Here is a 138,988-nt window from a genome sequence, read left to right on the forward strand (position 1 = left end):
GGTTCATGCATAACGCTAAGTCACCAAAACTGGGCTCAGACATCACACCACACCAAAATCAAACCGACCAATTGTAAACAGTGCAAGGGGTGTATATAGCCAATCATTAGCATGTCTTTGAGGATCCATGGTTGGCTGGCTGGGGAATTCTGGGAACTGAAGTCCATACATCTTAAAGTTAGCATGTCTTAGAGGGTGTTTGTCTTCCAGGAAGGTGGAAGTGGCAACAGATATGCCCTAGTATTGCTCGTACCAACCAGGTTATTTCTGCATTATTACTTGCTCTCTTCCAGGGGGGTCTGCAAGGTAAGGTCCAAAAAGTCAAGATGGTTCCTGATAACAGGTAGTCCCCAGTTTAAGGACGAGTTCCATTCCCAAGGTCTGTCCTTAAGTTGAATTTGTATGTAAGCCGGAACTGTATTATTGTGTAATACTGTATAAGTAGTATTGGCTAATGAACTCGAACCATTGTGCATTTAACTCAAATGATTGTGTATTTAACTTGAATTTTGCTACCATAGGCTCCATTCTTAACTATGTCCATAAACTAGGTGTTCTTAACCCGGGGACTCCCTGTATTATATGCACAAAGATGGAAAAATACTGAAATACCCACAATGGAGGAACGGCTGGTGAAGATGACAGAATTTGCAGAAATGGCAAAATTGACTTGTTTGATTAGGGAGAAGACAAGAAGTACATTTGTTAGTGATTGGAAACCCTTTATGGACTTTTTGCTCAAAATGGGAAAAAATGAATTGATGACTTATGGATTTGAGGATTAGAAAGGGCAGAATATGGGGAGAACAGAATTAAGATAGAATCTTAGGATAGATGAGAGATTAATTTGTAACTGCTATAAAGATCAGAAGCTGCTTCTTTATATTTTCTTTTCTTTCTTTTTCTCTATTTACTTTTTTCCCACTTACTTGTGTTATCTCTCTCTTCATTCTTTTGTTCTTTACACTTATGCTGTATGATTGTCTTTTATTACTGTAAAAATTTTTAAATAAAAATTATAATTAAAAAAAAAGTCAAGATGATTTCCAGTCTTTCAAAAAAGTCTTTATCGTTTTTTTCTCTGACCAGATGGGTCAGCTTCGCCATTTCTGCAAGTTCAGTTAATTTTATCATTCAATCTTCTTTGGACTTTTTGTTGAAAGAAGAGAAAAAAAAATCAAATTGATGATTTTGCAATTTGGGGATTAAAAAGGGACAAAGAGGTTGGGGAAGAGATTAAGATGATAATTACTCAATAGAAAGAAGGGTGGAATGCATAACTATGTTCTCCCTTTTTCTCATTTCTTTCCTTTTTCGCTATTTCTTATTTTCTAACTTGGTTTTTGTTTGCTTGCCATGTTTTGTGGCTACCATTTTGACTTTTTTGACCACACCCTTAGACACCCCTGCTAGTCTCTTCCCTACCCCTGCCAATTTGTATGATTTTTTTTTTTTAATTTTAAGACAAGGAACTGTGAAGAAGCCAATTCTTGAAGCCACGTGAAATGAACACCCAACTCCTAAACCATATAACGGCAACTGACTTAAACCGTTTTGGATGCAATTACCCAAAGTTCAGATTTTGACCCTATCTACCCAAACGGCTTGCACAATCATATTTCTATTTCCCCATCTGCATCCCGTGTTTTGTGCACGCTGTTTCCACTAGTGGATCTTTTTAAGGGCAAAAAGCGACATCTAAGAATCAGCAAACATTGTTTGGCCCTGGAATCCCCGATTTTTAAAAAACTAGATGTATTTTATTAGATCCCTTCTTCTTAGCTACCTTATGGCTCAAATTACTTAAAAAAAACCCAAAAGAACCAAAAAACAAAGAGAGTAATAGCCCCGAAAATGGAGACATCCTTGTTGATTTGTCCTAGGAGAGGATCAGCCAGCAGAAGAGAATCTATGTAGCTCAGGGTTGAACTGTGGAGTTCTTGGGGTTCTCTGAGCTTGGTGGTTTTCTTGCAGATGTATCTAGGTAATGTGCTGAAGATGTTACCTAGACAGGTAACGAAACGTCTGCAAGAAAACAACCAAGCTCAGAGAACCCCAAGGACTCCACAGGATCAGCCAAATTTGGAGGGTCGCTTAGCTGGCATCACCCTTGAGCAAAAACAACCTGCTTTTTTCCTGAGATGGAAGGTGAGAAGAAGGCAGCTGAAGAAGTCAGTGGGCAGAGATGTAGCTTGTGGGTCTCCAAGCCAACCCAACCCCAAAATATAACAATATTACAATATTAAAAAAAAAAAAAGCAATAAATTAAAGGCGGTTAACAACCCGGCCACCATTTGCACGCATTCCAACAGAATAGCAAAGATAATAAATAAAGGAATGAATAAATAACAGAAGAAACATAGAACAATGCTGAGTTGACCAACAAAGTGAAGGATTGTTAGGTGTCCTGGAATGGCCCTCTAAGTGGAGCCCCGCTGCTGGGGCCCATAGACCTTGGTGGCCTGGCCATTGGGAGAAGGATGAAATGTGTAGATTTGTTCGGCCATCCTGCCTTGCAAGAAGAGGAGACAAATTGAATTGTTGCTTCTATTGATGCACGTTTTACAAAGCCCACGTCTTCTGTCTTTACTCCATAGGTGATGGCCACAGGCCCCAGAGTACAACGAAGCATGTCCCAAACCAGTGAAGCAATTTGCTTTCTAGCACATAGAAACCAACCTCCAAGATGGCAAATTCAACGAAAATGGGAAAAAGCCATCCTATTTTTAACTGCTGCTGTTTAAAGGGTCATGTGATTCTCTCTCCTTGTGAAAATGGACATTTGACTTGGTTCTGTATCTGGATGGCTTTGAGCTGTTCACCATGTTGGAAAAGTCTGGAAATCTGAACATTTGGGGCCTACATAAGAACACCCTTAAGCTTTCACACAAACATGCTGAGCTTGGTTCCGGTTAACCTTGAGTAGGTCTTTTCAAGTTTTTTGTCTTAAACAAAATGTTGAGTTCATTCCACCAGTTAGTTTAGGGTTCAATGCGTTGTGTGAACTCAGAAAACTGATGAATTCGGTAAGCTGGGAAGTGTGCTGTGCGAACAGCCTGGCTATAGGCACAAGAGAGTGAGTTTGTCACATCATTGTCACACAATGTGGTGCCATGTGTGTGAGGGTGTTGTGACGCATGTGATGTCACTTACCCCCCTTTGCCTCTTCTCCATGGGTACCAACCAAGTGTGTCTATTCAGCTTTCAGTGCACGTTGTGAGTCTGTTGGCAGAACCAGCTCAGAAGTGACGTAAATATTTTGTAATGGGCTCCCTGGTTATTTTAATTTCACCTGTATAGCCCCGTTAGGTGTTCCTTCCCTTCACATTTGCAAGGCAGGGTTAAGGAGGGGGACATTTAAATGGGAGACAAGATTTTGGATTTGTGTTGAAGCATGAAGGGCCCATCTCCACATGGGCCTAGCCTAGCAGGTTGTACACAGCCAGTCAATGAGAGGTAACCGGGAAGAGAATGGATTCCATATCCCATATGGCTCAGACAATTTGTGGCTTGCATAGAAGGATGTGCTTCCCAACATGAAGAGGGGTGTTGAGTTGTTTCAACCTTCTGTAGAAGAACAAGAGACTCACCTTCTTCGTGGTCTTCTCCAACAATACATTCCCGAGTTTGCACCCCAGGAATTGACCTTTGGTCTCGCTCGGCCCCCTTCGTTCAGTGACACCCTCCCCAAAGGGGTTCCGTGGGCACAAACAAGCCAAGCCACAAAGAAATAATAACACCGAACCAAGGGCAGCGTGTGGTGGGAATGCAACCAGAGTGAGGAGCAGAGTTTCTACAAGGGGGGGGGCAGGGAATGACATGGAAGGAGGGGTGGGGGCCTTCCTTTCAGAGCTTCCCCCTACCACAGGCCATGGTAGGCTACATTATTCCAAGGAGTGAGGGATGGAGGGCCCTCCCTAGAAGGCCGCCCCTTCGTGTGGGTTGGAGCGGAGGAAGGTGATGGAAATCCACTGTGACGGGCCAGCTAGGAATGCCGCAAACTGTCATGGCTGCCCGTTGAGGCGGAACTACGGCTGCTGCTTCGCGGACTGCTTCTTCCCCCGCTACTCCGGCTCCGGCTGCTCTGGGCGTTGCTGCTCCAACTTCTGCTGCAGCTGCTCCTATCGCTCGAGTAGCTGCGACTCCGGGCTGGAGAGTAACTGAGGCAGCTGTGCCCGGAGGAGTAAACGCTGGAGCTGCTGGGCGATGAGGAGGAAGGGCTCGGTCTGTAGTAAGGGATGGGGCGCTTTCGGGCGCTGTGGAGGGAAAACCGAGAGGAGTGGGAGCAGAGGCAGGAGGTGGTCCCCACCGTCCCCTTGAGAGGCTTTCTCTGCAAGTAGGACCCCCCTGCCCCCCACAAGAGGTGTTCCTGCCCCCTTGTTTTGGCTGAAACAAGAAAAAAGGGAACTTGGGGGGAATGGCTTTGATGGTGAAAAGGGGGAGGCTGTGGAAAGGAGGAAGTGACATTGCAGCCTTAGAGAAGGAGGGCAAAATATAAATGTAACTGTTGTGAAGAAGATCGGAAGCTGCTTGTTTATAACTTTCCTTCCCTTTCCCTTTCCCTTTCCCTTTCCCTTTCCCTTTCCCTTTCCCTTTCCCTTTCCCTTTCCCTCCCTCCTTCCTTCTTTCCTTCTCTCTCTTCCTTCTCTCTCTTTCATCTCTCTCTCTCTCTCCCTCTCCCTCCCTCCCTCCCTCCCTCCCCCCTTCCTTCCTTCCTTCCTTCCTTCCTTCCTTCCTTCCTTCCTTCCTTCCTTCCTTCCTTCCTTCCTTCCTTCCTTCCTTCTCAGAAGTCACCATGGGAGAATTTCCTTTCCTTTCCTTTCCTTTCCTTTCCTTTCCTTTCCTTTCCTTTCCTTTCCTTTCCTTTCCTTTCCTTTCCTTTCCTTTCCTTTCCTTTCCTTTCCTTTCCTTTCCTTTCCTTTCCTTTCCTTTCCTCCCTTCCCTTCCCTTCCCTTCCCTTCCCTTCCCTTCCCTTCCCTTCCCTTCCCTTCCCTTCCCTTCCCTTTTCTTTCCTCTTTCTCTTTCTCTTCCTTCCTGTTCTTCTCTCAGCTTGATTTCTTTCTCATCGTTGTTCTTTTGTCTTGTGCTGTTTTTGTGGTTTTGGTATTGTCCTTTGTTTTTAAACATTTTAGCAGTTGTAAACCGCCCAGAGTCGCTGGGAGTCAGGCAGGATATAAATTTAATATATGATGTTGATGATGAACTTTGTGGCTAACTGGGCTTCAGTGAGCTTTTAAGTGGAGCTATCTTTGAGGGCAGCCATGTGGTCAAAAAAGTCAAGGTGGTGGTCGCAACAATGCAGTCAAAGCTCCACCTGATTTTTATGTACATCAACACATGCTTTATTATTACTATTTTTTAGATTTAATGTAGCCAGCCACTCCAGTGGATTCTGGATGGCTTAGAAAATAAGTGCGACCTGCATTTGATGTGTGCAACTCACATAAAAAAAAGCGGAGCTTTGATTGCACTCTTGCAGTCATCTTGAGCCTGCCATCTTGAGACAATTTTGACCATTCCCTGTGGGTAATAATAATAATAATAATAATAATAATAATAATAATACTTCTGCAAACCTATTTTACTCCATCCTTCTTTGTGGCTATGTGAAAACAAGGACTCACCTCTCAAACATTGCTAACAGAGGGGATTAAAAAAGATTGTGATGTTCTTTACACTGGGTCTCTGGGAGTCGGGTGGCATCTACATTTATTAAATTATTATTATTATCATCATCATTATTATTACTTATCTGAAAGGGCAGTGCAAATGACTCATGAAGTGTAAAACAATTGATAAAACCCAAGCATGTGTCATCAGGATGAGCATAGTATAGACTGTTGTGGCGCGATTGGTTCTAACTCTGATTCCGTCTCTCTTTACACGCACGGGCACATGAATAAAATCCCATTTATGTCTCTTCCCATCAAAATAACCTGTTTTCTTGCCTCCATGAAGCTGCATAACAAACTTGCAAAGCTGGCGAGGAGGAGTTTAAGGTCACCATGTGACACCATGGGTCACTGTTCCTGCCCAAAAGAGGGGGACGTTTAAGGGGAGGAGCTGAAAGACCCCCTCACCTGGTTATACGCCGTGCTTCCAAGTGACTGGGAGAATCTCTCCGACGCTTCCTCATGGGGGAATAAGATTGTTTGCGCCGGCGGCGGTCCTGATGCCTGTGGGACTCCTTCCTGCTGGAGTCATAATTGTGATCTTGTTCCCGGCCCCTGAGAAAAGAAGTCCCCAGAGAGGTTGGAGGCAGCTCACTGTCTTGATGGTGGGGCTTGGAACCAAGACTGGTGAGCCCACAGTGTAGCCCACCAACCCTGAGAAGTTGGCTTGTATGGCTTGTTGGAGTCCACAACATTATTTCAGCGCATTGCTCATTGTGGTCAACATGTTGCACCTTCCAGCAGATGGAATGGACATATTCCGAGCTTCCCCCCTGCCCATCCTACGGCAAGAGAGAGAACCCATCCTCTGCCCCGCTCGTTTGTAATCAAGATGGGAAACAAAGGGAAGAAGGAAGAGGACATGGGAGGGGAAAGAGGAAAAGAGCCATGAGAACGGCCTTGGAAGAACTGAAGGGCCGGTGGGGAGCATCCTCTTGATGGGATTCCCCCGCAGACAAGAGTCCTGGGCTTACAACAGCCCAGGGTTGAAAGCAGCAAGATGGATCCCATGGCAGTGGGTGGGTTTGCAACAGGTGGTCAGTTGGGTGGGGGATATTTAGACCTACCTGCCAGCCCTATATTGAGAATAGCTAGGACTCCGTCGGGATCTTGAAATTCTGCTTCCAGTTGCTCTCTTGCAGGATTTGGGCGAGTAACTAGGGGAACGGGAAGAAAATCTGGAAACAGAAGAGAGGTTTAAGACACCATGGAGAAAGGCAGGGAGTGGGATCTGTTTCTGATCCAAACTGCCCTTCTTTCCTTCTTTCCTTCTTTCCTTCTTTCCTTCTTTCCTTCTTTCCTTCTTTCCTTCTTTCCTTCCTTCCCCCTCCTCTTTCTTTCCCTCTTTCTCCATCTCTTTCTCTTTTCTTTCCTCCCTCCCAGTATTTTAAATGCTTTTATCACTAATTATTGCTAATGAATTATTTATACACAAATAACACAATAGGAACACAAATAACACAATAGGAGCAGCAAGTGGTGGGGAAGACATTAGGTAATTAAAAATATGTTAATATCATACTGAACAGAAACTCTGAAAAATCTGGGCTTATCAGGACTGAGAAAATGTTATCCCAATCTCTTTCGCTTGGCTCCTCCTGCAATGTAACATGAGTAAGCAAACTGGGAACCTCTAAACTGATTTGTTGAGCATGATATCTTGAATACCTGGCTTATTCCTTTCCCAAAGAGTTAGGACTATAAGAAGAGAACAAACTGTGATTTAGGATCAAGAGGAGTTAGGAGAGGGAGAAGGCAGAGATCCCAAATCAGACATAATGCTGAACAATGAACAGGAAAAAAAATCCCCAAAACTGGCTTATTAGCCCCTTTCCCTGAGAAGAGGAACTAAGATGATCAGGCTGAAGCTAGGTTCACGTATTGCATTAAAAGATTGCATGGTTTGTTGACTTCTGGTTTAGAAGATGTGTAAATCCACCCATGATGGATTTACATTATATGCAAATCAGACTATTATTTCTTGTCACCAAACTGTGGCTTAAAGCATCCTCTTTTAGCATTATGTTTGCATAAGCATGCTTGTTTATTCCTGATCATTCAGAATTCTTGGCAGACCTGGTTTGCCGGGATGTGCACAGCTGGCTAGCTATTTGTCCTGTTTATGGCTAAGAAGATGAAACGCTTCTGATTTTGCAGTGACATCCCAGCCTGTAACAGCCATTATGTAGGACAGACAGGTAGAAGATTGGCAGGAGGCACCTAAGAACATCAACGGGCAGTCAGAAGGCCTGATGAAAATTCCTTAGTCTCTCAGCCCATAGACAATGTCAACCACAAGTTCTACTGGGACACTGTCAATACTTTAGATCAAGCCAAATCAAAAAAGGCTAGGGAATTCCAGGACGTTTGGCCTTCTGATACATCAGCCATCCACAGACTCATAGAGATAAGCCCCAACTAAATACCATTTAAAGGATATAACCAAAAGTCAAAGAAGGAACCCACAGCACATTGTCCTACCATAGCATACAATGTGGCAAAATTCTGGGTGGTAGCAGGTAAAATCAGGAAGATGCTGGTGTCTACCACAGGTTAGCAAAACAGTTTCTCTCTTAAGTTTCTGCTTCTTCATTTGCTTATGCGTTTGCTTCCTTCCACCTTTGGCAACTGCTTTTATACCTACTTGTTTTAGGTGTTTATATGTATATTTGCTTGTCTTACATACCACTTTTTATTTATTTATTTATCTATATGGGGTTTTTGTGAACATACAAACGTTAGCCATATTTTAATCTTATTCTCACTTAGGTCCAGATTCCCCATGAAAGTTCTTGTGAACCTATATCATCCCTTCCATTTCATATTATAGTTTTATATTTCTATACCCTTTTTATATTGCATTGTTGATGCTGGTTTTTGGCCAAAATAAAGTTTGCTTAGTTTACCCTGAAGTTTCTTTGGATAAACAACCAGGAAAGAAACAATACCCTATCAAGGAATTCTCAACCAATGTAATGACCGGTGGGAATGACCTTGGGAGACAGGAGGAAGAGCCACAGACTAGACATGCAAAAAGTATCTCAGTCCACAGAAGGAAAAGGGGCGTAGGAAGCATCTCAGAAGGGACCCTCCCTAGTTTTCTGGAGAATAAAAGGAGAGGAGGGGAGAAATACTTTCAGACTTGCAAGATTCTGTCACTGTAACCTTACAATAAAGGGAGTGTTAGTACTCTTGGTTGGTGCTTCTTTTGTGGACTACCTTGAGGAGCTGGCAACCAACCAACCAACCAGCCAAGACTGGCAAGGCAAGTGCCTTTGCATAAACAGTCAGAAAACTCTACCAGCCGGCAACTTCACTTCCCACTTCACTGATGATGTTACCTAGCCTGGTAATGAAACGTCTGCAAGAAAACAACAATACTCAGAGAACTCCAGGAAACCGACTCCCATGCTCTGAAATCCCCTCCCTATGGAGATGCATTACCCTCCATCTCTTCTGGGTTTCAGGAGGACAGACAGTTAAGCAAGTGCAGGAGAAGGGCATGCTGTCATTGAAGATTTGATTTGAGCAGACACATGTGTTTGTACATTTTTCCATTTTGTATAATTTTTGTACACTGTGTGGAGTTATTTATTGTTGGGAGAGAGCTAATTTGATGCAGTAGTTAAGGCTGGAAGACAGGAGATGGTGAGTTCTGGTCCTGCCTTAGGCATGAAGCCAGCTGGGGGACTTTGGGCCAGTCCTTCTCTCTTAGCCTAGGAAGAAGGCCAGGGCAAACCACTTCTGAAAATCTTGCCAAGAAAATGGCAGGGATTAGTCCAGGCAGTCACCAGGAGTTAAGATGCGCCTTGGAGTCAAAGGCGCACACACATGTACACACACACACACATTATTGAGGTGTATGTGTCTTTTGCTTGGTGATTTTTTAAAAAAAATGTTAGCTGTCCAGAGTTTCCAGGAATGGACAGCATACAAAAACCCTTAAGCAAGTAAATAATTATATCAAACTTTAACTTCTCTAATTTATGAAATACTTTCCTTCTTTTAGTAGGAAATGATATGGGATTTGTTTTATGATATGATATGGGATTTGTTTTATCAATGGTTGGATGAAAAGATATAGTAATGTAATAGATCAGCAAATTATATAATAGAAACTTGACAAACTGATATAAATTATTATATATATATATATATATATATATATATATATATATATATATAAAATCAATGGATAAAAATGATATAAATCTTATTATGAAAGCTGGTGTTATAGACTAGTAACAAATGAATAATAATTGATAACTGATAAATATATAAATATGTGTTGGATAGATGACATGAGATTTTATATAAATGATGAGTGAAGATTATGAAAGGATGGCACAAATGATCGGTAACTGGCTGACACACGGTTTGAAATGGAAGATGGTTTTTTTATGCTTTTTATGTTATTGTTTGTTTGTGTTTGTTGTAAAAAATAAAAAATTTATTAAAAAAAAAAAAGCAAGTAAATAATAAACCAAGCCATGAACCCATCATTACCAAATGTAATGATTATCACTATCTTGATAGGCTTTCCAAGGAGATTAGAAATATTCATGGAGAGGAAAGCTGTCCGTAGCTCCTAATCAGGAGAGCTCTTAACCATCACTACAAATCAGAAGTGGAACATGTCTGATATTAGGACTAGGTGCTAGAAGAACTGGAGTGGGAAGACACTATGATACTCATGACACACACGTGGGCTTTGCCCAGCAGCCTTAGCTGGTTTGATTGGGAATAGTATAGAGAATTTAAAAACCCCAATGGCATAGCTGCATTTATGTTGCCGCGGTCATTGTTTCTAATTCACCCAATTGTTTCAGGTTTTGAGTTTCTATAATTGCAAAGTTGCTGAAAACATTAAAACGACTTCAGTAATTACAAAATCAATGAAAACATTAAGAACAGGAAATGAAGCAATAGATTCAATTGAACGATGGAAGAAGTGAAAAGTTACTTACACCATTACAACACGCCAATAATAAAGCAAACACTTGCATGTTCCTCTGTGTGATAGGAGCCCTTTCACTAAAATCTCGTGGGAAGATTGGCTTCTTCCTGCTCTAAAATTCTATAATTTTACAAGAAAAGATCTCTTTGGAATAATGCATGGAAAATATCTCTATGGAAGCCACTGTTACACTTTTTTTTTTTAAAGTGGCACATTTTGGGCATGCCTTTAGGTACCAATCAGCGCAGTTATTTGGAAAGAGGTCTTTGTATTTGCCCAGCAGACCACTCACCTTGTCTCTGATGAACAACATGACCGGCTTGGTGAGGATCTCCGTCCTGCCTTGTGACGTAAGGGATCGGATTGGCTAGAGTCCAGAGATGACCTGCTAGAAGGGGACTCGTTTCGAAGACATGGCTGAAGTGGAGAGCTGGAAAATGGTGGAGATACAAAGCTGGCCTTCTTCTTTCCAAGAGGTTCAAGAGATGGCCAAACCTCTCCACTGAAAAGAGAAGTTTTCCCAAAAGGAAATCATTCTAGATTACAGGGGACCTGTGAGAAAGTATTACTCCAGCTAGAACCTTGGGACCATCCTTTTATAAAGGATGTTCCCAAGGTTCTAGCTGGAGTAATACTTTCTAAAGTACTTTCTACTCCATCTAAAACAGTAACACACTGCTTTAAAAAAAAGAAAACTCCATCTACTTCATTATTAGCTATTTTAGCTGTACGCTTCAGGAAGGATGAGGCATCCTTTTAGGAGCTAGGAGATTTTTTTAGGAGCTCCTTTTAGGATATTCAACTTTTTTGTAGTGAGGAGGCTATGGTTGATAGAACAGAAGGCAGGGAAGCCATATCACACACACAAACAAGGCTAGGATCTTCCTTCCTTCCTTCCTTCCTTCCTTCCTTCCTTCCTTCCTTCCTTCCTTCCTTCCTTCCTTCCTTCCTTCCTTCCTTCCCTATTCTATGTGATGCTATATAACTTTTTTGTGTGTTTGCACCACAAAGAGGCAAGAAACCACAGTCATGTTTCATCTCACCACTGAAATTTAGCAGTGTAGCCAGGCTGTAGGGCAGTGAGCTTCAGAGGATACAAAAAAGTGAGCTGGAGGTAACATGCAGCTTTAGACCTTCCTGGTACCCAGGGAATCCAAAATCAATGTTGGGGAAGGGGGACTTTCCTACTAGAATCATAAAACCCTGGAATGAGAAAGTTCCCTTGGGGCCATCTAGTCCAACTCCTGCTCAGTGCAGAAATCCAAATTCAAGTCTTCCTGAGAGATGACCTATGCTGAAAAACCTCATGCTATCTGACCTGTTGATAGAGATTTATGTTAGTAGTTTGTTTAAAATTTCATGCCTTTCTTCTAATGCATGGATGATTGTCAGGACCCCCAAGGCAGGCACAACCTGGAATTTGAGAGACTCAAGACAACGTGGCTATGGACAATATATTTATTGTAATTCAAGAATGGTAGCCTTTAAAAACAGTTGATAGTCATTGACCCATTAAAGCTGATTGCAGATGTATCTCCTTTGGCTTCAGATGCAGTGTCTTCTCTTGCACTTCTCTCTTCCTAACATTAATCTGGCCTTTCATTTCCTGTACTCGCTTGCAAATGTCAATTGCCTGTTTACATTTCTGTGTTCCTGCCCTCTAGCTACTAGCAAAACCCTGACAAGCATTGCTCATGCCAGAGACTGAATTTGGGGTGTTCTGGGTATAAATTATTATCTCCCAACTTTCTCTAGTCTCTTTCTTGTTGACTCTTGATCAGCACTTCCATTTCCCCATGTCGCTATTGGGTTGGCAAGTAACCCTAAGTCATTTAAGGGAGGCAATGAACTTATAGCCAATGAGGTCAACTGACATACCCTGATTTCCAGATTTTTTTTAAAAAGCAAGCAGAGGGTAGCAAAAATAACTAAAATTAAAAATGGCATGTTAATTATTCCTTGTCAGCAACAATCAGTTCAGAGATAGGAGGCTGTAGCCGATCTACTTTCACCCATAATTGAGAACAAGTCAACTGGATTTAATGGGAAGAAGGAATAACCTTGGGGAACAGGAGGAAGAGCTGCAACCAAGACAACAGTCAGATAAAAGAAATCTGAGTCCGGGGCAGAAATGTAACTTGAGAAAGCGTCTCAGACCAGACCCTCCTTAGTTCTCATGAAGATAAAGGGAAGGAGGGGAGAAGCACATTCAGACTTGCAAGAGACTGTTACTGTAACCTTGTATCAATAGTAGAAGTAGCATTCATACCTCTACCTTCCTATTCTGGCATAGCTTGAAGTTTGATGGATAGCTTGATTTTTTTTCCAGTAAGCAAGGAACAAGATGAACTTTCACAGTGATGTTATGATGCACCTCACACTGGTATCACAATGCAGGCATATTAAAGAGGGGCTTGTGCAATGCCATCACCATAGGGCAGGGCTGGGTATAACATGTCCTGTTTTTCTGCAGACGCCCCTGAACTTTTATAACTTAAAAAAATACAGGTAGTCCTCATTTAGCGACCGTTCAGTTACAATGGTGATGAAAAAGTCACCTTGCGACCAGTCCTTGCATTGATGACCTTCGCAGGTCTGTAAAGCAATGGAAAGCTGAAGTCAGATCGTAAGCATGGTTGTGGTTTCACTTAGCGACTGCTTCACTCAATGACCAAGTTGCTGGTCCCAATTGTGGCTGCTAAATGAGGATTACCTGTAACCCTTTTGGTGGCAAATTGGGGGACAAAACTAAAGATTTCTGAGGTTGCACAGGACTTTGGAGATGGAAAGTATCTCATGAAGATGACTACTTACTTTTGATCTTTGCACAGACCCAGTGGAGATGGGCTTGGTTCTTCCAAAGTTGGTCCTTTCGACTGGGAGCTGTAGCTGCGGAATGAGTTCCCCGAGTCAGGACTGCTGACACTGCTGGCCTTCCCAGAAGAGAAGGCCCGGGCGAAGCCATTGTGGGTTTGACCCCTCGCTTCTTGGCTGCCTTTTGACCTGGATGTGCTTGTCTGAATAGACGGAGGGGAAGAAGTTGCATTGCCCGAGTCATATTCGTGGGGATCTCCATTCTGTTTGATTCGATTCCCCAACTGACCCGCTGCTTTTTTAAAGAGGCCAGCAGCCGACCCAGAATTTGAGATCTGTAAGCAAAAAGAGCCATGTTTTCCCAGTGTTTAATCGACTTAACAACAAGAAAGAAAAGAAAAATCCCAAGAATGGGGTAATGCGTGTAAGACGTTGGGCCCTATTCACTTGCTTGTCAAATTCACCCTTTTTATTTTGCTATTCTCATGTCTTTATTTTTTTACCATTATGATGCACAGTCCGTAATCAAAGGAAAAGAAGGAAGAAAGAAGAAAGCAGAAGGAAGAAAGGAGAAAGGAAGAAAGAAAACAAAGAAAAGAGTTTGAACTCAAACCACATCTCCCTGAAAGAAAGAAATGCACATGTTGCTTTTTTTTCTCTCTCCCCCAGATATAATTGGAAGGTTTTTAAGTCATGCAAAGAATACTAAAAGCATGCGGTCCATGTTGAAAAAAAGTGTCTCTGTGTATTTTTTTGTTTTAAATGTAGAAACCAAAGGAGATTAAGAAAATTTAAGAAAAAATCTTAAGCAAACTAAAAGAGACAAAAAGAAGCAATAGAAATAGATTGTCACAAGAAAAAAGACATCTAGTTTAGAAATCAGACAAAATGGTACAAAAATCCTACTGGCACCATCCAGCCAAATTTAAGAACTTCTGGAGGTTCCACTCAACCGCAGTGGAAGAGTTGTCTGAACACGTCTGCCGGAATCAGTAATGCATAAGCTGTAGCCCAGTTTGCTGGGTTTGTATTCTGTCAGCCCTCCAAGGTAGACCAGTTCAGGAAGGACATGAACTATCTAATGGACTACTGGAACTCTTATTGTTATCGGGTATAATAACAGTATCTTGAAAGCTTGACAGAGATTCTCTCTCTTCCCTCTTATACTCAAGTGTAGAGGGAAAAGGGAATGGCCTTGACGTACTGGAGGAAAAGTCACTACTTAGACAAAGGTCAGATAAAAGAGGTCTGAGTCTGGGGCAGGTATGTAACCTGAGTAAACATCTCAGACAAGACCCTGCCTAGTTCTCATGAAGAGAGTTGGATTCCTAGTCTGATCTACCTTGAAGGGCTGACATCAAGAGAATCAAGGCAGGGCAATCTTGAGTTTCTTTCTCACCTCCTACTGTCTCTCTGGGCTAAGTTAAGGTTTACATAATGGTACTGAATCCCTTCTTCAAGGCCATCTCTGTACTCCTCTACAGATCTTGCAAAACCTCATGAGATTTGGGGCAATTTTAGGGTGGGGCACCCAAGCCATCATGTGAAATTGTATGACATCACCTATGGCTTGGAACATTAGCAGCCGATGGCTTGGGGTAGATCAGAAGCACCACCTTAATAATTCCTGCTCTCCCCAGTTGCAAACACCACCCTGAAAACTAACACAGTGAAGTTTGCACATCATTCCAGGACCTGGGAAATGAATGTGAGGTCTTGGGAAAATGGATATGGGATTTTGATAAGATGGATCTGGTGTCTAGGTTCATGGGACCATACTTATCTAGGTCAATGTTCCTAATCTTTTTTTTTTTTTTTAATACATACAAGTATGTGAAGGTTTAACCTTGGCTGGAGTCTGCTGACATGATTATCTTTTAAAACCTTTCCCTGTTAAGGAAATAGGATGATAACCACCGAAACTGAATATGACTTTTTAGAAATGAAGTAAAGAAAATCCAGCCAACAAATGTTAATAGTTTGACATCATAACTAAAAACAGAGAGAGAGAAAGAGGGGGAGAGAGAGAGAGAAAGAGAGAGAGAGGGGAAAAAAATAAAGAAATAAGGAAAACCAAACCAAACTGAAAAATAAAACTTCCTCTAGAGAAAGAAGGCAGACATAGATTGCTCTGTTAATGGTGTTAAGACCATTTCCCCCTTGTAGAATATTTCTGCGTGACCTCTAATAATTAATATCCTGCTAGCTTGCGGTTAGCATCCACTTACCAATCAAGATTTCCTCCTTTAGTAGGTAAGGTGTAAGAAAAAGGGAAGATTGGGGAATGTAAGTCCATGGTTAGAGTCTTAAATTACAAGAGAGATTTAAAAAAAGAAAGAAAACCAAGTTTCAACCCCTCTCTCTCTCTCTCTCTTCCATTTGACCATGCCAATCAAGCATTTGCTTTAATGTTTTTGTCCCTTTTTCAAATCCTCCTCTCTCAAATCAATTCCTTTCGTCGGGTTTGATCACAAGGCATCCATTCAGGATCTCGGGCTGGCCCACAGAGAAGGCAAAAACGAAAATTCCCAGGAAATCAAAGACTTGAAAACCAAAACAAAGAAGGGGGTTGCAGGGCATTGGAAAGTGGTTCAAGGAGAAAAGCCTAAATCTTGGTTTTAAGAGGCAAACGGAGTTTTGCTAGCTGCTTGAGCTAAGCGGAAAGGCAAGCTATAAATCAACTAAATTAATATACACTTCCCCACCGCAATTGATAATATCATCATATCTCCAGAAAGAGAGCAGCGACAGATCGAAATTCTGCATTAGCGCCCGTGTTCCTCCCTTACACCTCGTTCACGAGATCGATTGCAAGATGTGGCAAAGCGCATACATTGACCCAGATTGTCATGACATCTCTGTTAGTTTTGCAACTGTCTTGTAAGGTGGCTTAGCCTAATCGCAAAGGGACAGGCAGGGTGCAGATGGCTGAGATGCAACTTAATCGCTGACGTGAAATTTCAGGCAGAGAGAATCGGGTTGAAGATACACGCAACATGCTTAAGCCAGGTCAGTTACAAGCCTAGCAGCTGCATTCACCCGAGATGCTAAGCTCGTTTACTTGAAGCCTTGCTGAATTTTTTTGTGATTTAGCATGTTGTATGAATCCAGCCCATGGGGGACAGTCTATGGTTCAGTGCCAGAAAATGGGTTAATTAAGTATGTGGTGTAAACAGGACCACAGACTTTCACATGGTGTCCCTGAAGAGCTGTAGAACCCTCAATCCTACATCTCAGGAGATTGGGTTTGGAAGATCCCCATCATTTTAATGACCCATAATGCCCCGAACACACCATCACTCCATGGCATTGTGGGAAATCAGATTCCCGCTTACAGGAAGAGGCTGCCTTTTCAGTTTTTTACAATATCTTGGTAGGAGATGATGTTGGAGCATTGCGGATAACTGTTTCACATCTTCCTGCCACTAGGGCACTTAGGCTAAATATTTATCAACACATGAAAATATTCATTCATTTAATGTGGTTTTGGGTATCATCCTGGAGATGAAAGTGGCATATTCAGCTCTGTAATGGTATGTGGGAAAGACCTTGGGAGATGGGGCAAAGAGATGCTGCCTAGGGAAGACTTTCAGACTTGCAAGATTCTGTTAATATAGCTTTACATTAAAGTAGAATTAGCTCATCTGATCATGTTTCCTGACTACCTGGTAAGGCTGACATCAATCTTGCAAGTCTGAAAGTACAAATCTCCCACTGTCTCCTTTACAGCCCAAGAAACAAGGGATGATCCCTTCTGAGCCTCTTGCCCCATCCATTATCCATCTGTGGGCTATGCTGTCTCTTATCTGACCATTCCCCTGGCAGCATTTCTTGGCTCAGTCTCCCAAGGTCTTTCCCACATACCATTACAGCCCTCAGAGAGTTTCTACCAGTTCGTTCGTTCGTTAGTTCGTTCATTCATTCATTCATTCATTCATTCATTCATTCATTTTTTTAAACAAATGCTATTAATTCAACAAATGTAGATGCTGCGTTTATTTATTTATTAACATGATAACCCAGTTTAGATTTTCCTCTCTCATGAAAACGGTTTCCCCTTGTTCCGGTTTTAGTACATGGGTGTGAGAATGCGAGAGCTTCAAACAGCCTTGGGGGATTAATTTCACTGAGGAAGCAGAAGGAAGTCCAGATAACGAATGAGAACCAACAGTCTTCACTTTCACCTCGGGTTTTAATTTGCACTGAACGTTTTGCTCAAGAAGCAGCAGATTGTAAGATGCTTGCTTAAGCACCATTGCAATGAGCTTTTCAATTAAGCTGAAGAGCGTTGTTTATTGCGCATCAAACAGGACCTTGGAGAAAAAGGGTAAATTTGGGGGCTGAACCGGATAGAACAGCAATCTTGCCGTACAACATCATCTCTATATCTCTAGTGCCTTGTTCTGTCTTTTAAACTCCTATTTCCAAATTAAGATTTCTGCCTTTAAAATAGGCCCTCTGTATGGGTGGAGACCCCAGCACCAGCTTGCAAAGCAGCTGAGCCAAGGATTTCAAAAGATGTGCTTCATAAATGCTTCCGCACACTATGAAGCCCATGTGTCAAAGGATCTGGAGAGCTCTACTAATAAGTTGAATTATAAGGTCCTTGAAGTTCCTTCCTTATTCTTTCACACTCAGGCTGAACTTTACACAGACGTACTCTACCTTGCTTTGGCCCACAAAATCTGTGTACAGAGAAGACATCCACAGTATTGATTTCTTGTATAGCTGTAGGAATATTTATTTATTTGTTAGATGTACCTTCTGCCAGGAGCTCAAGGCTGTGTCTACCTAGCCTTCACGCCTCCATTTCCCCACCACCACAATGCCCTCGTGAGATTTGGCTGGAAATTGGAACGGAAGGTGATTTGACTCGATAAATCCACTCAAGTTTCCAAACTGGATCTCCAAGGAAAGCCATTTGAAAGGTCCAACTAAATCAGATGCCTTTGCATTGGTCCAAACAGAGGTGGACCCAGGGGTTTGTTTTGGGCATATGCAAAAAGCCCGGCAGAAGCCGGTTTGAAGGTCCACCGTCATGCGGTTGGATTTTCCGAATCAATCCCAAAATCCAAATCCAATCTCTTTTCCAAACTGAGCTGCTCATTTGGAGCTAGATGTTGCACTCCAGTACTGAGGGAACATAAAGCCTATCCATGTTACTCTGTCCATGACCAGAGATGACTTGATATTTCATCAGGATGGATAATTTCATAATCCAACACTTTATCAACGGTCAGGTTTGGGTGAAAACTGAAAAGTGTTTCCCCCTTTGTTTACCTGATATGGATTTCAGGGTGCTGGCAAGGCTGAATGGTTGACTTGCTAGCCTTCCTTTCTTTCTGCTCTACTGTTGCCTTTAAAAGAAATGAGAAGTGTGGCGGAATCTCAAGTTTTTCTGTGTCCTACCTGCAGATTCTTCTAGCATTTCTTTGCCAAAATTTATTGAAGAAGGCCTGGGTTAAGTTACAGAACCCTCAGCAACTAGGTTGTTTTCCCTTTAGAATCCAATTTGTTTCCCAGGTTTCTAAGGTGGAGATGTTCCCAGCCTCTTCCTCATGGCTTTTTGGTAAACTGGTGAAGGGGGTATTCCTTAACTGATAAAGGATGAACATCCAGATGTTTAGGATGAGAATTTATTTCAGGCTCTAAACGTACCATTTTGCAGAACCAAACTGCAGTTAGGCTTGGAGAAAAAAGACAGAACATGATTTCTACTTTTTTTTGGTTAAAAAAAGAAGAGTAAGGGGGCTTTTAGACTGAAACACCCAGGACTTATGTCTGATACTGCACCCTGTTAGCACCACTGGTAGAGGGACCTGGTTTTTGAGAGGCCACCTATTCTTTTAAGTCCTCTAGTTTTCTGGAACTACATTGAATCAGCTGTTGCAGGAAAAATGGTAGGTTGGTTTCTACCACTTTCCCTGTTGTAGAAGTTCATAACTGGGGGGGGGGGGAGAGAGGGGAGGGGTCCTCATAGAATTGTGGAGTCAGAAGGGATCACAAGGATCATCTAGTCAAACCTGCTACAATATGCAGGAAAACCAGTTAAACCATCTATTAGAAGTTGCTGTCCAACCTCTTTTTAGAAACCTCCAGAGATGGAGAATTCACAATATTCATAGAAGTTGTGGGAAAGTGGCTGATACGTTAGTCCCAATGAACCATACCAATGGGCTACCCAAGAATGATTACCCAAGAATGATATCTCCAGTTTTATCAGCACATCACAATACTACTTTTTCTGCCAAAGCGCCAATCTCTTCAGTGTTTAAGTGCTGCTAGAAGGTGAGAAGAACAAACTTCTGAGTAGCTGGAATGTCCCTGAACATTCTGTGGCACCTCATCTGAAGAGCTGATGGTCAGCCAGTTAATAACGCAAGATACCTTCTAATTGTTCTACATCTGGTTCATTTTGGGATGGGAACAAGAGTGCACTGGGGCTGAGAAAGTAAGTTGGAGCAAAGATCACTATGCAGATGTGAAGCAGTATGCTGGAAAGGAACCCAAAGCAGTGACATATTGAAATAATCTTTTTCCTCCTTTCCCTCTTCCATCCCCATTGAATGCTTTCTGCTCTAACATGACACCTGGAAGATGCTCAGATTTTGGTTAACTTGAGAAGGAGAAAGGACCCAATGCTCTTAGGATAAGAGAAGGCCACCTACACCCCCTTGGTCACTCATCTGATTCTTGTCCAAATTTCAACAAACCTGTGCATAGGATCCCACTAGGGACATCCACAGCTGGCATGAAAAATCTCAAGATGATGGTCATCATTGTGAATTTGAAGCCCCTCCTCTTTTTACGTAGGTAACGGATTAAAAGGGGGTGGGCTTTGATTGTGCAGTCACAGCTGCTATATTGACTTTGTTCACCTCCCTCTGTGGATGTCCTTGGATCAGACAGAATTCTCTGTCCCTCCTCGGTGGCCTGCTGCTGGAGGAACAGAGAAGAGGGTGCAAAAAAGAAGGAACAGTGGAAAGAGTATGGATAGCCCCACTCACTTAAAACTCTGGCTCCTCCTATCACATGGTTCAGCCCCACCCAACAAGTGCCCCCCTGGGCACATATTCCCTGATAAAATGCAACTTATGAAACCGTCCACTTTTCATTGTAGCACTGAAATTGTTTACTGATTATAGCCCTGAGACAAAGTATTTATAGGGGCTATAGCAGTGTTTCTCAACCTTGATGACTTTAAGACGTGTGGGAGTTGAAGTCCACACGTCTTAAAGTTGCCAAGGTTGAGAAACCCTGGGCTATAATTTGAACTGAGCTGATCCCCATGGGGACATTTGTGTGGTGGTTGACAAAATCAAGATGGCAGCTGTGACTATATGATTGAAGCCCTGTTTTTTTTAAAGATATGTCTCATTTATTTTTAATTAGCTCAGTATTTCTAACTTGGCATGCAAACATATCAGGAAGATATGGTGAAGTGTGAATGATAATAAAGACTTCAGATCAAACTTGGCTTCGAAGGGTTTCATGGAAATGTCTATGTAATTTTCTTGGCTACAGCATGGAAGTGATTTGTCACTGTTTTCTTGGTGATTTTTTTTTTTACTTTGTAGTTGAGCCAACAATCCCAACATTCCCTGCTCATCTCCCATCCAATGACTGACCAGATCTGACCCTGCTTAGCTTCCAAGCTCAGACAAAGCCATCTACCGCCACCTGCTGATGCCAGAGTAGTAATACTTAAAACAACAAACATAGGCTAAAGCTTAGCAGTTTTGTCAATATTTTTGGCCTTATAAAAATAGAAAGCCATCAGGTTGACTGCAAGAGAGAAAAAATTCCTAAAATCCCAATTGAGGCAAAATTATTATTAGGCCAACAGAAGGGCTGAAAAAATGTGAATTTCCAAGAATTCTTCATGAAAGGGTTAAAATCCAGAAAAAAAGGAGAGGAAAACATTTAAAAAGTGGCATTTAAGCCAAATGGCATTTAAGCCATTTGTGCTTCCTTTGGTCTTAAAAGGGAGAATCTTGCAGAAACACAATCTGGATTGTATCAGGTATAGAAGTGGTGTTTGTACCATAACAAGGATTCCCTTAAAGATTACTGGATAAAACAGGCCAACCACCTCTAATTTTTGGATGTATAAAATCCCACTGAAGTGTTTTTATTGATCATGGGGTGTCCAGTTTCCTTGGTCGGTGGAAGACAGAAGAAGCTCTCTCTCATTTTATTTCATTCAAAAGAGTCATTTCCAACAGCACCATCACAGCTCCAAAGTAGGAGAAAACCTATATCTATAGAAGGATGCAGTTTTTTCCCTCTTGTTTTAATTGGAACAGTTCTGAAGCTATGAGAATGCCCCAGCTTTTGCAAGAAAACAAAAGCTCTTTAAAGAGAGTAGGTATTTGTTTTTCTTCTTCCCTTTCATCTTGGAAAGGCCCAAGTGACTACTGGAAGCAGACTTATCTGGACACACCTTGAGCGCAAGCAAATTCTGACCTCTATCAAAAGTGCAGGTTGACCTGGAGTTGGCACTGCCGATCTCCTTGGGTAAGGAAATAAATGCCACCAAGGTCCAGTTCCATGTTTCCTCCTTGGATGCTCACATACCATCTCCTTGCATCCATGAGATTGGCCGGCACTGGTCACCACAGGGATGGTGAGTTTGGAACCAGCAAAGGCTGCTTCACCTCTCCCCTTCTGTCCTCCTCTCTCTCACTTCTTGCTGCAATTACATTCATGGAAATGTTTCTTTTTATAGGTTTAATCTTTTATGCCTCCAAGATGGAGAGAATAGGTGCAGAAGAGAGCCGGCAGGGAATCAGACACCGAGCAGAAGAGGTACATAAAAACACATCTCATCAAATATCAAAGCTAGAGGCCACTACTTTCATAAATGTCTCCTCTTTATTATTCATGGTCGAGAGCATAAGCATTCTCTCTCTATGTCCCTCCCCACAGGCCCATCCCCATCTTTTCTTCCTTACTTCCACCTGATGGGCAAAGAAAAAAAAAATGTATGTTTTCACTAAAGAATGTGACTTTAAACAAGCTGGAGTCTAACTAAAGGAATGGAGCCTTCAACAAATCATACAGATCCCTTGAGCCCCAAACTGAGTGATTTAGTGGACAGGGGGTACTTACAAGTTCAGTGGTGGAGAGAAAGTAATTGTTCTGCAGGGTGCAGCCAAGGAATGGGCTCCCAGCCAACTCTCCTGCATCATCTGGGTGAGAAGTCCTCTTTGAAGAGTGCCGCGAATGCCCTGGTCTACCTTTACGGCCTTCATCCTGGAATTTGGTCCTCAGCCTAAGGCAACAATGTCTGTCAAACTAAAGTTTCCTCCTCTTCACATAGCACAGACATTCTTAAATAGCATCTGCAGAACCTGTAAATTTAGTAATTGCAATAACAATAATAGTAATGTGGAAATTTCATGAAATTGCCACATCTCCTGAGATTCCAACTCCTTGTATGAGATCTTGGAGGAGAGATTAATATCTTCAGCACCTCAGCTCCTGTTGGCCAGCTCAGATTTGGTTAGATTCTCCTAGTAACTTGATATGGAATGGCTAATAATGAATTGTATTTACAGTGACAGCAAAATAGGAGTCACTTCCAACTGTAAATTGTCTCCTGATGGTTATGGCTGGTCCCCACCCTCCCATATTATTGACATTTTCAGCAACATCGCCACCAGAATATCACATTCCCAATGGATCTCCCAGTGCTCCTGTGATTTTGCTATCTCATGCGAGTTCTTATATTTTTAAGAAAGTCTTATTTTTCTTAGTGCCTACAACATTTCACAAGATGGAGTGATGGAGCCCACAACTCCAACAAGGACAACAACTCTTGACACAGTAGCTTTGTTTGGAGGTAAACTTAGCAATAATAGTAGGAGCTTCAATGAATTTTGAGTTACTTCAGACTTTTTTAGCAACATTCAGGGTGGGAAACATTCAATCCAAGGAACGAGTCTCTTTGAGTTGAATTAAAAAGATGTATTAGGAAAAGTTAAAATGGCAAGAAAAGAATTCTAGCAAGTGTTTTTACTCTTAAATAAGACACCTATATATAGGCAATTCAAAGCAAGTAGACTCCCATTGTCTTTCTTGCGTGTTCCTTCTTTTGTGAAGCAGCTCTCAGAGGTTATTCCTTTCCCTCCCCTCTCTTCATCTTCTTCCTACACTGTGGTTAAATTAAAGAAAGCTTTCTCAATACTAGCTGACTTTGCAAAACAGGGAGTGAAGTTGGACAATTTCAGAAAAGTGGAAGATTGCTTACCGGCTCCCATAGCTCTCTGATAGAGAATTGGTGCTGTCTGAGGTAGAACGGTGATGATGGCGTCGGGATTTTTGCGGTCGACTACGAGAGCTTTTGAGAGAACAAGGGAATGAAAGAAACTAATACATACTCTGCAGGAACAAAAACAAGGAATTGGACATTCCGGCTTATGAATCTCCCAACACTAAAAGGCAATCAATCTTGGTAACAAATCGCTAACAGTTAAATTCCTAGAGGTCTGTGTGGACAAGATGGATTTTCCATCTCTCCTAGAAACTTCCCAGTGTTTTGTCCATATTGCGAGCCTGACTTTAGTACTCTGGCTGGCTTCACATGAAATCTTAAACCTGGATTGACAAAATACAACTGCATGGTCAAATGACATTCTCTGCCCGAATGTCAGAGTTATATCCAGAATGTTGCAATCAATCCATTTCTAGAAGCTCCAACTTGCATCAAGAGCTTTAATGAAATATTTCTCTGTTTAATTCTGCCATAAACATTTTTGTTCAGCCCATAGTTAACCCAGATTTGTTTATTGCAATTTACCCCATTTTCAGATTACTCAGCATCACTTTAATTAGTTAATCTAACCAATTAATTAAAATTAATGAATTCACCGAGGCAAAGAGGCTGGATGAATATAACTCAAAAGTCATATCACAAAATCCTGTTAGAAGGGGCCACTTAAACCATGAAGTCCAACCCCCTTGCTCAGTGAGAAATCCAAATTAAACCATTTCTTGAGGAACACATTCCCATTATTCCCCCAAATAATACAGGAAAATAACCTGAAGGTCACAGTAGTGGCAAATGAAGAAATCTGTAAGGATGTCAAAATGGCACACACACAAAAGTTGCTATTTACATACTTGCATTCTAACCTCCAATGGAAGAATGCAATGATGTAATGGTGATGTGTGATGACATCATCATGCATGCGTGGTCATTTGTCCTCCCTTATCCCCCTGTGGAAGGCCATGAACTGACTGAGATCCTTGGTAGAGGTGTAGAAGAGACCTGCCATGAATTTCAAGGAGAGTTGATTTGTAAGACAAGGACAAATGACCTGGGGAGGTGGGGGTCAAAAAAGTCAAGATGGAGATGTAATCAAAGCCAGGAACAAGGCTTTGATTGCTCAGTTGTGTCTCCATCTTGACTTTTTTGATGCTCCCTGCAGAAGTTCCTATTGTGAGAGTCACCAAAATGGACTTTGCTATGGCATGGCCAGCTACACGGAAAAGAATGTGCTGAAGCCTTTCTTTCACTCATCCCAAATCTGGCCAGAGAAGCTTTTCTTCATCAGAGCTACATTTGACAAAGAACATATCTTTCGGAAAGTCACAAGCACGAAAGAATAAGTCCGTACAAAGTGAGAAGCGCAGAGCCTGCATTAAAAAAAAATTGACATAACCAAGAATGATTATCAGGGAAATTGGTGATTAAAAAAATTGCTCAGTTAATTTAGAATAGTGAGCAAGTACATCAGCAGATATTATTATTATTATTATTATTATTGTTATTGTTATTGTTATTGTTATTGTTATTGTTATTGTTATTGTTATTAAAATTAATTATATTATGATATGATAAAATACATTTTATTTTATTTCTTGATTATCAGTACGATTTCTTGACTATCCATATTCTTTACTTATTTAATATAATGTAATATTATTTTATTTTATTTTATTTTATTTATGGAATGCCATATTCTTTATTGATTTAATGTAATAATATTATATAGACAAACGCTTTGCATCTTAGGGAAAGTTTCAGAGAAAAACCTAGCCTTTTTTTTTTTAATGGATAAAAATGGGCTTGATTTGATCACGCTCTACAGGGCCCTAGTGACAGACAGCAGTTGGGGTTTCCATGCTGCCAATTTTTCACCAAGGCCTCCAGACTTGGTGAGGAACCAACGTGGTCAACTTAAGAAAAAAAAATCTCTTCCTATCAACAAGGAGATGGTTTGGGGTAATTCTTGCTTTCCTTCAGCAGATATGCTGAAAAAGAGAGGCAGTCTTGGTACAGCTTCACAGCTTGTGTTGATCAAGCCACCCACTCGCCCATCACGTACGCATGGAAAGGCAGGCACAGTTTAGCCTACCAGACTGATGTCTTCCCAGCCAACGTCTCTCAACTTACTGTTTCTTGTGTTTTCTTCCTTCCTTCCTTTTTCTCTTGGGGCTTGATGAACTAAATAAGAAACAGATTGATTAGTTGGCTGCCTCTCCACTCACAGAATCTGTTCAAGAACCACCCAGCTCATTCCTGAGCTTCGATGTTCAAAGAATAAGAACATTTAGCTCATAATCTCCTTCTCATTCAGGTGCTCAAGGTGGAATATAGAGTGCTCCCTCCTCCTATTTTTTCCTACACAACAATAACAATGTGAGAGAGGTTGGGCTAAGGGACAAGCTCTGGTCCTAAGTCCCTCCAGGGCTGAGGGGAGACTAGAACCTGGTTCTCCCCATAACTAGTCCAACTCCTTAACCGCTAAACCACACTGGTTCTCAAGCCACTCAACAGGTGCAATGGAGAAAGGTTGGAGGGAGCAGAAAAAATGGACCTCTGGATCTGCTTTGTGGGCAGATTCGGAGCTCAAACCAGAACCATCTTAATCATATAGGAGCACGAGTTTTCAATTAATAGCAAGATGTAGCCCCTGTCTACCTGTCCTTCTATACTGTATTAAATTTCTACAGAAGAATTCCGTGAACCTTTTCCTGGCACTCTTCGCCTTGGGTACAGGCTCTGATGACTCACTGTAGTAGTTTTAGGCCTTTAATACAACAATTGTTCCATTTGATTCTTTGGGCAGAGTTTCACCAGAACATCTGCATTGCCAGTGACAACAGGGGGTCTACAAAGTCCACACCTCAATTGCCAGGGAACTTTGTTGACCAACAGACTTCTCTGTATTTATTGCCATACTTCAGTAGCACACTCTGGAGATTCCTTTGCTTTAAACTTTGATGCTTTGAAAGCTAAATGGGGTCATCAAATTGGCAACAGGAATGCCTAAAAGTAGAGTTGATGAGGTGTGAACAGCACACATATATGAGAAAACAAGAAGACAGTGTCCGCTTGAATATGTGCTAAGGAAATTCAGACCTATCACAAATGGAATTAAGAAATGGGACTGTACAGAATAAGAAAATGGTACCCAGCCAGCTCATTGGTTAATTCATTAATTCACTCATATGTGTGCTGCTGACTTCATTTTTCATATTTGTTCATTCATTTGTGTGCTGTTGACATTCATTCATTCATTCATTCATTCATTCATTCATTCATTCATTCATTTTTAAAATATTTGAACACTGGCTCAGCCAGAATGATTCTGGGTGGTGTAAATAAAAATTGAATTATTTGTACAAGAAGAAACTTGGGTTTGCATGATTGAGATGCAGACTAAGGTCACACATTGAGATGGGCAGTGATTAAATTTGAAATATAAACAAACAAACATACAAACAAATAGAGCAGTCCAACTCCAAGCTGGTTGCCCACCATGAAAGCATTCTCTTTCCATTTCATTTAGTTGAGGTTACAGGTAGTCCCCAGGTTAAGAACACCCGGTTTACAACAACCCATAATTAATAATAGAGCCTATGGTAGCAAAATTCAAGTTAAATACACAATGATTCGAGTTAAATACACAACGGTTCAAGTTCATTATACAATATTACTTATACAGTATTATACAATAATACTGTTCCGGCTTACGTACAAATTCGACTTAAGGACAGACCTTGGGAACAGAACCCGTCCTTAAAGTGGGGACTACCTGTACTCAAAAACCAGAGCAAAAGAAAGTAAGGATGTTTCAACATATTCAGTTAAGCCAAGGGAGAGTTGGCTCAGTCATATGGAAGAGGGGGTTGGCCGTAAGGGCCTCTGTATCGTACCCACCCTGGCAAATGATTAGTTTCTGTCTCATTAATTGTGAGAGTAGTTTAATCTGTGATTCTAGATCAGTGTTTCTCAACCTCAGCAGCTTTAAGATGTGTGGACTTCAACTCCCAGAATTCCCCAGCCAGCATGGCTGGCTGGGGAATTCTGGGAGTTGGAGTCCACACATCTTAAAGCTGCTGAGGTTGAGAAACATTGGCCTAGATTGATATTGCTGAGGCAGGAATCAGAGCCATCTCTATCCTTACCTGTGTCTTTTCTTCTTTGAAGATATCCTGCAAAATATACATATATAAATATATTTAAATTTGCAAATGGGAAAATGAGGCACAGGAAGATTGCAAGATTCAGCAAATATTGTGATTAAAATAGGCTTTAAATAAGATTCCTGCTATTCCAGAATCACAGGACTACATTTCAGTGGAACGCCCACATGAACTTCCTCCCAGTAAAAGTAAGATTTTGAAATAATAGAAAGCCTTTCCTCTAATTCAAAGAAATGCCTCAGGGTGGTATATCTCAGCCCTTACCTGAAGGGCTGTAGTTCTGGTTTCCATTCTGAAAATCTCTCCCCAACTCTTTCTTGGTATGCTCTGACTTACTGAATAACTCTGAATAAACCAGGCAGGCATTCCTTAATCCCACCCAAGCAGAAGACACAGCCATTTTTTTTAAAAAAGTTTGATTTTTAAAGTCTACATGTGCAAATTAAATCAATAGATACCAAATAGCAAAAAACTGTCACTGCACTTTGTATATACAGGCAAAGAACTTGAGAAGTCACCCAATTCTTCTGCCTCTGCAATCCCACATCTGCTCTTCACGGCTGGATTTCCGATCCCAGAACCCGCTGAATTATATTAAATAAAAGTCCAATTGGATCCACTCCTGGAAAAATAATGTACCATGGAAAGGTGTACCTGTTTCTTTTCCTTTTCTTTGAATTCTTCTTTTTCTTCTTCTTCTTTGGAGGAGAAACACTGTAGGATGGAGATCTAGGGAGAAGTGAAGAGAGGTTGCATTTACTTTGATAAATTAACATTTCCGATGAATTTAGACAAAGAGACACTGTTGTGGAAATTAGCAAGCTTTGCATGGGCTGCTGCTAAATAGAGAGAATATTTTATCAAAAGTTCCTAATGTTTTCTAAGATTTTACCTGCTATAACAACACTATTTTAATGTGTTTAATGATTTTTGTAATTTTAATGTATTTTATTAATGTTTGGCCACCTTAGTGCAGGTTTATGACTGGTGATCAAAACAATAAATACATTGATTGACTGGTTGATTTTGATAAGTGTGCAGAGAAATTTGCAACTTGAAGTGGGTGAAAAGAACTACGTTTCTTTCACCTCTTTCAAGATACATCCAGATTAACATTTCCCACCAGCCAACTCTGTACCAACTAAACTATACAAGGATGACTAAGATTTCGATTTTCTGGGACAATATTTTTCTCAGACACATAATAGAATCAGTACTACTTAAGCTTATTGATGGACCTGGCTTAATTAAACCAAGGATCCATTTCAGCTTCGTATCCATTTTCTCACCGATGATGATGATGACATTGCAATTATTACAATTATAATAATACTATTAGTATCAAGCTGGTCTAATTTGAAGATGGTAGGGAAACAGAAAGCAATCTGGAATAGATTAGAGCTGTGCAAATCTTTTGAAAGAGGACTGATAGCAGAATTGTTCCCAAAAGATACAAAAACGGGAGTGAAATGTTACTCGTAAAACAAAATGCACGTTTTTGTTTCTTCTTTCACAAACGGTAACCTCAAACTGATGGGGAAATGGAACCAACTGGATTGAAGACTGGAAAAAAATGAGAAAGAAGGATAAATTGGGACTGTCATACAGTATTTTCCTAAAGTGAATTTATTTGGCCAATTTACGGTCAAGTTTTAGATATTGCCACTCATTCGTTTATTTTCTTAACTGTGACTGTAATCCACTGTGAACTGATTGCCCAAATATTGTTTCCACTCATTTCATTTTTTTAACAAAGCGAACTCTGTTTTCTTGCGTGGAAGAAATATGCCCAATCACAGGAGAGCAACATTTTTGACAGGGGCTGTCCTTCAAAGTTTTGGGGATAATAAAAGAGCCAGTAGGTGAGATTTAATGGTCAGGTTCATGTCTCACACATGGGTGGGCCAAGATGCTCTAGTTTTTTTTTTTCTTGGGGTTTTGGAGACTTTTGAGGGGGGAAAACTTTACTCAACCAGCCCAAACCTGGTTCCTACTTGGTTGAAAGAGCTTCAGGAAATCCAGAAACTTTCTGGGACCTCCAGAAACTTTCTGGAAAAGAACAACATCAAATATCTTCTGAACTTGGCCAAGAAAATAGGGATATGTCCCTGTAATCTCTAGTTCAACTTTAAGTTTTCTTTATCTTTAATCCTATTTTGGGGCCATAGATTATAGTCTTTGGGTGTGAGAGAGGATTTCTCCTTAAAAACACAGGATGTTGTTTCCTCATTTGTCTATTTCTCTTTAAAAACACAGGATGTTGCCAACGTTCAGCAATTATGGTAGGAAAAAACTGAGAGGGGAGAAAGTAATGCAAAAAGTCAAGATGGCAGTTGTGATCACGGAGCCCCACCTCTTTGTAGATGCGTGCTATACTGACCCACATAAAAAAGGTGCACAGTCATGACCCCCATCTTGAGTTTTGGAACCCCACGTAGATGCATTAAAGAACTCCTCCAAGTCCTATAATGAAAATAAAGCCAACTTACCTCCTTCTCTTCTTCCTTGTTGATTTTTTCTTCTTTTTCTTCCCCTTGGATGGAGGTGGGGTAGATTCAGCATCCCAAGATGAACTTTGGGGCAAGATAAAAGAAAAATAATACTCAGTTTCCAGGTGTCATTTATATCCATTTGTCATTGCTGAACAATTCTGAACCTCCACATATGGTTGTCTCTGCATGATGGCATTTTGGGGGCAGATCCATACCATGGGCAAATGTTTAACTGCCGTGTTCTGGGTAATTTAGTCATGCCTGAAATTAAGTGTCTCTTGGAAGGATTTATTGCAGATATAATGAGGAAGTTACTGTATGTTAACTCACTTAGCACTAAGTTATCAAAGACACATTTATTGGGGTTAACAACTCCATAATAGATTTCTACATTTGGCTTCTTTCTGTAAATATGTTTTAAAATAAATCAGTCAGAATCCGATTTGCCTTGGGTGGAGGTGCTAGGTAGAATACCCATCTAAGATTTTTTTAAAAAGAAAGTTATAATGTATATTTAAGAGCCATTGATTATTAAAATGGCATATTCAATAGAAATCCATTAACACAAATCCCATTACTCTTCCATGGGGGGGGGGGTGCGCACGCGCACATGCAGATTGTAAGGATTGTTTCTTTAGGCTGCAATCCACAGATTAGCTAACATTAAGCATCAATGACTGCATTTGGATTTAGACTATCATTATGTCCTATCTCATCCTGGCTACAACTGAAAAGCAAAATCCCAAACTTCTTCATGACCAGATGATTGAAAGGGTTGAGTTAGCATGACCCATTTTACCTGGCCAGTTAAACACTTAGTGCCTGCTTTCATACAACATGCTAGTCTGGTTAGATTTGATCTTGGTTACTTCAACATGTTGTGTGAATCCAGCAAATGGGTTATGTCAGGAACTAGGTTATGGCTATCGTGGGGACATAGCCCATGTACCTTCCTTACAGATGTTTGGCTCATCTTTTGGTCCTTCAATGCTCCCTTTGTGTGTGGGTTGCTGGTTTCCAGTAAGTTGCAGAGCTGAAGACCCAAGGATCCATGCAGAGCTAGACCTAGTGATCAATGTTTAACAACTGGCTCCATTGCCAGCGCCGCACTGCACCACTAGCCACCAAATGTCTGATCAGTACACTAAGCAGCTCAGCTCTGCTCTCAACTGGCTTGCAAACTTCCAGAAACTTTAACAACCAGCTCTCACAAGCTGGTATGAGATGGTTCCAGTACAACACTGGCTGGAACTGAATAATCCAGTGTTTCTCAACCTTGGCAACTTTAAGACCTGTGGACTTCAACTCCCAGAATTCCCCAGCTAGCATGCTGGCTGGGGAATTCTGGGAGTTGAAGTCCACACATCTTCAATCTGCCAAGGTTGAGAAACACTGTGCTAGAAGTTGTACCAATAATACAATTCTCCCACGCCTGGAGTAAGAGCTTCATTGGTGTGGCCAAAGGGTCACCAACCCTTTTTTCATGTTTTTGTATAGCTTAAGGATAATTTTGGCAGTATAACCTAGCTCAAACTTCCTCCTATATGTGATAACAACAGTGAGGCTTTTATAGGCACAAAGGTAGAAAGACTTGACATTACCTACAATGGAAGAGTGGATGGTGAAGTTGGTGGAGTTGGCCGAGATGGTGAAGCTGACGGCTTTGATTAAGAGAAAAGACACTGAGTTGCTTTAATGTTAATTGGAAGCCTTTTTTGGACTTTTTGCGTGGAACAGTAAAAAAAATGAAATTATGATGTAGGGATTTGATGATTAGAAATCATCCTGGACAATAGAAAAAATGGACATTATGTTGTAAACTTTAAGAGTTCAGTGTAAATTGATATTTATATCTGTTGTGAGAAACACTGGTCTAATCTATTATAATGGACAGAAGGAATAACCTTGTGGAACAGGAGGAAGAACCTCAACCAAGACAATGATCAGATAAAAGAAATTTGAGTCCAGGCTAGAACTGTAACCCGAGAAAGTGTCTCAGACAAGACCCTCCCTAGTTCTCATGAAGATAAAGGGAGGGAAGGGGGGAGCACATTCAGACTTGCAAGATTCTGTTACTATAGGCTTGCAATAAAAGTAGTAGTAGCTTGCATAACTTTGGTTTCCTAGTCTGGTCTACCTCAGAGAGCTGACATCTATTGTCCTCTACAGCTATTACATTCAGAGATTCAGTTGGAAGACCGTTCAGCTGGATGTCTGATTCGAATCAGCCAAAGATGGCTAGGGGCTACCCCCTGCCTCCAATAATGCCTCTGGAATCTGATGGGCCCCAGATGATTTCTTAGATAATAAAAATAATAGCGAATGACCGCTCAGTGCTTGGCTTGAAAATGAACATATCTGCTTGGGGGAAAAAAGGACAAACCTGAGCAGTGGGAGTTAAGAGGGGTGAGTGAAGATCGTTCAGGGAAATGCACACGTCCCCCTTGGCAAGCCTCCTAGGAACCATTTTGTGAGAGCGCCCTCCATACCTAATGGGATTATCAACTCAGGTGGCTCCCTTACTTAGGTGATGGTGTAAAGATAGAAGGAACTAGAAAGCTCCAGGCACTATCTGACACATCAAGGTAAAACCCGACCTTTCATTTTTCAGAGGACAATTTCATCTGCTTTTGATGTCTTCTGGAGCAGATCTGACTTTGATACTTTCCGACAGCCCTCTAAGACCATTTAAAAGAAAAAGAAAATGCCTTCGCTCATTGGCCTAAAATACAGAGATTTGAAGCAGACGGCTTTCGCTCTGTTCTCTTTCGCTTTTCCCCTGGCAGCAGATAAAGATAGAGGGAACATCTCCTTAATTGCAGGATTGGTTTAGCAAATCGGACCCTTTAAATAACCTCCTTGATTTCTCTGGCTTTCAAGTGAAAAAGGGAAAAGATCGGAAGAGGGAAAACAGAAAGAAAGCAGGAGATGGATAAAAAAGAGAAGTGATGAACCTGCCAAGTGCCTTTACATCATAGTTTCCATTTAAGAAAAGTTTTGGTCTCCAGGAGATAATAAGAGAGAAGCCAAAATGGATTCCCCCCCCCCAATCTTTCCATGATTTCTATGTATTAGAGAGACTCACTGTTTTCTATAGCTATCAGATCTTTCTAAAGGGCATTCAAGGAGGGGGGGGGTCAAAGCAGTCAAGATGGCCACTGTGACCCTGGGATCGAAGGCCCGCCCCTTTTAGGGGCGGGGCTTCGATCCCAGGTCACAACGGCCATCTTGACTTTTGGGCCGTCCCCTGCAGATACCCTGCGTTATATTATTTAAAGTTTGTCTTGTTTCAGTATAAGCCTGCATCAAACTGCCTAGAACAAAACACCAGTAAAAATAACAAAAAGTCTGAAAAGGACCATTTTCATTGCTTTCCGGAAAGCCGAAAATAAAAATGGACCAATTATGCAGAACTTCTGCTGGTTATGTCTATGTCATCTTCTCGGCAGCCTTATAGAAGTTCTTTCAGGGAGTTTGCTTGGCCTCCCATGCTAGCCTTTAGCTCCAAATTTCCCACCCACATCCTAACCAAATGGGTCTGGCATAGCTTTTTGAGACAGAAAGAGCAGAGGAACAATGTAATACTCAAGGCAACGTCTTGGACAATTGTAGGAGAAGGTCCTTTTCTATATGCCCATCGTATAGGGCTCTTTAAGAGGGCATCTCCTACAACTGGACAGGTTCAAACTGATCCCTGAAATATTCTGATCCTAAGTTATTTAAAGAGAGCCAGTTTGGCGTCGTGGTTAAGGCACCAGGTTAGAAACCGGGAGGCCATGAGTTCTACTCCTGTCTTAGGTACGAAGTCAGCTGGGTGACCTTGGGCCAGTCCCTTTCTCCCAGCCCTAGGAAGAAGAAGGCCAGGGCAAACCACTTTGAAAATCTTACCAAGAAAACTACTCATGCAGGCAGTCGCCAAGAGTCAAGACTGACCTGAAGGCACCTACCAGAGTTTCTCAACCGTGGCAACATTAAGATGTGTGGACCTCATCTTCCGCATGCTGGAGGGGGAATTCTGGGAGTTGAAGTCCACACTTCTTGAAGTTGCCAAGGTTGGAAAACACTGGAACCCACCTACCCAAACACACCAATGATTTAAAACTTTAAAGTTCCACACTTGGTTTAGAAGACAATTGCAGTTAGTACAGATGACTCAACAGGGGCATTGTATAATCCCAACGCCAGGCAGCGTTTGTGTGTGTGTAAAGTTGTGTGTCTATACGTGTGTGTGTCTGGAGAGAGAGAGTATAGAACTGAAGCCCTGCATTTTTGATTCACCAGATATTATAATCCACACATTCATATTGTTATTTTTTTTGCATCATGGTTTAAACAATGGTTAGATGATTGAGAGGGAGGGAGAGAGACAAAGACTGGGAGAGCATTTTAAGTATTAGCCTCACTTTGACAGATCTGGTGTGTTAATCATTGGTGTTTTATTTACATTTGAGAATATTGTATGAGCAGGGGAGTTTTTATTGTATTATATTGTATCTTGCTTTATGCTGGTCATTAACTGAAGCCAACTAAATTGAAATTATATATGTGTGAGGGAGGGAAGAGAGTATTTTAACTGCACCTCTGTATTTTTTATTCACTATATAATCCACATTTATATCATTGCATTATTGTTGAAACAATGGTTAAATGATGCATATCCACAGTATTTTAAGTACTACCTTAGTTTTATAGATTTAGAATTCATAATCTGATGTTCTTTATTTTAATGGAATAAATACTATTTTTATTTATTTATTTAATTTTATTGATTATAGCTTCTTTTTTTACTGCTCATTGACCAAAAGAAAATAAACTGAAAATGAAACTCTCTGTGCGTGTCTTTGTGTGTGTTCAGATGTGCACCATCACCCTGATGTGATTTAATAGTCTGAATTTTGAATGGTTGAATTGTTTTGACTTGAAATGTTTTTTGGCTCGAAGGATCCAAACAGTATCAAGCATGATTCCAGGGTCATTGCGTCAAGTTGATTAGATTGGAATTGTTGATTGGACAGGCAAAAAAGGAGTTTTTTGCTCATACAAAAGTAATTCGCAGAAATGATGTGATTCAGCAAATGGATGCAGTTCAGAAATTTGATCAAACCAGCTTCAAATGGAAGTTTAGAATCAAATCCTCAAGCTGCATGAATATGTATAGTTTTGTCAAGAAATACAGCTAATGCAAGAGGAGAGAAACAATGCCCCCAGTTTTCTTTTAAAGGCCAGAGATAAAATTCCTACAATGAAAGGGGAAAAAATCCTATCATATTTGAAAAAGGGTCCCATTCCCCTTTGCAAAACTTACCTTATTTTTCTTGGGAAACCCGTTCAGACCTTTGTGCCTGGACACTGGGTTGTTTAGAGTCTTCCAAGTTGTAAATCAATTCATGCATCTACAGCAGTGTTTTTCAACCTTGGCAAGTTTAAGATGGGTGGACAACCTTGGCAAGTTTAAGATGGGTGGACTTCAACTCCCAGAATTCCCCAGCCAGAATCTGATGCTGGCTGGGGAATTCTGGGAGTTGAAGTCCACCCATCTTAAACTTGCCAAGGTTGAAAAACACTGCCCTAGAGCTACATAAAATTTAAATCTGGTTAAACTAAAATATATGCAGTGCTGACCGAGTGCCTGGAGGCTGTAAGGGTCTGGATGGGGAGGAACCGACTTCAGTATAACCTGGGCAAGTCAAAGTGGCTCTGGGTTTGTGGCCCCCTGGGGTCTGGTGGCTTGTCACCTTTGACTCTGGACAGGGTTGCACTTGCCCCAATTGAGCTGGTGTGCAATTCCTGCTGGACTCATGGCTCCTGCCTGATGAGCAGGTGGCAGCTGTGGCTAGGGAGGCCTTTGCACAGATCCATCTTGTGCACCAATGGTGCCTTTTCCTGGACTGGGAGGTCCTTCTCATGGTCACTCACGCCTTAGTCACTTCCCGTTTGGATTACTGCAATGCACTTTACATGGGGCTGCCCTTGAAGACCACTCAGAAGTTACAACTGGTCCAGAATGGCATGCACAGTATTGGGTGTTCATAAGTTTACCCATGTTGCACTTCTATTGTGCAAGCTGCACTGGCTCCTAGTTTCCTTCTGGGTGCAATTCAAGGTGCTTTAAAGCCCTATATGGCATGGGGCCTGGTTATTTGCATGTACAGTGGAACCTCGGTTTACAAACTTAATTCGTTCCGTGACTCTGGTCGCACCCCATATTGGTCGCAACCCGAAGGAAATTTCCCCATAAGGTTCAATGTAATTACCATTAATCTGTTCTGGTGTGGAGGACAGGGAGGTGGCTATTGCTTGGAGGGAAAGTCCCCCTCCCTACGACCATGTGTCAGGGGCAGAAAAATGGCCGCGGACCACGTGTCAGGGGCGGAAAAATGGCCGCGGACCACGTGTCGGGGCGGAAAAATGGCTGCGGACCATGTCACGGGAGGGAAAATGGCCGCGTATCCTGTTCGTACCCCGAGGCAGAGTTAGCAAACCGAGGTAAATTTTTGCGGCCGGAGCTGGTCGTAACCCGAAAAGTTTGTTAACAGAGGAGTTCGTAACCTGAGGTACCACTGTAATGGTATGTGAGAAGACCTTGGGAGACAGGGCAAAGAGATGCTGCCTAGAGAACATTCAGATAAGAGAGGTCATAGCTCACAGCTGCATAATGGGTGGGCAAGAGGCTCAGAAGGGACCCTCCCTAGTTTCTTGGGGTGTAAAGGAGACAGGGGGAGATTTGTACTTTCAGACTTGCAAGATTCTGTCAATGTAGCTTTACAATAAAGTAGAATTAGCTCATCTGGTCGTGATTCCTGTCTGGTTTACCCCACAAGGTCGACATTGCAGGACCACCTCTCCTTAAGAATATCTGCCTGTTCCACCAGGGTAGGCACGCTCCAGATCCCTCCCCTGAAATCCTGCCACCTTGTGGGACCTCAGAAGCGTGCCTTTTCCATGGCTGCCCCTACCTTATGGAACTTCCTCCCCCCAGCGATTCAGCAGGCCCCCCACCCTTTTAGCCTTTCAGAAAGCCATCAAGACCTGGCTTTTTACTGAGGTGCTGGGATAGGATAGAAGTCAAGTAGAATAGAAAGAGTGGAATGAGGGTAATTGGAGCTTGCTGCGGGGGAAGATTAAGGTGCACGATTTTGTTCTTGGTTTTGATTGATCATGTTATTGTTTTACTGTTTTACGGTTATGTTATATAGTTGCTGGCTTTATTGCTGTTCTGAGCCACCCAGAGTTGCTTAAGATGGGCCGGCGTACAAATAAATAAAAAATAAAATACAAATAAAAACCCAGGAGAGAAAAATGCTTTATTCTGTTATTGTTTTCTGGATTTGTGGAACTACAACTTCCATCATCCCTTGTCAGTAGCTGTTTAAAAAAGAAAATGAAAACTGAGAAAGGAACATTTAGGATTCCATTTGTTTGAAGACTTTGTTTTTTCAGGAGCAGGGTGTGAAGGGAAATCAGCATTTCAAGGGGATTTCTATGCTAATGGGAGAGATGCTTCTCAGACTGATAATGATTCCAGTAACTATTGTTTAAACAGCCCAAAGTGGCAGACTCCTACCTTCTCTCTAGAGCACTATAAGGCTATGAAAAAGAGAAAGTCCCTGCCCTATTGTATATATAGATATGTCAATTCTAAATGGAAAGTGGTTCACTTGCTGGAATTCTTGCATTGCTACTACAGCACTTTCATATTAATAAACCTTGGGAAGGAAGGAAGGAAGGAAGGAAGGAAGGAAGGAAGGAAGGAAGGAAGGAAGGAAGGAAGGAAGGAAGGAAGGAAGGAAGGACTTCTGCCAGCTTCCTACTAGCAAAGTCAATTGGGAAGCCAGCAGCAAGTCGTAAGTCGCTCATACTCCATTGCTTTTTTGCCCTTGGTCATTCTGTTTCTCTGTATAGGTAAGGACGTATCTCTGAAACGATGACCCAGTGGGTCACGGGTTGTCTAGTTGTATATATAGATAAGTCGATTCTAAATGTTCACTTGCTGGAATTCTTGTATCACTACTACAGTACTTTCATATTAATAAATCTTGTTAAAGAGAATTCTGTGAGAGCCAGGCTTGGGGGAAAACACTTTCATTTCTCAGACAGCTACCAAAATCCAAGAGCTGAAGAGTTCTGTAGAAACTGAAGAGTAACTGTAGAAACAGGATAGGTTAGTCTAGCATGGCAACAGGGTTACAAGCTGGACTTAGAAAGGTCCATCCATTGCAGTTCTCAGCCTAAATGACATTGACTAAGCAGAGAACTGAAGAGACTTTGGTTAGGCCCGAGCATCAACTCTCACCTGCGTGATTTGTGTGTGATGTCTTCCTGGCTGTCCTTCCGCCTCCCACAACCATTGATGTTGGGGGTCTCTCGAGCTGGATGTGGCTCTTCAGAAGGGGTGATGTCTGTTGGAAGAGGCAGGCAGCTGGGGACATCAGTGCTAAAATGGGAAGATAGACAAGAACTTTTAAAAAAAAAAATGTTCTCTGTCTCTCTCTTTCAGCCTTTGCAGACTAGGAAAATTGTAAATAGTGCCCTCTCCTTTCTGATTCTGCTCTGTTGTATTGTCATCTGTAGCACATGCACACGCACACACACACACACACACACACACACTAGCACTGCTCCTTGACCTTTGGCGATAATGATGCAATCATAATAAATTAAAGAATAAATGAACTGCAATAAATTAAAGAATAGTGACCTGTAGGCCTGGACTCCAACAGAGGGTAAAAATTTGCAACAGTGGGGCAAAATGCATTCTTCCCCATAGCCATAGGTCAGGTTGCAGAACCTTATTGCCTCTGAATTGTTAAAGTAAAATTACTAGACCCCTGGGGAGCCATCTTTTCTACTGTATGGAATTAATTCTAATTCTGATTGCATTTAAAATGTAAACCAAATCAAGTCAAATTTAATTTCTTTCCTGGCCCCAAGCATTTTTTGGAATGTAGCCCTCAGTATGCATTTATCCCCTTCAGCAGGAACGGAAAATGTTAGGGGAGGAAAACAGAAGCTGATTAATGGCCATTAATAGCTTAACGTTCATCATGGATCTTCTACATGCACTCTGGGAGGAAACTATAAAATGAACTGAATTTGAAAACAGGAAGCAGTTAATTAAATGCACAAAATCTCCAGCAATTTCAAGTGAGAGAAACTCACAGATACTGCCCAAAACAGCAACATGTTTTTCTTTTGCCTCCTTCTGTACTCCTTGCCTTAACCACAGATTAAATTTCCTGCACCTCTTATTCACGTACGCATGACTGTTGAGAATGTGGGGCAAAGGATGTTGTTATGCATCATGACATCATAGCTCAATGACATAGGGATGTGTGCTATGTCATTTTGACATCATCCTGGCTTCCTCAAGTCCCCCATATATATTCGCAGGCAGAGATATGTAGATGCACAGACACACATACAGAGCCAATGAAGTATGTTACATTGGAGAACTGTGGATATCACAAAATAGTGATTCAAATACCAACAGTAGAGTTTGGTTATTGCTGTACCAAAATTCAGCTGCCCACCTTCCTTAGATATCCACAGGCAACCCATGTTTTGTGGTTGTAATTTAGGGACCTGCTCATGGCTCGTAGAGGGAAGCCCTTGGACCATTTTGATAATGAACATGCATCTCATTTTTTCAAAATACAAAATGTCATTGAGAGAACAAAATAAATTAATTGAGCATATTCCCCAGGTTTCCTTCATAAGGCTTTTGTCTGCTTCATATACTGCCATGGAAGAAATGGGCATTACTCTTTGATTAAGTTTCCTATAGGGAGCTTTGTGATAATCCTTTCCTTTAAGATTAGAATAATGATGGCTGTTATACTGCAGAAGCATTTCCATTGCAGACATGGAAGAGAAAGGAAGGAAGGAAGGAAGGAAGGAAGGAAGGAAGGAAGGAAGGAAGGAAGGAAGGAAGGAAGGAAGGAAGGAGATGAGGGAGGGAGAGAGGGAGGGAGGGAGGGAGGGAGGGAAGGAAGGAAGGAAGGAAGGAAGGAAGGAAGGAAGGAAGGAAGGAAGGAAGGAAGGAGATGGGGGAGGGTGGAAGGAGGGGACAGAGGGAAGGAAGGAAGGAAGGAAGGAAGGAAGGAAGGAAGGAGATGAGGGAGGGAGGGAGGGAAGGAAGGAAGGAAGGAAGGAAGGAAGGAAGGAAGGAAGGAAGGAAGGAAGGAGATGGGGAGGGTGGAAGGAGGGGACAGAGGGAAGGAAGGAAGGAAGGAAGGAAGGAAGGAAGGAAGGAAGGAAGGAAGGAAGGAAGGAAGGAAGGAAGGAGATGAGGGAGGGAGGGAGGGAGGGAGGGAGGGAGGAAGGAAGGAAGGAAGGAAGGAAGGAAGGAAGGAAGGAAGGAAGGAAGGAAGGAAGGAAGGAAGGAAGGAAGGAAAGAACATACATCAAAAGACTAACCCAAAGGATTACAAGCACTCTAGAGTTCAATGAAAACGTATATTCAGTTGAAATCAAGATAGCCTGCAGTGGATTGGAGATAATTTATTTCCATTAAAAGTGCTCCCAGTGCAAGGGAAAGAATTCACAGATGGTTCCAGAGCTGTAGTGCTGTATTGTGCCAAGACCAGGTATGAATTAGCTCCAGAAGCAAAAACGACATTAAGAAAATCTAAAAGCTGCAACGTGAAAAGGGCGTTGGTGCTACTTTTCCCAGCCAAATTTGGGACTCCCAAAATGTGCAGTAGGATGTCCATACCTCACATCTGGTGGTTGGTTTGATTTTGGCTTTGCATGTTGTGCAAACTTAATGTCAGCTCTTTAAGGTAGACCAGACTAGGAAACCAAAGTTATGAATGCTAATACTACTTTTATTAGATTTTGCAGTAACAAAATCTTGCAAGTCTGAATGGGTTTATCCCCTCCCTCCCTTTATCTTCATGAGAACTAGGGAAAGTCAAGTCTTGAGATGTTTTCTCAAATTACATTTCTGCTTTGGACTCAGATTTCTTTTATCGGACTGTGGTCTTGCTTGTGGCTCTTCCTCCTGTTCCTCAAGGTTATCCTTACAGCCCATTACACCCAGCCACTGCCATTTCTAAACCACAGTTTGGGGCTTACCATGTTGGGCGAACCCAGAAAATTGTGGCTCATTGAATAAACCAAGGTTAAACAAGCCATATCTTTGAAAGATGTGAGAAGTTCGCAATATCTTCATTAAGATCCACTGACATTCGCAAGATAGTGAGCAAACTGTCAGTGTGAGAAAGTTGAACCACAAAAAGAGATATGAACGTTTTAGGAGATGCCCATGACGATAGCCCACCCTACAAGGTTGAGAAACACTGAATTAGACCTTGGAACACCAAGCCCATGAACGTTTCTCCAAAAAAAACCCCTCAACAACTAAACTTTATGATTGTCAGTGGCCAGAATTCCACAAAGCACCCACAAAATAAAGCAACAATAAAAACAAGCCCGACTATACCATCAACGTGATCAAACTGCAGCCAATGTTACCCTCAATAAAACTGAATTTGGCCACCTTCGAAGAAACAGAAGCATATTGGTCAGGCAGCAACTGCGGCCCATAAAATAAATCAGAATAGCCTAGAAAATCTACTAAGAAAGGGACTGTAAAATATAACTGTGCCACTGCAGGAAAGGAACAGTACAACAGAACCAAGTGCAAGACATGGAGTAAATGATTTAAGTTACAAGAAGGCAGAATCCAATCGTATGTTAGGGGGGGAAATTCTTTCTAACCTTAAGAGCAGTTTGACAGCTGAATCTTTAACTGAAGGAGGTGGAAGACCCCTTTTCTTAGGTTATTCAAGCAGAGGCTAGCCAGCCCACCAGTTGAAACACATTAATTTGTATTCTTGCATTGAGCAGAAGATTGGATTCAACTGCCTAAATGACCTTCTAATTCTGTGTCATCTATTTCCTCTTCTTGATTCCATCTCCTTTTCCTAAGGCCACCTCGACACAAAAACGGTGCCAGCATTTGAGTTCCCATGACATTGGCCATGGCCGAGAGCTCACCTGATTTGCTTCTAGCTGTGCGCTATAATGTATTTAAAATTGCATTTAAAATGACTTTTGCTTTTGCTATGCTGAAGCCTCAGGGAGGTTTTGGGCTGGCTGGTTTCTAATTGACCAGAATTCTTGTGTTCCCTGGCTCCCAAGTCTTTCCCTCTCTGAGGGTCTTTTGCTCCTTGTTGAGATGCTATTACTTTGCAGCTCTTTAAAATGCAATCAAGGGCTTTACAGCTTCCTGTTTCCCACCCTTAGCCACTGCTGCCCCTGCAAAAAAAGGACAAATAAAAGGGTAGGGCACTGAATGAATCAAATCTAGTATGCTACAGCAAGTATTTGTAATGGGAAAAAGGAATAACCTTGAGGAACAGGAGGAAGAGCTGCAACCAAGGCAACAGTTAGATAAAAGAAATCTGAGTCCAGGGCTGAACTGTAATCTGAGAAAGTGTCTCAGACATGACCCTCCCTAATTCTCATGAAGATAAAGGGAGGGAGGGGGGAAGTGTATTCAGACTTACAAGATTCTGTTACTATAATCTTATAATAAAAATAGTTCATAACTTTGGTATCCTGGTCTGGTCTACCATGAAGGACTGACAGCATTAGGCTCATCATAAGTTAGGATAGATTTAGTGTCTTATAGATCCTAGTATTACTGATGTATTTATCGATAGTTATCCATCTTGACTACTTATAGCATTTAGAGTATGGATTGTAATTTTATAGGTTTTTCCCTGGTTTTATGTTTTGTAATTCTATGCTAATAATTTTTTATTTTACTCCTTCTACTTCTGTTTTGGAATGATTATTATGTTATTTGTTTTATGCTGGTCTACCTCCATAGACAGATTTTCTCCAAGATGATCTATCCCTAACCTGGTTCTTCAACTCTCCCAGTGGTGCTGTCAGAGTCTGCACACTGACAGGTGCATTTATCACCACTGTAACTGAGTCTATCCCCCTTGTTGTTTGTCATCCTCTTCTTCTCTTTCCTTCCACCTTTCCCAGCATTAAAGCCTTCTCCAGAGAGCTAAGTCTTTGCATAAAGTGTCCAAAGTAGGATAGCTTGAGTCTGGTCATTTGTGCCTTGAATGAGAACTCCGGGTTGATTTGTTTGATGATCCATTTTGTAATGGTCTATGGGAATGACCTTGAGAGACAGGAGGAAGAGCTGCAGAGTAGGCAATGTTCAGATAAGAGGCAGATGAGTCTGCAGAAGCAATAGGGATATGGCAAATGTCTCAGAATTGACCTCCTTAGTTTCTTGGACTGTAAAGGTGAAGGGGAGAGATGCACTTTCAGACTTGCAAGATTCTGTTAATGTAACCTTACAATAAAGTTAGAGCTAGTACTTCTGGGTGTGCTTCTTGTCTGAACTACCTCTCAAGGCTTACATATTTAGATCATCAGGAAAGGTTATCTCCAAACAAATAAGACATCCACCCTATGCTCCTTTATCCCTTCTGGATGATGATGTTGATGATGAGTAATCTACAGTTAGATTCACAGTCTAAGACTGGTAAAAACTTAATAATTCAAGCCCTAACCAAGGATCTAAGAATTATTAAGATAGTGTCTAGGAATATAGGCAGTTCCAAGCAAGGTGGTTTTTTAAAAAAATTAGGATGTTCAGGTCTGATAAATTCAAAATTTCCAGATATCAAGGGAGTCCTTTAGATATTGCTCTGAGGGCTCGAATCAGGATTGGTATTTCTTTTGCGATAAGCATTCAGCTGCGATCTGCAAGTCCCGGTATTTTGCAATTTTTTCCGATTGCTTTTCCTTAATTCTAGCATCACCTGGTAGAGCAACATCAGTGAACCACACTTTCTTCTTTTCAGTGACTGTTATATCAGGCATATTATGAACAAGGCACCTGTCTGTTTGGATCTTAAAGTCCCATAAAAACTTAACCTGCTCATTTTCCAAAGCCTTCTCAACTTGATGGTCTCAGTAGTTTTTGCTACATTTAAATCCAAACCTCTGGCAAAATTTCCAATGAATAATTTTGGCAATTCGGTCATGACGCTGCTTATAGTCAGTTTGTGAAATTTTGCTGCAGCCGCTGATCAAATGGTCAATCATTTCATCCTTTTCACTACAAAGGCGACATTTGCGGTTGCTTGCTACGTGCTGAATTTTTGCTTTCATGCAATTAGTTGGCAAAGCTTGTTCTTGAGCCACTAAAATAAAACCTTCCATTTCTTTCTATAACTCTCCTGATCTTAAACAGCTCCATGTGGAGTTTTTATAGCCTTTCCCCTCTATATCCTTCAGGTATTGACCATGCATTGACTTGTTCTTCCAATTTACAAATTGGTTTTCATTTGTTTCTGTTCTATACTCAGCCTTCACCTTTGTTGTTTTCAAAAGCTTTCCTTGATTGACTTCCTTCAGCACGGGTTCTTGGCCTTTCTTGGTGTAGTTATTTAAACCATGCTTTTCTTCCTCCACAGTTTCACCTGTAGGAGTCCTCTGCCTCCTTCGGCTCTTGACAAATACAGTCGATCAATATCGCTTTTTGGGTGTAGAGCATGGTGCAAGGTCCTAAGTTTTCTTGTTTTCCAATCCAAATTATCAAGTTCCATCTAGGTCCAGTCAACTATTCCTGCTGTATATCAAATAATGGGGACTGCCCAGGTATTAATTGCTTTGATGATGTTCCCATCGTTTAGCTTTGCTTTCAAAATTTTCTGAACTTGTTTGATATATTTGGTAGAAGTACTTTCTTTGACTTGGTTCTATAGTAAATCAGAAGCTTCCCAAACTCTCAAATATTTGTAGCCTTCTTCTGGTGCTCCTGCCTTTATCCAATCTTCATTATCAATCTGTATTCCATCATCTTCAGCAAGATGATGGAATATAGATTGATAATGAAGTTTGGACTGCCTACCTGTATGGCTATGATTGCCAAGTTGCATTCCAATATCTTTGCTGAATTCTTTTACGCTTTTTAGTAAGAAATCTAGTTCAGCCTTCGTTTTTCCAAAGAATTTGAAATCATCCATGTAGAATAAATGCAAAATTTTTACTCCTTGTTTGGCCAGTTCATATCCATAGTCTGTCTTGTTCAAACATGTTGTCAGTGGGGCCATTGATAGCATAAAGAGTAAAGGTGATAATGAATCACCTTGGAAAATTCTACATTTGATTTCAACTTCTCCTAACTCTTCCCCATTAGCCATCAGCTTTGTTCGTCAAAACTTCATTGAAGTATTCATAAATTCCTGAATGTTTCTACTGATTCCAAATTTTTGAGACATTTCTCAATCCAACTATGTGGAACAGAATCAAATGCCTTTTTATAGTCTATCCAAGCCATAAACAAATGTGTTCTTCTTCTTTTAATTCTTCAAAACCAACTTGTCAATCAATAACTGATCCTTTGTTCCTCTTGAATTTTTGCAGCATCCTTTGTGTTCTACAGAGAGTAAATCATTCCTTTTCAAGTAACTATAGATTTGATTTGCAATTATGCTCATGAGTAACTTGTATGTTGTTGGCAAACAAGTTATGGGTCTGCGGTTTCCAGGTTCATTGTCTTTCTCCTTGTCCTTCTGAATTGGGAACGTCCTCCGAGTTAACCATTCTTTATTTTCTGGTGCTTCCAAAACTCTATTCATCTGGTCTGCCAAGTGTAGACTTATCAGTGATTTCAGCCAGACTCCATGGAGCACATCTGGTCCAGGAACACTCCAGTTTTTGACCTTGTCTGATTGCTTTTGTGCCATTTCCTCACTCTTAGTTCTTAATATCTTCCATGCTAAGTACTTCCACTGTGTTTTCAACTTGCTTGATCCATTTTGCATTCCTATGGTGAGTCTTGGTGTTTTCCCACAAACCTTTCCAAAATTTTAGGGTCTTTTCTTTGTCAGGCTTTTCATTATTTATGGTTGATACTTTCCTCTTTTCAAGGTTTTTGTAGAACTGATGCTGATTTGCTCTGAACTGCAAATCCTGCTGGGACTGGATTATTCGATTGTCATATTGCTTGATCTTCTCTGCAACAGCCACAATTCTTTGTTTCAATTGTCCTACAACCTCTGCAATTTCCAAGCTGTACTTCACACACAGGCTAGGTTTGATTTTCTGATCCTTCAAATTTCCTTGCCTCAAGTTCTTCAAATTGCTCAGATCCATGCAAATTTTCTTTACCTTCAGTTCCAAGCAAATTTTCCATTTCGATTTTCCTTTCTTAATAACTTCATTCCTTCGTATTTTGTGTTCTAATTCTTCAGTAGTTACATAGGCTGTGGCATATATCAGCTGGTTTGTTTGGGTCAATATTTCAGTTAGAATCATTTTGACAGCTTAGTTAATATTCCTCACTATTTTAGCCAAAGCCTTCTTGTTAATTTGATTCAATTTTGGCAAACGTGTTCTTTCAATTTCTTTCATTCAGTCCTTGATTTTCCCAATTAATTCTTCATTAACCAATGGTGCTTGCAGTTCTTTAGCAAGCTCTCTTCTCCCTATTGTTGTCCATTAACATCAATAGTCTCTTCACTTTCTACTGTTTGTTGCTCACTCTGCAAATTTGTATTATTATTGGTAGTTCTGGATAAACCTGAATTCTGAGTTGCTTGTTTTTCAATTCCTTCCAATTCAGCATTGGTGAAGAACTTGTACTTCAAAATTATACACTTTTGGTCCATAAGCGTCCATTAACCTCTAAGTCTGGGTGTCTTTCTTTCCAAAGCTGGTACATTTGCTTCTGAAATCCACGTTTTGATGGCTCCAATTGATAGAAACATTACATGATTGAGTAGTTTTCTTTCTTTGACCAAATTTATTGCTTTCAATTGCCTTCCAGTAGCCTGTCAGCTCCCTGCCCCCATTGCCTAGCAGAGGAAGCTGAGCCCTGTAACACATTTTTTGATGAATGCCCAGGAGCCACAGCATCCAATGAGATCCTTGTTGATCCAGGTGATGGTCAATCCAGTATGAAATTTGAATTGTGCATTCTCACCATATTAAAGTTTTTAATTTTGGAACAGATTTAGTCTGGCTCTTCCGAGATGTATTTTCAGACTTGCAAGATTCTGTTCATGCAACCTTATGATAAAGTTAGAGCTATTACTTCTGGGTGTGCTTCTTGGCCAGACTCACTCGTGAGGCTGACATATTTTGATCATCAGGAAAGGTTACCTCCAAACAAATAAGACATCTGCCCTCCCTCCTTTATCCCTTCTGTATTACTATTATTGTTGGTCGGACAGTCAGCCAGATGTTTAGACTGGATTTGGCATTTTTATCCACCTATTGAGTCCTTCCCAAGGACCTGGGATAGGCCGATGTTGTTGTTTGACGGTGTTAAAGGTATCATCGCAGGATGGAAGCTGTTCCAAGTCAAGCTGCCTTTTGCAATGGACTGATGGTGATTTTGTCAATGCCAATGGTCTTCCAGTGGTGCTCCAGATGTTTTGGGATTGCACCCAAGGCGACTATTACTATTGGGACTATCTTGCTTTCTTTTGCCACAGTCGTTCTACTTCTGTTTGCCAGTCTTTATATTCTATGATTTTCTCCAGTTCTTTCTCTTCTCTTCTCCTGTCTCCAGGTATTGCAATGTCCGCTATCCAGGCAATTACTACTGCTACTACTACTATCATTATTATTCCCTTGTAAAAAGAGCAGAAAAAGCTGTATCTCTGTGCAAGAGATAAATAAGCTTGCAAATCTTGGAGCAGGATTTTATCTGGCTTCTGTCTCCTACACCTTTGTTCATCCCTATCACATCCAAATGAAGGAAGTGATATACAGCAAAAACAGTGAATGATGCCATTAGAAACAGGTTGCTTTATCCTGAGTTGAGCCAAAAATCTATAATTTGCTGGTTTATTAAATCCTGTAATATTAGGCAAGCAGTGGAGTGTAGCTCTAGCCGCCCGGCCAAATGGTGCGATCGACCCCGTTCTGTTCTCCTCATCTTTTCTCCATAATGGACTTGCTTTCTTGTTTTCATGAACCTTTTCAGCTCCTGCCTCCTGTTGAACGAATGCAGCCAAATTGGGCCTTGATATGGATTAGCAGGCTGGGAAAACATTTTCCACATCGAGGCAATGAGACAATGCCTCAAAAGAGGTTTTTCGTGCCTGTTGTGTTGGTTTGAAAGGAGACTCTTCCCTTGCAAAACAGGTCTTCACGCCCAAAGCTGATGGTTTGCTAGATATGAGATATAACAACCAGAGTAAGTGCTAGAACTCATGTCAAAGCTTTTCCCTTCAACATTACCCATTTAACAGGCACCATTTGTCTTTTCAGGCATATCCTATAATTATCTGCAGTGGCAAGAAGAGCCACGGAGAAAAAAGGACTTTATTTGGGGTCTTTGGAGAATATTCAGGACTTTGTATTGTCGAAGGCTTTTTTTTTTTTTGTCTGCGCTCAGTCATTGCTGACCCTGCAGTGACTGCTTGGACGAGTCCTTGCAGTTTTCAAGGCAACTGTTTTCGGAAGTGGTTTGCCAGAGCCTCCTTCCTAGGGCAGAGCCCAGCTGGCAAGCGCAGGAGGTGGGGTTTCCGTTGCTTCGCGCCCTTTTCGGGCGCGCGCGGTTTTTCGCGCTTACCGGCAACTGCTTCCAACTCCTTTTTTGCAAGCCGCTGCCAGCATTTTTCCTCCCACCGGCGTGAGAGTCCCCATTTATCTACTCACGTAAGTTTTCGAAGTGTTGGGTTGACAGTGTTGGGTTGAAGGCTTATTCAGGACTAAATAAGCACACATGCCTTGAGAACTTATTTATTACTTTATATGACTATATACAAAACATTCAGGATAAATAGTCCTGTTTGCAGCAGAAACTACGCATAGCTCAAACAGAAAATCCACAGTTTCCGAGATCTATTCCGATGGCTCGACATTTGGCCTCTTTTCTGGAGACTTCACATTTAATAGGAAGGTCACAGTTGCCTGTTGGGACCTCTCCATATAATATATAATTACAAGGGATATTTGCCTGGTCTTGCAAGAGTGATAGATAGGGTATTTAAGGAATACATGTGTGTAATGGCCTGTGGGAATATCCTTGAAAGATAGGAGGAGGAATAGTCAAAGCCAGGGCAACAGTCAGATAAGAGACGTCTCAGCCCACAGAAGGAATGGGAGCATGGCAAATGTCTCAGAAGGGACCCTCCTTAGTTTCTTGGACTATAAAGGCAAGGTGGGGAGGGGGTGTAATGGTATGTGGGAAAGACCTTGGGAGACTGGGCAAAGAGATGCTGCCTAGGGAATGGTCAGATAAGAGACAGCATAGCTCACAGTTGGATAGCGGGTGGGGCAAGAGGCTCAGAAGGGACCCTTCCTAGTTTCTTGGGATGTAAAGAAGACAGTGGAAGAATTGTATTTTCAGACTTGCAAGATTCTGTTAATGTAGCTTTGCAATAAAGTATAATTAGCTTATCTGGTCATGTTTCCTGTCTGGTCAACCTGGTAAGGGTGACATCAATTTTGCAAGTCTGAAAGTACAATCCTCCTGCCGTCTCCTTTACACCCCAAGAAACTAGGGAGGGTCCCTTCTGAGCCTCTTGCCCCACCCACTATCCATCTGTGGGCTATGCTCCCTCTTATCTGACCGTTCCCTTGGCAGCATCTCTTCGCCCAGTCTCCCAAGGTCTTACCCACATACCATTACAGGGGGAGAGATAGACTTTCAGTCTTGCAAGATTCTGTTCCTGTAACTGTTCCTGTAACCTGCCAGTAAAGGCAGTGTTAGTACTCATGGTTTTGGTTTCTTTTCTGTACTACTGCGAAGGACGGACAATGTGTGACTGTCTCAATTTCTAGGTCTGAACATATGCTCTCAGTTGGGGATATTATTAACTCTCCCCATCAACAACATTGGTAAATTTAGCTAACCAAATGGCCTGGCTTTGCTTGACATGTTAACTCACAAAAACACAGCTTTTTGTAGCTTAACATGGTGAGAAACCCAGCTAGTTTGGTGAGTTCACGGTTCCACTGTTGGGTTTGTGTGATACATTTAACCAATTTGACTGTAAATTCAACCGTGGCTGTTTTGTAAACTATAATAAACTTGGGGAATCTTGGTTAGATTTTTTTTTTTTTGGTGGTTTAGTGCATTGAGTGAACCCAGCCCATGTGATTCTTGTATGATTCAGTGTATTAAGCAAACCTGGAGAATAACTGTCATGCATGTTGTGTGAACACAGCCACTGAGATCCAATGCAAGGATTAAGGGGCTGGACTAAGATGGTTCAAGCCCACCTTCCACTTTAGAAGCAGGGTGATGTATGGCCAATCACTATTTTTCAAACCCAATCTTCCTCACAGGGCTGTTGCAGAGATAATAGAGGCAGAAGTGCTGGATATGCTGAATATTCTTTATGCTCCTAAAAGAAAAGTTGGGTATAGATCTAACCAGCAAGGTTTTCCAAGGTTGCACATAGAGTATCATATGTTGTAGGAGGACCTGATCACTCCTTTAGGATTGATCTTTCTTTCTACCAGAAAATGTTGGGTGGGGTAACTGATCACCCATTAGATACAGATAGCCACCAACTCGTTTTTGCAGATTTGGAACTCAGGCAATATAATGGAGAGCATTCTGTCTCCAGTACTTCTTCAGCTGAAGCTGTCAGACCACACATTCTGAAAGTCTCTGCTTTGTAAAGCCCAAACTTGACAGGAGAGACTGTCATTGTCCCAAGTATCTGCTGCTACTTCATCCTAGGCTTGACAATGCACTTCTACCCTCTGATACATCCTGTCTCCCAACCAGCAACCCCCTTGAAGCTTCTTGAAATCTCTGCCTTTCAGTTAGTGGACCAATATCAAGTTCTTGCTTAACTTCAAGTGACTCAATCCTGAAGGAGGGTCTCAGAAGACCCTTCTTTCCAACTGATGCATATTCAGAATAGGTGGATGGGGACAAAGGTCGGCGATAACTCTGTCTTCCTCTTCTACCTCCGAGAAGATGGGGATTTTGCAAGTCTAAATTGGAAGAAAAAGTGAAAACAAATTGTTATGGTCTCTTGGTGACACCAGTGCATTGGGTCATCCATCACAATTCAAGAATTTCCTCCTCCTAGTTGACAGTTGACTTTTTAGGTTCTTCCTATCAACTAAGCCTGAATATGGGGAACTGAAACAGCTGAGTATTGTTCTTCTATTTATCCCCTCATCCCTCCCTTCCATTTATTGTTTCTCCTGTGTTGCATTTTAAATTGTAACTGATTGGGCACAGGGATTGGTCCTATTATACTTTGGAAAACAACATGCTGTTAAATCAATATTTATCCTATATTCATCCAAGGGCTAGGAATATTTTCATGATGTTCCTCACACTTATATCATTGAGTTTTATACAGATTATATGCTGCATAATTGGATGATTAATCGGCTTGCACCTTGTGTCTTAATACAATGAAGGCAGGAGATCTGAAACAGCTAATCATAGAAACAAACATTTTAGAAACAGTCAACTAAAGATTTGAGGTAAGATGGCATTGGACCTTCTACCCAATCACTTTGAGAGGGAAGAATCAGCTTCCACCTGCAGGAAAATTTGAGATGGTATTTCTATTATCTTGAGAAGGATTATTCTATTCCTTGTTTTTTTCTTCCCCACACATTTGGGGGGCTTTGTTAGGGAGCAGTGATGCCACAGAACATAACAGATAAATCCAAGATTTTAGTATAGCTGTGACGGAGCAGTAATGTGTCTTTGCACTCAGCCACAAAAGTTAATGTAGCGGTAAAAGTACATGGACTAATTTTGGGGACGACACTTTAGAGAAAGATTTCACGGAAGGCATCAAGGATGAAGAGGGGAACTGAGAATGAAATCCCACAAAGAGATTAACAAGGGAATCAGAGATGTTTTGTCTTTAAGAAGAGAAGACAGAAGAGGAAGACAAAAACACATAACATTTGAAAATACCTGAAAAGCTGTCACACCGAAGAAGGGGAATTGCTGTTCTCTGCTCACCCAGAGTGCAGGAGAAGGAATATTGGATTTACAAGAAAGTAGATTTAGCTGAAGTTTGAGAATTCTTCATAGGGTTAGAAAAAAGTCATGGGATTTTGTTTTTATATATCATAACCGCAGCAAGATTATTGTATGCTCAAAGATGGAAAGATTTGGCAGTACCTACAATGGAGGAAGGGTTGGTGAAGATGATGGAACTTCCTGAGATGGCCAAATTGGCCCATTTGATTAAAGAAAAGACAATATCTACGTCTATTGCTGACTGGAAACACCCTATGGACTTTCTGCGCAAAACAGAAACAAATGAACTGATGATCTACAGTTTTAATGATTAGATAGGATAGATCATAGAAAGAAGAGAGTCATGATGTAACTTCAGAGAAAGAGGTAAATCTACAATTGTACTTTGCTGTAAAGAAGATCGGAAGCCATTTCTTTGAATCTTTTCTCTTTCTTTTCTCTTTTTCTTCTCCTTTTCGCACTTTAGCTTTCTTGTTTCTGTCTTCCTTCTTCCTTTATCTTAGTTTGTATGAATTGTTACTCTTGTTTTTAAAACTTTCAGTAACATTATATATATTTTAAAAAAAGATGGAATTCTTAATAGAAAGAAATTGGACAGGAGAACCACAACCTCAAAGAAGGGATGTGTGATGGAATGGTGTTATGAAGGCCGCACTCAGGGAGATAAGCGTTTCCTTAGCCCCCAGCAGGAGTGTGGGAAGTTCAAGAAGATGAGGCTGGCACCTCCCTAAGGAATTCACGGTGTCGTGGCTGGCTGGCTTGGGAACTTGGGTTCAGTCTTGTGAGATTTCTGTCTTGAGGTGGAAGCTAATAAACGCAACAGAACTATATTTGCACTGTCTCGTGGAGTTCTTTGGGCTGAACCTGACAGGATGGACCCTACATGAGATGTGTTCCAACAGGTGGACCAACAGAAATAAAAATTGGGATTATTGAAGGGTTAAGGGATAATGCTTCTTGGTTAGCCTTCTGAAAATGTGGTTCCAAAGCAAGCCCACTTGAGTAAATGTAGAGCAGTTTTCAAAAGTGGGAAGCACGTTCTCCGCTCAGGCTAAGCTGGGTGGAAACGGATTCAGTCAGAGGGAAATCAATTAAATTTAAATAGAGAGAAAGATTAGAAATCAGACGCAGCGTTTTCTTAATTATAGCACCTAATCACTGAAGGGATGGGGGGAGGCGATGGGGCTGATTTCCTTGCCTCTGTACGTATCTTGGTGGCTAGTAATGAGATGTCTGTGAGTAGTAACTCACTTGGGAACTTTGTCAGATGCATTTGCAAAAAAATAACTCATCAGGGCTAGGCCTGATGGGAGAATAGTCTATACAGTCTTTTTCCCACTGGAAGGAGGAGGAGGAGGAAAAAGAGAAGAAGAACGAGGGAATGAAACGCACACACACAATAAGAAGTTTTTGTGGCTTCCCACTTCCTCTTGGACTGTAGTTTTAATTGTGCAACGATACAAGAATGGGAAACACATTCACAGACAAAACATGATGAAAAGTCCAATCTAATCTTTTTGCTGGAATGAGGTTACTCCAGGAACAATGCAGCTAAGGAAATAGCTTGAATCGCAATCAGCATCAACTTGCTGATATATAAATTATTCGGAATAGGATCCACCTCCAGGAGCTTTTCTTTCTTCCTGCTGTACATGGCCGCGGTCTCCCTACGCTTCGCTCAATAGAGGCCGAACTTAATATTTCACTATTTCCCCTACAATCTGCAAAACATAATACAATGCAATTCTTTTTAAGCCTCCTTTCTTTTCTTTTCTTCTTTCTTTTTAGGGAGGCCTTCACAAAGGAGAAAGAGCAAGGAGAAGAAAATCAAGACCAAAGTTTTCCTGGAGGTTAATTACACCTCGTGCTGTTTTGATTGGTTTTAACCTCAATCTACCTCTTATTTCTGGGCCAAATATTGGAAGCCATTAATCCCTTTCAATGTGGCACAAAGGAAACACCCCCCCAAACAGAAGAGCAGCAGAACTTGGTATTCCAAAGAAGGCAGGGAAATTAATCAAGAAAAGCATCCAGGTTCAGGAACAAGCTAGCTATAGCAGTGGCAGAAGGATCTGAACACAGAACTAAGACGATGCCCACCCTTCAAGGTAGACAAGACGAGGAAACCAAAGTTATGAATGCGAATACTACTTTTATTATAAGGTTACAGTAGTAAAATCTTGCAAGTCTGAATGTGGTTCCTCCCTCCCTCCCTTCCTTTATCTTCATGGGAACTAGGGAGGGGCATGTCTGAGACGCTTCCTCAAATTACATTTCTGCTCCAGACTCAGATTTCCTTTATCTGACTGTTGTCTTGCTCTTCCTCCTGTTCCTCAAGGTTATTCCTTCTTCCCATTACACCACATTTTTTCCCACCCTCCTATTTGTCATGGTCTCCATTATTTATTGCTATCTGGGGACCCTGGCAATGGACGGTGCTCTGACTTAGCAGAAATGTATATGTCTGAATGAAATCTGAACCAGTTGGGGACAAAAACAGTTTGAGTGACACCACAGTGTTGTGTTTGCACAACCGTATCCTTCACTGGGCAGGGCAGGCCGTGTGTCTGGCAAACCCCTTAAGCTTGCCAAATGTCCCTGTTGCTTTAGCCCCAGAAGTTAAGTTTAACTACCACCAGATTCAGACTTGCTTGGGAAGAAAATATCTCCCTGCCACCCGCCATGCCATCTGAACAGCTGAGCAGGGATTAAAACAGTCACAACACCCTAGAGTGGCCCCATGGAAATGAGCTATTCTAGGAATGTCAACTCTATCTGTGTTCTGGTTTTTCCCCTCTGGAGCCACCTAAGAGAGTGAAAACAGGGCAGGAACTGATAGAAATGGAGAGGATTTTCCTCCCCTCTCTCTCTATAGCAGTGTTTCTCAACCGTGGCCACTTGAAGATGTGTGGACTTCAACTCCCAGAATCCCCCAGCCAGCCATGCTGGCTGGGGAATTCTGGGAGTTGAAGTCCACACATCTTCAAGTGGCCACGGTTGAGAAACACTGCTCTATAGTAGTGCTCACTTCAATCAAATCTTTGCAGATTTTTCCTTGGTGTTTTTTTGTTAAAAATACTATTATTCTGGCAATGGGGGGGGGAGACAAGAAAAAGGGGAAGAGAAATTCCAGCCTCCTTTGCTTTGTCTAAAAATAGCCAGTGCATGACAGGTCCAGCTGTCCTGTGTCACAGGCTCCTGGCAGACAAAGTTGAATTGAATATCTGGGAAAAGAGACTGCTGAGTCAGTGGTCCAGACATGCCACCTACTATCAGTTGGCTTAACCATCTTAATAAAGCACAGTTGCCTGGCATTAGGCCATAAGCTATGATTGAGAAATCACGGGCCCTGGGTTGAGGCTGAGCCGCAAACAAGCAAACCACATTGTCAGGGAGGGTTTAGCTCCCCTCTGAACCCAGTGCTCCAGTCGAATGCAGTTGTGAGGCTCATGGTGCGAACACAATTAATATACTTCATTGTTTTTCTTATTACCTGCATTGAAAGTGTGCCCAGGACTTGTAGCACCACCTCAGCAGCCTTGGAACTGGGATCAAGCATGAAAGAAGAATTTAACGCTTCCCTTCCCAATCGTGATCCCAGCAAAGATCTCATCTCCAAAGACACCATTTGCCCAACCTTATACATTAGATGCATTGGGTCTCATGTGCCCTAATTTCTCCCAGTGGCTTGTTAAGAGAATCAGCCAGGCTGGAGATGGTCCCTCGACTGCCATTTTCCTTTGCAAGCTCTCCTCTAACCCTGCCCAGATTTACTGGAGGCCAAGACATGGACTTACTGCACAGAAAGCTGGGATTTTTCCACTCGGCCATGGCCTTTCTGCATTTACACTCAAGTCATTTCAAGGATAAGTGCCAGTTTTCTCAGGAATGGTTGAAAAATAACTGAGATCTAATTAATCTCTGTTACGCTTTTTCTCTGTCTCTCAAGTTATGGAAAGCACAGAGAGAGAGAGAAAGTAAGAATGACAGACACTTAATAAGACTGATAAGGGACCACAGCCAAGATGCTGCTAATGAGGATAATAATAATTTCCATCGGACTCCCACCGATGAATTTTGCAAATTTGATTTAAAATTCTAAACAGACTTTGTTCAAACATGGCAGCTTGGAATTTAGGGGCTGTTCCACTCTTTCATTATTTCCAGTGCACTCATTCTAATTTAAGGGTTCACTTTCAGAAGATTGAGTTGCCTTGATTATCAAGATGCTGCTTCTCTTATACCAGTGTTTCTCAACCTTGACCACTCTAAGAAGTGTGGACTTCAACTCCCAGAATTCCCCAGCCAGCATGCTGGCTGGGGAATTCTGGGAGTTGAAGTCCACTCTTCTTACCATTGCCCAGGTTGAGAAACACTGTCCTATAACCATTGCTGTCTTCTGGGAGAGTTCTTTGTCCAGTTTAACCTACATCTCCTCACATATAAACTCAACTTTTTTTTTTTAAGATCAGCCAAAATGATCTCCAAAGGGTGTTTCTTAGTCTGGCTAAATGGAAGGGCCAAAGACTGAAGCCAGGCATGGGTGATATCTTCCACTGCTGTAGTTTCCTCAACAATAATTTTTTCCTTGATTGTTTATAATGGATTTCTTTTGGCGGGGGAGTGGGTCATAGTTTCCATACACTGCTTAGTTTAATGTCATTGAAGCTGCAGGCTTATCAATTTCACTGTTTAATGCAGGTGGGAAGAAACTGACAAGCAGGGACTGAAATTGAGTAGCAAGATACCCAGACCTCAACTTCAAGAGAGTAACAACAACCATTAGCATTGACAAAATCACCACCAGTCAGTTGCAAAAGGGAGCTTGACTTGGAACAGCTTACATCCTGCAATGATACCTTGAACACCATCAAACAACTTCTGTCTATCCCAGGTCTTTGGGAAGGACTGGATAAGTAGACAAAAATGCCAAATCCAGTCTAAACATCTGGCTGACTGTGTGACCAACCATAATAATTCCATTTCCACCTCCTTGCTGGAAATGTGCAGGTCATCTGACTTCATCCACCCTACAAAGCCAGCTATGATGCCTTTAACACCATCAAAGAACAACATCTGTCTATCCCAGGTATTTGGGAAGGACTTGATAGGTGGATAAGAATGCCAAATCCAGTCTAAACATCTGGCTGACTGTGTGATCAACTATAATAAATAAATAAATAAATAAATAAATAAATAAATAAATAAATCAAAGGGACAACAAGGAGCTAGGAGTTTAATCTGCATCCCTTTGCAGGTAGAAAGCTGAACTTCAACAAATGAGAAGAAGGTAAAAAGGAAACTTCTCCCAATTTAGCTCAGTTCCTATAAGGACCAATCCATGTAGTTTTCTTCACAGCAACATTGAAATGGTTTGCCATTGCCTCCTCTTGGGACGATGATGATGATGATGATCCTCCCATTCTAGCCTATAGTCCTAGAATTTTCCCATCATCTCCCATCCAAGCACTAACCAGTTTGGACTCTGCTTAGCTTTTCTGAGATTAGCCAAGGTCAGTTAGAAACGATGACTCACCGTGCCTTGAATAAGTATTACACAGCAACAATTGGGGCCTGAAACTATAATGCTCTTGGTCCTTAAAGTCACATGGGCTCCCAGGTAGCCACTCTTCCATCTGCAGTTCTTAGCCTTGGCCTCTGTACATGCACCATTACAAACCCAAGGTTCTGCTGGATGGCTTCTTGGTTACCTACCTAGAATTAGCTGCTCCGGCATTGTCTTTCTCCCGGGAAAATACCCCCTGCAGATTGAGCCTTTGGGTTGCTTACAAGCAAAGGCTGGGATCTAATCTTGTTTGAGAGCCTGTCTCCAACTCTGGAATCGGGCAGAAATTCCAAGGGTGAAGAGAGGCCGGAACGCAACTCAGACTGTCTTTAGAGGCAAAGAGTCCTCAGCGAGGAAAGTTTACTCTTGTTCCCAGGTAGCTCTGCAAAGTGTTTTAGCAATGTGTGCTAAATCCTTCATCTTCTTATTGCATAAAACCCACATGTGTAATTACATCAGAGTCTCTAGCTCTTTAAGCAGAACATCTATCAAGCAATCACAGATTCCATAATAGCCCACCCTCCCCTTTCACTGAGCTGCAGTAATTTTTTTAAAAAGCACTCTTCCCAGTTCTTTATAGATTTTTTAAAATCCTGCCTTTATTATTTTTATAATAACTCAAGGTGGTGAACATACCTAAAGCTCCTTCCTCCTCCTCTTTTCCTCACCACGGCAACCCTGTGAGGTGGGCTGGGCTGAGAGAGAAGGACTGGCTCAAAGTCACCCAGCTGGCTTTCATGCCTAAGGTGGGACTAGAACTCACAGCCTCCTGCTTTCCAGCCTGGAGCCTTCACCACTAGACCAAACGGGCTCTCTTTGCTTGCATCTTGGGGCAAATTAGCAAGCAGTATGGTTGTAGAGAGTCAAGAAGATGACCCTGATGGAGATATGCGTCAAGGGGAACCATTATCTAGGCAAAAGGGGCTGAAGAGTTTTTCAGTGCAGAACATCCAGATAACATTTGGAAGTGGCTCAGAGAGACACCTCCCTAATTCACTGGAGCAGTGTTTCTCAACCTTGGCAGCTTGAAGATGTGTGGACTTCAACTCCCAGAATTCCCCAGCCAGTGCTGGCTGGGGAATTCTGGGAGTTGAAGTCCATACATCTTCAAGCTGCCAAGGTTGAGAAACACTGCACTGGAGTATAAGAAGGGGGAAGAGTCATATCACAATAAGACTTGCAAGATTCTGTTATTATAGTCCATCTCCATCAACGGAGGTTTAGCCTTCCTCTGGAGTTGATTTCCTGGTCTGGTCTACCTAGAAGGGCTGACGATCATGGAATATCCTTTCCAAAGGAGCCACCAGTCTTCCCAACTTGTTTCAGAGTCGTATGCAAAAGCAGAGCAGCCATATTGGCCAGGATCTCAGACTCCCTTCTTCCCATCAGTTAGTTCCCTTTTGGGGCAACACATTCAGGTTCATTAGGAGAAAAACAGATCTGCTATCAGCCCTTTGAGATAGTCCAGACAAGAAGCACCAACTGTGAATACTAGCACTACTTTTATTGGAAGGTTACAGTAACAGAATCTGTCAACTCTGAAAGCACCTCTCCCCTCCTTTACTTTTGCTTTCCAGAAAACTAGGGAGGGTCCCTTCTGAGTTGCTTCCCACGCCCTCCCTCCTTCTGTGGTCTGAGATATCTCTTTTCTAGGCTGTGGCTCTTCCTCCTGCCTCCCAAGGTCCTTCCCACATGCTATTACAACTCTCTATGTGCACAGGGAGAAGCTAAAAAGTAAAGGGGACCACAGAGACAGGTTGACTAGAGAGGCCCCATTTCTGCAGGGCTGCTCTAGGTTCTCATCTTTGTGTCCAGCAGCTGTGAAGTCCACATAATGGCAGGTCGGGGGAATTTGGGTTAAAAACAATCTTCTCCTGTCCTAATGCTGACTGGGTTGTCATGTTTACACAACAGTTCACCTTGCTCTTGGCCCGCTAGTTAAGCATGTTGTGTTAACTCAACCCAGAATGTAGCAATCTGGTGCCTTTCAGATATTATGAACCGCAGATCTCATCAACTCCAACAAGCATGACTAATGGCCAAGGATTATGGGAATTTAGAGAGTTTGCCTATTTTTCCCCTATCCAATTAGACTGCACATCTTGTTTGTATATTTTGTTGACATATCTCTGCTTAATATCTTTCATTCTGCAGAAGATTGCAGAATTGTGAGATCCAAAACTGAAGCAAAGATAACCTCCCTTGATTGAATCTTTTCACAATGTAGATAAATATAATAATTCCTAGGTAGTAAATTGCCAAACTTTTGCCTTGTGATCAGCTGAGGAATTTCAGGTTTTGGCCCTTCCAATACATTTATTAATTTTTCATTAGAGTTTTCCTTCTCTTAAATAATTTTACCACAAGACAGATATAAAAATATAGGGTATAAAACGCAGTAATTGAACTTGATTTGTCTGGGGCATCTAAGACAGTCTAAGATTGATGCACACATTGCTATAATGAAAAACAAGTCTGAATGTGACATTTATTGGAAACATATTTCTTCCATTATTCTATAGGAGTTCTGTCAGTTTTTCTTGGATGTGTACTTAAATGGATCTGTTGCAGTTTTCTCTTATATTTATTTTAACTTGAGTAGGATCTGTGGTTAAATCAAAACTACTATTGTTAATAAATAGGAGTTCTTGTTAAGATGACAAAGTCTGCATTCACACATGGTGTTAAACTGGGGTGCAAGATATGGGGCCTCTAAGGGTCCTCTTCTGTGGTCCTTAGAGTCACTGAGAATGGAGGAAGCTGATTTGCTCTCTTTTTGCATTTTTAAATGTTTTTAGGGGCAGAATGGATAACCTTGAATATGCTTCAGATAGCCCATTCACCCCTTGTAAGTCCTGAAACATCCTCTCCAGATGGGCCCTTGCCCTGCCAGATTTGGAGCACCGTCCTTGTCATGTTCTGCAAAGCCTGGTGTGAACTCTCAAGCCAACAGAAGTTGACTTGCTTGGCATGAAGCTAGAATGTGGTTTAGTGCACTACATGAAGTCATTGAGGTGTTAAGAAGCATAGTTTATGGCTTAGCACCTGATGTAAACTCAACCACATCTCATTAAGCCAAGAGTGGTCGAAAGAAACGATGCCTTAGCATGGCATATAAGCCCAACAGGGGGGACTCTGAATAAAGGCCTCTTTTTGATCTTTTTAGCAGTCTCTTAGCACTTGAAAAAGATAATTCAGAGCAGTCAACTCAGAGGAAACTTTCTCCAGTTGAATATGCAACTCACAACATTCCCAGCCAGGGCATCTGGAGCCCCCAGGCTGGGGCTGGGATGTCAGCAGGGGAAGGGGTAAGTCAAAATGGCAGCCAGAACCACTTGATCAAAGCCACCATCTTGACTTCTTTGATCCTCCCCTCCAGGTGGATGCCTTGAGAGGCTGATGTAAAGTCTCGATGGGAAAGACCCATGTTACATTTCTTATCTTGCCTATCTTTAGAATTTGCCTTAACTCCTGGGTTCTTTTTCTACATGACCTAATTTATTGGCCTGGGACTTCTCCCATCTTTTCTAACCCAACACAGCTGCTCCAATTTCAGCCAGCAAAAGACAGATGTGGCAGACTGAACCTGTGGATCAAGTGAGCAAATCTGCCTCTTTTCTTTAAAATTAAACAAAACAGAATAAAATGTAAGCTTTCCATATCCAAGCCAACAACGTCGGCAGGGATTTTGATTCAGCTATTATATTTGGCTTCCAGCCTGACTTCTATATTCCTTTCTCCGTTTAGGATCAATTAACTTTTAACAAGCACCTTTTACTGCTGACTTCTGAAAAGCATCGGTGGCTTCCCGGTGGGGCTGTATTTTGCCAAAGCGGTTGGGGGCAACTTCTTTTGTGAAGCTGGCATGTCAAAGAATGGTGGAACTTGGCTTCCACAGCCACTGAGGATGATGGAAAAGAAGCCTTGCAGTCAAAACATTAGAGGAGATTGTTGGGGAAAAGTAGGAGCCGCTGAGTAATTGTGACAAAACGGCTTTAAAGGACCTTAGAAATGGAGGAACAGAACATCCCCATTCAAAGGCACCATATCGCTAATCAGAGATGTTTCCCAGGACGCTGTGCTTTTATCAAAATGACAAAAGCAACATTGCAGCATTGCGACGCCAACTCTGGCCCTTCGGTACATGTCTGTGATATTATGACACAGCTACCAAAAGGGATGGAATTTATATTGCAACGACACAGCTTTTGCCATTGGTTCTCCTCTTGACCTCCTCAGCAGATGCACCTCTGGGCTAAATACCAGTTTTTATAAGCCAAGGAGATGTGAGAGACTGTGGGCAGGCTGAGAAAGGAAGAGAAGCTAGATATAAACAACCAAGCGATAAGAAAGGGGGGTTGTGGGTAGCTTATCTCAGAAAGGGCAACTCAGCCCAGGTGGCCAGAAACCCAGGAAGAAGCATTGGCAATCATGGCAAGAGGCTCGAATGGTAACATACACCCCAACGCTGCATTGTTTCCTAAGCCCACGTCTGCCTGATGCTTGGATGAGATCCCTGGGTCACCCAAGCAGGCAGTGAAGGCTCTTCTCAATCCTCTTCTGAGCTGGAGCAAGCAAGAGAGAAAGAAACCGAGATGTTTTTCCTCTACAAGGTCATCCTACGGTTCTGGAACCATCAAATTCAGGCTGAAGGTGCCAGGGTGGGGGAGGATGTTGAGAAAGGAACGGAAGGGAGAGTAGACATCAACAGAGACGCAAGATGAGCTCATTGGCAATTTATCTCGTGAGGCAACTCAGCCCAGGTGGCCAGAAATCTGGGAGAAAGCATTTTGAAGCTTTCCAAGAGACTCCATCTTAATGTGTCATCCATAACAGCTGAGTTTACAATACAGAAAGACATTGTGTGATTGGGCTGTGTTCAATAACTTTATTTATTTGTTCATTGGTTTATGATTCCAATTTATATAGCCGCCCATCTCCTATATATACTTGGGTAAAGGCCAGATGTGTGAACTTCAACTTCCAGAATGACCCTGCCCAGATAACCCTGGTACTGGATGGTCTCAAAATGTGTTTGAATTCTTTCCCTATGCCCATCATTTGACATTTGGCTCCCCCTTGAAAAATTTCAAGTTTCTATTCAAATAAAAACCCAGCACCATAAATCTTCCTATTCCTGCTCTGTGGCTTTTCATCCTAGACGTCGTATCTTCAGTTTTAATTAGTATCACATCTAACGATGCTTCTATGTTTCCCTGACCTTTTTCTTCCAATTTGACGGAGAAAACGTTGCTTTTTTTCAAAGAAGAAGAAGAAGAAGAGACGTCTGGTGGAATCTGCAGGGGAGGAATGTAGATTTTCTTGGACTGGTTTGACAACAGATGGTCAAGAGCTGGGTCTGAATGTCTCACCTTCCACTCCGCAATTCCCTTTCTGGTCTCCGGTTTTCCACATTTCCATTATATCTGAAGGGAAGCGCTCTCCAGGGGCTTTGTCCGGCAAGGGCAGCTATCAGAGGGGTGGAAAGGCATGTGATAGAAAACAACTAGCATCTTCTGTCAACAGTCAAGGATGCTGGAAACATTACCAAAATATTTTTTTAAAGCACCTTGGGACCAAGGGTGGAAAGAATTGGAATGAACAGAAATCCTTTGGAGGGGGAGAAATCGTTCCAGAAATCAGAACTATTTCAGGACAAGGTTAATTTTAGCAGCTCCTTCGGGGGACAAAATAGTCATGAGTTCTGTGCTTTGCAACATTTCCACAATGCTAACCAGTTTAGAGCTGGCAGCTTTCAACTCTACTCAACTAATATTTTGCCGTGAAAATGCCAGAGCCCTCTCTGGCCACGAGTTATCTAAATGGGACGCTTCTGAGTTGAACATATGGAGGAATGGTGCAATGTTCTTGTTCGTGCTTGAATGATTCAAAACTGGCTTGGATCAACACACGCCCTTACTTCTGTAGGTGGGTAAGAAAAAACAGGGGTGGCCATTTTCTTCGGCTCTGCCGCTCCTGATAAATATTTCCAGCAATGGAAACATTGCCATTGCTTGTAGCAGCTTGAGAAAACCCCTGTGACTATGGCAAGGTCAAGAGAGTTGGAACGAATGTATGTAATGTTGCCATTTTGAAATTACACACAAGCTGAATCCCCCCGTTCACACGTCGCGACGTTTTGCAGCCCAGTCCACCAATGTGAAAAAATGGCACAACGGTATCCTCGAAGGGAGGTATTCCTGAAAACACTGCACCGAAACACACGATGCGAGAAGACATCTTTGGCAAAATGGTGTGCGCCAGGCCCAGCTGCAAATCAAATCCATACACTTGGAGAAAAATGCACACATTTGCACGCAAGTCCGTACAAGCGAGAAAAGGAGAGAAATTTAATTTGAGCAAGGCTGTGTTGCTACAATATACCTGACTCAGTTGCTGTTTTAATCCCTTTCTGGGTTTGCCCCATACACCAAATTTTAATCCAATGGGTTGGTTTGTGTAACACCCTAAGCCACAAAGAACAAACAAGGTTAACCATAACCAAGCTTGTCATGTTACACCAAGAGAATATCCTGTGGACGCAGCCGGAGTCTTGAGGCATTTTTAAGAGAAGCAAATTTGTTATCACTTAAATGTTCATGTCTCACAGTCCACTTCATTACGGAGTATAGATCAATAAAAGGAACATTATGTACACCCAGTTCTTATTTTTCAGGGGGGGTAATGGTTAGGGGAAAGAGAACTACTCTCTCTCATCTGATGACCGGTGATCAGATGCAATAATGAATTAGTTCATCTTTGAGAAATTACAATATTCCTTCTTGCTTTTGCTATAAAAACAGGTAAGGACCGCTCTGAAAGGACAGAGTAACACAAAGGAGCAACTGACACTGACAGACCTGCAAATACCAGACAGTGAAATTTGAAACGGACACTTTCCAAATGAAATGGATGGATGTACAGAAAGGAGAACACCCCCATTCCTGCCGTTAAGGAAGATTGTCCAAACTTCTCAGCAATTTCCAATGTTAATTCTAAACTGGTTCCTAGGATCCTTCCGGCATCCTTCCCCTTACCACTTTTCTGCAGAAGTTGCAATCTGAAGAGTCCACTGGAGTTGGGTGGCTAATACATTGAATTCATTCATGCATGCGTTAAATATAAATATCTTGGGAGTTCTCCCAACCTGCAAATACCTTCCTTTTATGGTTCCATGTGGGCTACAGAAGTATCCAGATATTCTGCTCGTTTCCTGGAGCAAGCCACATTGAGGGATTGTGCAGCATTCTCCCCAAATAAATAAATAATAAACCCACTCAACAACTGGATGCATGGAATATGCTAGGACCCCCCCCCAAAAAAACATTTTAATTAGCCTGGTGAAGTGTCCTGCGTGAACCCAGAAACTCTGGGAACTTGGGAAATAAAGTGAAATTTTATTTGTGGAAGAGAAGAAAAGGTAAGAGCAACGATGGTTGCCGCTTTACATACATACCCACAGAAAAGGGTAATTTTTCTAGAATGGGTCATATCCATCGTGGAATATTCTCTGTGCTGCAATAAATAACATTTATTTCTACATCTGCACCCTGGGAATCTAAATCCGGTGCATTGAAAATTGAACCCGCTGACCTTTGTGAAATTGTTCAAACTCCTATCCTGCTAATGGAGTCACAGAAGCAGTGAAAGGAAAACGCTTTGCTTTAAAAAGAAAATGGAAGCCTGGTGCTCGAAAAGAGGATGTTTGTGGTGGTCTAAAGCATGGCCAATTGTCGCCATCTGGGGAATCTATGGATCTTTATAATGGAGGGTCAGACTGGAAGTGTCATAAAATGAATTATTGAAAAACCGTCTCTACTCTGCTTTTTCTTCGGAGAATAAAAGGTGACTAAGAACAAAACTAACCAACTTAATAAAAAAAACCCATGCCCACAAATATACAGAACATTCAGGGAAGTCCCACAGTAAGAGAAGGGGATGAAAACTAGAAGAAGTGGTCAAAATATTTAAAATAAAATCCAATGAACGCAACCAGTTAAAAACACACAGACATCAGGTTCACACATCGGGATCCACAGTCTTGCTTGAACATTGCCTGTTAAATAAACTGTGGTTGGGCTGGGTTTGAGTTAAAACCCAAGAATTCCCTTTTTTGATTTTTTCCAAGCTGAGGCCTACTGTCAGCCTTTCAAGGTAGTCCAGACATGAAGCACACCCAGAAGTCTTAGCTCTACTATTGTAAGGCTACATTAACAGAATCTTGCAAGTCTGAAAATGCATCATTTCCCTTTCACATTTACAGTCCAAGAAATTAGGGAGGGTCCCTTCTGAGGTGCTTTCCACACCCCCATTCCTGCTGCGGGCTCAGCTGCCGCTTATCCAACCGTTGCTCTGGCTGCGGCTCTTTTCCTCTCTCTCCCAAGGTCATTCCTACAGACCATTACGCCTACACTACAGCTTTGGTGGGGTCAAGGTTAAAAAAAGTGTCCCCTCTCATTTTTGCTGTACTTTAAATGTAATGAGTAGATAACACGTTAATGTTATGAATGGGGTCGCTTTTCTCTTCTGCCCCCTTAAAAGAGCAATTGAATGAAGAATATTGGAGATCACTGGAAGCCACTGAACTGAGATTGTTTACCTAGCAAATGAGATCCAAGCCAACCAACCTCTTCCTAAAAACTCTAGCTGGCTTACTTCTGAGTAGACACACACACAAGAGTGAGGTTGGGCATGGTGTATCTACCGCAGCCCTCGTTGACCTCCTTTACCTTCCAAAGTGTTAGATTACATTTCAGGAGAAGCTGGTCTGAATGATGCTCAAGCAAAACATTATTACACAGTTCCCCTGATAGGGTTGAAATTACACTGCATTTTCCTGCTCCATTTTACATTTATATGAATGAGGGAAAGATGATGAAGCAGGAATGATTGACTGTGGCTGATTATTTTCTCCTTTTTTCTGCCCTTGAACTGTTCTACAGCTGGACTTCAATTTCGGACGAGGCAGACCGCCTACGTCAGTGGCCGAAGTGATGTGTTTTGACGAGACGATGCCTCGGACCACGCGCCGCCCGGCTTGGAAGAGCAATGAACCCCCGTTGAAAGAGGAAAGCTTTTTACTGCAGGGGTCTGGGAACGTGGGACAAAAATGGTCACTGCTTCTAAGGTTTAATCCAGGATGCTGAAAAGGGAACGAAAGACTGAGAACAAGAGGCGAGTCCTGAGTGATAGTTTCAACAGCTTAATCCTGCTTCTTCCTTCAGCTTGGCCAGGATCTCGTTGCTCCTCAGTTACAACAGAGAAGAAATAAATGTGGGTAGTGGAAACAGAGAAGACAAAGAGGCTGCATTCACCCAGCATGTTGAACCTGGTTCCTGAATCATCTAACATATCCAATATTCTGTGCCATGCGGTGGCTGATCAGATGCCCCCAAGAAGCTGGGAAGTTAGAAAAAAGACAACTTTCCTTTCCTACTTTTGCCACTTAGCAAATGACATTTAGGCTGTGCTGCTTCGAAAATGTCACATGGCGATCAAGTCTAGTCACTTTGAATGCTCTGTCCTTTATGAATTTGTCTACTCTGCTTTTTAAATCACCTTAATTGGGGCATGATTGCCGTGAACTCCCCCGTTTAACATTTTCCGCATTCACTTCATACCGAACCACTAGCTAAGAAAAGAATTTCAGTTCACCTATCACAGTCAGTCACAGCTTTTTTTTTAAACCAAGTTTAACCCAAGGCTATCTGATCGGGCTGCAGAAATCAAGAGGATCACTAGGTGGCCACCAAGTTAGAACTTTCAGCTTGTCTGTTGTTGCCATCTAGTGGCTGGATAAATATGTATAGGGCAGATCTGGTAGCCCTAATTTTTATTTTTTTATGCCTTTGAGTTATTGCTGACGCCTGGAGGCTGCCCGGACTAGTCTCTGCAGTTTTCTTGGCAAGATTTTCAGAAGGGGTTTGCCCTGGCCTTCTTCCTAGGGCTGAGAGAGGGGGACTGGCCCAAGGTCATCCAGCTGGCTTTGTGCCTCAAAGAGGACTAGAACTTACAATCTCCCAGTTTCTAGCCCGGTGCCTTAACTGCTGGACCATGCTGGCTCCTAGCCCTAATTAACCGCATTTATAACATGGTGCAAACTTAGCTGCTAGGTTTGTAAGTGACCAAGTTCACTCTGTTGGGTGAACACAGCTAGAATCAAAGACTGACTTTCAATGAAACCCTGATCCAGAATCAGGTTGTCCACAAAAGATTTAGCACCTGGTTCCCTGCAAATCACTGTCTTATTTACACTGAGATCAGGGCCAAGTTACTGTTTGTAGGTAAATTCAAGGGCTTGGACCTTGAGCAGTTAAATGATCTTCTTGCAGATGTGTTTCTCTGTTAGCCTTTGATGTCATTTAAACTTAGAAAGAGCTATTCAGTTTCTTAATTGTAGCCCTGGCCTTATAAGTTTCAACCTTGTTGCATCCAATATTCCTTTTATTCTTTTATTTTATTGTTCTTGTCTTTGCTTGTGTTTTATGCTATACTATATTGTTTTTATGCTATACTCTAAGTTTTTGCAACGGTAAACAGCTTCATTTATTTACGTAAGACTATATAGCAAAATATTTCATTTAAAAGTGGCTGCATACATTGGCTTCAGACCGAATCAAGAAATCAAGCTTTGTTCAGGAAAACATAGTTAAAAACAGAGCTTACAACATTCTAGACACTCAGCCTTGGTTCAGAAGAAAAATCTCAGAGCTAAAAAGCTTTTGTTTTTATAACTTTACCACTATTTAAACTCTTTCGGCCTCTTTATCTGTGTTTTTATATACAGTGGGGATGCCCTGTTTCTTGGCTCAACTATATATTAATGCAAAAAAATACATTGCAAAGCAGGAAATGACAATGTAATGACTAGGAGCACAGAACTGGTTCATACCTAATCATGCATTCCAGAAGGCAACAGTATTTCTTAGAATTTATTCTCCATACACCTTGGTGAAAAGGGCAAGTCAGTACATGTTTAAAATTATTCTGCGACTCTATGAGAAAAACCAGGGTTTGCGAGCACCTAATTGTTCCCCTACAACCAAAGGTCTATGACCTAGGTTAACTAAGAAAAAAAAATCCAATTTCACAGGTAGGCAGTACCTTTATTAAAATCAATCTGAAAGGTACAATGTTGTATGCAAACTGTAGATGTTACTGTATATTCAGTGAACGTGATGTTAGCCCCAGTAAAGGAAAGAAAGAAACAGAAAAGAAGAGAGGAATTGAAAGGAAGAAGAGGAAGAGGAAGAAGAAGAAGAGGAGGAGGAAGAGGAAGAAAGAAGAAGAGGAGGAGGAGGAGAAGAGGAGGAGGAGGAGGAAAAAGAGAAGGAGAAGGAGAAGGAGGAGGAGGAGGAGGAGGAGGAGGAGGAGAAGAAGAAGAAGAAGAAGAAGAAGAAGAAGAAGAAGAAGAAGAAGAAGAAGAAGAAGAAGAAGAAGAAGAAGAAGAAGAAGAAGAATCAGAATCAGTCCAGTGCTAGTTTCTCAAGCTTCTCCATCATTCACAGGACAAGGGGTGACCCAGCTTATTTTGTTCCACTCCCACAAGTTTTGTCTAGATGATCTCTAGATTACCTTGGCATAAAGATTCTACCTCAAACTCTCCCCAGATTAATCAACCATTCCAAGGACAGCGTCAGAAAAAGGGAATGAATCATTTCATGCCACATGTTTTTCCCCTCTCACATTTTTAATTATTTTTCTTTCCTTTATAAAAAATAATTAGTCTCAATCAAGGCAAACACACTTCAGAATCACCGCTCATTAGTCACTCTCCATTTTTGAGTTGCTATAAAAAGTCAAGCGAGCTGATGAAAATTAGGCCCTCCGAATCAGCTTTACAGACAGCCCTGCGTTAGCTTCCTATTACCGTCATTTGCATCTGTTTATCATGAGCAATTGCAATTACAGATAACACCATGGGATTAAAATCCCAACCTTGCAACCGAAATCCAGGAGAAAGACTTCGTTGCTATTCTCTTCTCAGCATCCACCGAAGAGAACAAAATCCCAGGAATGCCCCATATTGAAGATGGAAGACCCAGTTGGCTTTCTTCCTGGAATCTGGGAACATAGAAGAGCCCTGGTTGGTAGCCCCAAAGGGGAGATACGTCAGGGCAGCTACAATCCAAAAAGTCTGTTAGCAGAAGAACCGCTGCAATGTTTTATGGTAGCAGTGTGGCAGTGTGGCCAAGTTTAGGCACAAGTCCCATAGCTACCATCAACAATTCCACAGCTGGTGACGTCCACACACAACTTGCCAGCCTGGTTCCTGAATAAACCCACTTTCTGGATAAGCTGAACCTATGTGGGACTGGGCGTGCTTGTAGCTGCTTCTTGATTCTTCTGATCCCCTCCCTGCAGAAACTCCTGCTTCACGGTGTTGACTACCATACATTTTCTATCAAATATCGCCCCGGTTCTATGAATGTATGCAACCTTTCACATAGGGTGGTTACCTTCTCCTGGTTTGACTCTAACCCCTCTCCATCCCAAGGGGGACTTCAAGTTCCCTCCCAGGGAGAGGGAAAATACTTCTCCAAGGCTGTTTTGGATCTACTCACACCTTGTAAGCTGTGACTTTGACAACCAGCAATTATTTGAGGAGCCAACTTTGCAAGCAAAAAGAGCAGCAGGACACAATTGAAATGCCGCTCTGTTGGCTGGTTCCCAATTCATAATGGTGCAAGATGAAGAGATCAGTCTAAATCCAAGTCTCTGTCAAGCTGGCAGGATTTCATGGATAATTCTGATTTATTAAAGTATGTTTGTTTGCACTAATAAGACTCAAAGAGAACAAATGCTGGAAAATCAGCCTTCGTTGGTCCCAACGTTCCCTAAGATAGGGAATTTTGTACACTCTTCTATTTAATCCATAAAGGAGCACTGATGGGTTTGGGTTTTTCTGGTATCTTTTAAAAACCCACTATTTTGGGTGGTCCTTTTTTTTATGTAAAAGACATTTTTTTAAGGCTGGTTTTTATTAAACGTGGATATCACTCCGGGATTCTTTGCAATGAGAAATGACCTCAAACCCTTCTAACGTCATCCTATTCACAGTGCTTTTTTCATAGATCACTTCAATATATGCTCTTCATTGGAAGCATCTTTCCAAAATGTATGTATATTTCTTTCTGTGAGGTTTCTCTTTTTCAAGCAGGTATTTCAAGCTTTTGGACCGTTCTTCATCCACCAGCGACATTTTTGGCACCGTTGCAAACATTTGCAAGGAACAGAAGGAGAAGGGAACCACTGAGTTCTTTACGCTCCGGTTTCTTGGAGGTCGTTTTCTCTCGCCATAGGCAAATAGGGAAAAAAAACTTTTTTAAAGCTCTGCCCACGTTCACTTTGATAATGCTTAGCTGCTGGGTCTGTCCTTCGTTTTATTTAATAAGCAGGCCATCTCGGCAATCTGTTCGTTTCCATCGCCTAGCAAGAACTACATAGTCAGGGGTATCTTAGAATCATGTCCTGAACAAATCAACAGATGAAATGGCTTCTGGCAGGTACAACAAGGCCCTACAGGGATGTTTTTTTGCTCCCAAAATGGGCTGAAATCTATCTGATTTGTACATTTTCTGCATAATCATGCAGGGAGATGTGCTACAGGGGTATACAACATTTAGCCCAATATGATTGGTTGGGAGAGAAGGCCAGCTTCACGTAGCCTGCAAGAAGACCATGTCTAGTTCCAACTAGAACATGGCACATAGTGTTTTGGGGTTTTTTTGCAGACTTCTCCTACCATTTTCTCTCTCCAAAGTTGGAAGTACGGGCCTCTTGTTGCCTAGTTCTTTTCTAAAAAGTGGAGATGCACAGGGATCAAACTTGAAAATTCCTTTAGCGTCGGTTGGGCAATTCAAGGTCTACAGCTTCGTAATTTCTGTGTCCCCTGATTACCCTGCTGATCTTTTTTTCCTAAAACAAATTGGACTACTAATTTGTTTTGCTCCTTAAATAACAAACAGTATAGAAGTATTAGGCCTTGCTTTACTCCATTCTGTCTTGGTCCAACCCCTTTCAAGTACGGTATCTAGTTCTGAGGGGGACACCATTAGAAGAATTCAGACTAATTCGAACAGATTCAGAGAAAGGCAACAAGGATTATTGACAAATCATAAGAAGAAATTATAGGAGGTGGGTTTTGAGAAAAGATGGCTGAAAAACATCCTGACACTAAGAGCGACAGTGAACCAGAGAGGTGGTGGGCTTCTCTTCATGGATGAGGTCAAGCATTGGGTGGACACCATCTGTCATTGTCAAGTCATAGAGAACTGCCATGGTGCTGTATTAGCACCACAGAGACCGAGGTTCTAGTCCTTCTTGAGCCACAGAAGTCCACTAGGTGTAGAAGGCAGAGGGAAGGGCCTTGAGGGAAAGGAGGAAGCCCCGCTACCATGGTAATGGTCAGATAAAAGAGGTCTGAGTCTGGAGCAAGAACATAGTGTGAGTAAACATCTCAGACATGACCCTCCCTAGTTCTCATGAAGACAAAGGGAAGAAGGGGAGAAACTCATTCAGATTTGCAAGATTCTGTTACTATAGCTTTTCAATAAAGTAGCATTGACCTACCTGACATTGGTTTCCTAGCCTGGTCTACCTCAAAGGGCTGACATTAGGTGGCTTTGGGCCATTTCCTCCCTCTCAGCCCAAGAACTCAGCATGAGGAAGGTGTCAACTAGAAAAGGGGAGACCCCATTTCCTACCTACCTCAGCCACAGAAGTTCCCTGAGGGACTTTGGGCCAATCACTCTGCCTCACCTTGTGGGGAAAAACAGAAGGAGAAAGCATAGAAGGAGAACTTATGCCGGTCTAGGACATAATAAAGATTTGATTGAGAAGGAGAAAGCACTGTGTATGCACCTTGAGCTCCAGAAGGCAGGCTATAAATGAAACAAATAGATGCATGCTTTAATTTGGATTCTTGCCCAGAGATAAGGGTTGGAGTTGATGACCTAAATGGCTTGGTCCCACTCCGTGATTCTAGGAGTTTACTTTGACCCTTCCCATGTCTGAAAAGGAAAAAAGACATACATAATGGAGCCCCAAATCTACGGTCTTTACTAGGTCACAGCCACAAACACCCCTAAAGATAAGAAATAAGTTCCTGACCTTCAAAGGACATTGTCCCACCCCAAGTTGAGGAACGTACTGTTGAATGAATGAAAGGCTATGCCAGAGATAGCACATTCTGTAGGGAATCAGACTACATTTCTCCCCGAATGCAACAGATCATGACTTCGAGGAGACATTCTGCCTCCATTTGTCCCCTTTCTCCCCTGTAACTGTACCCCAGTGACAAATTAGAGACGTAAATGGCTGTAGGTGTCTCTGGAGAACCCCGTTTTCCCCTGTAGAACCCTGCTGTTTTATAACCAAACGAAGAACAAGAATATGCAATGTTTTCCATCAGTTTTTGTTTTAACAATGCAATAAATTAAGATACTTTAAAAATAGCCCAGTTTAAAATGCAATTGATTTTAAAATGCCAGGAAATCAAGTGCCCTGGCTGGTTACAATCCCAAAAACCTTTACTTCAGAAGGACATACCTCTGAGTAAGTGTGCCTATAAAAAATTGCAAAGCAGGAAATTGATATTTAAATAAAAAATCAATCATTTTCCACAATAATCTAGAAGCTTCCTGGACTGTAACCAGTAGGTTGCCATTACAACGATCATTCTGCAGTGCTTAAAGAAACTTTAAAAGGATACTGGAAACACTGTATTTTTTTTTTAATATTTTTTTTAATCTCCTGAGACATTTCTATTTGATGTAAGCCGATCTTGATTATGTCAACTAATCTATATACATTCTTGTTTCAGAAATATACTAAAACTTCAGCTGGAGTATTTTATTTAAAGCAGTCTCTTTCCTGATGCCTTAAAATCAGTCGGTCTGGCTCCCAAAGCTGAAAGTGTTGGAAGTAGGTCGCCCAATCAGGTTTCTGACTGAAGCTGCAATTCAACAGATAAAGTAATTTTCTTTATCACTGAAATCCTTGCTGGGAAAAATGTCACTGCTCTACTCAGCTTCAGTCAATTGTTCAGTGCCCAAACAGCTTTGCTCATGGAAAGGAACAAATGTATTGGCGAGAAATAAGTGTCTTGGCAATATTAATAAAAAAGCAACCTTGAAATCCAGGTGCTGTGAACTTTCACACATAAGCAGATGTGAAACACACAGGCATCTTCTTCAGAGCAGATGCTTGAATGCTGAGGAGAACGATCAGGGCTAGTCTAGTTCTAAGGGCAGGCTTTGTTCTTGCAAAACTACCTGCCACTTCCGTCAGATGCTTTTTTTAAGAAGGTGGAGGAGGAGTTTGCTGGATGTATGGGGTCCCATGGCTTCCATGCCTTGGACTTCCATGCCTCGGACTTCCAAGCCTTGGACTTCCATGCCTCGGAGTTCCAAGCCTTGGAGTTCCAAGCCTCGGACTTCCAAGCCTTGGACTTCCAAGCCTTGGACTTCCAGGCCTTGGACTTCCATGCCTCGGACTTCCATGCCTCGGACTTCCATGCCTCGGACTTCCAAGCCTTGGACTTCCATGCCTCGGACTTCCAAGCCTTGGACTTCCAAGCCTTGGACTTCCAAGCCTCAGAGTTCCATGCCTCGGACTTCCATGCCTTGGACTTTCAAGCCTTGGACTTTCAAGCCTCGGACTTCCATGCCTTGGACTTCCAAGCCTTGGACTTCCATGCCTTGGACTTCCAAGCCTTGGACTTCCATGCCTTGGACTTTCAAGCCTTGGACTTCCATGCCTCGGACTTCCAAGCCTTGGACTTCCATGCCTCGGACTTCCAAGCCTCGGACTTCCAAGCCTCAGACTTCCAAGCCTCGGACTTCCATGCCTCGGACTTCCAAGCCTCGGACTTCCAAGCCTTGGACTTCCAAGCCTTGGACTTTCAAGCCTTGGACTTCCATGCCTTGGACTTCCAATCCTTGGACTTCCAATCCTTGGACTTCCAAGATGCAGTAAAACTCTCCAAGGATGTTTTCAGAGAACCATATCATCACACATGGATGGGGATGTTCTCCCAAGAAACCATTATCCCACCAGTGTTGCAAAAGTCTGACTCAGCCAATTTGTGAGGATCTTTCCAGAGCCCAGAGGTTCTTCAGGGAGGATGAAACTGATCACATTACATCACAGCCATGACTGCCTCCATAAATCTACTGCTGGCTTTGCTGCAAAGTTGCAACATCTGAGGCCCCTAAACAACTTGCGGCTTTCAAAAGTTGGATGAGGCACCCCAAAATCTCTGAAACCTGATAGTAACTTGTAAGGATGAAAAGAAAAAATGAACCCATACCTGGAGTCTCTTTGTATTCATTTTATTTGATTAAGCTCAGTGGAATATCAGTGAAATCAGATTTAATTTTTGTCCCAATCTCATCCCCTTTTCTGAAATGTGGTCTTTTGCATCCCTCTCACAGGATCAGAAAAAGATGCACACCCCATTTTCAAGGGTTGTTGGGAGAATATCATTCTATTATCCTAACAAGATAATTGTAGCCAAGTAGGATTCATTTGGGGCCATCCAAAATCCTGTCTAGGGATCTGTCCAAGATCCAGTTTTGGTGCTGTCCACAGTCCTGTTCAACAAAAAGCTTTTCTTCTGCCTGCCGTTAACAACGACTGATCTTCACTAACAGGATTTTTCTTGCTTTCATCTAACCCAGTGTTGTCCAAACTTGGCCACTTTAAGATGAGTGGACTTCAACTCCCAGAATTCCCCAGCCAGCATGGGAGTTGAAGTCCACTCATCTTAAAGTGGCCAAGTTTGGACAACACTGATCTAACCCCTTCAAGACCCTATAGCAATCACTGGTGAAACCGTTGTAGGAGCTGGAAGCTTCTGTTTCTACTAATGTTCACTAGTAGAACTTACACCATTCACTAGTCTGAACTTACAGTTCATAGCCAGGAGGAGAGGGGAAAGAGTGTCCAATGTATACTTCAGAACTCTGAAACAGTATTAGAAATGTCATTCCTTTGGGGAAGGAAATGATGGTCTGCGTTGGTTCCAAGACCATGAGCCAAGATCAAGTTATACTGTGTTGACATTTTGACCTTTCTCCTCACACTGGTGTTCAGTAGACCAAAAGAAATGTTTTGGAATTTTAATTTTATTTTCTTTTTTGGAAAAAAAAGGATAGGATTGTAAATGATAGAATTTCTATAATCAGCAGTGGGAAGGGAGCTGTGAGCTCAGAAGATGCTTGGTACTATTTTAACTAATATTCAATCCAGCCCGAGACACTTAAATGGGTCTGGAGATGTAGAAATGGGGTGAAATATTAGAAATCAGAGTGTTTTGCATCATGGGCCAATTTCCTGCCAACTGGAGGAGGGAACAAATATTTCCAGCCTTCAGGGAATTCAAATTGCCTTCTCTTCTGTGGCTGAATGTATGATTATAAAAGTTAATGGATAAGCAATCTCTCCCATTTTCTCATCTACTTTAATTTTTTTCACATCCTTCTCTTCTGTGTTTTTCAGCATTTCTACAAAATCATAAGGACTAGATATTTGCATGTGTTCAGTAATAAAACAAAAAGCACCTGGAAGGAACTCTGATTTTTTTACATAGCAGAATGTAGCTGTAATAAATAGTATTTTGTGGCTTGCTCTTCCCAATAAAATAAAGTAAAATAAATGGATCATCAAACAAATCAACCCAGAGTTCTCATTCGAGGTACAAATGACCGGGCTCAAATTATCCTACTTTGGACACATCACGCAAAGACCCAGCTCTCTGGCTCTAATGCTGGGAAAGGTGGAAAAAAAAGGTGGAAGGGGATGACCAGAAGCAAGGGGGATGGGTTCAGTTACAGTGGTGATTGGGGGTGCCATTGGAAGACCTGAAAGACCAGGGTAGGGAGAGATTGACATGGAAAACATCTATTTATGTGGTTGCTGATAGTTGAAACTGACCTGAGGGCAGATAAACACTCAGTCAGTGGAAAGACCCAGGTCCCTTGAGAAGTCCATAATGCTGGGAAAGATGGAAGGAAAGAGAAGAAGAGGATGACCAGCAGCAAGGTGGAGGGACTCAGTTACAGTGGCAATGGGAGCTCCATTGGAAGAGCTGAAGGACCAGGTTAAGGACAGATCCTCCTGGAGAAAATCTATCTATGTGGCCACTAGGAGTCAACACTGGCTTGAAGGCATATAATCAATCACTCTATCAATCAATCAGTCAATGGAAAGACTCAGCTCCCTTGAGAAGTCCATAATGCTGGGAAAGGTGGAAGGGAAGAGAAGAGGAGAACCAGCAGTAAAGTGGATGGATCCAGTTACACTGGCAATGGGGGCACCATTGGAAGACTTGAAGAACCAAGTTAGGAACAGATCATTATGGAGAAAATCTATGTGATCACTGAGAGTCAACACCAACTTGATCGCACATAATCAATAAGTAAAGTAAAATCCACACATTTCTGATTGCAAGAACAAGTGGAACAAAGAAATATGCTATGCACAGAGTCCGTCCTCCCTCCCCTCCCCTCCCCTCCCCTCCCCTCTCCTCCTCCTCTTTCTTTCTTTCTTTCTTTCTTTCTTTCTTTCTTTCTTTCTTTCTTTCTTTCTTTCTTTCTTTCTTTCCTTCCTTCCTTCCTTCCTTCCTTCCTTCCTTCCTTCCTTCCTTCCTTCCTTCCTTCCTTCCTTCCTTCCTCCCTCCCTCCCTCCCTCCCTCCTTCCTTCCTTCCTTCCTTCCTTCCTTCCTTCCTTCCTTCCTTTCTTTCTTTCTTTCTTTCTTTCTTTCTTTCTTTCTTTCTTTCTTTCTTTCTTTCTTTCTTTCTTTCCCTCTCAAGTTCAGGTTTGAAAATGCACATTTTAGTTTGTGAGGTGCTTGTTACCATTTAAGCTTCAGGGGCTATATAGCTCTCCTTAGAGAAGAGGTGACCGTTACAAGTCCATCAAATTAAAATCCACTTTAGCCCAAGTTCTCTGAGGGATTTCCTAACATCCTTCCAGCCTGGAGGGAGCAGGACCCGTTCCAGAAGCTTGATTCTCCAAAATCATCTCTTGCGGGACTGGACAAAAGCTTTCCCCCAGCAACTGGAACAATGCTTGTCTAATGAGATGTTGTGCCCCTCATTAAGGGATTCGTTTCTCTCTGGTACATTAGCGACAGGTGGTGCCAAGCCACAATCTGAACAAGCAGAACCTAAATGATTAAATGCAGGCAGCCTGTTCCAAAAAGCCTGCCTGCATCTGGTGCATGTAAATGTGGAGTTCCCCCTCCCGTCTCTATTACCCAAAAGCAGAGGCTGGAAACCCGTGGAGCAGTTATGCCCCCACCCCCATCCCAGGCTCTGCTGATGAGAGTTACAATGCCTCTCCCTTGCTGGAAGAATTCAGGAGAAATGTTGCTGAGTCAAAGATAGAAAAGCTAATGGGGAAAGATGCCTTGATGACTTTTGAGCGTTTATCCTTCAAGACAATCAAGGCGTTAGAAGAGGAGAAGAGGCAATAAGGGAAGAAAAAAGAAAAAATTAAGAACCCAGACTGCATTGCTGTACGTAAAAAAAATTCAAATCTGAAGCAGTCCTCACTACCGGAGACATTTTTCTTCAGCCACACTTTAGGAAATAAACTCAGTTGGCTGGATTCATTCAATACAGATCATGACATCCAACTTTGGCTTATAAGTGGTTTCTATAACATGCCAAACAATAGAAAAGAAAATCATTGTTGGGGTTCATGTGCTGGGTGAATTCAGTCAATGAAGTGTGGTGGGAAAGGTGGCCATTTTAAGAATCTGACTGATAACAATACGTTCCCCATGGAAACAGCTGGTGGCCTCATATCAAGGGAGGGAAGGTATAGAGAGCAAAGAGGGTGACCTTGAGGGAGATAAGCAGGATCTGTTGCCAAAGTGAAGAGGAGCTAAACATGGCTTAAGTCCAAAGAATGAAGTAGGTTTGTAAATGAATCTCAAGACACCCCCCTAATTCACGTGAATATAAAGGAAGAAAGAGGGTAGCACAACCCAACTTGCAGTATTATGTTACTAGAACCAATCTAAATAAAAGTAGTCTTTAGTCTTCTGTAAAATCCATTTCTTGGCCTGGGCTGACATCCATCTTGCAAGGTGGACCGAGCTTCCCCTCTTCTTTCCTCTTGATTGAACAGGCATGATTGTGAATGTTCCTCCAAATGAGGAGGAAGATAATGATGATGAAGATGTGGAATACTGTGGAAAAAAAGATCAACTACAATACCTATTGTAATTGGAGTTCTAGGGGCCATAGCAAATCTTTGGAAATTTGACACCACTGGCTTTGCAAAAAAAACCCCACCTTGCTTGAAACTTCCTGCATACTACGAAGACACTCCATGATTCCTAGGTTCTTGGTGAGACCACCAATCATCAGGAAATACCCACTCTGAAGACCATGATATTCATTGGGTGAATAGACAATAATAAATGAATGACATGCTGATCACCCATTGGATGCGAACTCTTTGACCAACAGCTTCTCCTGTTAATTGAGTAGGGTGACCAAGGGTGGATGAACCAGAGGCCATTCCTTCTCAGAGCTGTGCAAGAAAGCAGCACTTTGCTTGAGCAGAGAAGCAATCCTATTCACCTTGTCAAATTTGCAATGATGTGATTCACCCCAATGAGGCATTTTGCTTCACTCGCCGATGGCATTTCCAGTCGCTCTCTAAAAGCATTCAAGCATCTTCTGGCTACTGGAATCGTCAGAGGCAGTTGTTGTAGCAAAGTGAAGTCAAGTGGAACGATAACAAACAATAATTGCATTTGTGATCGTCGGAGATCATCTTGGCTTTGCTCTTTCGACCGCCCGAGGGAGGGGAGGGGGCTTTCTTTGGCTCTCCAGAACAACCCCCAAAGGTTGACTCGTTCTCATCTCTGTCTCGAAGCAAAACAGCCCTTGGAAGTTTCGTGCCACTGTGGAATACCCCAAAATGACCATTGGTGGGTGAAGCTGTCAGGACTCAACCAGTTCTTTGAGTTCAACTTTTTGGATCAAATATAGGCAGGAAAATTGGAGCAAAAATAGCAGTTGCTAATGAGAGTCTCGAGAGCTTGGATCTTCTGTTCGCTTTGCCTAGTTTTGTTAGCTTTAATAGGGAGAGAGTGATGAAAAGGACCATTCATGTTCCCGGTTAGCATTCCTAAAAAAAAAAAAAGGGAAATGCACACCGCTGCCCTAGGCATCTGTGGGGTACAGCTGGCTTTTCTAATTTGATCACTGGGGCGGGAGAGTTTTAAAAGGGAGGGCAATAATCATCAAAGGGCTGGGAGATAGACAGAGATCTAGTCTGCTGATAAAAAAGATGCTTACCACACGATTTAGAAAAAGAAATAATTATAAATGTCGTATACCTCTTTCACGTCAAGCTTGTTTTTCAAGATTTTTCCAGTAGGGTTGTTAACTTCCTATTGGGAGCAGTGGGGGGAAACTGGACTTCTCTTGTGATTTTAAGATGGAAGTGCAAAATTTGAGTTGCATAGTTGCACCCCCCCAAAAAAATTAAGGGTACCCCTCCAGCATGCTTCAAAAATGTGCCAAAGAATTGCATGTTTATATAAAAAATGCAGCCACCATCTGTGAAAGATAAGGGGTGTAATCCTGTTGACCACACTTAATTTAAATTTAGTTGCATTTAAATTTAATTTAGCTGACATCACATTTAATTATTAGCCAAATTTTGGTTTTCAGCCTTGCTTTACTTCCGTCTCTGGTTTGCCTTTTCTTGAGGGCACTATTCAAAAGCCAAATGTTCCTTTCAGTCCAAACACACTTTTTACTGTGGGCCCAGAAGCCTTGTTATAACTATTATCAACCTTTTACGATTTTAATTTTTATTTGCTAGGCTTATAAGCTGCTCCAATCAACTGACTCTAAGGGGCATAGAACTCTCCAAATCCATAATTGAGGTTCAAATAGAAACATCTCCTTTAACATCTATTGTATAAACATATAAAGCATAAGACTCAAAAGATAAAACCAAGATCTTACATTATAAAACAGCCATACGCACCAGGAATCCAACATTTCAAAAACAGAATTAAAATAATTATTAATCAGAGGAATACTCATAGGGGAACTGGCCCAAAGGCTTGTTGAAATAGCCAAGTCATCACAGACTTTCTGAAGCTCAAATTTCCCTTAAAGGCACACCAATCTTGTGTGGTGGTCTGGATGAAAGATGGAAGATGGCAACTGCTTCAGGTCAGTCAAGGAGGTCTGTAGGTCTATTTACAATTACAGGTTTACAAACAAAACAGGTCTAGAAACAGGTATGCATTAAGCATTTTCCTTGCTCACATGCATCTTCTGTCAACAGGGTATAACAAAACAGGGTTGACTCTCTCCTCTGAAGAAGCAAAATGAGGCACCATCTCCCAGCTTAGTTCTGAAGAACATCTCATCCACCTGGAACCAAATTATCTTCCCTTTCTGGCTGTGACACTGAATAGGGATGGATGAAAAATTGGTTCCATCCAGCCTTTTCTCCAAACGCACTGATGATGGGTCTCCTGAACCTATATATCAACTCCTCGGATATCGAAGCCCTTCCAAAATGTTGCTGGGTGGTGCACAACCGCCAAAAATACACCTTAAAATACAGAGCAGAAGAGGGGAAATGCATGCAAGATGTATTTAAGGGCATCTTTGCTCCATGGGTGGCAAATTTGCTTGCCAAAAAGATGCACAAGCTTTCAGCCTTGGGTGTCTTGCTAATGTGCCCCGATTTCTCTCTCCCAGATAATGACTCCTCCCCACTGACTTAGTTTTGTGGATGCAAAAGACATACAACAGCATGGGTGGCTTTACTGAGAAGTAAGAGGCAGCCACCCTAACTCCTGAAATGCATTAAATAAATTCGGATATCAAGGGACACTTCTGTAACCACTCTGCTCTGTTGCCGTTGGCCTTTTTGGAACATTAAATCCTGCATTTTTAGGTTTCCTGACCACATATAACCAAACAAAGCATTCTCAGGTGGACAATTTCCCCAAGATAAATTGGATGTAGTTCGTAATTGTCCTGAATCCGAGAAGATGAGTCCCCAGACACCACATCTTTAATGTGGTTGGCTGTTATTAAGTCTTGCTAGGGGGTGAGACTAATGGGAGAAAGAAATACATTTGTTTAAATCCAGGGCTCTCATTCCTCCAGAAACTTGGTGGAACCCATGAATCAATGAAGTTTAAATTATTATAATGTTTACACAGCTGGATGATCCTTCCAATCATGTTGCCAGCTGTGGTTTAAAACAAGGAAGGAAGATGGAGCTTAACAAGATATTGCTTTGTAAAAATTGAAAACAGGGTCCTGTCGCAACTGTAGAGCAAAGATACTTTCTGCATTGTCCTGCTTTTCAATCACGGTCTGGAAGCATGACTGTTCAGACAGCGTTTCTCAACCTCAGCAATTTTAAGACATGTGGACTTGAACTCCCAGAATTCCCCAGCCAGCCATGCTGGCTGGGGAATTCTGGGAGTTGAAGTCCACACATCTTCAAGTTGCTGAGGTTGAGAAACACTGGTTTAGGAGATACTTTGAGATGTCTTTCCAAACAGTAGCACAACAGAAGGGTTATCAACAATAGAGAGGAGGTATACACTTGGCGTAGCAAACATCTTAATGTGTGTTTATCTAGTATCATAATTTTGAACCAATTTATAATTATTTGAACTTGGAATTCCTTGACTTTTATTAATATTAATGAACAAAAATGTATGTATTTATTTATTTGTTAAAATGATATAGTCCCCCATCTCACTGCTGGGACTCTGGGTGGCTCACAGAGTTAAAACCCCCAATAAAAGCAATACAGAGACAACCCCAAAGAACCAGGAAAAAAAATAATAAAACTATTAAACCATAAAAAACATAATCTGCAGGAAAGCACCGCTCATTTCCTAGAAATTTAACTATTTAACAGGCTCTCTGTCAACTCCACTGGATCCTTAGGCTGGATGACAAAGCTATGTCTTCAGGTTCTTCATTACTGACGTTATAATATTAATATTATTGTTATTAATAGAATAATGAATGACAATCAGGAAACGCCTCACCCCAAATGGCAATGTTTTAAAAAACCTACAAAATGCATTATAGTCAGGGGAAGCGTTTGCCAAGCCCGTTTACATGATGCAGAACTGCAATCCCGACCCAAAAGCCATACATATATTTGCAGCAAAATATCAACAAATGTTAGTGTGAAGTTTTTTGTTTTTTGTTTTTTAAATGAAGTTTAACAAACCTAAACTTGACATATTCCAAAGCTGATGGAAACTGAAACTGACCCGTTAATTTGTAAGAGCCAGTTTGGTGTAATGGGGACGGTGCTGGACTAGGAACCTGGAGGCCGTGATTTCTGGTCCTCTGTTAGGCACAGAAGCTGGCTGAGTGACCTTGGGCCAGTCATTCTTCTCCCAGGTCAACCCCTTCCCAGTGTGGAATCCAAGACAAAATGTTACAAACATGCAAAATCATCAAGGCTTCCCTGCAGTGTTCATTAGACAGTGTGCACTGGAGGGGACCCACCAAGGTTTAGTGGGAGACAGTCCCCCGCAGGCAAAATGGATGCCTTGAGATTTATACACTTCTACAAGAACGGGAAGGGAAAACGAATGTGTGCACGTACATATTCATATGGTGAGGCAGGCATACCAAAATAAGCAATACTTCTCAAGTTACTTTCTGCCCCTCTGTTAGCTACTATCTGCAAGGAAGACCACAGTGTCACAGAGAAGAAGAAGAAACAAATTAGATCAAGGTGCCAAATGCCAGGAAGAAGGCATTCTCCTCCAAGACAGATGCCTTTGGTATATGGGGATGTCAGTGATAAGGAGTCTACAACCAGCCTAGTTCCCACCAGCTTCAAGGGTGCCGCCCATTCCTTTATATTTCAGTTTTATTAAGGTGATCCCATTCATCTGAGGCCTCTAAAAACTTGCTTCTTTCTCCCAAAGGTTTATTTTCCTCACAACAGGGTTGTTGTGGTGTGGAAAATTGGAGGTAGGAGCATCAGGTATGTCACCTTGAGTAAAGGCAGGATATACATCTAATAAATCAGTTCGCTAACTCAGATAAAATGGGCATGCTTGTTTATGCAAAGTGATCTCTGTGAATGGTGGCCGGAAGGGTGTGTCAAGATCCCACAAGCTAGACACATTGGCTGTGGTCCCCCAAGACATTTAACCAAGTCAGATAGTCAATAATGGCTAGCGTTGTGTGGGGGTGTGGCTTAGTATGTCATGTGAACCCATCTGTTTGTTTACTCTGGGGTTCAAGGTATATGCAAACCCACAAAAAAATCAAATAGTGCCATCTTGCCAATAACCATATGGGATATTGATCCTTTATCACCCTGATATACACACCTTCCAAACTGGACAGCCTTATTTTAGTGCTAGAAGATACATTAGACCTGGTGGTCTCACAAGGGGGCGAGAAAGCTAAATTCTTCTAGCAGCTTTAGAAGATTTGTTGTGACTAGTTTGTTGCTTTTTAAAATGAATGTATTGAGGTGTCCAAAGTTAAGTTACTCTTACCTGGATGAGAATGAGAGAAATTTCTCTGAAACTATATTTGGCTGGCCCAGCTAATTCACATAGACTTCCCATTTCTCTTCTGGTCGATTCTCTTCCAATGTCATCATCTCTGAGTACCAACAGCATTAACCTTCTCAGAACGTCCAACTCAAATTCATCCGTTGAAATAGTTGAAGAATCGATAATTTGAAAGTAAGGAGGCCTAATGCTTAATTGCAGGAAGAATTATAATCTTAATGAAGGCAAGATCTCTGAAGGAAGTTAGCTCATGCCATATATCCTGGCCATTAACTTCACCATTGAAGGTACCTTGTTATTTATTACAAGTCACTACAGACATATTCTGACTCACCAGAATACATGGACATTTGTTCCCAGAACAAATTGTACAGAGTTAAGGAAAGGATTTAAATTTGTGAGAACCACTGAAACTGGACAACTGATCCAGTCAGTTGAGATTAGGGATAGGAATTAAACTCCCCCAGCCAGCTAGGTTGTGGGTACACTAAGACTCAGTCATTTGCCATGTTTGGTCTACTTAGTCCTCCAAGAAAAAGAGTAGGAAAGAAAGAGTGGTTGAAAAAAAACCAGTCTACCAACATGAATTCCATTGATGGTCCTAATGAACCTGCCTCCTTGGTTCCAACTGGCTGCAACCAAGCCACATATCTTCATTCCAGTTAGGCCCCCTCTAAGCGCTTTCAACCAGTAAAGAAACCAAAGGGGACATCAGTCCCTTCCATCTGCCCCCACATATGAACAGAAAATGCCACTCCCAACAAGGCTAATGGGGTGCTCTACTGGCATATCCAACACAAATGATAGGGGAAGGTTCTGGCATTGGCTGCCCTGTTTTCTGTGCCAACTTTTGACCAATTATTAGAACTGTAGAAGATTTGATGAGGTTAATGACTTAATCTTGACTTAAAGGTTAAGTGTATGGGGGCACCTAACCATTGAAGTTCAAACATCCATTGAAGTTCAAACCTTGAGAAAGATTTAGGACACAACTACCTTGGGATTTAAAGGGTGTAAGATTTCTGCAGAACTCACTTGGCAGTTAAAGGGGGTTGGATGTTGATAACTTCAGAGAAACCTCTCTATTATCCAAATATTACAGTTCCAAATTACTGGAAGCCTATATTAATTTGTCAGCCTTACTAGGTAGACCAGACAGGAAGCATGACCAGATGAGCTAATTCTACTTTATTGCAAAGAATCTTGCAAGTCTGAAAGTACAGTCCTCCGCTGTCTCCTTTACAGCCCAAGAAACTAGGGAGGGTCCCTTCTGAGCCTCTTTCTCCACCCATTATGCAGCTGCAGGCTGTGGCCCCTCTTATCTGACCATTCCCTAGACAGCATTTCTTGACCCATTCTCCCAAGGTCTTTCCCACATACCCTTGCATAATTCTTGCATGACTTATGTTGAAAGGCAGTTTATAAATATATCCATAATGTCAATAAAGGGAGTGAGCTTTCCTCTAATGCAAGAAAAAAAAGCATGGGGGAATTTTTTTCATGTTATTGCATCTTTCCAAAGACGCCAATGTATTGTCCTTTCTGGCAAAGTGGATAAGTGGGGACCTAAGCATGAGAAGGGAAGGGGAAGCCCAAGAAAAGTGTGGTTGGACATATTGTGGTTTGAGGAGCTGATAAGATCCTCAAAACAAGAGAAGTAAGATTTTTGAAGAACAGTGTGTGAAATGGTGCAATCTAGAATGGTCTGCAAGGACAGAAACATATGGAGAGATCTAGTGAGTGCTTTTAGGGTATTTTAGATGTGTTTCCTGTTATTTTTCTAATTTTGCACCTTCAATTTCTTTGGACGAGCCCGAAAGGGAATAACATGAAGGGCACGTATATATATACAAGACAGATTCTTGTAGACTGGCTATGTGTCCTACTTCCAACATGAAGTCCTTCACCATCTTCTCCCATCCATATCCATTTGACAGAGAAAGAACCCTAAGGCCAAATTTGCACAACTCACTAGGCTGAAGTGGGATTAGCTATCTGGGTTTGTATCAGGTAACACAAGTCATGCTTGATATCTGGATATCAAGTACAGATAGGGATCCCAGATATCTGAAGAGGTAAAGGAGGGTGTGGACAATTGGAAAGGAGGACACACTCTTTAACTTTCTTGGCCTCTGCGACAAAAATTGTGGCGAAAAACTGCAAAACAAAACAAAGAAAGTAGGCCTACATCTATATGAGATCATTTTTTCCAGCATCAGAAAGATGAGTTTTTCAATCAGAATATTTTTCTAACGACTATTTTCAAGAACATATGCTAGAGATAATATAGAACCAATGATGCGCTTTTCAAATTTCACTCTCAAAATGTATGGTGAGATCATGGGATCTGCAGACTCTAGCGATCATAGATCTGAAAAGGCTGGATTGAAGCCAATGGTTGGAATTAGGAAATAAATTAAATGACGTAAATCGAGGCTGTCAAGTCTGTTGACAGATGAGCGGAAGAAAGAAGCAGACAATTTACAAGGTCACAATACATGAAAGTTTCAATGACAACTGTTGTGAAAACAGTCCAATTTTTTTTAAAAAAAGACACTCCAGAAGTCAGACAATATTTGATTTTAAGGCTATGCCTGTTGGATGGAAGACATGAGGATATAAAGGAGGATGTGTCCCTAAGCACAGTTGTGCTGGTAAGCTGGTTAACCTTAAGCTGGTGAGATAAATAGTACGGTGAAACTTTGATTAAACAGATCATTTGAGGGTTGGGGTTACCACCATCCGCTACTCCTGATGGTCTGTTCAGTTCGAAAGAACATTATCACAGAGATTTATCATGCAATATAGAACAATACAGTATCTTTATTTTGGCTTTGATTAACATAAAGAGAAAACATGGAAACCGTGACATTAGCCACTATAACATTAAAAAGCAGCCTATATCTCAAAGCATCAAGGCCAGTGACTACCATGTTATACGATGGGGAGTTCATAGCCATAAGTCTGCTAGAACACCCACATTTCAGCAAGAAAAGATTTAAATGAGTCACTTTTTTCCCATCAGTGGAACATCAGTGGAAGTGGCTTGTGGGGTAATTGACCTTGCGGCCCCCTGGTCATCTTGAACATTTTTCCGTATTTATGTATAGGGTTGTTTTTATAGTCCAATTTCGATGGATTAATTCATGTTAATTATTGGTACAGTATCATTTTTTTAACGGTTCTTGGGTCTTTGGTTTTAATTGTGAGCTGCTCAGAGTCACCCATCTGGGGAGATGGGCGGCATACAAATTTAATAAATAAATAAATAAATAAATAAATAAATAAATAAGGTTAATAACAGCAGTATAAGAATTAGGCATGATGTCATTTGCATCGTTTGGCATCGTATGGTGGATGACACCGTACGTTTTGCAAAACGGCATCATTTTATGCCCTGGTAGCCTTATGCGAATGACTTCAATAGCTGTGTAAATTTGGACAGTTGCGTGCAAAGCTTCTTTTATCTAGGCTCTGTACCTTGAGACTTCACTATTTTTAAATTGGCATTTATACATTCAGGAAGTATTGTGCATTGATCTCTGTAGCCATAGGCCACTGATCTACAACTGAAAAGTACCACGCGTATCAAATACCGTCTAGATTCACACAAAATTGTAAATTGGGTACCGGATTGACCCATGTTCTGGGGTGGCTTAACCCATGGCGTTATAAACCCACCAAAGAGGCTGAGTTCGTACAACATACTAAACTCTCAAAAGACAAAGCCAACTTTATAGTCCATGTCAATGACCCAGAAGTCCCACAACAAGCCACTGTGTTCGCCAGTTGTATAATTCAGATGATCCTGTTGACCTGTTCATATGGTTAATTCATTTGGGCATGGCAGGTTTTATGAAGGGAGTCACTGTGCTTTGTTAACCTGGGTTTAGCAGGTTGTGTGAACCTGGCCAGAATGAACCCGCCTCTCCAAACGTTCCGAAATTCTGTGCCGTCCTTTTATTTATTTTTAATTTATGTATCGTATTGATAAGAGCCGCCCATCTCACATAAAGTGACTCTTTTCCTAACCTCACAGCCGTCCATACAAAATTTAGCAGTGCGAACCAAAATATCTCAGCCTCGTAATAAAAATAGTCCCTAAAATATGCAAATGCATGCAAACCGGTATTTTTTTGCCTCTTCTTTTTAAAGGGCTTGGTGACGCACTCAAGCGCCCGAGCTGACTGGGAGCACTTTGTCTGCAAAAGTTTGCACATTTCACCTGTCGCTTTTCTGGGAAGCTCTCTGAAAAAGCTTGCTTGCTTGAAACCCGGGGCAGCTGGAGTCCATCCGGGGTGAGAAGAGGTAGACCCGTGTTTTCTGCTGTTCCTCTATTTTTTTTGAGGTGCCTCATCTGTCATCCCCCAACTTCAGGAGCACCTTGTCCTATGCAATTTCATCTCAATCAGACTTCAGGAAGACGCCCAAGCCAAGCTTAGCGGCTGAATGTTCAGTGTTGATTACTCACAATGCGGGGATAAGCCGAAACGAAGAGGCAGATGGTAGCGTGGATTGAACGGAAGCGTCAGCCTCAAACTCCTTGTTCTGAAAATGCAAACCCTTTCATCCTAAAACCAGGAATCACCCCCTCCCCACCCGCCCTGCATCCCAGCCTCTGATTGCTCCCCCTTTCCTTCTCCATCTCCCATCTCCCTGGGGATGGGCAGGGGGGTCGCCTCGCCTTGAGGCTTGGTCATTACAGATCTGGCTTTCCCCAGCAGGCCCTCGAAACGGCACTGTGCGGCTATGGCCTGAGGTCAAGGAGCAGACAACAAAGGTTTGCTCTTAATTGCAGCGAGGGGCTTTCCTCTTCCTTTCTGTCCCTCTCTGCCCCCCATCTCTTGTTCTTCCTTCCCCTCCACTTATCCACTCTGCCATTTGACAGAAGCTACAGGCTTCATTAGAGATTCTGCTCACCAGGATGGAGAGGCGCCCGGGTCGAAGCAGATGGTAGACAGGCGGGGGGTGGTGCACCAGCCAGCTTCCTCCTCCTCCTCCTCCTCCTCCTTCTCCTTCCCTCGCTGAGCAGATGCCCCCAAGAACAAGAGCACGGGAGAGGGGAGAGGATGAAAGGCAACGTGGTATCCATTAACGTCAAAGGTCAGAGAACAAGGGCAAGGGGGGCAGGAGACAGATTAATTAGCCAAAGTACAAACAGGCTCCAGGGAAGGGCGCCCTATCACCGAGAAGGTGGCACACAGCTACCTCTGATTACAGGCGTCCGTAGGGTGTGGTCAAAAAGGTCAAGATGGCAGCCGCCATGGGGGCGAAGAAAGCTCGGCCTGGTTTTTATGGGCCATGCATGGCAGAGGGTGCAGATGGGCATCATTAGAAGCAGGTGGGTCAGAAAAAGTCAAGAGGGTCACCATGACACCAAGGGGCAATGGAAGCTCTCCCTGTTTTTATGGGCCACGCATCGCAGAGGGTGCACATCGACATTGTCAGAAGCAAGGTGGCCAGAAAATATGGCAGCCACAACATGATGGGGCGATCGAAGCTCTGCCGGTAACCTTTTCCCAGGTAGATTCTACCCTCTGCATCTTAATAGCACTGGGGTAGACTGGAAACTGCAGAAGGAGGCCTGGTGAGTCCAGAATTCAGACCCCTCCGTCAAGTAGCAGAAGGAGGGTCAATGGCTGGTCCCTCTGCAAGACGTGTTTGTGTGCAGAACAGAACATACACCTCGCTCTCTTGCAGTTCTGAACATGGGGAGGGGATTTTGGTGTTGCACTGCTCCCTCATCCAGTTGATGGGCTGCAGACCCCTGTCCAACATTAAGGACCAACCATCAAAGAACCAAATTCCCTAATCTGACTCAGACAAATAGACAGCATGCTGAAAAAACCCCTTGCTCTCCCCAGCATGCTTTCTCTAGCCATGATTTCCAGAAGATGAAGGGTTAAGATGTAGATCTCTCTCTGTCTCTTTCTCTCTCTCTCAAGACACAACCTCAAGTGACTCCATAACAGGCCATCTGGTCCCCCCCCCCCCTCCAACAAGCATCCAGAGGGGGAAGGGAATATCTGCATGCAAATGCCACTTGCAACAGATCAGCATCCTTCAGTTTTCCTCGAGGACACTATTAAGTTGGTTGGCAGAGATATTCAAGTGAATCCACCCTGGCTTTCTAAAGAAGGAGATCTGAGAGATTTTCCAAGAACGGTGCCTTCATTTTTCAAAAAGTTCCTTCAGGCAAAGACCTGCACAAAATCCATTTGTTTGTAAAAGAAGTGTCTAAAAAAGAATGTGTTGTCAAAAGTTGCATGCAGAAAAAAAAAGGGGGGGGGAGAGAGGGGAGGGGTGTCATTTATATAACAAATAACAACATTAGAGAAATTTCAGTGCCCCAAAAGGGTACCTTGGGTAGAATTCATATTAATATCAAGAAAGAGAATGGAAAGTTCTTCTCCCGCTTATCATAGCAAAATGATAAGGTGCCTGGATGGAGAACCATACAAGGAATGGTTAGAAGGATTGCATCAATTTATCCTGCAAGAGAGAACGTTATAGGCACCCCTGATAGCTGAAAGGTGGTCAGGTAGAAGATGGGGCAGATGGTTCAGACAAGGGCAAGATACAAAGGTTATAAATTCTAAGAAAGTGGATTTTGCTTGGACATCAGAGAGCCTTGGGAAATGGGAGTGTCTTGAATGACTGTTGGTTGGACATGGTGTAGGAGCGGATTGCCACACTGGTCAGGAGGATGGACTAGATGCTCTCAGAAATCCCTTCCCATCCTTACAGTGAATGATTCTATATTAGGAAAAGTTGCAGATGAGAATGGAGGACCTGTTTGCTGGTTTGTTTTTTTAAAAACACCTATAACTTAAAAAAGGAAAGAAGGTTGGAAAAAAGTCAGACCCATCACCAATCTTCTAACAGGGTCAGTATACCAAATCATGGTTCTGCTGATCTATCCATCCCTGGCTGGTATTGAGTGGTGTCTGCAGCAGGGAGTCAAAATCTGCAAAATGGCGGGTGTGCAGACCAAGGGGTGGGGCTTGGACCGTGATGCCCCATCCACCATCTTGCAGAATTTGACTCCTGCTCCCTTTTGTGGATGCCCCTAGTTGTAGAGTTCAAAACCTGGATTGATTTTGGATCAAGAGGTACCGTTGATATCAGGTTTAGGCTAGGTTTTTGTTTCCTCTCCAGAGGATACCATTAAGAAACACCAAAAGTGCTTGTGAGAACTTCAGATGTCTTCATCCAGAGAAGATATTGGAAAAAAAACAGGAATTGGAGAAATAAAAGAAGAAAAAGCTAAGTAAGATTGAAGGAATCAAGTTGACACTGTAAGAGTCCCAAGCTGCTGACTGGGTTGAGACAAGGTATTTGACCTGTTCAGTGAACTAACCCAGTTTCTGGGTTTGTGCTACAATTTGTAGAACAATCCATGATCAGCTTAAACATCCATTATCAGCACTATTAGAAGCTTGGCTCAACTTTTAGTCATAATTGTCTTCTATTCTCTACAATGAAGGCTGCAAGTCAGATTTGGGCAACCTGAGTGGAAGTTGTAAGGTTGACCCCATCACACAAAACTACCCCAAATAACCAGGATAAAAACTAACCAGGTTTAACACATGATCTGAACATTGGCTGCTATGTTTCTTACTGACCTGGATAAATGGATCGTGTGAACAGTTACAGCGATGGTGAGATCATCTTGATTGCTGGAGATTTTTCACAATTCATGTTACCCCGTAGAGAATTTAATTTAATTATTTATTTGTCACACTGATATACTGCCAGAATATACAGACTCTGCCAATATATTGGGACAAGTAGACACATAACGGCCTTCTTTATTTTAAAAATATGATACCCTGCTATTTCTCTGAATTGTTTACAGCCTGAGATGAAAGATCTAGGCTCTGTGGCTAACGGAGAACCAAAATGAACAAGAAATATAGCTGGTTTTATATCAGCAGCAGAAGAAGATGAACTTTGCTGGGGTGAGCTAGTGAAAGAAGAATGCCAGAAGGAACTCAACTGGGTAGTGTTATCTAGTGGCTAGAGGGAAGGTGACCCTTAATACAGCTGGGTAAAGACATTTTCTGGCGTTTGTTTAAACATCAGCTGTCCTTCAGTGTAGTGAAATTGTTTTTGAAATTTCAAAGAAGAGGAGATTTATAATATGCCAATGTTTGCCTTGGCTTTCATGCACAAGGCTATCTCCAGGAGTCAGTGAACCCCCCAACTACCCTTAAAGCCTACGAAAAGTTATTCAGAGGAATGCCCAGTTTCCCATTTCTTAAAATAATCCTCTTCACGATTCTCAGTATTAAGGATTGGAATGAAGAGACGTGTAATCTACCTGTTTTTTGAAAAGGCATTTTTTTCTACTAATCAAAACAAGATGCAATATGTTTCTGTTCGGCACAAACTTCATGACATTTTACAGTGATGAGTGTTAACATTTATTCTCTTTCATTTAGAACTTTAAATATTGTTTAAAGTTTGATGGATCTGTGATGGGTTGAGGCCGTTTGTGATCCTTTTTTGTGGTTTTTTTAAACCTTTTTTGTTCAGCTTATTACTTTTTTGTTTCTGTTTTCTGTTATTCTCTTGTTTTTTTCCATTTTGGGGGGGGGAGGTTGATAAAACTTGTTAAAATGAATAAGAAAAAATATGATTGCTACTATCAAAACTAACCCATGAGAACTTGTTAAAAAATCCAGAGGAAAAAGCCCAAGAAATTGTCCATTCTCTGTCCAATAATGTATTCTAAAAGGTTATTTTCAAAAAAGGGTGATCTCAAAGAATAAAGTCCACTTTTCAGGTTAAAGATATTCCTCTTTCTCCATTTTTAAAAGTTCCACTAAATTAATGTCTAAGTTACATATAGAGGCACAAAAGAAATGAGGGAAACAGGCTATGAAGGTTTATAAGAATAATTCCAAAATTCAGTGTCAGGCAACATCTTTCAACTTTAAGTTTGATCCATCTAAACTGCCAAGAACGAGTCAAAATATTAAGAGAAAATGCAAAATCCAGCTTTTTCTTGAGGATCGAGTGAAATGACTAAGTTTAATTCCTTTCTACTTGATATTTGCAAATCCTGCTTCCAAAGATGATTCAGGGTTCTGTAAGATATCCATTACAAAGGAACAGCTGTATTAATCTCCTTCCATTGATTGATTGATTGATTATGTATCATCAAGTCATTGTCAATTCTTAGCAACCACACAGATAGATTTCCGCCATGACGATCTGTCCCTAACCAGGTCCTTCAGGTCTTCCAATGGTGTGCCCATTGCTTCTGTAACTTCATCAGCCCATCTTGCTGCTGGTCATCCTCTTCTTCTCTTTCTTTCCACCTCTCCCAGCATCAGAGCCTTCTCCAAAGAGCTGGGTCTTTGCATAATGTGTCCAAAGTAGGATAATTTGAGCCCGGTCATTTGTGTCTTGAGTGAGAACTCTGAGTTGATTTGTTTGATGATCTATTAGTTTGTTTCCTTGGCTGTCCACGGTCTTCTCAGGAGTCTTCTCCAACTCCAAAGTTCAAAAGTGTCAATACTCTTCTTATCCTGCTTCTTCAAAGTCCAACTTTCGCTTCCACAGAGTGTCACAGGGAAAACCACAGCTTGCATGATTCTGATCTTTGTAGGTATAGACACATCATGGCTGTTTACCTCTTTATATACTTTAGGCTTAAAAAATATCTACGTGCCTCTTGTTTGTATTATTTCTGATCAATTTAAAGGCAAGGGGAAAACTAGAAGAAAAGTGTATTTCATGCAAATGAACACTTTTACCCATACTTCAATTTTGCATTGCAAGAACAGCCTGAAATTCACTTTTTCCTATCTACGTTGGTCTCTGAAATATACTAATGCTTATATTTATCAGTATAAATCCATTTTTTTTCTAAACACATTGATAAAGAAGTATTCCAGTTCATCTTCTTGATGGATAAGAAAAACTTTGTTCAAAAAAACTCATTTGTCTGCTCTGCGCAATTTCCCCTAATATGGAGTTTTGACATAATTTTTTTTCCCAACATATCTTTTTCATATAAATTTCTCCCTGCAGGCTTAAAAAAAAAGTGTGTGATAGAACATTTGGTGACATTTCAAGAAATGACACCCACACCAAGTAAATTTAATTCATTTCTAATCCACTTGATTTCTGTGTTGGATCTTGGTGGATATATTTCTTTCATTTTTTTTTCCTTTGGACATACTTCTAAAAAAAAAGAGAGATAAAGATTTTCTTGCCTCTTTCCAGCGCAAATGCCAAAGTGAAAGAATGTCGGGGATTAAAATATATGTTTATTTGTCAGCCTTAATGCTACAGCTTGCAGGCAGGGAAACTAAAGAAAGAGAGAGAAGGGGGGGGAAAAAAACATTTATCGATTGGGAATTTCCACTGTAATGGTGTTCCTTCATTTATAACTCAGTTAAAGGTACTCGTGAATCTGTTTCTTTGTATAATTTGGAAGTTAGGGACAACAGTTCTATCTGTTGAAACTATACATTTTGGAGAGATGGCCATTTTTTTCTGGATCATATCAACGAGATGCTAGTTATCCAGCCAAGAATCTGGTTACCTAAACAGTGAGGATTGACCAAATAGCATTTTATCAGTTTGTGCCAGAACAGCATTTTGTTTTGCTCAGTGGCCAACCAGATACCTCTGGAGTCTTGCAAGCAAGAGATGGACCTAACCTTCTTCCTCATTGTTCCCCTGCATTTGGAGGCATGCAGCCCTTCAACTCAGAGATATCATGGAGTCATCAAGACTAATAGCCTTTGATAGTCTTTTTCTCTGTGAATTTATCCAATCCCCTTTTAAAGACATCCAGGTTACGGGTCAACACCATGTCTCATGAGCCCAAATTGCACAGGTTAATGATGCATCACTTGAAGAAGGATTTTCTTTCATCTTTTCTAAATCTCCTTCAGTCACTTACTGTCAGCTCTTCAAGGTAGTCTGGACAGGAAACCCAAACCATGAGTATTAACACTACCTTTATGGTAAGGTTGCAGTAACAGAATCTGGCATGTTGGAAAGCATTTCCCCCCTCCCCTGCCTTTACTTCCCAGAGAACTAGGGAGGGACCCTTCTGAGATGTTTTCTCCACCCCCATCCCTCCTCTGGACTCCGATTTCTCTTATCAGACCATTGTCTTGGCTGCGCCTCTCCCTTCTGACTCTCAAGGTTATTCTTGCAACGGACTGGCAAGATTTTTTTCATGTAACCTTGCAATAAAGTTAGAGCTAGTACTTCTGGGTGTGCTTCTTGTCTGGACTGCCTGGCAAGGCTGACATCCATCTTGCACGTCTGAAAGTACATTTTCCCCCCCTCAGCTTTACAGCCCAAGAAACTAGGGAGGGTCCCTTCTGAGACATCTGCCACACCCCCATTCCTTCTGCAGGCTCAGCTGCCACTTATCTGACCATTGCCCAGTCTGCGGCTCTTCCTCCTGTCTCTCAAGGTCATTCCCACAGACCCCTACATTCACGCACAACCCAAGGCGTCTGCAGGATCAGAAGCTTTTGTAAAAATGGCGTTGCATCATCACCATGCTACCTCCACCCCTTTTGCACGCCCCTATGACATCAGGACCCATGAACAAAAGAGGCAGAGCTTCTGTCAAAATGGCACGGTACTGTTTCCTTCATTTGATTCCCCCCCCATGCCTTGATGAGTCTCTGACTGAGCCAACATACACATCCTACAAAATAAAGAAATAAACCATTCGAGAAGCCAATTCCCTTTCATCGTGTCGAATGCAAACTGACAAGAGGAAGAAAACGCTGGAGGAAATTTGATTGGATCGGGCCGTGGGCGTACGTAAAACTCCTTTTCCCTAATCCATGTGCCTTTCCAAATCAAAACCACAGGTCTCCATTGGATTAAGATTGATTTGCCTACCCCTAACAAAACCCCAAGATAAACTTTCTAAGGGCTTTTCCTCTGCCTTGCTCTCCTTTCAGACAGAGCCCTTGAGTCACCTGCAGCCTCCTGAGAGGGTTAATTAGGAAAAACGCTTGCTTCTGTTCGTTTCATTTCTTCTGCAACTTCGCATGATATTCAATAACGCAGCTCTTCGGGCACAGTTTTAACCACCCTGGGGAAGCCAGGCGCCTTTCTGCCTGGCTCCAAAACTTGTACAACAGCCTCTTTGGGGCAGAGAAGACAAATCTTTGCCTTCTCTTCTTCCCTGTTTACCGAATCAACGCAGATGAACTTTCTTGCCAGATAATACCCTCGCAATTAAATTATTGTATATGTCGCTCTACAGTCCAGTCGAGAGAGGAAACTCTTTAAAACAGCCACCATCTCAGGGCAACTGCAACTTTGGAGGCCCCAGGCTATTCTTAACTCTTATTATTCCATTATAGTACACACACACACACACAGCTCTTCTTCCCATGGGTGCCATACCAATGGACATTAATAACCATTCTCAGTAAGGAAAAGCAAAAGGGAAGCGAATTGAAGGTAACTCAACTCCCCTCCAGCGAGAAAAATCAAACCATGAACATGCAGTAATTAAAGGTAAATTCACCTTTCTTTTTGGCAGGGGGCCAGAAGACTGCAGTGGGAACGAGGCTGAGGGGATGAGATCATATCACACATGGGTGGACCAAGATGTCTGTCTTTGTCTTTCTGATTTTGGAGGAGTTTCTTTTTAACAGCGTTTTAGGGCTTAGATGAGTGGGACAGAAGAGACCTTGGAGATCCTTCGCCCAGCTCCATTTCTGCAGCAGATTTAACATTTACCGAGGCAAAGCAGGAACAAAGTCTTGGAGAATCTCCAATTTTGCAGTATCGTCCTACTCAGAGTAGCTCTTACCCTCCCAATGTGAAATGCAGCCTCTAGTCTCCCCCTCCCTGAAAAAAGTCCTGCATCTGGAATTCTGCAAATTGTTTGGCCAGCAGCCCTACAAACGGACATAACCGGGGTGGATAAAACCAAGAAGACCAATTCCAGATGTGCATTGCCAATTAAATTCTGTATTTATCCCAAAGGATAACAACCCTGAAATCAACCCGCCCCCCTTCCCAGAAGAAGACATAATCCTCCTTCATCTACCTTGATCCTTAAATTCTCAGTTAATTACAGGTGTCTCTCCCATTTTGGAAGTAAATGATTGGGGCAAAGGAAGAGAGACACAGGGGTTCTTTCTGGAAAGAACATCATAGGAGGGCATGCAGGTTGCAAAACTAAATTTCCACATGGGGCTCACCCCAGCTAAATCCTAACCCTTTCCCTCTGTGAACAGAGGGTTCCTTTCCATGCATTGGGGTATTTGCATGATCTGGGAAAGAAGACAACATCCTCGTTTGCAACAAGGGGGCAGGGCTTGGGTCACGTGGTTGTGTCCACCATCTTTCTTTCCCCTCTCCTCCTCACTATGGACACCCAGGATGTGGGGAGGAGAACCATGTAGGGTTTTTGAAGGCAGTAGAAGCAATAGAAGCATATAGAATAAACTGGTTAGGTTCTATCAACGGCATGCTTGGATCCAATCTTTGTCTACTCATAATCAAGGAAAGATGTAGAAGAAACCCATTGCTGTACCTCCAACCACTGGAAATTCTGTTTAGCCCCCATACGGGTTTCTGAGGATACTTCAGCCAATGTTCAGACATTAGCCCACACAGCTTTCTATGATGAAGGACTAGAAATTTGCCATTTTTAAACAGAACTCAACGTTCTGTGAAGACAGATTCCTTTCTCACTACCTGGAATGTGGTATATACTCAGGCATAATAGGAGGTAACAAATCAAAACACATCTTATATATCATTTGCATACTAGCTCTCTGGTTCATTTCCTAACCAAGGAACAGGGCTGGTCTGTCTTGAGTTATAAATTGCACCATGTCCTTAGCAGTGATTCCAGCGCACATCTTTCAAGAAATTATGGAAAATAGCAATCAATTTCCATGCTTATGGTATATATTTATCTTGCTGGAAGAAATGGAGTAGACCCCCCCCCCAAAAGATCTAGTAATGACATCAATTACTGCTCCGAGGAAAACATCCATCCATTCCAATAAGAGGTGTCCAGTCAGAGACAGCCACATGGTTACGTAACCACAGGCTGTCAAAACTAAAAGCAAGCGGAGAAAGACAATGCTTTGAATAGTCTTGGCAACAACGGAGCTTGGAAGAATGAGCCAATCTTTCAGGATTAAGCCCCAAATTTTGATTGAATCAAAGAGACAGAGAATGACAGAGTCTTCAGCCGGTATCGAAATGAGCTGAAGATACATTTTCTCTCCTTTTCCCTTGAATAATGGAAGGAAGGAAGGAAGGAAAAGAGAGAAAAAGAAAGAGGAAGGGAGGAAGGAAGGAAGAAAGGGAGGAAAGAAAGAAAAAAAAAGAAAGAAAGAAAGAAAGGGAGGGAGGGAGGGAGGGAGGGAGGGAGGAAAGAAAAGAAGGAAGGAAGGAAGGAAGGAAGGAAGGAAGGAAGATAAGAAAGAGAGAGAAAGAAAAGAAAGAAAGAAAGAAAGAAAGAAAGAAAGAAAGAAAGAAAGAAAGAAAGAAAGAAAGAAAGAAAGAAAGAAAGAAAGAAAGAGAGAGAGAAGGAAGGAAGGAAGGAACTAAGGAAGGAAGGAAGGAAGGAAGGAAGGAAGGAAGGGAGGGAGGGAGGGAGGAAAGAAAAGAAGGGAGGAAAGGAAGGAAGGGAGGAAGGAAGGAAGGAGGATAAGAAAGAGAGAGAGAGAGAAAGAGAAAGAAAGAAAGAAAGAAAGAAAGAAAGAAAGAAAGAAAGAAAGAAAGAAAGAAAGAAAGAAAGAAAGAAAGAGTGTAAGAAAGAGTGTAAGAAAGAAAGGGGGGAGAAAGAAAGCAAGAAAGCCTGTTTCTAATTTTCTTCATTGACATGTTATACTAAACTTTGATGTGGTTGGTTTGTTGTGTTTGTTGGTTTTGGCTTTGCTTGTTGTGTGAATCTAGAGATTATGTTTTATAAATGATGGCTTAGGGCTTAGTGTTACATGGGAATTCAGGCAGTTACGGTTTGTTCAGCAAAACACAGTTATGCAAACAATCCAATACGACTAAATTAAATGCAGGTCAGAGAACGGCCCTATCTGCTACGTACAAGATGCTCCCTCGGAAAACTCTGGAAGCATCATGCATTCAGAATATCTGCCTTTTCCCATTAAGGGCTCTCCACCAATCCTTGAGGCACTCTAAAATTAGACAGGCATGGCATTTGCTCCCCATTGCCAGCCCCTCTCCTGCCTTTCTCTGCATCTGTTCTGAGTCGCAGCTGAATGGTGCTGTCCTGACTTTCTGCACGCAGAGCGTGATAAGCAACACTATTGGTCGATTCTTACGGCTTTGCTGCCCGGGAGACTGAAACAGCCAATAAGCACTGCCCTGATCCCACCCAAACCACCCACTGACTTCTCCTCTGACCTGGTGAAGCATCCTAGTCTTCATATACCTTGCAACCTTGTTGGATGGTCTTGGAATAAGGGGGACTTTTTCTCTCTAATACCAGTCCAGCTAAATGTGACAAGCCCGTCTCTTTCACAGGCTAGGCATGAGATGAATGGACACAGCAGGGTGAAAAAAACATTGCCAAGACACATTTGTGCATGGTTAGGTGTGAATAAGGAACTCTTGTTTTACGCTTATCCCACAACAGCTGCACTGCTTGCCCCCAAAGGCTGCTGCAAACATGAGTTTTTTTTTTTAAAGCATCACAAAAGAGAAGTTTGAGCTCCGTTATACTTATTTTTTTTTCCAACACCTTTACTGGAGTTTAAGATAAGAACAATTAAAAGGAACAAAAACAAATATTGAAGATCGAGAATGAGAACGGGAAGAAAGAATGAAAGAGAAAAAAAAAGTGCAGGAAGAAAGAAAAAAGAAAAGAAGGAGAAAGTACAAACAAGAATGAGTGTTGACTTTCCTCACAACAGATATAAATACCAATTTGCACTGAACTCTTAAAGTTAACAACATAACTTCCATTTTTTCTATTGTCCAGGGTGATTTCTCATCCTCAGATCCCTACATCATAATTTCATTATTTTTCTGTTCCACACAAAAAGTCCCCCCCAAAAAGGCTTCCAATTAACATTAAAGCTACTCAGTGTCTTTTCTCTTAATCAAAACCGTCAGCTTCACCATCTTGGCCAACTCCATCAACTTCACCATCCTCTCTTCCATTGTCTTTCCACCTGTGTGCCTATAAAAGCCTCACTGTTGTTATTAAACATAGGAGGAAGTTTGAGCTAGGTTATACTGCCAAAATTATCCTTAAGCTACATGAAAACAGGATAAAAGGGTTGATGACCCTTTGGCCACACCAATGAAGCTCTTACTCCAGGCGTGGGAGAATTGTCCTATTGGTACAACTTCTAGCACAGTGTCCCTCAACCTTAGCAGCTTTAAGCGGTGTGGACTTCAACTCCCAGAATTCCCCAGCCAGCATGCTGGCTGGGGAATTCTGGGAGTTGAAGTCCACACCGCTTAAAGCTGCTAAGGTTGAGGGACACTGTTCTAGCAGTTCTCAGTCCACGCAGCCAACAGTGAGAGATGCCAGCAGTGAGAATATGTTTCTTTCTTTAACTATTTTAAAGAATGCCCAACTCCAAGTGACCTTGAGAAATTTACATTAGAGCAAGCCAGAATAATCAAAGAGAGAGACAGATATGTGTCCAGACGGGGGAAAAATCTACAGAACAACACAAAATCTTATATAGGGACTCACCAGCCACCCTACATCAAGGCCTGGGAGAATAACCAGGTTTTCAGTGCCTTTTGGATCATCATCAAGGTAGAAGCCATATGGATCTCCAGGAGAGATTTTGTTCCAGAGGACATGGAAAGTGAGATATAGAATGATCATTTATCTTCCTAGACAGATTTTTCTTTCTAAGAGAGCCTTGTGTGAATATTTTTCCCTTCGCCAACCCTGTTTGCATTTTTCATTTTTCCCCCTACCGATTCTTTGTTTCTTTCACAGGATTCTTCTGTTTCCAGCACTTACAAAGTGCCCTGAGCAATGCTAATCCATGGAAACAAGCCGAATAAGAAAGAAACATCGGAGGTGTTGCCTCCAGGCCTCATCATTCATAGAGCAGGCTGAGACGGCAAAACTGGAAGCGATGAGAGAGACCCTTTTTTTTGTTTTTACAGAACTCATTTTTCCAAACCGGAAACTCTGAACATGGAAGAGAACTAGTGAAGCTGTAGCGTACGAGAGACATGCATTATTATCATTCCTCCCTTGCTCTTGAGATTAGAAAATAAAGCCAAGATGCAATCTTGCAATCTGGATGCAGTTGGAATGGCTGAGGTCACTGCTAATAGCAGCGGAGAAATTGTTCCAAGAGAAGAGAAGATCTGGAGCTCAGGGTTGAACTGTGGAGTTTCTGGTGTTCTCTGAGATTGGTTGCTTGGAGACGTTTCATTACCCAACTAGGGAACATCACTAGTGCAAGGGAGGGTGGGGTTTGCTCCCTGTTTATATATAGTAGCCCAGGGTCACTTTGAGATGGGCAGCTATATAAGTACGACAAATAGATAGATAGATAGATAGATAGATAGATAGATAGATAGATAGATAGATAGATAGATAGATAGATAGATAGATAGATAGATAGATAGATAGATAGATAGATAGATAGACGCTTGTCCTGCCAGTTGCCCTGCCATAGAAATAAACCACATTTACACACCATTCAAAAGAGACAATAAAAACCCTAGGAAAGAAAGAAAAAGACTAGAACACATTCCCCTCAGTCAACATTCAGATAAGCAGGGATTAACACCAGACAAACAGGAATCAAGGAACCACCAAGGAGGAAACCACACCCCACCAAAACTGGCAGGGCAAGCTAGTATATATAAGCAGACAGCAAAGCCCACACTCTCTCGCACTGATGATGCTATCTAGCTGGGTGATGAAATGTCAGCAAGCAAACCACCAAGCTCAGAGAGCACCAAGAATTCCATGGAGAAATTGTTCTCTCTGCTCATTTCACGGAGACAGGAGATGTTAAGCTCCCACCCAGAGATCTGGGTATTACCTCTACCTAACATAGCATCAGACATATCAGGAATTACCTTGCCCAAATTGACCTTCTCTGGCCAGTCCGAGCATCTAGAGAAGGTCTGCTGAGGTTTGCCCTCGTGGAGAAGTATGTGAGATGTGGGCCAGGCAGAAGGTCTTTTCAGTGGTAGCCTCCATGCTCTGGAATATGTTCTGTCCTGAGGTACATGTGGCCCCATCTCTCCTGGAATTGTGCAAGGTTGTTAAGACTATCTTATTTCAGCGTGTCTTTGTTCTTGGTTATGTGGGGGTCATAGCTAAGTAATTATTGTCCTGTCTTGTTCTGAGCTGTATTGCTTTCCCTGCTTTTTTTTCCTTTTTCCTTTTTCTTTATTGGATGTTGCCCAGAGTCTTAATTTATTGGGACAGTTTACAAATATGGCACCTAACAAATGAATGAATGAAATGGTCCCAAGGAGCAACCCAATTGTTCTCTGCTTCTGGAAGCTCTCCCTTGGATTCCCTGTAAAATGGAGATGATGGATATTTGATGTCCAAGATGTACCCATGCAGGGATATTCTTCAAAAGTATCTGGCCTCTCTCTACTCACACTCTTACTAGAGCTGGATTTGTGATATAAACTTTATTCATACTTATAGTAAAGGGAGAACCATCTTGAAGAGCAAAACACAAGGGATGAATGAGTGGGTTCAGACTAGACTAGGCTAAAATGGGATTGGGTAGTTCTAGCACAGCATACTATGGGAATCTTGTTTTAGATCTGTGTATTCCAGCCTGAGCAACTTCCACTTGTGTGACCTACAACTTCCATAATTCCCCAGTCAGCATGGTCATTGTTAAAAATTCTGGGAGTTGCAGTCCATAAAGCTAGACGTTGCTTAGGTTGGGAAACCATGTCTTAGACTGTGGGGTGACCAAGCATCTCATTAACCATAATGCTGTGCATGGGGGGGGGGGGATTGGCATATTAAGCACATGAAGCAATTGTATTTTGTTAACCTGGGTTTAGGAATTAGCAGGTTGTGTGAATTGGTCCTTAGAAGGAAGGACTGACTTTGTACAACAGTTGGTTCAAAACTTTGAAGCTGCATTCCCCAAATGCTAAACTTGGTTAATCTGAACCTTGGGTGAGCCAGCATGCAGTTTTTAGTGGCTTAGTGTGCTGGCTGAACTTAGCCCATTTGTTTAAAGATTGCGGGAATCTAGAAAATGGGTTAATTCAGTCAACAAGTTAAGGGTGTCCTGGCATATGTCTGTATCCATGGGGGGAAAAGCCAACAGGAGAGAAGATCTGATTGCTGAATAGCTCATAATACAGACAAAGGTTTTGGAATTAACTCAGTGGCAGTAAATTTCCTGAATAATTCTTTTTAAAAAAATGCCCCCAAAGTGTTTTCCTCTCTTTGAAAACTGCAGCCAATGCATAGATTTCTTGGGCATCTGTGGATGAAATTAATAGCGCTCACCCAAGGCAATGATAAAGCAAGGACTTCAGATGTTGCCTTCCAGTCCTACTCACTGCAGGCCTCCAAGAGTGGAACATCAGCTAGGATTTGTCACCCTTGGCCTTGGAGGGACATCAGAAGACTGCAGGGCTTTGGAAGAGAAGGAAGAGAAGCAGGAGAGAGACCAGCCAGGGGGCAGCCTATTTTATGTCAGCGTTGTGATGGCAATCTTCCTATCAGAAAACTGACATGTAGAAGACTTATTCTCTCTCGCCCCAAAGGGCAGGACCAGAACCAATGAATTAAAGCTCCAGAGAAGTTGGGTCAGGCTAAAGGTCAGGAAGAACTTCCAAATGATACAAGCTGTCAGCCGGTAGAACAGGTTGTCCCAAGAAGTGGTGAGTTCTTGTCACCCCATGAGGTGGACCAGACCAAGGAATCACCTCCGCAAGAAGATTAACACTACTTCTCTTGAGAGTGGCTATAACAGAATCCTGCAAGCCTGTTAATGTTCTATGTCCTCCTAATACTTATAGTTCAGGGAATTAGGGAGGTGTCTGTATGAGCCTCTTCCAATTATTATATGTCTGTGGTGGACTTAAAATATGTTGTGCCCCTTGTTGCCTTGACAGCAGAACTAGCAAAACTCCATCAAGGTCATCTTCCTTACTCTCTACAATCCTCCTTCAAGAAGAGGTTGGACGGTTTTCTGTCAGAGACGCTCTGCTGAATCCTGCACTGAGCAAGAATTTGGACTAGATGTCTCTGGATTCTATGATAGTTTTCTCATGGCTCAAGGATGGATGGAGGGCACATCAATTCAGTGGTTGGGAGAGATCCACTGTCTGAGTTGCTACCTGTACCTAGATCTCTGGTGCGAGGGAGGGGACAACAGGGTGCCAATGATGTCATTCTGTAGTTGCGTCAAAACATCTGGCACAAGCTTGTAACTGACTTTATTTGCATCATGTCATTAAGATGCATGTGTCATAATTTACCCTCCCCTTATTTATTTAATAAATTTTTTTAATAAATAAATTTATTTAATAAATAAGGTAGTAGTAGAAAAATAGTAGTAGTAGAACAGCAACAACGATAATAATGATCGTGATCGTGGTGTGCCATCAAGTTACGTTGACTCCTAGTGATTAAACAGAATCTGTTTAAGGATCTGTCCCCAAGGTTGTCCTTCAGGTTTTCCAACAATGCACCCATTGCCACTGTGAGCCCATTCGCCTTGCTGATGGTTGTCCTCTTCTCCTTCCTTCCACCCTTCCCAGCCTTATAGACTTCTCAGGAGAGCTAGGTCTTTGCATAAGGTGACCAGAATATTATAATTTCAGCTTGGTCATTTGTGCCTTGAGTGAGAAGTCTGGGTTGATTTGTTCAATGATCCATTTGTATGTTTTCTTGGGTATCCATGGTGTCCCTGAGAGTCTTCTCCAACACCAGAGTTCAAAAGCGACAGTTCTCTTTCTATCCTGCTTCTTCAAAGTCCAACTTTTGCTTTCATAGAGTGTCACAGAGAATACCATTATCTGCATAATTCTGATCTTTGTTTACAAATGCATTACAGTGTCTGAATATCTTTTCCAAGGCCTTCATGGCTCCTCTGCTAGTCTGTGGTGTATTTCTTCACTGCAGATTCTTTTACTCTTTACTTATTTATTTATCATATTTATGTATCGCATTGATATTGCCACCCATCTCACAAAACATGACTCTGGGCGGCTTATGATAAAAAAAAAAAAAACCCTCTAAAATAGCAATACAAAAAAACAACCAACAATTAAAACATTAATATCTAATGAAAAGGCAAGGAGAGAGCATCAGATATTACAGACAATGGAGCCACCTCATCAACTGCCCATCCTCTTGAAACCCCCAGGTTGACAGTAGATCCTAAAAGCAGAGCTGAACCACCACTTCAGTATCCCCATTGTTAATTCTAAGGCTGGTTCCTGTACTTATCATTTGGTCCTCTTATTCTCATTTTTTCACTGTACTCCTTGACTTTCATTATGAGAGCTTCCAGATCATTTGCATTTTCAGCTATCAGAATAGTGTCATCAGCATAGCACAGATTATTGATGCTTCTTCCTACGGTTTTAAAACCGTGCTCATCTTTCCTCGGTATATATTACATTCAGCAGATAGGTTGAATGAATGAGGGAAGAGTGTCTAGCCTTTGCCAACCTGGAGCCTGTCTGTTTTGCCATGTTTCATTTGTACCGTAGCCTCCTGTCCTCTGGGTAGGTTTTGCATAATGACAACGAGATGTTCTGGGATTCCCGTTTTTCTAAGCACTTCCCACAGCTTGACGTGATCAACACAATCAAAGGCCTTCTACAATACAATCGATGAAGCACCTGCTGACTCCTTCTTGGTATTCTTCAGCTTTCTCAATTATCCAGCATGCCTCAGCAATAATGTCTCATGTTCATCGGCTTTTTCTAAAACCCGCTTGAACATCTGGCATCTCCCTTTCCGTGGAAAGCTGTACTCTGCATCGGATGATCGCAAGCATTATTTTGCCAACATGTGAAATTAAGGATATTGTACAATCGTTTGCACATTCTGTTAAGCCTCCTTTCTTTGGTATTGTTACATAGACTGCCCCCTTCCAATCGGTGGGCTACTGTGTCATTCTCCAGATTTGCTAGCATAGTTTGACTAAAACCTTGTAGGTTCTTTTTCTGTTGTATTATTTCATTCTGTAGATAATTCATCAATTCCCGTAGCTTTCTGATTTGGTCATGTCGATGTATATTTCTGACTTGGTCATGTCTATGGATGACATGATCATGTCCTGGTCTAATATCACCTTCCAGTATCACAGGTTCTTTTAAGTATGGAATACCTTCTAAGGTACCTTGAAGGTTGACATCTCTACTGTACAGAATTTCACTATACTTCTATCTTTGTTTGATCTTCTTTCAATTAGTTACTAGATGCCCGTTGGCATCTTTAAGCATACCCTTTCAAGACTGAAACCTCCTTCTGAGGTTCGGAGTTCAGAGATTGTTTGGAAAATGGTCCTTGTTTCAATGTCTTTACAGATGTCGTTGTAAAACTGCTTTTTGTCTCTTCTAACATCTAACAATGGTTTGTTCTGACATGCGGTTTGCATTCTTCTGTTTCTTGGTTTTTTGCAGTCACCTTCATCCTTAACCATTTCTTTTATTTCATTCCACAGTTCCTCTGGGTCCCTATCAGTGAAGTTCAGGACTTCAAAACGATTCCTGATCTTCTCCTTGAAAAAGATGGGTATATGTTAAAGACCATATCATGGAAACTGGTTGTATTCCTTCTGCTTGAAACTTGCACATGAACAGTTAGTGAATTGTTCCATAATCAGTTTTTGGCCATGTCTTTGCTATTATATCTGAGCTCTTCCACCTCCTTGTCCCAGTAATATAGTTTGATATCTGTGTACTCCTTCTGGTCATGACCAGATACAGGTGCCATTGGGGTTGTTGGAAGACTGTGTTAGCTTCGAAGAAATAATTGGATTAACAGAACTGATAGGTCATTCTGCTACTTCATTTTGGTTTCCCGAGCCAACTAAGTTGTGGTTTTTACTATTTCCAACTTTGACATTCCAGTCTCCAACCACAGGTGACACGTTTTGCTTCTGTGTTCTGCTGAGTTCAGATTGAACTTAACCATAAAAGTCACCAAGTTCCTCTTCTTCTGCATCAGTAGTTGGATGGATAAACTAAACGAGTTCCCATTTGACCATGGAACGCATTGGGTGACCTTGGGCCCATCACTCTCAGCCCAATCTACCTTTGTAGGGTTATTGTCGTAGGGATATAATAAGGGGAAATGCCGTGGAGGAAAGACAAGATTTAAAGAAAATATAAACAAATGATTCCTCTCCATCACATTACGATCTATGTTTTCCTTTCTCCATGGGGAGACTTTTCATCTCCAGGGAACCTACTTAAAGATTTTGGGAGACTGACGCTGCACGTGAGCGAAACCATCAGGCAAAATGAGCAGAGCTATTCTACAAAGATACTGTTTCCCCCTTCCCTTGGGGCAAACCAGAAATTCTGCATATTTTTCCTACCAGCTCTCGTTCAACTTGGTAAAAGAGAATTTGCCTGAGGACTTTTTTTCAAAGGAGAAAAGAACTCGGTGAAATTCTCCTAGGAGGGAATATGGTGTTCTTGCACCTAAGTGATGAAGTGCTGCAAAACGGTGTTTGTGAATGGTTTGCCTTTCCTGCTACAAACTTCTCTCCAGCGGTCTGCAATCTCTCTAGCTTTTTACATGTCCCCAGGGGAAGATCAGGAGAAAATTCCCCCTAGGGGAGGGAATCTTTTTTCAATTCTGGTGCTACTATCAGTGCTTAGGGAAAGTCCTGCCTTTGAGAAATAATTGGATAGTTTCTACTGCCCCTAAAGAATGTCAGAGGAACTTATCTGTCCACAAATTGGGTGGGGAATTTACAACCTAGAGAAGCCATTTGTTCTCAGCTCTAGGGGTTCTTTCCCATAGGTTTTGAGGGGGGATTTGTTTTATTAAAAGAAAAACATCACTAACAAATTGCCTTGAACATATTTTAGGTGTATACCTTAAAGCAACAGGAAACTTATTAACTTTTGGCAGTCACGTCTGGAGGTTGCCCTAGTTTGGGGAGTGGGGGAGAGAGGAAGGAAAGAAATAAGGAAGGAAAGACAGTGAGAGGGACAGAGATGGAGATGAATGGAAGGATAGTAAGAGGGATGGATGGATGGATGGATGGATGGATGGATGGATGGACGAATGGATGGATGGATGGATGGATGGATGGATGGATGGATGGATGGACAGTGAAAGGAAGGGAGGAAGGAAGGACAGTGATAAGAAGGGAGGGAGGGATGAAAAAAAGGTAGGTAAGTTGGGCTTGGGATCACCCATAGTTAAACCAGACTCTTTTCTGGTTGTTGTTTCCTTTTTCAAAAGATGCTCTTTAGAAATTTCCAGCCACTATGAATGACTCTGTTAAATGAAATCACAAACCATTTAAAACATGTCCATTGCTATGGAGAAACCACTGAAATGCAGTAAGAGTTTCCCTTCATAAAGGATGCAGTGACAGGCCACAAAGGGAAAAAGGAGCTACCCCCCCCCCAAAAAAAATGCAAAAAAGAAAACAGTTTTATCAAGGGGATTGTCACCTGTGTGAAGTACAAAAGAGCCATTTGCTCAAACAATGCAGAACTACTTTCCGCAAAGAACAAGCAAGGAAGAATGCATTGGTCCTCTATTCCAACCAGATCATACCCATATTCCCTTTTATGCAGGGCTTAATTTCATACAAATGCCCCAATTTTTCTCAAATCGTACATTAAGAGAAAGCACCTTTTCCTTTCTTCTGTAGCTACACTCAAGAAGAAAAGATTCAACATTGCTTTATGGGCTCCCCATGGCTAAGTAAAAAGTGATGGGAACGCTCGTACAATCCAGAAAAAACATGATGTCCCCATGCACACGTCTGTCGTTCTAAGAATTTTAGGGATGCTCAGGGATTTGAAAGAAGCAGAAATCAATGGTGGCAGGTCCAAACACTCCTTTTAACAGCTTTTGGATCATAACAGTTGAAAACTGCCATCTTGAAGTGGGAACCCTATTGAAAACTGTACTAAAAACATAAAGACTTGGTCAAGTCAAGCTCAACTCTTAGTGACCTTATAGACACATCTGGGTCATTTCTGTAGCAATAATAAACCACTTTATCCCTTTTTTTTTTCTGGGAATTCTTTTCAGCTTCCTTGTCTGGACCACAACCCTAGAATTTTCTCATAATCTCTCAACCAAGTGTTGACCAAGTCCAACCTTTGTCAAGACCAGAGAACCTTGTCTATATTAGCCCTTAAATAAACAACCCCTTCAAAACTCTTCCAGAAAGAAAAAAGTAACTTCACCTACATACAGGATGCGATGGTGCACATGTTGTAGCCTCCTGCTCCTGTGTTAAAATATGTTTGGTTATCTAAAGGCTCCTCATTTCTGACCTCATGACAAAAGCTTCACCCCAATACACCCCAGAACATTTTTATTTAGAAGATATTGTCAGGGATGTCAAAGCAAACACGCTTTCTGAAACAGCCCCTCAAGAGACACACTGTCAATTATCTTGAAAGCAAACAGAAAAATGATTCCACTACTTTTATACAATGCACATATAACATCACATTGCTCTTGTTATGAATGAGCAAATGTTATTTTGGGCCATTTCAGGGAAAAGCTGATAGGGAAGCTATCAGGAACAGCCATGGATGCTACCAGGCCCTTGAGGTTACATACATTTGTCCTTCAGGAAGCTCCCAGGTGGCACCTCTTCTCCAAACACACAGCCGAGTAATGGCATAAAAGCTTGGATGAAACCATCATAGTCTTTCACTGGGATTCCTCCTCCAGGAATCATATATGGCTTCTAATCCTTACAAGTCCTATTTTTCTCCAGGAATTCCAAGCTACATACTGTACATGGCATTCTCTTCTTTAGTTTTCTCCACAACCACGTGGGATAGGCTGGACTGAGAGAGAATGAGAGGTCCAAAGACAGCCAGGCAGCTACCACAGCTGGAGGTGGACTTGAACCCAGGCTTTCACAGTCCTAGACCAACACTCTTAACCAACACACCACAGTGGCACATCATAACTCTGGAAGAGGGTCAACATTTATCCTTCCTAATCCATAATATTCCCTTGAGAAATCCCAGGGATTTTTATCTTCTTCCACCATTCAAATAACCCTGGTAGGGCTTTATTTCAAGGATGTTTAAAACTGGCACAGCAGATGCAATTTAGGGAGAAGGACACTACTACACTTTATCTCTAAAGAATACTCATACTTCACTTTCTGGGCCAAATAATTTGTATATATCTGTGTTTCTACCTCCCCACGAAGAGTTTCCCTTCCTATCTGGATCTTTGAAGGTCACAGAAGAACTGTCACTTATCAATCTATCTCTATCTATCTATCTATCTATCTATCTATTGGAAAAATTGATAAACCCATGACAAGCATCTTGGGTCAAGAGGGATCCTCTTAATCTGTACAGATGATCACCATCATTGGATGGTAGATGAGGAGCCATCATTATTGTGGCTATTGTTTTTTGGCTCATGGCTTGTCCCATGAATATTTGAGGTGGAGTGGAAGAGAAGGAGAAGGTCTTGTCATCCAGGAAAAAAACTAATTTGAGAAGGGCTTGCAAGACAAGCTCAAATCCAGAGCAACCCAAAATAAGATTCATCAAGAGGCAAATCAAAGCAAAATAGATAGCAGAAATAAAGTAGCAATATTAATATAATAATAGTCATCATATCATGCCAGCAATATTAGTACTGATTGTAAAAGCAAGAGCAGTAAATAATATTAATTGTAATAAGACACAATACAGGCAGCCGTTGCTGCTGTTATTAATACAACGGCTGCACCAAATTGTTAATGAATCAAAGAGGCTGAAGTCTTTCTCCACAACGAAGGACCTTGGGAAAAGTTTGCAGCCCTGCCCAGTGATGACCCCCAGAACAGTCTTCTGATCCACCAGCTCTCCCCTCCCGAGAGGATCTCAACAAGCAAACCAGCAAAGAGACCTGGTTCTCCTCTTGTTTGCTGGTCCCGGGCACGACTGGGGGAGCGGCAGTCTTACCTGGCCAGTGGCTTGCTGCGGGAAGTGATGCTGGCCATGATGGTGCTCCCCAACCTTGGGGTGGCCACCGCTCTGAAGGTCCCTTCCCAGAACTTCTCAAAGAGCTGCTTCTCGCCCTGGTGTAGGCTGGTCATGTCGCGGAGCTCTCCGAGGTGCTGAAAACGCACCCCTCGTTGACATCCAAGGGCGTGGGCTTTCCCAGAGTCAGCGCCCAGAGGAGGGGGCCGGATTGGGACCCTGGATCAGGGACTTTCGAGCAGACGGCCTGGGGGTGGGTGGGGGTTTCCTGCCTCTTGACCCAGCAATGGGGGAACCTTGGCCAAGGCGCGCTGAGTTTTGCTTCCCCTTCAACGTGACGTACAATGAGGGACGGTCAATTTCTTCTTTCTTTCTTTCTTTCTTTCTTTCTTTCTTTCTTTCTTTCTTTCTTTCTTTCTTTCTTTCTTTCTTTCTTTCTTTCTTTCTTTCTTCCTCTCGCGCTCTCTCCTTTCTCCTCCTCTTCCTGCTCCGTCTGTCTCAGAAACGGACACAAAAGACAGGCGCTCTGGCTCCGATTGGCATCACAAAAGGCGCCGAGTTTCCCTCCCACTCCCCGGGTGCGGGGTGGTGGTGGTCGTGTGCTTGTCAATAGCTTGGGAGGGGAAGGAGGCGAGGCGAGGGCGCTGACTCAGAGGCGACAGGATTGGGGAAGGGAGGGGATGAAGGCGCAGAAGCCCCCAAGCCGCCTGGGCCCACACAAAGACACACGCGCAGGCAAACACACGAAGACACACTTAAGTCCGGAGCAGATGGAGGAGGGAGGCGGTGGGGAATGAAATCATCCAGATTCACGATCTCGTGGTCGAGTGAAGGGGGGGAGCAGCGCTCCTTGGGGGCCCCAAGTCTTGGCAACTTTCCCGAGTGGCCAGCAGGGGGGCAAACACACCGATCCAGCCAATTTGTCAGCTGCCAGCAAAATCAGCTTTCGCCAGCCTGCCCCTCTCTTAATGGGATGGGTGCCAACTCGCAGTAAGGCTGGGCGTTGTAAGGGCACTGCAGCTTTCGTTTTTTAAAGAGCCACATCAGGGTTCCTCACTGGGAAATTAGGGGCAGGCTACTTTCCTAGGAGATGTTGGCTCCCTGTGATGCCCGTTAGATCCCCCTCCCCACCCCTCACCCCCCACCCCCATTACAAATGTTCTTGGGAAATCCGTTCATTGCCTGCTTAAATAACCTCATGAGATGCAATGTCCCCGTTTCAAATCAAACCCTTCGTTAAAAGTTGGGCACGTAAGCATAAAAGCGAGTGAAAGAGGGGGGAATGGCTGTGAATTTGCTTTGGGTAGCAAGGGGCAGTGTTCTCCCATCCTCTGGGGGGGGGGGCCGCTGGACTACACCCCCCACTAACCACAGCCTCTTCAGGAGAGAGAGCTGAAGTCCCAGCCGTCAGAAAAGCTGCTGCCCTCTGTATTTATCACGTCACGCCTGAGATTCTCTCAGGTGCAGAAAGGAAGAGGCTTGGTTGCAGAAGGTAAATGAAAGCCGTATAAAAATGCGTTTATCTTAAAATTTCTTCTACGTAGTTCCGAATGCCAGCCATAGTTTCTGGGGGCTTCATGCTCAAACACAGTTGCATACGGCTCTGTTAAATTGAGGGACACCCCTTCTCAACTACTCAGAAAGCTTTCACTAGGTTAATCTAAGCCTCACTGCTTTGAGTCAGTGTTGACTCCTGGCGACTGCCTGGACTAGTCTCTGCAGTTTTCTTGGCAAGATTTTCAGAAGGGGTTTGCCCTGGCCTTCTCCTTCTCCTTCTCCTTCTCCTTCTCCTTCTCCTTCTCCTTCTCCTTCTCCTTCTCCTTCTCCTTCTCCTTCTCCTTCTCCTTCTCCTTCTCCTTCTCCTTCTCCTTCTCCTTCTCCTTCTCCTTCTCCTTCTCCTTCTCCTTCTCCTTCTCCTTCTCCTTCTCCTTCTCCTTCTCCTTCTTCCTAGGGCTGAGCGAGAGGGACTGGCCCAAGGTCCCCCAGCTGGCTTTGTGCTTAAGGCAGGACTAGAACTCACAATCTCCCAGTTTCTAGTCTGATGCCTTAACCACAACACCAAACAGGCTCTCAAGCCCATTTAGCCATTAATTACAGAATGTTAGGTTTTCAGCAAGACTTGCTCAGTTAAATCAGCCCCTTGGCACATGCTCAGAGGCAATTATCATTACTTGCCTTGTACTCAATCCAAGTCCTTGGATCTCATATGTTTTCTCCTTCTGAATCTAGCCTAGGTGATTCTCTTTCTAAGGCATTGTCCCAGATGGGCAAAATCTAAGCCAGTGTTTCTCATCCTTGGCAACTCGAAGATGTGTGGACTTCAACTCCCAGAATTCCCCAGCCAGCAGGGCTGGCTGGGGAATTCTGGGAGTTGAAGTCCACACATCTTCACGTTGCCAAGGTTGAGAAACACTGATCTAAGCAATTTGTATTTTAGTGCTCTTTAGTCTTCTTACAAGAGTTTGCAAAGATGCCCAACAATAAAATACAATAAAAGCAACAGAGGGCAGGAACGGGGTAAAAACAAACCACACAACCGTCAGAAGTGATCCAGAAAAATAGTACAACCAGTTACAGAATGATAAAATCCTTCCAGATTTAGAGACAAGAGATTAGTAACTAGAACTGGGAAGGGAGAGAGCTTGGGGAACTTCAGAGTCAAGAGGACCCTTGTCTTGCTGAAGGAGCAGAAGGCCAGTGAAGCTGCCAAAACCTTACATTAGCAGCGTTGACATCCCTTTTTTAACCAGGCCAATTAAAGGTCAAGCAACTGGGTTAACATAACCTGTTAAGCTTGGTTCATGTGACGTTGGCTAGTTTTTCCTTCTTAGCATTGTGTGTTGTGCAACTCTAGCTGCTTGGTTAGTTGATAGTCCAAGGTACTCTACGAACTCAGAAAATAAGTTTATTTTCAATTGCCTGGACAAGCTTGCTATGGAAACCCAAACATTAGCGGTAAGGGGGGAGAACTAACAGGGCAGAGTTTTTGCATGGCACTCTGGTGAGTGACAAAGCTCAAAAATTCAGGGTTTAAGAAGCAAGGTGGAAACCCCCCTTTTTTTTAAAAAAAAAAGAGAGACTAGTTCAGAGGTCAGTCTGAAGAAAGTACTCCAAAACTAGCTGGTGGAAACTGAGGGCTAATAAAACTAGGGGCTAGCAGATTTTAGAACTCCAGATGCCCCCCGCAGAGCAATAAAGCATTGTTTCATGTAAGTCTTTCCCACCATCTAGTGGTCAACTGGATATTTGCAGCTTAGATCTGGTGGCCTTCATCACATGAGAGCTCCTTAATCACATGAGAGCTCAAGCTGGCTACCAGCTATTTGACTGGAGGATGGACATTTTACTACTGAAGTCCTTATTGACAAAAAGACTTATTTCTCCAGCTTGTGCTCTCAACTAGCTGAAGGCCTGGAGCTCTGATCGTTCTCACCATCCAAACCATCAACTAAGATCTTATGAGGCAATGAACTTACTCTGAGTAATGCGAGGCCTGGTTCTGGTGGTCTGTAGTGCAGCCAAGCTCATGTGTCCTTTCCAACACACACCCCCCCAAAGTGCTCCTAATATCCACCACAAACTTAACAGCTATCAACCAGGGCATGCTGAGAGGGGAGAAGTAGATTGGGAATGATAATCTCTTGCTGATCTACTACAAAGCCAAATGTCTACTTTGCCTCCACGTTTACCCCAACAGCATCATCAAAGGCCCCAACCATTTCAGTTACAAGATTAGAAGTATCTTCACCTGCTCTTCCTCCAATGTGAGATATGCCATCATCGGCCAGCAATGGCCCTCAGGACAAACAGACCAGACTTTGCACAAAAGAATGAATGAATGAATGAATGAATGAATGAATGAATGAATGAATGAATGAATGAACATGTTGGACATCATGAGCCCAAACTAGGACAAAGTAATATCAGAGCATTTTAATCTCCCAGAGCACTCGATTACAGATTTTAAAGTTGTGTCTTGGGACAACAAAACTATTCCATCATCACAAAGTGAGAGGTTGCCGAATTCACAGGCATCACATGATGTTGGCTTTCTTCCCACCCCTCATCCCCTTTTAAAATCCTACATCAGTTTAACCACTCTGGGCATCTGGCGAAGTGAGATATGAAAGCTGATGCCTTTTACTAAAATTGGTTACTTAGAAAATTTGCTGCCTATAGTAGGCTAAAATGGCTCTTCTTTTGCAAAATCTACCAATCACTCTGAGGTCTACTTTAGGGTTTGACCTAACTAACTTTAACCTGCCTCATACAAGTCTTCTGCTGATGTGAAACCAACATTTCAGGCAACATTAGAGCTGGAAAATAGCTTCAAAGGAACCATTTGGACGAGATGAAGGGCAAGAGAACAGTTTGGGCAGTTCACAGGCCTTCAATTGTTATGTTGAATCTGGATTTTCATGAAAGACCAGCGTGAAAAACAACTGCAGGAGGAGGCTGGAGGCTCTGGGAGTTGAAGTCCACACATCTTCAAGCTGCCAAGGTTGAGAAACGCTGGTGTAGACAATGTCTGACTCGGTTAGATGAAAGATGGGAGCAGGTGATTCAGACTATCATAAAACACTCTGAAAATCTTGCAGTCATAATACCTGAATTTGGTGATAACCGAAATGAGCCAGGAGACCCCTTCTGACAGCTTTCCTTTCTGTTCTCCCATTTTATATTAAACTTGGGGGAAGAAACCCTCAGATGCTAACATATGGTTTGTGATTTTTGATTGCCTTAGAAGAAGAGGGTTTTATTGCTTTTGCTCGAATTGAGATTGGGGTTGGAAACTTGTGTTCCCGGAGAAATTGCAGAACTGTAATTCCTAGCAATTCCCACCACTGGCCATGGCTTTAAGAAGTTGTACTTTAACACTATTTGGAGGGTTGCCTTCCCTGCATTATACAAAAATTGGGTGCATCAAGTCAATCTTGATTCCTGGGGACTGCCTGGACAAGTCCTTGAAATTTTCTTGGCAACATTTTTGGAAGGGGTTGGCCACTGTCTCCTTCCTAGGGCTAAGGGAGAGGGACTGACCCCAAGTTACCCACCTTGTTTTGTGCCTAAGGCAGGACTAGAACTCATGGTCTCCCAGTTTCTAGTCTGACACCTTCAACACTATACCAGATTGGTTCCTTGCATTAGATTAATCTTTTCTGGGGCCACCAGATCTGGATTGCAAAAATCTGCATGACCAATAGTTAGCAGCAAAGAGATATGGGAATCTCTCTTCTGCCCTTTAGTCGTCATTGTGATCATTTGCAGCAAAGATCTGATAGCCATGATTTCCCCCAAACTTCTAATTGCTGAAGGTAAACATTCCCCAAAGGGTTAAAATACAAAAATACAATTTAAATTCTAATGCAAAAATCATCTATGTTTAATTCTTGATAAATGATTGAAAATGGTTAACCTTCATTATTTGAATCACACACAACTGGCTGGGCGGCACTGTGCTAGCCCCTAAGCCCTAATTTAGAACTATGACTTGTAAGCGATAGTTATCTGGGTTCATACAATCTGCTAAGCCAAAATCAAACAGACCGTTTAATGTCTTAGCGCAATGCTTCAGCTTGGCTACTCTATGGATTCCAGACTTTTTTAGGCTTTACTGCATCTGCTTACAAAAATAGTTATGACCCATCTCATAGCAACACTTTTCAGGGCAAGATGCAATCGATAAAAACAATTAAAAAACAGCAACACACTCACCCACCACACAACATTGATAAAAGCAAAATGGGCAATTTACGGCTATCGTAGGAGACCCATGAATATTGGCCTGAAAGGCCAGCTCTTCAATTGACATTTGACATAGATCGTCCCTGATAATACTTATAATAAAGTCCATGTTATAGACTGCAAATGCAGAATTACTACAACAATGGGTTTGTTAAACTAGAGGTACCATGGATGGGTTGCAAAAAATCAAGGTAGCCATTGAGGGCAGAAAAGGCATACAGAAATATCTACCATATGGTTTCTACCTCTAGGGGGAAGAGGGAATGGCCTTGAGGGACAGGAAGAAGGACTGCTATCAAAACGATGCTCAGATAAAAGAAATCTGAGTCTGGACCAGAACTATAATTTGAGAAAGCGTCTCAGACAAGAGTTCTCACAAAGATAAAGGGAGGGAGGGGAGAAGCGCATTCCAACTTGCAAGATTCTGTTCCTGTATCTTTACAATAAATTGGCCTGTGTGACTGGTTTCCTGATGGTCTACCATGAAGGGCTGAAACCATCTAGTGATCATCTGGATTTCTCCAACCCAGATCTGGTGCCCCTAATTAAACTCTTACCAATCCCTTGTGTTACAGTAAGCTTCGCCAGCCTGATGCCCATGTAGGATTTCAATTGCTAGGCCAAGAGCTATGGATATATATGAGTTGAAGTCTACCATATTTGGAAGCTGGGTTAGTCCATCATACACACTATTTTCCCTTCCATGACTGCAGAGGGGGAAAAAAACGTAGTAGCTCTTCCTCCTTATCCCAAATGCATATACATGTGGATTAAAAAATTATCAAGATGCATCAATTATTATCCATCTCTTGCCCCTAAACTGGAATGAACAGGAACGAAGATTAAATATCCAGACAACGAAATGCTTCAGGAGTAAATGGCTGGAGCAGTTAAGATCGATGGTTAAGGGTGCCCTCTGCTGGACTCTTGAAGCCATGGCAATAAGGTTTTTAAAAAAAAAATATATAGCAAAATGATCAAGGGTGTGTTTTTGAATCCAAGATGACGTGTCAACACTGAATGTCATGGATAGATCTTGACTGAATTCAGTTAAATTGGCTTCTCTGAATCAAAAGTTTACCTGACACCAAAAAAGTATCTCTCTTAGGAAGAATGATGTTCATTTTGAAAACTTTTACTTGTTCTCTCTCTCCACACACCCCCATCTTTGCTTTCAGAACAGGGTCATACCTGTACTTGTTCCCCCTTATTCCACCAAAAGACAACAATCTGGCTTACGAATCTGTCTCTGTGTGACCATCCATCCATCCATCCATCCATCCATCCATCCATCCATCCCCACCATCAGGGTTCTCTAGAATTGTCCATAACTGGCTTGGATGTACCCATCTGAATTTGCCACTCTTCCACTGCCATTGTCAAGTGGACAGCCATGATGGTGCAATAGAAGCCTTGCCTCTTTTTACGTGTATCCCGCATGCAACCTGGGTAAAAAAACGGGCAGGGTTTGATTGCACAGTTGTGGCCGCCATCTTGATTTGGTCCCCCCCAGTGGACACCCCGGACCATTGCCCCTCTTTCTTCCCCTGGCCCACCCCCTAATTTTCCCACTGCCCTTCTAGCCGCCCACCTCTTCCCCGTCCCTCAGGTGCCTGTTCTGCAACAGCTGTAGACGTTCGGCTTGATCTGATTTAGCAGAGCGATGAAGACGAGATTTAACGCGCGTTAACAAAAAAAGCGGGGGGAAAAACCCCAACGAAGAGAGAAAAAGTGCTCCTCTAGCATTATAACAATCAACAGTTACAATGCTCTCGATATGCTTATCTCATACAAATATTTTTCCGCGTTTTTGTTCAAGCGCTTTTATGTATTTCTTTTCTTTGTCTAATCCAAAATTAAAACACATACATAAATAAGGTGAGATTGAATGCTGAGAGATTAACAGCTGGATTGGGGGAAACAGATCAGATCAGCTAGCTAACGGGCCAGCATCCATCCAAGCAGGGAGATTATGTTTTAATCTCGTGCTACTCCCGAAAGTAGGTCAAACTGAAAAAGAGGGCACGTCGTGTTGCATCCTTTAGTTTCCAATTCCCTAAAGAAGTTTGTCCCTTGGAGTTTCCCCCCACTCCAAGCCCCTGAAAACCTGGACCAAATCCTAGGGAAAGATGATCTGCGTCCTGGTTAAGTACAAGCCTATTTGCGTTCAGACATGTGTAACCTGGGTGATTGAATTAATCCAATTCCTGGGCTTGCACATCACATTAAATCCTTAATTGACCAAATTGGCTGCCTGCACATCCAATGCTAAATCTTACCGGAACCAAAACCGAAAAGAGAAAAAGCAAGAAAAAATTGCGCTGAGCTTAGCTTATTGTGTGAATGAAGCCACGCATCCTTAAATATGGACCGGTTAAGCACATTGAGCACTGTTGCTGTCTACGATGCAGTCAATCGGCTTGGATGGATCATGAGTTTCAAAATCTATGGTTGTTCCTAGCAACGGCACAGTTCTTCTGTTACTCAAGGACAAGCAAGACAATATGTAAAAATTTATATCCTGCCTGTCTAATGCATAGGCATCATTCAGGGTGGCTATTAATCATGGGTCGATTTGCATAGATTTATTATTTAAAAAAAAAAATAGCAGCCTTGGGCCAGATTGAAATGAGAAAAATGTTTCAAATGAATTGGAAGCAAGCTAACCCATGCTCTGGTTTTGCCTTCCCTTTGGATGACCCGGTGCTGAAAAATTCTCCAGGATTTTGCTTGGCTGGTTCTCATCCACCTGGATGACAGAAAACCTGACTCAGAAAAGGGCATTTCAGGTGAAATTCTCACGGGTGGAACAGGGGTTCTCGGATTAAGCTGTATAAAATATAACTGCAATGGTCCACCTGATGAGGACATCTACAGAGGTTCTGCTAAAGGTCCCAGCTGTAAGGAGCTGTAAGAAGCACAGATCAGAAAACAGGTCTTCTCAGAGGTTTAACTATATCTAGGGCTTACCAATCACTCAACTCAGAGTCCCCTTAAGGAACACTATGATTCCCCAGATCTAAAACTTGGGTTAATGTCAGGCCTAGCCCAAGGAACTCCAACAGACCATGTAAATTCACTCCAGCTATGTTTATTAGCTACAACCTCTAGCAAGAATCTTCCCAGACTGAAACCCCAGCACCCAAGTAATGCCAGCCACAACACTGTGAATTCCTCAGGGAGGTGCCAGTCTCATCCTCTTGTATTTCCCATGCTCCTCAGAGATGAAAGAAAATGTTTTTCTCCCTGAGCCTGGCCTTCATAATTCCATTCCATCACAGTTAAAAAGAAATATGAGATCAACCTCCACATCATCATAGAATTACAGAGATGGACGGGAGGTAAGACGCCATCAAGCCATACTGAAGAGTTCACTACACCATCCCCAGTAGATGACTCTACAGCCTGTTTGAAAACCTCCAGGGAAGGAGAAGAAAGCATTCCATGTGGTGACCTGTTCCACTGATTGATAGCTCTGATTGACAAGAAGTTCTCCCTCATGTCTCATCTGTATCTACATCCTTGAAGTTTCACCTCATTTGTTCAAGACTTACCCTCTGAAGCAAGTGAGAAGAAGTCCAAACCCTCTACAATGTGACAGCCCTTCAGATATTTGAAGACACCATCATGGCCCCTCTCAACCTTCTCATCCACAAGCTAAACTTACCTAGGTCTTTTTACCACTCCTGGTAAGACTGGGTCTCCAGTCCTTCCACCATCTTTCACTCTTCTTTGGACTTGCTCCATTTTATCAATGTGTTGTATCCACTTTATCATCTTAGTCAGAAAAGGTGCGAGCAGATCTCTGATTTTTTCCCCCACGAACTTGAGGACATAATTCAGCCATCACAAATTCTTGTTCTTGACAAAATTATTTGAAGTATTGTTGTGCCTGCAAACTCTAGATTGTCTTCCATTTACAATACTTATTTATTTCCTGATTTACCGGGCGTATAGGCTGCTCTCATCAGCCAGCTTTGAGCAGCGGACAACTTCCCAACTACCTGATCTGGGATTAAAAACAAACAAGGACGTAATCAATTATATATAAAAATATTGATCTACATTTTGGTTTAATTTGCTTCGGTTGTTACATTTGCTTCCCTGGCTGTGTCAAGCCCCTTAATTGCTGTGTATGATCAAGGAAACAAGAGTCAAACAGACTTTCTTTAATGGATTTTAATGTCAATAATTTGGGATTAGAAAAAGACAAAAGATTTGTTCGATCTCAAGAGAAAACAGAGTATTTTCTTTTTCCTTTTCCTTTTTTTCCCTTTCCTTAATGTTTTAGTATTTTAATTCTTAAATTTGCTTTGGTTTTTTTTCTTTTTTCCCCCTTTTATTAATAGGTAGAAAAAATATTAAATAACAATAAAATGGAGACCAATGCTTGGTAACACTGACATCCTAAATTGTAATTAATATTGATATAATTCTTCTTTCTCTTTTCTTTATTTCCAATAGTCTAAGTTCTCTAAACAACGGAGTGTTAATAATCTTCAATTAATACTGTATAAATATCATTATACCAAAATAATATAATGTATTAAGATTTACTTATTGGCCAGATTGCTCTTCCTGAAATTCTGCAGCCTATTGTCTGTAACTCTGCCTGTAATTGCTCCTTTCTGCCAAAAAATTGAATTAAAAAAGACAATAAATGGCTCCAGCAGGATTAATCTTTTCCTTTTAATCTGTCTGATTCCTTTTGAAAGCTATTAAAGCCAATGGCAAAAGTTTGGGGAATAAATTGCATCCATTAGTTACAAGCTCCTCCAAGAACAGACTTTGGTTTCCTTTATCAATTGCCAGTCATTGTCAGCCCTTCGAGGTAGACCAGTGTCAGAAATCAAGGTCACACAAGCCAATGCTACTTTTATTAAAAGGTTGTAGTAACAGAATCTTGCAAGTCTGAATGTGCTTCCTCCCTCCCTCCCTCCCTCCCTCCCTCCCTCCCTCCCTCCCTTTTTCTTCATGAGAACTAAGGAGGATCATGTCTGAGACGTTTTCTCAGGTTACACTTCTGGCCCAGACTCAAATTTCTTTTATCTGACCATTGTCTTGAAAGCGGCTCTTCCTTCTGTCCCTCAAGGTTATTCCTTCTTCCCACTACAGTCACTTTCCATCAAGCCCCTAACAGCAGAACGCTGGCAAAATTCACAGGGAGTTTCATTAATCCAGTTTAAGATCAAGAAAAAGGGGGTTAAGCAAACTCACTGATCAGTGAATTCACTAAGGCAGAGTCTCTGTGACTTGTCTGAACCTCTTTTTCCTAGAATGAGAATCTGAAGGGCTCACGGCCCTTTCCTCAGATCAGCCTAGCCCTAAAACATCTGTCTGCTCTTCATGAGTGATGTTTTGAAAAATCCCCCTGTTTTCTCTCCATCTCAGAGAGTTCTCTTACACGTTTCCTTGGATGGCTGAGTTCGAGTGTGATGAAGACATCAACGTCCCACCCAGGGGCGAAGGGGCATTTCCGGTGTGCGGAATTATTAGCAAAGGCGCTGAAAATGTATTAAGCTTCTTTTCCAGCTCAGCTATGCAGATTAATTTTATCTCTAAGTCATTACTCGGGGTGTAGACCGCTTATAATATTGCGGTTATGCAATTCCGCTTTATGGCTTGTCTGTGCCGTGTGCTTACTTGTACGATTACAAGCTTCGGGTATATAGCTGGTATTTCAAATCCTGCATATTTTCCAGGCTCTGGTGGGAAGGCCAGCCAGTTGGGAATGGTTGGCGCGGTAGTCTAGCCCATAATAGCTTGAGTACTGAAAGAGTGAAAGAGCTACCGAGTTGATGCCAGTATACCATAGGGATTACAGCTAGAATTAAGAAGAGGTAGACATAAATTTAAAAGCTGGTTCAGACATACAGGTCCCGCCGGGTCAGTTTCAACTTGAGATTTTGGGGGAGTTTTGTTTTTAAGCCTTGGCAGAAAGCCACGTACGCCGCCTTAAGTTCCTTGGAGGAGAAGCCGAATAAACGTATTCTTCATCCACAGATAAGAGATCTGAAGATGGCATTCTTGCTGAAGGACCAAAGAAGAATTTTTTGGAATCACGGCAAACTCTTTCTAGCATTCTGTACAAAGCTGGGGGACCAAAATGCTCCAAGGAGACAGCTCTCTCATCTTTATGAATACCGTGCTTGCCTCCGCCTTCAAAGTTCTCCCAAGTCTCTTTCCTTGCAAAAGAAGATGAAGAAAAAGAAAAAAAGAATTCTTGGGGCGGGGGGGGTGTTATTTCTAGCCTTAATCTCAAGGGTTGGAGGTATTTTCACTTGATGTTCCGCTGGGGATATTTTTGAGTTTCCTTCACAGATGTGCTAGTGTTTTTCACTGATTCTACGAAAGGGACTTTAGAGATCACATAGTCCAACCTCGGCTTCATACAGGTTCCCCTAGAGCAGGATCGCCAAACTCTTCAGCTCATTGACCCCTCCGCATGGTCACTCATGCCCTGGTCACCTCCGGGTTGGACTACTGTAACACGCTCTACATGGGGCTACCCTTGAAGAGTATCCGGAAGCTACAACTGGTGCAGAATGTGGCAGCGCGGACAGTTCTCAATGCTCCTAGGAGGGCACATATAACACCGCTGTTGCATGAGCTGCATTGGTTGCCAGTTTGTTTCCGGGCCCAATTCAAGGTGTTGGTCATCACCTTTAAAGCCCTTTATGGCACAGGACCAGGTTATCTGAGGAACCGTCTCGCCCCGGTTATTTCAGCCCGTCCCACTCGGTCCAGCAGAAGGGGCAGGTTGCAGACCCCACCGGTCAGGGAATTTCAATTGGTGGGGTCTAGGCAGAGGGACTTTTCTGCTGTGGCTCCCGCCCTATGGAACATCTTGCCTCCCGAGATCCGGGGTGCCCCCTCCCTCTTAGCCTTCAGAAAAGGGGTTAAATCCTGGCTCTTCCAGAAGGCCTGGGGGCCGGAGGGGGGCTCGCACCTATGGAGATGGCTGGTGGGGTGATGGGTTTGGTTCCCCCCTCCCAGCATCTTGAAGGTTTTAAGGCTAAAAATTACGGGGGGGGGGGGGTGGTTAGGATATTTTTAAGGTATGTTTCGATTTTTAATTATTTATGGATTTTAGCCATTGTTGGAGGGATTGGTGTTTTTTCCTTTTCTGTTATTGTGAGCCGCCCAGAGTCATCCGTTGGGGGAGATGGGGGGCATACAAGTTTAACAATCAATCAATCAATCAATCAATCAATCAATCCAGTTTGAGATTGTTCATCAGCTCCCATACTACTTTAACTAATAGTACTATGAATGACAACAACACCATTAATATTAATAACGTTGACCTTGGATAGTCCCCTTGGCCCTTGGGGATCAATCTGACCACTTTGGGGAAGCCTGCACTAGGGCGTCTTGGACTGATGACCATTCAGCCTCTGTCTGAAGACCTCCAGATCAGGAGAACTTTGTCTCTTTCTTGGTCTTCCTCCATTCTCTCTGATTCCCCCCCAGCTAGCTCCAATTCGTAACCTCCAGGGGAGAAATGCCCTCCCCTCCCCTGAAAGACAGGGAGATGGCTGACTGCTGGAGAGATGGCTGGATCAGGAAAAGAAAAAACCTCAGCCCCTTCTTCTAAGTCCCACCTTAAAACTCGAGGAAGCAAAAACTGCCCTTCCCTCCTCAACCAGGCCAGTTTTCCTGAGATTTAGTTCTGCACACTAACCTGTGAAAATCCCACTGTCATGTTCTGATTAGAATAAAAACAGAAGCCATTTATTTCCCAACTGAAGGAAACCAATGCAGGAAAAAAAAACCACAAGAGATTTGGGGGGGGGGGGGGATACCTCTCTTGACACGGCACCTATCTGAACACACGCCCTCGAGTGTGTCCTGCAGCTGGAAAAACACGCCGGCCGTTTTGTGAAGCCTGGGAGCCCAGCGGAGTCTCCCTCCAGGCAGCATCGCTATCGCTCCAGCCAGGCCGCCTTTGCAAACAGTTCTCCAGCCCTATAAACCTGGAGGGAAGAGATAGAGAGAAATGGTCCCTCTGTTTCTGCTCGCAGCTGTCTGGAAACAAATAGCCTTCTGATTGGAAGCACATCAGTCTCCGGGTTTTTAAAGGGCACCTTTCAAAATGGCTTAGGAGGTGATTACTGTTTTCAGACCTAATGGCTGCCACTAAAAGCTGTTATTTGCTTGCTGGGGATCCATCACCGTGGAAAAAATGCCAACTTTGCTTGTTGCAGAAAATGCTGGATTTGGCATGTCCGGGAGAGGTGGGGTGGGGAGGCAATTGGGTTGGAAGCTTAAATGGTCAGGGAAGAAGGCAGAATTGTTGGCATTTCCAGCCAGCTGGTTTGCAAGAAGCATCCTTGTACAGGCACCCCTCCCACCCCCCCACCCCCAAGCTGAATGGAGCTTCAGAAAGCTTTTTTTCTCATTTATATTCTGCTGCTTTGGGGCAGGAGCTGTCAGCCATTCCAGGTAGTCCAGACAGGACACCCAAACCATGAGTACTAACACTACTTTTATTGTAAGGTTGCAGTAACAGAATCTGGCAAGTTTGAAAGCACTTCCCCCCTCCCCTGCCTCTACTTTCCAGAGAACTAGGGAGGGTCCCTTCTGAGATGCTTTGTCCATCCCCATTCCTTCTGTGGGCTGAGATACCTCTTATCAGACCATTGTCTGGACCACGGCTCTTCCTCCTGTCTCCCAAGGGGATTATCGCAGCCCATTACAAGAGGAGAGATGGAGGGAGGGAGGGATGAGAGAGAAAGAGAAGGGAGGAAGGGAGGGAGGGGAAGGGAGGGAGAAGGAAGGAAGGAAGGGAGGAAGGGAGGAAGGAAGGGAGGGAGGAAGGGAGGGAGGGAGGGAGGGAGGGAGAAGGAAGGGAGGGAGGGAGGGAGGGAGGGAGGGAGCAAAAGGGAGAGAGAGGAAGGAAGGAAGGAAGGAAGGAAGGAAGGAAGGAAGGAAGGAAGGAAGGAAGGATGGAAAGAAGGGTGTCAACCCTTCAAGGTAGTCCAGATGGGAAACCCAAACCATGAGTACTAACACTACCTTTATTGTAAGGTTGCAGTAACAGAATCTTGCAAGTCTGAAAGCACTACCGGCCTCTTTTGTCTCTACTTTCCAGAGAACTAGGGAGGGTCCCTTCTGAGATGCTTTGTCCACCCCCATCCCTCCTTTGGATTCAGATTTCATTTACCAGACTGCTGCCTAAACTGTGGCTCTTCCTCCTATCTCCATTACAGGTACTTTCCCTGTGAGAGTGGGGAAAAAAGTTTTGAGCTGCTCCCAGGAGTGTCCCAAGTGAGGCAAGGAATAGCATGCGCCACCCCGTAGTGACATCCCTGTTCAAGCCCCTCCTTTATGTGCCAGGGCTGCAAGGCAGGGCTTGCCTCATGACACCACTGCAGAAGCTCCAGCACTGCCAAGGACATCTTTGTTCCTTGCTTGCTGGCAAAAAACAGGCCAGTTTCCCCAACAGACTTGTTTTCTGCTGGTAATTGACAATTATCTGCTGAGAGCAGACCAGACATAGACTGCTGGTGGCCCTTTTTTTTTTTTTTTTTTTTGGCAGACAAGGAATAATTAAAGCACCGTCTCTCTCTCCCTGTCTCTGGTACCACTCTCTGTTTTTTAAATATTTTCTGGGAAGCGAATATGTTGATCGACTTCACTGGTTATCTTCATCTCAGGATCTTCTGCATTTAGGCATTTATTTAATTCAATTCAGGTGCCTCCTGACTCCAAACTGATTCTGGGTAGTTCACCATATAATAAATCATAAAAATACAATGCAGAACAAAAGAAGATGGGATCCGGTCGCTCTATCCAAAAACTGAGACCAAAACATATCCAACAAGAGGCTCCATCTATGTTAACCCAAGGCCTGGGAGAACAACCTGACCTTGAATTGCTTTTGGTGAAGTCTGTGACTTCAGTTACTGCAGAAGTTGTCTTATCTGCCCAGTTAGGAAATTATCTTGATGTCTCCTGATATCTTTTTTTGGGACTGAACTGAAAGTGGAAAGTCAGGGAGGCTGTGCACTGCGGGAGAGATGAATCCACGGTCACTTGTTCACTCACCTTGTAAGGTTGGCCTCCAGCCCCATGAAAATTTAATCAAAATGGTTTTGCTCAGGAGGAAAAGAATCACCACACGGTTCTTTTCCCCTTCAGTGGGAACAGTCAGAAAAATGAATATGCGGAGGACTCGTTTGCTACAGCACCAATTAAAGTAGAAAATGGTTTCATTCGTTCTAGCCACGTGTATTTCCTCCCTGATCATGGATGTGTAGCTTATCAATGGCAAAGACACGATGCTGAGCCTCTTACAAAACGTCTAGTGACAAGGGCTAAGTAGAAAAGAAGTTGCTGTTGTTGATCTGTCATTAAGTCGTCTCCGACTCTTTGTGACCCCATGAACCACATCGCGCCAGGCCTTCCTGTCCTTCACTGCCTCCCTGAGTTTGCTCAGTTTCATTCTCATTGCTTCAGTGATGCTCTAACCATCTCACCCTCTGCCGTCCTCTTCTCCTTTTGCCTTCCATCTTTCCCAGCATCAGGGTCTTCTCCAAAGAGTCCTCTCTTCGCATTAGGCGGCCAAAGTATCTGAGCTTGAGCTTCATGATCAATCCTTCCAATGAGCAATCAGGGTTGATTTCCTTTAAGATTGACTGGTTTGACCTCCTAGCAGTGCAGGGGACTCTTAAGAGTCTTCTCCAGCACCACAGTTCAAAGGCATCAATTCTTCAATTGAAATTCAAAAGAAGTGGAGAATAGTAAACCTTCAGAGGCCAGATATGCCTTTAGTTAACGGATGGTGGGGAGAAGAAAGGCAGGAGGGTTGTTGAACTCCTGTTTTGCTTGCAGGAAGCAGGTTGCTTGAGTTGATAGGCCCTTTACTCTGATCCAAGAAGACTCTTCTCATATTCTTAAAATAGCCCCTGCAGTTTCGGAGCAGAACAAGCTGTTAGATCTGCACTGCTATCACTGCTTCTGCCAAGATGACACAGGGAAGGCTTTTCTTCACACCACCCTCCCACTTGCACAGAAGGAACATGCTGAGCTGATCAACACAACACAGGGTGTTGTTTTTCCCTCTCTACCCAGATGACTTTGTACATTTTGAGAAACCACACCCATCATACACACACACACACACACACACACTGTAAGCTCGACAAGGTAGACCAGATTAAGAAATCAATGCCATGTAGATCAGGACTACTTTTATTGTAACAGAATCTTGCAAGTCTGAATGTGCTTCTCCCCTCCTCCCTTTATCTTCGAGTGAACTAGGGAGGGGCTTATCTGAGACATTTTCTCAAGTTATTTTCTTGGCCTGGGCTCAAGCCCCGATTATCTGATCACTGCCTTGTTAGTCCGATCCTTCAAGGTCCTTCCCTATGCCCTCTATACACACCCCATGAATATCACTGGTCAGTATATGCTTACAAGGGCCTGGAACTGTGCTGTGTTTCCAAGTTGCACATTTTTCAGAAATCTCTTCTGCTGTGTGTGTGGTGCCACCCACTTTTTTATGGAGGGAGGGCACGAATCTCTCTTGAAATTAAGCAGAAATTGCAAAAAAAAAGGGGGGGGGGAGAGAAAGGACACTACAGATCTTGCTGCTGTTGGGGAAATCTTTAATTCACTGATGAAGGGAGAGGCCCAAATGAGTTATGGAACTTTATCCATAGCTCCAGACCAACAGAAAGAGGGGAAACAAAAATCTAGTGTTATCTTCTTCACTATTTCCTAAGCAACCCTGGTAGTTTCTGATCTGGGTTTTTCTTTCTTTCATTAGATCCATGTGATGTCACTTCTGTGAAATGTTTGGCTGTGCGTTAAAAATACATCACCAGAAAAAGGAAGAATGGAATGGAATGGAAATGCATTGTCCTACTTTTTTTTTAGGAGCTAGAGTTTGGTGGACACTCAGACTGTCCACCAGCAAAGGAACAAGATTGAATCCCCCAAGGCAACCAAAGGCCAAACCGTGATGGCTTTATGGTAAGCTATTCCTACCCATCAGTAAGAAAGATTAAGAGTAATGGGATTAGCCAACACAGTTGAACAACTTTTCAATAACACCTACTCTCCCCAGTAGATGTCCTTCCCTGATGTCAAGGCTAAACTTAAAGTCTCTCTCCAGAGTGATCCATGAACCAAAAATCAATCCTATATGTCAAACAGGGATTAAGAGAAGGATTTAAGCCATGGAGCAAATGGAGACCTAACCTGCTTCTAAAACAAAGTCCAGACTAAAAGTCTTCTCTCTTGCATTTTCAAGAAACAGAAGACATCCAGATGTTCCTGAACTACAACTTCTGGAACCCTATGCTGCTCCCCCCTCCCTGCTGGCTGGGATAAATAGTTTAGCAGTATTTAAAGAGCTGCAGCTTTTCCACACAGATTCTTAATGTCCCTTGAGAGGCCCAAATAGCTTTTATTTTGAGCTCTACTGATGGCTTCTGGAAAGGTAAAAAGCTGAAGGTCATATCTAAATATCTCCTCTATTATCTGGATTAGTGCTTGGCAGAGAAATCATCTTGCATTCTCTCCTTGCTATGTTGTCTTTCAGTTTTGATGAAGGAGAATGCGAGCAGCTCTTGGATGCAAGAACCTTGCAGGACAGTTCTTCTGCGCTTGTCCTCGCTGGACAGGAATGTCCCTTTGTCCCAGATGGCAGGACCCAAGCTCTGCCACTCCAGCATTTGTAAGAACATTCTTAATCTTGTACGCTGAACATCTCCCCCCTTCTGAGCTTTTAAATGTAGCCCCAGTAAACCAATGTAGCTAATAACCTGTGTATTGTAGGAACCTTGTTTAGAGAGAACAAAAAAAGAAATCAAGGGTTCCTTTTAGTTGGATGGCATTTTTGCTTTCTTCTTCTTCTTCTTCTTTTTTTTTTTAAAAAAAAACTACTTAAATTGACTCCAACAAAGCCGTTGGTTTGACTTTCCTGTGGCCTCCTTGCTCCATAAACGCCGTAGATGTACCCATTGTGTTCCCCTTATTCAAAATCACTAGAGCGTGTTGTGATGGAGGTTTTTCTTGTGTCTGCATTGCAAATGGAAAACAAACAGACTGGGATAGAAAAAAGAGACTTGTGGGGGGGGGGGAGAACACGGGCTGGACCCAGCAGAAGTGGGGCGCTATCAACAGGCTGCAGACTTTGACGGGTTGTGACAGTGATGGAAAATATTTGCCGTAAGGACATGGATAATAAAGAACCATGAGCATCATTTTTCGTTCAACATTTCCCATTCCTGGGGTAGAAGTGAAAAAGAAGTCCTACAGCATGTCCTCTGTACCAGGAGACATCAAGGGGTCTCCTACCCAACCCCCAAAAGAACTCACGTGGTCTTCAGCTTGCCTTCAGGAGTTTGTGCCTAATCCTTCCCTCTGACATTTTGTAAAGCTGTCAAAAACACACTATTCCACTGTTTTTCATCAAGTTTGAATGTTTCTGGCCACCATCGGGCGGGGGGGGGGGGGCGTTCTGTTCATTGTAGGTCTCTTATGCATTGTTGGAGTTCTCCAAGCTTGGTTCTTGGGTGGTAGACATTTCATTACCCTACAAGGTAGCATCATCAGGGTTTGGAATTTGGAGGTGCATTGATCGGCACGGGTTATAGATCCTTCTTTTTGCTCTTATCCTGCATTTTTTCACTCTGTTGTACATCGCCCCGAGGAAATGGATGGAGCGCCACCTCATTGGCTTCCAATTTTGATGGTGCAATGCACTGCCATCATTCAGTAGAAAGCAGTAAAGATGGTTGGGCTGTGCAGGCGCTGAAAAGGATGGGGGAAAAGGGGTTTAGAGTTTTGCCTGGTTAGGTGTGCCATACTTTCTCTGCTTCTCATTAAAGCAGCTTATTCAGCCTGAATAAAGGTGCCTCTGCTTTAAGAGTCGTATTGAACCCCACACCCTCCTAGCACTGAAGATGTTACCCAGCTGGGTAATGAAATGTCTGCAAGAAAACATCCAGGCTCAGAGAACCCCAAGGACTCCACAGATGCTGGTTTTTCAGGGTCGTACAGAATGCTCCCCAAAAGAGGGGCTGCTTTAACAAAAGCACCGGGCTTGTGAAAAGTGCAAACTTTCTCTACAGGGGCAGAAAGAGGACAAATGAACCCGTCCCAGCTGCCCTTTGCAATTCTTTCTGCAAAGCTCCCACCCACTTCAAACTGCTCACGCATTCTGGAATAGTTGCAGTAAAAGGAATCCTGTTTTTAATCTTGGGTATCTCTGGGCAATCATTGAGGAACAAAAGACGTGAACACTGAACCAGGGAATATCTATTTGATTTTATTTTTTAAAACTCATCCTGAAATAGATGCAGACCCTGAGTGCAGCTGTTGCTGGGTGACAGAGTTGGATTGCACAAGGAGGCAATGTACGTGATTGCAAACATGCACCTCTATTCCTACTAGCTCACTGGCAATTTTTTTTAATGAGCTTCAGCATTCAGAGCTTGGCAAAATAGCTGGGCAAACTTTGACAACCCTGCTAGATTCCTTCTTTCTTAAATTGCAAAATTTGCACTAGCAATTGGGCAACGCTGGCCCTGCCTCTGAGACGATGGTTGGGAGCCAGGTAAGAAAGGAATCTCGCTCACTCCTCTGAATTTTCAAATTGATTCATTGAAAGAATTCATGTCCCTCTTTCCCCCCCCCCCTTTGGAAAGAGCTCAAGCCTGACAGAGCTTAATCATAAGAAAAAAGGAATAATCAAAAAGCAATCAAGCTCAGACTTATAATCTAGATGCATGGCACAAAAGGAAAGTGGATAAGGAGGGAGAAGGAAAAGTGAAGCAAATGGAGGCATTCTGAGAGGAAAGGGCAAAGTATGCTCCTTGCAACTGCTTTTTTCCTAGTCTTTTCCTGCCTTTGTAATATCCTTTTCAGAATGGAGGTCAGCCAACATTTTTTTCTTTTTTCTTTCCTTTTTATTATGTTGTTAGAAATCTTGATACATTGTATTGTTTCAATACAGTGATGTTCATATAATATGATTAATTATCACCATTCTATTATTTAGATAACTTACAGCAGCGTTCCTCAACCTCAGCAACTTTAAGATGGGTGGACGTCAACTCCCAGAATTCCCCAGCCAGCATGGCTGGCTGGGGAATTCTGGGAGTTGACGTCCACCCATCTTAAAGTTGCTGAGGTTGAGGAACACTGGCTTAGATTATTGAGAAGAGAGAAGAGAAAGAAAAATATTATCTCAACATCGGTTACAATTTAGGGCGTCAACATTACAAGCCTACGATGATTTGCCTTTTTCATCCCAAGTTGAGTAAAACATGGAAAAGTTGAGTAAAACATGGGAAAAAGTTGAGTAAAACATGGAAAATAGAACCACCAAGACTCGTGTCGAAGTATCTGACCGGAAAAACCCACACGGAGTTGCAAAGGAAATTAACTTCTAAAAAATGGATCTGAATTCAGGTGATCTGGAGTGGCCACTGAGTACCAGGTTCAAGAACATAGAGACTCACAACCTAGTGTAGCCGTAGTCAAAAGCTGCGCCTACATCAAATACTCACCCAGAAGGACGCAAGAAGATAAGCTAATCGATGTCTGATAACAGCTGAAAGAACAAAGACCACAGTGAGAAATTCAGTGGCAAAGCAGGGCCGACCCAGAATGATTGCTCTAGTGTGGGCCTGTGGGCTCACCCAGAGGCAGTATTCCCAGCGCAGAGTTTTTAAAACTACGCTCTGTGGAATCCTAGGATCCTGAGAAGGTGGTGGGATCCTGTGAGAAACGAAGAGGGGAAAAAATAACTTCACTTGAATGAAGCCAATTTTCTATCCGTAGGGTTCTGCCTCTGACTTGGAGGTTCCCAGAACGTCTTCAGGTTCTGCAGCCTGAAATAGGTTTGCAACCCCTGTTTTAGCAGACGGAGCCAGACGTGCGATTCGAGAGCGAGGGTTTCCCCAGGGGGAAGTCAGAAACCGTCCAAGCAGGTGACGCTTCTGCTTGGCGCCGCAGTGACCCCTTCAGCCTATGAACCCTGCCTGTCCAGCTCTTCGCGGGAATGGTGACGGGCCTTAACCGCAGCTGGAAAAACGGCTTTCTCTATTTGCAAAGTGACATTTTACGTTTTAATTGCCAGTAAGCCTCATTCTGCAACATCAGATGGGAGACAGAGAGAATTCCATGCCTGGTTTAATGACCAGTTTAAAATGGAATTAAGCAGCTGTCAAAAGACTGCTTGTGCCTGGTGCTATTATAGCCACATCATTCCAATATTTAGAACAATGTAAAGCAGGGGAAAGGAGGGAGGGAGGGAGGGAAAAAGAGAGAAGGAAGGAAGGAAGGAAGGAAGGAAGGAAGGAAGGAAGGAAGGAAGGAAAAGAAAGAGGGAAGGGAGGGAGGGAGGGAAAAAGAGAGAAGGAAGGAAGGAAAAGAAAGAGAGAGAGGAGGAAGGAAAAGAGAGAGAGAAGGAAGGAAGGAAGGAAGGAAGGAAGGAAGGAAGGAAGGAAGGAAGGAAGGAAGGGAGGGAGGGAGGGAGGGAAAAAGAGAGAAGGAAGGAAGGAAAGAGAGAGAGAGAAGGAAGGAAGGAAGGAAGGAAGGAAGGAAGGAAGGAAGGAAGGAAGGAAGGAAGGGAGGGAGGGAGGGAGGGAAAGAGAGAAGGAAGGAAGGAAGGAAGGAAGGAAGGAAGGAAGGAAGGAAGGAAGGAAGGAAGGGAGGGAGGGAGGGAGGGAAAAAGAGAGAAGGAAGGAAGGAAAAAGAGAGAGAGAAGGAAGGAAGGAAGGAAGGAAGGAAGGAAGGAAGGAAGGAAGGAAGGAAGGAAGGAAGGAAGGAAGGAAGGAAGGGAGGGAGGGAGGGAGGGAAAAGAGAGAAGGAAGGAAGGAAAAAGAGAGAGAGAAGGAAGGAAGGAAGGAAGGAAGGAAGGAAGGAAGGAAGGAAGGAAGGAAGGAGGGAGGGAGGGAGGGAGGGAGGGAGGGAGGGAAAAAGAGAGAAGGAAGGAAGGAAAAAGAGAGAGAGAAGGAAGGAAGGAAGGAAGGAAGGAAGGAAGGGAGGGAGGGAGGGAGGGAAAAAGAGAGAAGGAAGGAAGGAAAAGAAAGAGAGAGAGAAGGAAGGAAGGAAGGAAGGAAGGAAGGAAGATGGAGGGAAGGGGAAAATCATCCAGGAAGACAAGTTGAGCTCCCTCCCTCCAGATCCACGAGCCTCATCTTTCACCATCTAAATTGGATTTGATCTTAAATTTGGAATCACCAGGGACTTCAGAATCTTATCTTTACAGCAACCAATGTTTAGACAGGAAAGCTATGAGAATTAATGGCCTGATAAAAATAAAGCCATATCCATCTGTCACAAAAGAAGTTGCTATGGCAAGGCAGCGCGCCAGACATGTCTGGAGGGTGAGAGATTTTCTCTGGTCAGTCTGAAACCAGCTTGCTGATCCCTGACAGGCTGCCTTTAAAACATACCTGACAGCATGTATTAATTACACATCTTTCTATTTTATTAGCAATGCAATAGCACATTCCAGCCTAGCCTGCCAAGAATGAGCATTTATCATTTCTCGAACAGGACCACGGACAGTTCCGCTACCTTTTCCTTACCGCCCTTCAAGTTTAGTACCTGTTGCTGCTGGCTGGGAAGGATGGGAATTGTCATCCACATATTTGAGGGGTATTGAGTTTTGGAAAAGCACCTTAAGGAAAACTCAGTGTAGGTCAGGCCAGAGCCGGGCATAAACTTGACTAAAGCCCGTGACAAACACTGCCAGAATTTGTGCGGCCCAGAAGGGTCACTTTTCAAAAAGAAAGACTTTTGTCTTTATTTCTTAAACTTGGAGTGCTGCAATGAAGAAGAGGCTTATGGGGGAATGCATTTTTCCATTCAAAGGCCATAAACATCGCTTTGAAAATAAGCAGGCTGTTGTCGGGTGAGAATAAACGTAGATCGTACTACGTTTCTAGTATCTGTCATCTCTTTCAACCTAGCTATGACTTTCTACTTTTTCCAATTGGAGGAGCTGAGTGTTGTGTTTTTTTTTTACAAAAACAGTCTAAAGCAGATTCCACAATCTTCTGAGTTTCAGATCAGGATACACTGATTGTGGACCAATGTGCGAACATATATAGTAGAAGTGAACACACTGTAGCTCCAGGTCTACGTCGTATTTTTTTTTTTAAAGCATGCTTAGCCATCCCATTGGAAGTCCTTATTCCAATTAAATTTGGAAACGCATCCAGTTTTATTCTCATCCTGGTTCCACCCATTATTTCTGGTCTTGACCCCTTTTTCAAAAAACCTCACTAAAGGCCAACATGAAAACGGGGTACCCCTGAAAGACGTGTGCAAGTGAGTGTGTGAGAGACAGAGACTCTGGGAACTCAGCAATGTGGGATTTGTCACTGATGGGGATTTCTCAAAACCTGGGCACAGAACAGGAAGTCATTGTGATGTGTTCCTCATTATAGAATCACCCAAATTTAGGCTATTCGAAAGTTGAGTTCATACCCAACCCATGAGGATTGTGGACATCTCTGAGATGGGGTTATAAGATTCTTCACTCCTTTCCCCTCCCTCAGCTCTTCCTTCTTTCCTCATCCTTTCTACCTTCTCATTCTTGCCATGGTTTCCTCCAGAGGAATTCACCCCCCCCCCCAATCAATGCAAAATGTATTTATATTGATATTTCAAATTTGGTCACCACCCATCTCACGAGGAAGTGATTCTGGGCGGAGAACGAATTGGGCCAAACAGCAGAGGTGTCTTCAGGCATGGTCCAAAAGTCCAAATGGTGGCCATGATGAAAGCTCTGCCTCTTGGTTATGTAAAAAAGTAGGTGGAGCTTCAATCCCACTGGGGGGGGGGGCTGGCATCTTGACTTTTTTGACCACAGCCCTGCCGAACAGCCCACAGTGTGGTGCAGATTATGCAAAATAGAAGTCATGTCATCCCAATCACATTGTACTCTCATTTTTACAGAGTACCTTGAGGACCACAGCTATTTTTCCCCCCTCTTTCCAAGTCCTACAGCTTACATGCTCTGAAGAAGATCCATCTGTCACAATTGCCAAAGGAGAAACGGATGAGGAAACTAAGCTAGTTAAGCCACTTACAAATTCATAAACTAATTAAGCCAGAGGAATAGAAGGTGCAACCGAGGCAGGAATGGGACTTTTCTTCCCCCTACTCTTGTGGGGTTTTGTTCCAAATTGGAGAAGATGCAAGTGGGGATGTAGATGGTGATTAAAATTACAAGCAAGATTGGTTTATTGCTTTATTTTGTTTAACCAGACAAATAAAGCAACTGATTTGCTACGGGGAGAAAAAACACAGGAAAACAAGCATGATAAGAAGTTGCCAGCGTGAAATGTCTGTTTTTGCTGCCATTCTCCTGTTTGTGTTTCCTCTCCCTCTTTTATTCATATCACACCGCTCTGGAAGAGCTAGTGAGCTGAAAGACCCGTCCATTGGGAGCCCAGGCCAAGAGAATCCACCCACCTCTAGCTTAGCTGTGCAGGGGAAATCTTGATTTTGCAGATATAGGGAGAGAAACTCCAGGGAAACACGAATAATTGTGACCAGGCATGCAAGCCCAGGCTCCACTCGCTGTAATCCTCGAATCCTCTTGGAAGCTCTATAAATAAATTAGTGCTGGAAATAGAGACTTTGGCCCGGTGGCTTCCCAGAGCACTGTCTGAAACATTTTCAAAGGCTTCAGAACATGCAGCCCCATTCATGCAGTCCTCTTTGCCAACTCATCTGCAAACCACACGCCTGTGTTTGTAGGACAGGCTAAACTTGGCTTGTTTTTCATTTGGGTTATTTTTTGCAGGTGGCTCGGCTGGTTCGAAATGCGGCCGCGCGGGCCATCTTGGGTGCCCCAAAGACGGTACAAGTTACACTTTGCTGCGGGAGCTGCGTTGGGTGCCAGTTTGCTTCCGGGTCCAATTCAAGGTGTGGGTTATCACCTTTAAAGCCCTCCATGGCATGGGTCCAGGTTACCTGAGGGACCATCTCACCCCCATCTCATCAACCTGTCCTACCCAGTCAGGCAGAGAGGGCGTGTTGCAGACCCCGTCAGCAACAGAATGCCGGCTGGCGGGGCCGAGGAGAGTCTTCTCTGCCGTTGCCCCCACCCTATGGAATATTTTCCCCCCAAAAGTGCGGTGGGCCCCTACCCTCCCAGTTTTCCGGAAAGGATTCAAGACCTGGATCTGCAAGCTTGCGTCGGGCAATAGGAGCTCTAATCATCCCTGGGGGTGGTTAGCCCCTTGATGACACTCCTTGAGTTATTCACCAATTCTCCATCATTCTTGGAATTGATTGATGATTAGGACTGTTTTCATATTGTATTTTAATGAATGTTATCTCTGCCCAGAGTCGTTTCAACAAGATGGGCGGTGGCAAATTTGATATATAAATAAAAATAAATAAAAATGTGCCATGGATATAGGTTATGAGCCGATCGATTGCCCAAATGCAAAATGTTGGTTAGTCCAACTGAGTGCATTAGGTGAAGAGAGCCACTGGAAGCAATTTGGAGGTCCTGCAGTTGCTGCCAATGAGTTCTGTGTATGGGGTGATTTAGGGGCCGGTACCAAGTTTTGGTTGCCTTGGAAAAGCAAAGCCAGGGGGCACTATGGCAGTCCGTGGATGGGAGACCACCAAGACAATCTAGGACTGTAGGGAGTTTAAAAAAAAATGCCTGGGAAGTAAAAAAATAATTCCAAAAGGAGCCATCAGAAAACCATGTCCATATCCTTGCCAGGTCAACTACACGGATGTACCCATGTGGTGAAGAGAAGTCGAGTTTAGTTCAAAGGAAACGTTAGCTTTACTTATAAAACGTGTTCTACATTTTTTTGATGTTCCTCTCCAAAATGGAGTACAAAACAAATTGAAGAACTACTAAAGGAGGCTGAAGATGCAGAATCACCACAGGTTAATGATGGGAACCAGGGAATGTCACAGGCGCCACAGCTGATTTATTGAAAATTCTGGGGGAACATGTTCACAACATCTTACATAGTCTGGTGCTAACTACAAGTAGACTAAGAAGGAAATTGACATCAGCATCCAAAGAATGTTCTTTCTGGGCTCAGAGAAGAACTTTGGTTGAAGATGCCACAGGAAGCCATAAAAAATAACAATAAAGCCATTAACAGCTGGGAATCTGGTCTTTCTCCTTTGACCTTCTCCTCATGTTCTAGCCTAACCATTGGGAATTTTTCGCCCTGAATCTTCTACCAGCCAAGGTCCTGTGGTGGGGCAATTCTTTAATCTTTCCCTGCCCCACAAAGAGATACCATGGTCATCGTGAATGCAGGCAGCTCCTGAGCTTGCCTTATTTACTCTGTTTCCCCTTCTTGGGAAGCCAAACATCCTACAACAGATCAGACTGTAGATGAGGAGTTCTACAGCAGCGTCTCCCAACCTTGGCAACTTCCAGGTGTGTGGACTTCAACTCCCAGAATTCTCATCAATGGTTACGTTGGCTGTGGAATTCTGGGATTTGAGGTTTACCCATCTGGGAATGGCCAAGGTTGGGAAACACCATGCTACAGTTTCAGTGTGTAATTATTGTAGTTATATGGCTGCTTTCAACAACATGTCTCCAACCTTCTCCATTTCTACTTATGGAATTTCTAACGTGACTTCAAAAGAACGGAGGAACATTTTTTAAAAAATGGTTTCCCTCTTCCTACCCAGGCCAGAATCTATTC

At 42.5% G+C, this 138,988-nt stretch overlaps 1 protein-coding gene across 1 annotated transcript; it reads right to left on the bottom strand.

Moving 5' to 3' along the window:
* Positions 1-2,042: 2,042 nt before the first annotated feature.
* On the bottom strand, positions 2,043-111,688 carry SRRM4 (serine/arginine repetitive matrix 4). Its single transcript, XM_088143160.1, has 13 exons — positions 111,555-111,688; positions 38,665-38,805; positions 30,369-30,452; positions 28,534-28,608; positions 27,862-27,888; positions 25,844-25,894; positions 23,696-23,785; positions 22,555-22,717; positions 13,444-13,778; positions 10,922-11,017; positions 6,740-6,850; positions 6,081-6,227; positions 2,043-4,256 (listed from the first exon to the last, which is right to left on the bottom strand). Exons 1-13 carry the CDS (start codon positions 111,686-111,688, stop codon positions 3,986-3,988), a joined length of 1,725 nt encoding a protein of 574 aa, XP_087999286.1. The 3' UTR covers positions 2,043-3,985.
* Between the last annotated feature and the right edge of the window lie 27,300 nt (positions 111,689-138,988).

The sequence above is a fragment of the Python bivittatus genome, unplaced genomic scaffold (assembly GCF_059951505.1).
Source record: "Python bivittatus isolate LINGU-HERP-01145 unplaced genomic scaffold, Pbiv_v1 ctg000280_np1212, whole genome shotgun sequence".
In the NCBI taxonomy this organism is placed as follows: domain Eukaryota; kingdom Metazoa; phylum Chordata; class Lepidosauria; order Squamata; family Pythonidae; genus Python; species Python bivittatus.

What these genes read in the sequence shown, in the direction of transcription:
- SRRM4 (XM_088143160.1), bottom strand. Translation starts at nt 111,688, where the DNA reads ATGACCAGCCTACACCAGGGCGAGAAGCAGCTCTTTGAGAAGTTCTGG. An exon ending in AAGAAAAGGAAAAGAAACAG is followed by an intron (nt 27,889 to 28,533) that starts GTACACCTTTCC and finishes TATATTTTGCAG; the next exon opens with GATATCTTCAAAGAAGAAAA. An exon ending in GGTCTGTGCAAAGATCAAAA is followed by an intron (nt 11,018 to 13,443) that starts GTAAGTAGTCAT and finishes GTCCCCTTCTAG; the next exon opens with CAGGTCATCTCTGGACTCTA.